This window comes from Centroberyx gerrardi, chromosome 17, assembly GCF_048128805.1.
Source record: "Centroberyx gerrardi isolate f3 chromosome 17, fCenGer3.hap1.cur.20231027, whole genome shotgun sequence".
In the NCBI taxonomy this organism is placed as follows: domain Eukaryota; kingdom Metazoa; phylum Chordata; class Actinopteri; order Beryciformes; family Berycidae; genus Centroberyx; species Centroberyx gerrardi.
The window spans coordinates 26165590-26305401 of record NC_136013.1 but is presented as its reverse complement, the minus strand read 5'-3'; the positions used below and the strand labels follow the sequence as shown (position 1 = coordinate 26305401).

At 40.7% G+C, this 139812-nt stretch overlaps 2 protein-coding genes and 63 non-coding genes across 65 annotated transcripts in view; 52 read left to right on the top strand and 13 right to left on the bottom strand.

Moving 5' to 3' along the window:
- Positions 1–18097, top strand: part of ldah (lipid droplet associated hydrolase) — a 23257-nt gene extending 5160 nt beyond the window's left edge. Inside the window, exons 3-7 of the mRNA XM_078289647.1 lie at positions 7705–7839; positions 9488–9657; positions 13689–13929; positions 17120–17202; positions 17436–18097. Coding sequence (XP_078145773.1) covers positions 7705–7839; positions 9488–9657; positions 13689–13929; positions 17120–17202; positions 17436–17624 — 818 coding nt within the window. The 3' untranslated portion in view covers positions 17625–18097. The remainder of the gene's footprint in view (positions 1–7704; positions 7840–9487; positions 9658–13688; positions 13930–17119; positions 17203–17435) is intronic.
- Positions 18098–22168: 4071 nt separating this feature from the next.
- Positions 22169–25740, bottom strand: gdf7 (growth differentiation factor 7). Its single transcript, XM_071911538.2, has 2 exons — positions 25416–25740; positions 22169–23175 (listed from the first exon to the last, which is right to left on the bottom strand). Exons 1-2 carry the CDS (start codon positions 25738–25740, stop codon positions 22169–22171), a joined length of 1332 nt encoding a protein of 443 aa, XP_071767639.2.
- Positions 25741–45454: 19714 nt separating this feature from the next.
- Positions 45455–45595, top strand: LOC139922614 (U4 spliceosomal RNA). Its single transcript, XR_011785151.1, has one exon. It is a non-coding gene; the product is annotated as a U4 spliceosomal RNA (small nuclear RNA).
- Positions 45596–46146: 551 nt separating this feature from the next.
- LOC144542718 (U4 spliceosomal RNA) lies at positions 46147–46287 on the top strand. Its single transcript, XR_013507415.1, has one exon. It is a non-coding gene; the product is annotated as a U4 spliceosomal RNA (small nuclear RNA).
- Positions 46288–46924: 637 nt separating this feature from the next.
- On the top strand, positions 46925–47065 carry LOC144542698 (U4 spliceosomal RNA). Its single transcript, XR_013507395.1, has one exon. It is a non-coding gene; the product is annotated as a U4 spliceosomal RNA (small nuclear RNA).
- A 630-nt stretch (positions 47066–47695) lies between these two features.
- LOC144542697 (U4 spliceosomal RNA) lies at positions 47696–47836 on the top strand. Its single transcript, XR_013507394.1, has one exon. It is a non-coding gene; the product is annotated as a U4 spliceosomal RNA (small nuclear RNA).
- Positions 47837–48472: 636 nt separating this feature from the next.
- On the top strand, positions 48473–48613 carry LOC144542693 (U4 spliceosomal RNA). The gene has a single exon (XR_013507391.1). It is a non-coding gene; the product is annotated as a U4 spliceosomal RNA (small nuclear RNA).
- Positions 48614–49262: 649 nt separating this feature from the next.
- Positions 49263–49403, top strand: LOC144542704 (U4 spliceosomal RNA). The gene has a single exon (XR_013507402.1). It is a non-coding gene; the product is annotated as a U4 spliceosomal RNA (small nuclear RNA).
- Positions 49404–50039: 636 nt separating this feature from the next.
- Positions 50040–50180, top strand: LOC144542700 (U4 spliceosomal RNA). The gene has a single exon (XR_013507397.1). It is a non-coding gene; the product is annotated as a U4 spliceosomal RNA (small nuclear RNA).
- Positions 50181–50829: 649 nt separating this feature from the next.
- On the top strand, positions 50830–50970 carry LOC144542692 (U4 spliceosomal RNA). Its single transcript, XR_013507390.1, has one exon. It is a non-coding gene; the product is annotated as a U4 spliceosomal RNA (small nuclear RNA).
- A 649-nt stretch (positions 50971–51619) lies between these two features.
- LOC144542690 (U4 spliceosomal RNA) lies at positions 51620–51760 on the top strand. The gene has a single exon (XR_013507388.1). It is a non-coding gene; the product is annotated as a U4 spliceosomal RNA (small nuclear RNA).
- Positions 51761–52409: 649 nt separating this feature from the next.
- LOC144542703 (U4 spliceosomal RNA) lies at positions 52410–52550 on the top strand. Its single transcript, XR_013507401.1, has one exon. It is a non-coding gene; the product is annotated as a U4 spliceosomal RNA (small nuclear RNA).
- A 636-nt stretch (positions 52551–53186) lies between these two features.
- On the top strand, positions 53187–53327 carry LOC144542710 (U4 spliceosomal RNA). Its single transcript, XR_013507407.1, has one exon. It is a non-coding gene; the product is annotated as a U4 spliceosomal RNA (small nuclear RNA).
- Positions 53328–53976: 649 nt separating this feature from the next.
- Positions 53977–54117, top strand: LOC144542712 (U4 spliceosomal RNA). Its single transcript, XR_013507410.1, has one exon. It is a non-coding gene; the product is annotated as a U4 spliceosomal RNA (small nuclear RNA).
- Positions 54118–54753: 636 nt separating this feature from the next.
- LOC144542719 (U4 spliceosomal RNA) lies at positions 54754–54894 on the top strand. The gene has a single exon (XR_013507416.1). It is a non-coding gene; the product is annotated as a U4 spliceosomal RNA (small nuclear RNA).
- Positions 54895–55063: 169 nt separating this feature from the next.
- Positions 55064–55204, top strand: LOC144542675 (U4 spliceosomal RNA). Its single transcript, XR_013507372.1, has one exon. It is a non-coding gene; the product is annotated as a U4 spliceosomal RNA (small nuclear RNA).
- A 636-nt stretch (positions 55205–55840) lies between these two features.
- On the top strand, positions 55841–55981 carry LOC144542699 (U4 spliceosomal RNA). Its single transcript, XR_013507396.1, has one exon. It is a non-coding gene; the product is annotated as a U4 spliceosomal RNA (small nuclear RNA).
- A 630-nt stretch (positions 55982–56611) lies between these two features.
- LOC144542674 (U4 spliceosomal RNA) lies at positions 56612–56752 on the top strand. The gene has a single exon (XR_013507371.1). It is a non-coding gene; the product is annotated as a U4 spliceosomal RNA (small nuclear RNA).
- A 629-nt stretch (positions 56753–57381) lies between these two features.
- Positions 57382–57522, top strand: LOC144542689 (U4 spliceosomal RNA). The gene has a single exon (XR_013507386.1). It is a non-coding gene; the product is annotated as a U4 spliceosomal RNA (small nuclear RNA).
- A 649-nt stretch (positions 57523–58171) lies between these two features.
- On the top strand, positions 58172–58312 carry LOC144542688 (U4 spliceosomal RNA). Its single transcript, XR_013507385.1, has one exon. It is a non-coding gene; the product is annotated as a U4 spliceosomal RNA (small nuclear RNA).
- A 636-nt stretch (positions 58313–58948) lies between these two features.
- LOC144542701 (U4 spliceosomal RNA) lies at positions 58949–59088 on the top strand. Its single transcript, XR_013507399.1, has one exon. It is a non-coding gene; the product is annotated as a U4 spliceosomal RNA (small nuclear RNA).
- Positions 59089–59724: 636 nt separating this feature from the next.
- Positions 59725–59865, top strand: LOC144542687 (U4 spliceosomal RNA). The gene has a single exon (XR_013507384.1). It is a non-coding gene; the product is annotated as a U4 spliceosomal RNA (small nuclear RNA).
- A 636-nt stretch (positions 59866–60501) lies between these two features.
- LOC144542686 (U4 spliceosomal RNA) lies at positions 60502–60642 on the top strand. The gene has a single exon (XR_013507383.1). It is a non-coding gene; the product is annotated as a U4 spliceosomal RNA (small nuclear RNA).
- A 636-nt stretch (positions 60643–61278) lies between these two features.
- Positions 61279–61419, top strand: LOC144542711 (U4 spliceosomal RNA). The gene has a single exon (XR_013507409.1). It is a non-coding gene; the product is annotated as a U4 spliceosomal RNA (small nuclear RNA).
- A 636-nt stretch (positions 61420–62055) lies between these two features.
- Positions 62056–62196, top strand: LOC144542684 (U4 spliceosomal RNA). Its single transcript, XR_013507382.1, has one exon. It is a non-coding gene; the product is annotated as a U4 spliceosomal RNA (small nuclear RNA).
- A 636-nt stretch (positions 62197–62832) lies between these two features.
- Positions 62833–62973, top strand: LOC144542715 (U4 spliceosomal RNA). Its single transcript, XR_013507413.1, has one exon. It is a non-coding gene; the product is annotated as a U4 spliceosomal RNA (small nuclear RNA).
- Positions 62974–63622: 649 nt separating this feature from the next.
- On the top strand, positions 63623–63763 carry LOC144542705 (U4 spliceosomal RNA). Its single transcript, XR_013507403.1, has one exon. It is a non-coding gene; the product is annotated as a U4 spliceosomal RNA (small nuclear RNA).
- A 636-nt stretch (positions 63764–64399) lies between these two features.
- On the top strand, positions 64400–64540 carry LOC144542702 (U4 spliceosomal RNA). Its single transcript, XR_013507400.1, has one exon. It is a non-coding gene; the product is annotated as a U4 spliceosomal RNA (small nuclear RNA).
- Positions 64541–65176: 636 nt separating this feature from the next.
- LOC144542683 (U4 spliceosomal RNA) lies at positions 65177–65317 on the top strand. The gene has a single exon (XR_013507381.1). It is a non-coding gene; the product is annotated as a U4 spliceosomal RNA (small nuclear RNA).
- A 636-nt stretch (positions 65318–65953) lies between these two features.
- LOC139922617 (U4 spliceosomal RNA) lies at positions 65954–66094 on the top strand. The gene has a single exon (XR_011785152.1). It is a non-coding gene; the product is annotated as a U4 spliceosomal RNA (small nuclear RNA).
- A 636-nt stretch (positions 66095–66730) lies between these two features.
- Positions 66731–66871, top strand: LOC144542682 (U4 spliceosomal RNA). The gene has a single exon (XR_013507380.1). It is a non-coding gene; the product is annotated as a U4 spliceosomal RNA (small nuclear RNA).
- Positions 66872–67507: 636 nt separating this feature from the next.
- LOC144542681 (U4 spliceosomal RNA) lies at positions 67508–67648 on the top strand. The gene has a single exon (XR_013507379.1). It is a non-coding gene; the product is annotated as a U4 spliceosomal RNA (small nuclear RNA).
- Positions 67649–68284: 636 nt separating this feature from the next.
- On the top strand, positions 68285–68425 carry LOC144542709 (U4 spliceosomal RNA). The gene has a single exon (XR_013507406.1). It is a non-coding gene; the product is annotated as a U4 spliceosomal RNA (small nuclear RNA).
- Positions 68426–69061: 636 nt separating this feature from the next.
- On the top strand, positions 69062–69202 carry LOC144542713 (U4 spliceosomal RNA). Its single transcript, XR_013507411.1, has one exon. It is a non-coding gene; the product is annotated as a U4 spliceosomal RNA (small nuclear RNA).
- A 649-nt stretch (positions 69203–69851) lies between these two features.
- On the top strand, positions 69852–69992 carry LOC144542680 (U4 spliceosomal RNA). The gene has a single exon (XR_013507376.1). It is a non-coding gene; the product is annotated as a U4 spliceosomal RNA (small nuclear RNA).
- Positions 69993–70628: 636 nt separating this feature from the next.
- On the top strand, positions 70629–70769 carry LOC144542716 (U4 spliceosomal RNA). Its single transcript, XR_013507414.1, has one exon. It is a non-coding gene; the product is annotated as a U4 spliceosomal RNA (small nuclear RNA).
- A 169-nt stretch (positions 70770–70938) lies between these two features.
- LOC139923170 (U4 spliceosomal RNA) lies at positions 70939–71079 on the top strand. Its single transcript, XR_011785174.1, has one exon. It is a non-coding gene; the product is annotated as a U4 spliceosomal RNA (small nuclear RNA).
- Positions 71080–71728: 649 nt separating this feature from the next.
- Positions 71729–71869, top strand: LOC144542694 (U4 spliceosomal RNA). Its single transcript, XR_013507392.1, has one exon. It is a non-coding gene; the product is annotated as a U4 spliceosomal RNA (small nuclear RNA).
- Positions 71870–72499: 630 nt separating this feature from the next.
- LOC144542695 (U4 spliceosomal RNA) lies at positions 72500–72641 on the top strand. Its single transcript, XR_013507393.1, has one exon. It is a non-coding gene; the product is annotated as a U4 spliceosomal RNA (small nuclear RNA).
- Positions 72642–73290: 649 nt separating this feature from the next.
- On the top strand, positions 73291–73431 carry LOC144542655 (U4 spliceosomal RNA). The gene has a single exon (XR_013507357.1). It is a non-coding gene; the product is annotated as a U4 spliceosomal RNA (small nuclear RNA).
- Positions 73432–73600: 169 nt separating this feature from the next.
- Positions 73601–73741, top strand: LOC144542658 (U4 spliceosomal RNA). The gene has a single exon (XR_013507359.1). It is a non-coding gene; the product is annotated as a U4 spliceosomal RNA (small nuclear RNA).
- Positions 73742–74377: 636 nt separating this feature from the next.
- Positions 74378–74518, top strand: LOC144542679 (U4 spliceosomal RNA). The gene has a single exon (XR_013507375.1). It is a non-coding gene; the product is annotated as a U4 spliceosomal RNA (small nuclear RNA).
- A 636-nt stretch (positions 74519–75154) lies between these two features.
- Positions 75155–75295, top strand: LOC139923171 (U4 spliceosomal RNA). Its single transcript, XR_011785175.1, has one exon. It is a non-coding gene; the product is annotated as a U4 spliceosomal RNA (small nuclear RNA).
- A 169-nt stretch (positions 75296–75464) lies between these two features.
- On the top strand, positions 75465–75605 carry LOC144542673 (U4 spliceosomal RNA). The gene has a single exon (XR_013507370.1). It is a non-coding gene; the product is annotated as a U4 spliceosomal RNA (small nuclear RNA).
- A 630-nt stretch (positions 75606–76235) lies between these two features.
- LOC144542678 (U4 spliceosomal RNA) lies at positions 76236–76376 on the top strand. Its single transcript, XR_013507374.1, has one exon. It is a non-coding gene; the product is annotated as a U4 spliceosomal RNA (small nuclear RNA).
- A 636-nt stretch (positions 76377–77012) lies between these two features.
- On the top strand, positions 77013–77153 carry LOC144542656 (U4 spliceosomal RNA). The gene has a single exon (XR_013507358.1). It is a non-coding gene; the product is annotated as a U4 spliceosomal RNA (small nuclear RNA).
- A 169-nt stretch (positions 77154–77322) lies between these two features.
- Positions 77323–77463, top strand: LOC144542668 (U4 spliceosomal RNA). Its single transcript, XR_013507367.1, has one exon. It is a non-coding gene; the product is annotated as a U4 spliceosomal RNA (small nuclear RNA).
- A 630-nt stretch (positions 77464–78093) lies between these two features.
- On the top strand, positions 78094–78234 carry LOC144542677 (U4 spliceosomal RNA). Its single transcript, XR_013507373.1, has one exon. It is a non-coding gene; the product is annotated as a U4 spliceosomal RNA (small nuclear RNA).
- Positions 78235–78871: 637 nt separating this feature from the next.
- Positions 78872–79012, top strand: LOC144542660 (U4 spliceosomal RNA). Its single transcript, XR_013507361.1, has one exon. It is a non-coding gene; the product is annotated as a U4 spliceosomal RNA (small nuclear RNA).
- Positions 79013–79661: 649 nt separating this feature from the next.
- LOC144542691 (U4 spliceosomal RNA) lies at positions 79662–79802 on the top strand. Its single transcript, XR_013507389.1, has one exon. It is a non-coding gene; the product is annotated as a U4 spliceosomal RNA (small nuclear RNA).
- A 628-nt stretch (positions 79803–80430) lies between these two features.
- On the top strand, positions 80431–80571 carry LOC144542708 (U4 spliceosomal RNA). Its single transcript, XR_013507405.1, has one exon. It is a non-coding gene; the product is annotated as a U4 spliceosomal RNA (small nuclear RNA).
- Positions 80572–81207: 636 nt separating this feature from the next.
- On the top strand, positions 81208–81348 carry LOC144542714 (U4 spliceosomal RNA). Its single transcript, XR_013507412.1, has one exon. It is a non-coding gene; the product is annotated as a U4 spliceosomal RNA (small nuclear RNA).
- Positions 81349–81976: 628 nt separating this feature from the next.
- LOC144542707 (U4 spliceosomal RNA) lies at positions 81977–82117 on the top strand. The gene has a single exon (XR_013507404.1). It is a non-coding gene; the product is annotated as a U4 spliceosomal RNA (small nuclear RNA).
- Positions 82118–103737: 21620 nt separating this feature from the next.
- Positions 103738–103809, bottom strand: trnak-cuu (transfer RNA lysine (anticodon CUU)). Its single transcript has one exon. It is a non-coding gene; the product is annotated as a tRNA-Lys (tRNA).
- Positions 103810–103958: 149 nt separating this feature from the next.
- On the bottom strand, positions 103959–104032 carry trnat-ugu (transfer RNA threonine (anticodon UGU)). Its single transcript has one exon. It is a non-coding gene; the product is annotated as a tRNA-Thr (tRNA).
- Positions 104033–104573: 541 nt separating this feature from the next.
- On the bottom strand, positions 104574–104646 carry trnak-cuu (transfer RNA lysine (anticodon CUU)). The gene has a single exon. It is a non-coding gene; the product is annotated as a tRNA-Lys (tRNA).
- A 304-nt stretch (positions 104647–104950) lies between these two features.
- trnak-cuu (transfer RNA lysine (anticodon CUU)) lies at positions 104951–105023 on the bottom strand. The gene has a single exon. It is a non-coding gene; the product is annotated as a tRNA-Lys (tRNA).
- A 149-nt stretch (positions 105024–105172) lies between these two features.
- trnat-ugu (transfer RNA threonine (anticodon UGU)) lies at positions 105173–105246 on the bottom strand. Its single transcript has one exon. It is a non-coding gene; the product is annotated as a tRNA-Thr (tRNA).
- A 554-nt stretch (positions 105247–105800) lies between these two features.
- Positions 105801–105873, bottom strand: trnak-cuu (transfer RNA lysine (anticodon CUU)). The gene has a single exon. It is a non-coding gene; the product is annotated as a tRNA-Lys (tRNA).
- Positions 105874–106177: 304 nt separating this feature from the next.
- On the bottom strand, positions 106178–106250 carry trnak-cuu (transfer RNA lysine (anticodon CUU)). Its single transcript has one exon. It is a non-coding gene; the product is annotated as a tRNA-Lys (tRNA).
- A 149-nt stretch (positions 106251–106399) lies between these two features.
- Positions 106400–106473, bottom strand: trnat-ugu (transfer RNA threonine (anticodon UGU)). The gene has a single exon. It is a non-coding gene; the product is annotated as a tRNA-Thr (tRNA).
- A 554-nt stretch (positions 106474–107027) lies between these two features.
- trnak-cuu (transfer RNA lysine (anticodon CUU)) lies at positions 107028–107100 on the bottom strand. The gene has a single exon. It is a non-coding gene; the product is annotated as a tRNA-Lys (tRNA).
- Positions 107101–107404: 304 nt separating this feature from the next.
- trnak-cuu (transfer RNA lysine (anticodon CUU)) lies at positions 107405–107477 on the bottom strand. Its single transcript has one exon. It is a non-coding gene; the product is annotated as a tRNA-Lys (tRNA).
- Positions 107478–107626: 149 nt separating this feature from the next.
- trnat-ugu (transfer RNA threonine (anticodon UGU)) lies at positions 107627–107700 on the bottom strand. Its single transcript has one exon. It is a non-coding gene; the product is annotated as a tRNA-Thr (tRNA).
- Positions 107701–108257: 557 nt separating this feature from the next.
- Positions 108258–108330, bottom strand: trnak-cuu (transfer RNA lysine (anticodon CUU)). The gene has a single exon. It is a non-coding gene; the product is annotated as a tRNA-Lys (tRNA).
- Between the last annotated feature and the right edge of the window lie 31482 nt (positions 108331–139812).

The window sequence follows — 139812 nt, the reverse complement described above, 5'->3', positions numbered from 1 at the left end:
GCTGCTGCACTGCTCTCTATGGGTTGAAAGGTCTGGCCACACCCCAATCAGTGATGCCATTCAGGTATTTTGCCATTGACAGATGATGTCAAACACCTGCTTTGAGTTTTCTACACTCTGTGGCTGCGGTCGAATAGTCTTTTTTGCTTAGGAAGGTTCCTAACTGAGTGAAATGACCCGGAAGTACCTAAGTGGCAGCCATGATAAGAGCTGTTCGAATTCTCTACATGCTAAGGAAAGGTGCTTCAATGCTTCCTTACTTAGCTCCTTTAGCATAGGATACACTGGACCATCCTTTACGAAAGGAAAGGAGATAATGCCGTCCCACAATTCTTTGCGGCAGCAACGACGCACCATTCGGCCGTTCACGAAAACAAACGATCATGACCGACAAGGGACGCAGATCATCATGCAAGTTACCGTTGCTTATTAAGCATGTTCCATCTTATGCTATAACTTGCTAATATGCTTATATGTTTTGAACTTTCAACAATATGTTAAACCCATAGAGGCGAACTATGAACGTTACGCTGCTGTTGTAAAATGATCAAAGTGAAGTTAACGTTGTAGCGTAACCTATGCTCAGTTTGCATTAGTTATTTCTTCATTCTGAGCGTTGTTGTATTGCCAGCCTTTAGGAATATCATTAATTAATTTTACTTCAGTCACGGATGCTGAAACCCCTGCCTTAATAAAGGCCTGTATCAGCCATAACAACTTCAAAGCACAATCAAGTCAACATTTCAAGGTGTTTACTGAGTTATGTGGTGGTTCTTAAGCTATTATATGCATAGGCTTATAATCAGATCATAATCAGCATATTAACCATAACACAGAAGTCTGTCTTTCAAGAAAAAGGGATATGAGACGTTTTTAGCCAGATGATGTTTTTAATTCAACATGTTTGAAACTTAAGAATGATGATATGTACAGTAGTAGATTTGTAGGCCTAACATGTTATGCCTATCTTGCATGAATTTAACAATAATTTTCATACAATCATACTAATTGGGATTCATGTCGATAAATATGAGCGGACAGGAGGCTGAACGTGAGCAACCATTCTCAATGTGACAACCATTTCGTTTCACTTTTGTGACTGGTAGCCTATATTCCTTTTTTATTTCAATTCCAACCTTGGTGATGAAGCAATATTTTTCACCGGGTTGTCCACGTTTATATAGCCTGCATGAAACAACACGGTAAGAACGCACGGGGCGAAGTATTTAAGATGCGCTTTTAATAGTCCATCTCCGGAACATTGTAGTTTCACCACGGCAGACCCACGTCATTAAAATCCGCCGTTGCATAATTACGTAGCCTAGAGTAAGTGCAGTCGGATTCTCTTAGCACCGCGGTTGTCTTTTCCTAAGTCCTTATGAATTCTCTTTCACATCTTTCCTTGACCTCATGACGTTTTCCAACGAGGTCAAGGAAAAGTGGTTAGGAATAGGAGTTAGGACGTATTTTTTTGACTATTCGACCGCAGCCCGAGATTTAGTGGTGATTTACTTTTCATGAAACTTCAAAAAGGTCACAGTTCATCATGGACTTAAACTCACAACCTTGTGGTCCAAAGACCTGAGCTTTACCACTCTGCCAACTTCCACTTTGCTGTGTGCCATACTGGGGAAAACTGAGTAGTGGGTTTGAGTTTGCAACCCACCTGCCAATTTTTGGTGTTTCTAGGTCTTACGGTTTTTGCTGCACAAACACTTTTAGTAGAGAAAAATAATAATAAAAAGAAATTTTCACGGGGTCACAATAGGAAACCTTCGACTTAATATGACCTCAATAAGCACTTGAAAACATATCACATGTATGAATTGCTGCATTGTTGGCAAGTAGGACTTGGCCACCTGGGGATTCAAACGCTGGACCTTTGTATCCCCAGAGAAGGTGACTTACTGCCTGCGCCACTAGGGAGAGATGGTTTCCACACACCTCACAAGTTGAGGCAATGACATCACATGTGCAAAACTGGGGTATTTTTGTCTATTTAAACTTAAAACGCTTACAACAGTTAAAATGTTAGTGATAAAATTCAGAAAAAAATCACACATCATTTTGCTGGTTTCGGGTGTATTGTCAAATATTTTGGTGAAGTTTGATCAAACATTTGGTGAAATAGAAAATGATGTGCATACAGTACTAATTACAGTAAGATATTGAATATCACTGTGGCAGTGTTTCCCAAACTTTTTTTCTGGGGACCCACTTTTTAAAAATGACAAACCATCGCGACCCAATTCACAATAGGCCTTATCTATAAATCGTGAGAAGAGCAAATTTGTGCATAAATGAACGTTCCTGACCATTTTTACTGCCATCAGCTTATATTATCTTGAATAGGTAAACCAGCCATTTCGAAGAGATATACGTTTGATAAATCACAACTTTGTTTTATGCACGTGTTATTGAAAACATATACACATGTTAAATACTTCATAAATGAGACCAAATAAATGCATTTAGGCGGCGTTAACAGGCTATCTCATTGTTTTTTTTTTCCTCTCATCAGTAAAACAATATACACATTTTAACTTTATAAATGAGACAAAATAAGTGCATTTAGGCGGAGTTAACAGGCTCTCGTTTTTTTCCTCTCATCAGTAAAACAAACAGAATGTACACTAGCCTTTCATATTAGATTCAATGTTATAAGTACAATTATCAGAACAATACAAACATTCAGTACTATCAAAAACATGCTTCTTGTTGAAAGTTTTTTGAAATGCTCATGCCTATTATCAGAACAAGTAGGCTTGTGTTTAAGTGCAGCTATTGTTATCAAACAGTCAATCAATCAATTCGAACAGTCAACAATCAATTCGTTAACCACATCAGGTCTATTCCACGTCAAATCTCATTAGGCCCATTATGTGCTATTTACCTTGCTAATGTGATAGGTGGGCCTGCTTGCTTTTTAGTATTGCATTCCAGTCCGGTGTACAAGAGGAGAGCGCAACGCGCATAGGTGCAGCGTTCAGTCTATTTCTGTCATCAGCGGGTTGAATGTGACCGGTAGCAGGGGTCGGCTCACGTCCATCCTCATGCTGGCTTCCCTCACGGGCGGTAGTTTGGCTAACGTTAGTTGTAGTCTGGTCTTTAGCTGGGCCTTTCTTTTTTATTAGCCAAGCATCCATTTCTTGTGGCTGGCTGCAGAATCTGGCGGAAACCGTGAGTGTGGTAGAAATACCAACGAGCTCCCTCATGTGGCTCAAAGGTGTACTGCAGATATAAATCTTAAATAAAAAACTATGGAAGAAATTCTGCAAATTTATTTGGCGACCCAAATAAAATCTCCTGCGACCCACCTGTGGGTCGCGACCCAGTCTTTGGGAATGACTGATCTAGAGAATGTCTGTGTCAATTTTGGTAGCATATGAATGAAGACTTGTGGAGATATAGATGTTAATTGATTTTGCATATTTTGAAAAATATAGAGTGACGGACTTCTGAATTGACCATAGGTTGCAGTGAGGCAAACTTTTGTCACAATTCAGTGGATGTGCTGAAAAAATTTCAGCCCTGTAGGACGTACGGGTGATTTATTTAGATTTTTTGAATTTTGGAATGTGAAATGTCTAGAAATTTAGATTTGTTGTAATAGACACACCCACTTTAATCAGTCATTACCAAATTTTATGCATCGACTGAGTCATGACCCTAGATCGTGCGAACCGAATTTCGTACGAATCCATGTAGCCGATTATGAGATATAAACTTTTTGCATTTATAGCGAACTCCAAATGCTTTTGAGGGTGTGTTCACGGAACACTTCTCAACATGTGTTTCAAATTTTGGCTTAATTAGATGAATGGTTAATGAGTTATGGGCAATTTAGTGTTATGGCGTGTTTCGTTAAAAGTTTATTGGTCGATAAAAGCCAAACCATTTGACCTATCAATAACCTTTATGCAACTTTGAAAGAGGATGGTCCCAAGATTCTGCACACACAAGTTTCGTGTGAATTGGATGAACGGCCTAAAAAGAGTTTTTAGTTTAATTCAAAATGGCGGAAAATCTAGTCAGACGGAATTTTGATTCTACAACCTACTGTTCAGAAGTTATAGGCCAAAACATAAAGTTGCTTGTTATAGCGCCACCATCTGGTTGACATGGGTGAATGGCCTTGCCTGAGTAGTGGGGGGCCATAGGAACCCACCTGCCAAATGTGCTTGCTCTGGGACTTATGGTTTCTGAGCTGCACATACTTTTAGCAGAGAAAAATAATAATAAGAATCCTTACAAATTCAATAGGGTTCCAGCACCATCGGTGCTTGGACCCCTAATAATAGTCTCCAGTGTCACATATCCTGCTGTTGGTAGCCTATGCTCTGGCTGATGGTAGAAGTGTTGTGAAGTGTATTGCACCTGCCAAATACGTCATCCTTATGATACTCAAGGCAGCCTTCAGCAGGGTTAAAAATCACAGGGGTGTGGATCTGCTTAATGTCAGTCTTTCACAGATTTAAATTTATAGACCCTGTAAAAGCACCTTCTCCTGTGAATTGAAAATGTTAAAAGTGGGGAAAGAGAGGGAGGGTTGTTTGACTTTTCTTTGAATGAATCTGCTATGGGGAGATTCAGGCTTGCAATCATAAAGCTAAACCAATAGCATTGTATAAGAGAGGATTTCATCTTTACTCTTAATTTACAAAGGTTTCATGTTCTTAATAAATTTTAGCATAGCCTACATGTTTTCATTAAGAAAATTGTTTCTAGTGTACAGAAATTGATTGGCCTGACCCCAGCACTTAAGGACAATTGTATGCATGCTTCCATGAAGTTTCATCAGTATCTACATATTCCAAATCCTATTAATTCTTAGAAATTAAATATCAGAGACTGTACAGAAGGCTTTCGCCTCTCTGTATCATGTTACACTTAAAGAGACATTTAATGTGTGCGTGTTGTAGATTCACACTTCATACTAGAAAAAATGATCTCTTAGGCCATATCATAGAATCATAACTATATTTGTATAAGTTATATATTTATAAGTTTGCAATATCTACAATGATAAGAGGCCATTACACCCTTCAAAAGGCAAATATTCCAAGATGATAATGCCCCCTTCACACACTGCTTCAGAAATTCAAAAGTGGTTTCATGAACACCAGGATGAAGTCAAACTCCTTCCATGGCCTCTTCCACAAAACACCAGATATAAATATCATTGAACCTTTATGGGAAGTAGATTTCCACTCCCTTCATCCCTCAAAGAACTGGATATATACAGTCCAAAACTTGTACAACAGCAGCACAAGGAGGATTGAAGCTGTTCTGGAGGCAAAGAGTCCCTATTACTCCTTAATAGGGACTGATAGTCATGTACTGTTAGGTGTTTGTATTATTTTGTGACCCATGTGTGTATGTGTAATATATGTTACGGTAAATGTGTGAAAACGCTAAATTCATACATTTACTGGTAAATGTACACATTTATAGTGGGGTCAGGGTTAAATGTACATCTGGTAAATGTGTACATGTCGCTTTTAATGTGAGTGGAAAACGCTAGTCACAGTATTGTGAGGCTCTCTCACTGTCCTGTCACTATGTTTTGTTGTGGGTACGGCGTACCATGTGACCAAAATACCTCTTTGGATTGGCTTCTGTAGTAATTCATTTAACACTACATCAGAAAATTGGCAGTGCTAGGTCCTGCATTTGGTAAATTTTCATACATACACTTCAGGTTGAGCTGCATCACAGAATGAAGATGCAGTGCCTGTGAGGCCATTTTTTTTCACCAGACTGGTGCACATTGACATGTGTACTGCTTTACTTTTGGTAGGCAGGTAAGACATTTCTGTGTTGATAGCTTATGTATAAATCCTAATCCTAAACCTAATGTAGAAATTGATGCCTGATTGAGTTCATATTTTAGTCAAATAGTGGATGCACTAGCCTCTGTGTCATAAGATGTGGATGCACAAAACATGCTTGCCTCTCAATTAAATTCTTTAAATGTGATTTTAAATAATCTAGTGAAACATAACTCCATGAGGCCAATAACCTCTTCATAAGGCTCTATGAGTACTTTCTGGCCGCTACTAATCTGATAAAATTCTCAGGTGCAGGACGGTAGTGTTGGACAGCACAATGCGCAATTATCATGTTAGAGATTTGCGGTCAGCAGGGCAGTCAAGTACTGAGAGCCTCGCACTACAGCTACTAACATTTTCCACTCACATCAGGGAAATGTACACATTTGTAAAATTTGTCATGGGAAATGTGTACATTTACCAATTCTAAGGCAAATGTATACGTTTACCATGGAGTGCTCCATTTGGACCAGACCACAAGAAGGGAATGTCCCTTCACTGTGGTGCTTAGCATAACAAATCCACTGTTATTTCCAATGGCTGCACTCTATGTAGGGGACAGTGTCTGAAAGCCAGCACTCTTCATAATGACTAGGGCCATCTGGAATAGATTAAGAAACCCAGTATGAATTTACAGAAAAACATACAAATGTATTCAGTTTTTGTGGAGGGGTGCTACTCTTACTTCCTTTCCTACACTGTATGCATAGGGAGGAAAAAATAATTGCCCTGTTTGAGTGCGTGAGGGATGATGCAAGCCTGAAAATTGGAGAAGCACGCCTTTCGGCAGAGGATCCTTGGTTTGAATTCTCAGACCGGCTGGGAACATGAAGGTATTGAAAGTGAACTATCAGCGCTTTCCTCACCCTCATCAGCTGCAGCTTAAGTACCCTTGAGCAAGGCACCTCACCCCAACTCCTCCAAGCGAGCAGCTCAGTGTCCAACAGTATAAGACTGAAGTTTTACAGAGCAGTTCCAGGTGTGAGTGTGTGCAACACCCCCCCTTCTTCCAAGGTCATTGATGTTAAGAAGAATGTGGTCTTAGTCATCTTAGGTTGTCCACCAATGTTAAATCTGAAAGGTCAGGTCACTTGCCTCACATATCTTTTACAAGGATTACAGTTTCATCTCTAGAATCACTCAGGCCAAGATTGGGCAATACAATCTGCTGCTTCCAGGCCTTGATTAATGACTCAGGATATGTGAGTGAAAATATGCAAACCTTGACTGGATGCGGTCTTAACTGAGCTCCTACTGCTCTCCATAATTTAAATAACCAATCCCACTTAATGGAAAATACTGTTATTGGCAAGTGTTTTTTGCTCAACCACCTAAACTGTCAATATATGTTGAACTTTGTATCTGTCAATCTGTAGCCAAAGCAGCATTTGCCTGCCCTTTACTTTTATGACTGAAAAACTTGCGAACACCTTTAAATGGAACACCTTTAACCTAAGTTTGAAATCCTACTCATGCTGTAGGTGCCCACATCAAGCCTAACCATGTTACATTCCTTTTGTGACAGTATGTTGATGTCTTGAAAATTACAGGGGTTTGATGAGCTACAATATTAAGTTTAATCAGATATGCAGTGCTGCAATGTCCATTCAAATGCCTGAGCTGCTGACAATTTGAATCATTTTGCATAGCAGGAACAATATAGTTTGTGTAAGAATTGGGGGTAAACATTTATTTCACATATATGTAGGCCTGAAGACAGGACACTGCAGAGTTTACCTGCAATTTTTTTTTTTTTTGCACATTACAAAGCACAAGAAAAGCTGTCTAAAGAGCTGAATGTGATTTACCATTTATATACTGTATATATATATTTTTTTATTACGACTCAATATGTTTTTCTCTTTCCATGCAGGTAACCCAGGTGTAGTGGGCTTCTACAAAACCTTCACGCAGACATTTCATAGTATGTTTGGGTATCGCCACCCTGTGTGGGCTGTAAGCCATGCTGGCCACTGTGTGCCCCCTGACTCCATGGACATGGTAGAAGGTACAGTTCCCTTTCCTAAGTTCCTTATACTCCAGTGCTCCCCTGCTGATGTGAGTACATTGGAAGGGAGAGTACACCTCCCTGGAAAACTACGCTGACTGAAATGGGGAAGCTCACTACACCTAAGGCATCATTTTGGGAACCACTAAAAGGAAGTGGCCAGAAGACCTAAGAGACCTCGCTGTGATGTAAGGACACAGTAGCTCTGAGATATAAGTTGGGGCCAGCCCATACAAATTTTGAATTTAATCCTGTACTCTACCGGCAGCCAATGCAGAGAGGCTAGAATAGGAGTAATGTGTGTCCTGCGTGAATTTTTTGTTAAAAGTCTGGCAGCTGCACTCGGACAAACTGGAGCCGGGAAGTAGCAGAGCAACGTGGGCACATGAAAAGAGTGTTACAATAGTCCAGACAAGAAGGCATGAATAATCTTTTCCAGATCTTGAAAAGATAGACTAGATGTTAACGTAGCTATATTTCTCAGCTGGAAGAAACAAGATTGGGCCAGTATGCTCTCCAAACAAAAAGAACTTCAGCCGTTTCATGTTTCCTTTTCACCTTTCTGCTGCAGCTTTAAACCAAGGACCATTGTTGCTGGCCACCTTAATCAAGTCTTTCAGTGCCTGCTATTGATTTACCAGTGCTCAAAAAAACATTCATTCTGCTTAGAGTTAGGACGGCATCAGAGTGTAGTGGCCTCTAGAACCTCTGGGACACTCAAAGAAAGCTCTTTCAAGACACAGAAACCCATACAGCACTGACTGACAGGGCCTCCACTCATTTTCCAGTGCCTCAAGCAAATTTAAGAACTGGTAGTTATTATTAATGACTAATTCAGCCTACTTGAAGTTGGAAAAAACCCTCTGATTTTGGGGAAAAACAAACAAAGGAAAAAAACAAGCAAGATGTGTTCCTGAAGCAAGGCATATTGGTCCCGTTCCTTTGATGACTATAAAAATATGTTAGCCAAATACAGGGGATATTTCTCCCTATGCCAATATCAATAAACCTTCCCCAGGCCACAATATCCTCTGGGACCCACAAAGTTCATTCATTTTGTCAGAGTGAGTTTGCAGACAGACAATTCTACAGTAATGCCTTCGCCTTCGCTATATATTTCATGAAGTGTTAAAAAAAAATACCTTGTTCCAATGATTTAGATTTAAAAAAAAAAAAAATGTACTGCTTATTTGTAACAATTGCTCTGTCTACAAATCCACTTCATAATATTCATTCTTAAGTGGATTTGAGTTGGGATCAGTTGGACTTACAGTGTTAATTTCTAACATCGGAACACATTACCTTGAATATAGTGGCAAATGTTCCTCTGAAATATTACAACTTAATGTGTGGACTTCTAAACAATATGTAAAGGGTGCTAGCTAACCAATCAAGCACACTGCTTTTTAGATTGGTAGACACAAGAGATATGTACTACTTCATCCACCATCATATCTCCTTGCAGCTTGCGCTTGCAATCCCAAGATTTGGAATACACCCTGTTAGATTAGCTAGTGCATTTCAGGAGTGTAAATTATATTGATTTTACTATTTGATCTCCATGAATGAGCTTGTATTTGTGATCAGTTAGTCACACTGTGACATGGACACGGACACCACAATAACTGATTCATTGCTCTTCATGCAGATGCCTCCTCGACAGTAGAAGGGGACGTGTTTGGTCTGAACGGGCAGATTGAACACAAACTGGCCTTCCTCAGGAAGCATGTTCCCAGGGAAACAAGCCTGGTCCTGGTGGGACACTCCATCGGCTGCTACATTATTTTGGAGATGATGAAGAGAGATCTCGAGCTTAAGGTTAGTCAAGATTCCTCTGTGGAATCAAGGCTGGGATTTAGCCTTCTAGGGCAAACACTTTTCACAACAGAATCACAGGGACTATAATGAAACACTTATGACATAACAATGAAGGACCATGATATGACAAGTGATTAATAAATTGTACAGACCACCAAAATCATTATATTTCTCTGCAAAGGCCATTATCGCGTACTTTACTTTTAATGCCAATGTTGGGATGTGTTTGACAATGGATGAATGTGGTTCAAGTGGTTTTCCAATGCCAAGAAATTTGCATGTCTGTAGATGTTGAAACCTGGTCACTCCAAATAAGGCACAAATATTCCCAGATCTCACATTGTGCAGGTTTTGTGACTAGAGGCTTTCTCTTCTCAATTGCAATCTTGATCCGCTACTCCAAAGCCCCCTGCTGTCCACAGAAGTCTCACATAGGAGTGTGGCACATTACAGAGTGTAGTGAAAACGATGTCATGAGAAGTGCTGTGAAAACATTCCCCCCCATTCACATCCCCTCTCTGTCTGGTCGCCATGCTAAAAGGAAGCGGATTAAATAACGTGAGAAACTCCCCTTATATATCTGAGGGGGTTTCCCCTAGTGCTCCAGATCCAAGTTGCTATCTCAGAGTGAATATGTTTCATCCCCTCTTTCCTCTCTGATGAGATTTTTTATGTCCTCTGTTGTAATCTGAAAAACATGAATAGTGGGCAGCTTTGTTCCATGACTTTATTAAGGCTTCATTTGGGAAAGTCGCCTAAAAATATTGCAAAAAGATTTTAATTTCAATGTGGAGTAACCGTGGTCATAGTAACCATTGATTAAGGCCTTCATTTGCACATAAACCAGCTATTGAAATCCCTCCATTGTATTGTAGAGTTCATTATCAAAAGGTAGACTATGGTAAGAGAGTACCAGCATAATAGTCCAGTTGATTACAGCGACCGATGTTCTCCCCAGTAGCGAGCTATAATGGTCAAGGCATGTGAATCCAAGACCCAATTGGTACTTGCACACTCACCTTTAGTTGCTTTGTTTATGAATAAGACTTGTTTTCACTCTCAAATTGATTGACTGAGCTATTGTTATAGGGACTGACCACACTTTTTGTCAGAATTGTGAGGAAAAAAAGTCAGAATTGTGAGATATAAAGTCAGAATTCTGAGAAAAAAGTAAGAATTCTGAGATATAAAGTCAAAATTGAGTCATTTTTTATTTTATTGAGTGGCGGGAATGGGCTTCCATACTATTGCTATTGCTCTCTCCACCTACATGTTTAACCCACAGTTGAATGATCACACTTTCAAGCTATTTATATCCCCATACACCCACCTTTGATTGAAGCAACAAGTTCAGACCCCTTCTGTGGGGGTTGTCAAAGGGAATTATGGGAGACCCTAGAAATCACTGACTGAAGTATAAGTGCCTGATGCAGGTTAAGGGAAAGTGGGTACACCAAAATGCTACAGTACAACACTTCATCACAAAATAACTCCTGGAATGCATTGAACATCACAAATGGATGATATATAACAGTGTAGGAGTATCTGAGGGTGGATTTTTCCTTTAGGTCCCTGAGCTATCAATCCCTCTTACAAGGAGCAAGAGAACGTCAAAGTCTGCCACTCACACATACAGAGCACACTCCTCCACTCAAGGCTTCAGGCTGTGGGAGGACTCACAGTACAGCCACTAGAGGAGCTGACATAGCGACGGCCCATTGGACCTCATTACAGAGCATTACAGAAGGGTGTTCTGGCTGCCTGGTTAATACTCGACAGGCCTCTTATTTTCTCACCCTTGCATCAATAAAATGCAAGGTAATAATCTGTTGGCAGACTGGGGACTTTACCTTTAAATATATAGATTAATAAAAGCGCACATCTCACAGCATAATGAACTTATGGGAAATGTGGACCTGCCACCATCGGACTTGTAATCTCACAGGCAAGCTACATGCTTTGACTTCAGAATAGTTTATGTGCCTGTCCACAGGAATTATTTGTAAGTATGGCAAAAATAATTACCTCAAGCAAGTTTTCAGAAGTTGAGCAATGAAATGTGTATGCATACGTTTATACACTTTTAGTACCGTACATGCACCAAATTATATGCATTGTGCTGACCGCAGCTCCATTGCATCTGTGTAACATTAGCAGCCTGTTGCACTAGCTGAATGTGGATGTGATCATAAGTTAGGGTGTAAAGTCTATTCTAAATGTTAGTGTTAAAACTAGTTTTAAACTAAAGCTGTGCCTTTGTTTAGTTGCACCATAAGATTTAAGATACATCTTAACTAGTAGTAGCGCATTAAAGGATCATTAATCAAAACACTGTTGTAGACAGTGATGTTGTCACCTTCTGTGGCCAATAACGTCTGTGTGTAAATCAATTTCTCGTGCCCCAATTAATGGTAGCCTAAGTTAACATTGGCTAACTTACATGATAGCGAGAGAAAAAGGGGTTACACTTGGCTAATTTAACATCACCAAACATCAATAGATAGGTACATTATCTAGTGAGTAAGTAGTAAGTATTATAATTATTTTGTAGCTTGTTTCCCATAGCCACTACAACCACAGACATAAATTTATGTATACAACTAGATGTAGCTAATACAGACAACAATAGCGACATCAAGTGGTTTAACCATTAATTTCAACCAGGTTGTAGATATGTAATTAGGCCTAATGCAATTCCAACTATCACTAGTCGCATTTCCATCAAGCCAGTTTATGCGAAAATTGAAGTTTCGAATGGGAATAAGCTGAATGGAAACACCAAGTTTAGAAAAAAGATTTTACGTTCGCTTGAGGTGGATTTGTTGGTTGTTGATAAAGACGTTATTTGAAAAACGGCGTTGGAAACATATTTTGTGAATTAATAATGACATAGGGTTACCTTAACCCTGTGTTCTGCACAGGTGGCCAGCTAGTGCAGTGCTGTCGCGGTGCGTTCCTCTGGCGGAACCGGTGGCCCGACCGTCCCAACGAACAGCCCGATAATCATGTACAGCAGATCAAATATTGTTCTGGATCCTAAAGTGTTGCACCCAAAGGCTCTCCGTAAAATGCTGTTGCACGGTGACCTCCCAGAATCTTTTTGTGAGTCGCTTTTCCCAGATGTGGCGACCGTCGTTGAATGGCATTTCCCCTATATCATTGCCCATAATATATAGTCGTTGCCGCCGGGAAGAAAGAAATACAGCCACCAGCAGATTACTTGACAGAATAATTATTACTTCTCATATGGCAAACTCTTGGAAAGCTCATTGTGATCTTGTCTCATCCAGCACACACGTGGACCTACTTATTCGGTTAAAAGCCGTTAATGGAAACGCACCAGATTTGCATTTTAAGATTGTCGACTTTTCAAAAGTTCGCTTAGAATTTGCGCAAAAACTGAATGGAAACATAGCTACTAGTAGGGTGGAAAAACATTATATTAATGTAAGCTAGCTGCAATTGTAGTTGGGCTCTTCATCAGGTCAGTGATCTCTTTTCACGTTGCAGACGCAAACCGCGCTGTGTTTGCTCCTCCAGGTCCTCCAAGTATTCTCATCTATCAAATCGCCATGATACCAACATCTGTTTTACATACGAATTTACACCTAGGAGGGGATAGTTTTAAGTTGTAACTTATGTCTATGTTGGGACTATTTCAGTTGGCACAACCATTAAACTGAAGTTCAAATGTAGGCTAGTTTGAACTAGCCTCCATGTGTTTACTTCATGTGTTGGTATTAATGTCTTTGTTTCTGCATTACAGCATTTCTTCTTCTTAGCTTAGTGCCCTCCGGCAATGCAAGTGTATTATGACTGTGCTATGATGAACAATTTGTGACTTGAGCCCCATTGTTCTTTTCCCTCATGGTTTTTATCACTGATTGAATGACAAAGAAAATATTTTTTTAAGTCACATGGAGACCTACAAGGAAGATTAAATCAGAAGCAGGGTCAAATACAGTGATCAAGAGCTTCAGTTTTGTTGAGGCCAGGTGCTTTATGATCTTGGTTTTCTTTGTTTAATATAGGTTGTGAAGGCTGTCATGCTGTTCCCCACCATTGAGCGCATGGCCCAGACTCCTCAGGGCAAGGTCATGACCCCTGTGCTGTGCCACATGCGCTATGTTGCCTACCTGCCCCTCTTCCTGCTCTCTCTGCTGCCTGAGAGACTCAAAACCACCCTGGTCAAGCTGGTGTTTGGTGCCATTCGCTCCTTGGACCACACCGTTGTCCACCCTACTGTTGGCCTCCTCAGTGGGGACTGTGCAGGTTGGTTATGTTGCGTTGCTTGCTTTTACTCCTTCTTTACTACAAAAAATAGAAAATCCATATGTAGAGAGGCTTACTCAGGAAATGTATATACATATAAATCCCAATCGTTCTGTACTTGTGACATAGCTTCTGAATCTGCACATTGATCAACTGTAAAAAGAGGAAATCAGTTTTGATAGCTGTGTTTGGACAGATGCATTTGAGCTACAGTATGATCACACACTTCATGACTTGCAGAGAAGCACATCTTCATAGTTCATGGAAACACTTTTCTCATAGTATTGCAATGTCTACATCTAACTATCTCTCATTGGCTCCATGAGCATTTGCTGTATTACTTGTGTGCCAGTAATACAGATAGTGTGTCATTACTTTTCGCTGAAGTAGACCCACATCACTGTAGTTGCAGGAGAGCCTTAGGTTATTTTTGCTTCATACAGCAAACAGTGAGGGCAAAAATATGGCATATTTCAGTATGCAGAAGATAGAACGTTAATCACGTCTTTACTGTTACTTTGTCAGATGATGGCTTGTGATTTATCTATGAAAACCCTGGTTCTTTCAGTTTGGTCAGGGTCATCGTTACGGCAAAAAAATTGACACTTGCAGCCATGTAAAATCTTTTCTGTATTCTTATTCATTTAACTTGGTTCTGTTGAGCATACTTGACTGAACTTTATGCTGCATGAATGTTAAAAGCAAGGACATAGTTCATTCATAATGGTGCACAACAAAAGCACATGGTTAGCAAAATGTATATGCCTTACATCCAGCCCTTCACATAATTAGCTGCAACCAGTGACGCCGTCAGTTGGTCGGTACAGTCAGTGTGTCTGTATGTCTGTCCCAAACATTAACAAGTTTCTCAAGCAGGCACACTCACTTGGTAGGGCAGCAGACTTTCATGCAGGGGTCACAGGTTCTAATCCTGGGGTTGGCAAATGAATCAACAAGAGTTTGACTCTTGAATCTAGAAAGCACAGAATGTTCACATTGTGCTATTTGACATGGTCAATTTTAAAGATAGCATTTTTCAACAAAGATACTAAGAAAAATGTTTTACCCCACACCAAAATTAATATTCTAGTTTAATAACATTGATTGATGTGGCACACAGTCAAGGATGGGCCTAAATAACAGATCATTGATTAGGCCTATTCATCCTAACCTAAAGGCCTAACATCCTTATTGGTGACTGCACAATCTAAACAAGTAAAGGCCTACTTTAGGCTACCACTAAGCCCCAATAAGGTAACCTCAACCTGCACCAGTCTGGTCACAGTTTATCACAAATTACGTGGTTGTTTTATTCTCACACCACTGTAGATTAAATATTTCAAATCCATTTACCATAGTTTATCAGGCAGGCTTACCACATGAATTAATGTTGATCGGCACTCTGCTAATGATGGGCATAGAAATGGAGGGGTTTTTCCTTGACGAATAGCTGAGTGGATCAATGATTTTCTGGTCTTATCTCCTCAGCCAGGCTATAATGAGGTCCATGTGTGGGGATCTGTAAATTAGGCTGGAATGCTATGCCCTACTAAGAACCCTCCATGGAGATAAGGGAAGCAGAGAGGGGATGTCTCTCAGATCTCTGCTCCGCATTGGCTCACATGCTCCTTTCTCTCATTTATGACCCTCTCCCCTTTTTCCTTACATCAGATGACTGTGACGGTCCCCTGGCTTGTTTTCACATTCTGTGTCTCTTGTTTCTATAATGCAGCAGGTACCTAGAGGGCGGAGTGCTGATCATTCTAGTTGGAAGCACCTGGGCCCGGTGCTCTCATACTATAAGACCCCGCCTTTCTGACCGAGAGGTCCTTCTCTTTCTTCCTCGATCACGCATTGTTGTTTTGTTTGCAGCCATCCAACATCTTTTCCTCACACGACACATTGCATACATGCACACACGCACCCTCACTACTGACTTTACTGACGATCACACCTCATCGTATCCTTAGTTTAGCTTGTGTTTACTGTTATACACTTTATTTAAATAAATTACTCATTATTTGGCTTTCAGCCTGCGTTCCCCTCTCTTTTGTCATGGCTCCAGAGCCAGGTCGTGACATGACTTTTCCCTAACTGTCCACTTGGACTTAAAACAATGGTATGGACGTCCTGGGGGATCAGTGGTTCTAAGACGCATACCATGTAACTGCAACGTCCTGGCTTCAAATCCAGCCCCAGACCTTTGTCGCATGTCATCCCCCTCTCTCTTTCCCTCCCAATTTTTCCTGTCTCTCTCTACTGTGTACTGTCCAATAAAGGCACAATGCCCCCAAAAATAAATGTTAAAAAAAAACCCAAAACAAAATTCATCATCTTAACCAAATCTTCTCAAATTGAATCAACGGTAGTTTGATTATTTAAAAATGGATAGAATTTTTTTGGGTTTTTTTTTGTACATTTTAGGCTTATAGATGAATTTTATCTAGAACTGAGTGCAACAGTAAAGCAAGCTTAAATTCCTTGATCACCAATATTACAAGCAACCAATAGTAGATGGGTCAGAGCCACCACACCCTGACAATATTTGCAACAATTATTCTTGTGTCCCTATAATGAGCATGCATGATAGAGAAATGAAAGTGGAGAAGAGGTAGAAAAACAAGACAGTGAGGGGGAGACAAAAAAATTGTGTTCACGAATAATGATCACAGAAACACTTAATTTCTACAACACTGCGATATCTCTAGTAGAGATAATTGTTATTGTTATCCATCATTCCTGACCAAATAACCTCCTGTTTCTATGGCTTCTACACTGTGGTTGTGCTTGTTGCTTGAATGATGCGTGGTAGTGATGTGTGCTTACATTTTTTTAACCTGTACCCTCTAGCCTGTTTGAGAGTGAAACTGAACCCAGTGTAATGGATAATAAAATGATCCTCACCCAATCCAAACCCGAAAATTGTAAAAGAAACACTCAAATCAATGCATGCAATATTCCAAAGTTTACTTATTGTAAGGTTACTTCATAAAACCAAAAACCAAAACCCTATTTTGGCCTATTTTTTCCTAAACGTCAAAGGTTTGGAACAAGGGAGAAAGTGAGCTAAGCATTTGCTAATGTTAGTGGTGTACTTTATATTTTAAAGTTGTATATTTTAAATAAACAGTTGACGCTTACATGAATTGAACCAATGACAAGACCAATGCGATTTGTTTTCTCTTTTTAGCCAATGCTATGTACATGGGGGGTCAGGAGATGAGAGAAGTTCTGGAAAGAGACAACATAACCATCAAGAAAAACCTTGAAAAGGTGAGAAAAAGCCCACCTAGCCTATATAATAGTATTATAACATTTCTCCTTGTCTAATAGACACCAGTCAATATTTAAAAATATTAAAAGCTATATTTTACTTGAATATCAGTTCATTGTTTACTCAATAAATCTTGTTTTCAACTGTTATTTTTTGTTAATTCAAACTATTGTAATCAACACCCACAACTGTTTTCTGTTTTAGTAAACCATATGTCTGTTCATTTTTTCAGCTTGTGTTTTATTATGGAGCTACAGACCATTGGTGCCCTGTACAGTATTATCATGGGATCAAGCAGGACTTCCCAACTGGAGATTTCAGACTCTGCGAAAATGGGTTCCGTCATGCCTTCGTCCTGGATGCGGGAAAAGAAGTTGCTAACATGGTTGTTGAATGGATCCGTGGTGATTTAAGGACATGAGTTCCTTCTGTCTGCTCTTTCCATCTACTCTTCTGCTTGAGTGAAACGGATGTCCGGTGGCCGTCATCGATCACTGTGCTGTGGGCGACACTCAACAGTTCAGTGAACAAGGTTCAGTGGCCCAGTGTTGCAAGTTAGAAGGCACTCAATTACAATTTTATGCATTTTATATTAGCAGGCAACATTGAATTGAGTTACATGAATTGAATGAAATTGAATGAAAGTTAAATTAACATTTACATTTTTCAAATGTTAATTTTATTTTTTTTATCTATTGCCGTAGTTTGGTTCAAAATTGGCATGGTAGTAAACCAAAATCTGACAAGTGACACCTGATTAAAAGTGATGGTACTTATAAGCCTTGGAACTTTCTAAAATGTTATTTTCTTGTAATACGCCAACCAAATGACAATGCAGCCCCCCCCCCTGCCCTAAACCCCAAAAGGACTAAAACATTTGTTTTAATACATCATTTATAATATATATATATATATATATATATATATATATATATATATATATATATATATATATATATATATATATATATATATACATATATATATATATTTATATAATATGTATATATTTTGTTTTGTGCATATTGTAAGAATTCAGTAGTTAATCTCCAGAGATGCAGTTGGAAACTGTCAAAGGCACTATCTCCAGCACTTCTCATGCTACAAACTGATAAGTCTGATCACTGAATTGCTTTTATGTTGGCAGATTGCACTTACTCATCTCTCATCTTAGTCGAAGTCTGTTCTGGATGGCCAGATGTACCTCAGGAAATGTGTACATTTACAACAGCACTTGTAAATGTGCACAATGACTTGCCTAATATACACATTGACTTGTAAATGTGTACATTTACAATTTCTGTCAAGTGTATCATAATGTATACATGTGGATGTATACATTCATGTGTAAGCTGAACAACATAGCATTGATCAAATATGCTATTTGGATTTATACCTCTCTTACATCTCATACATGTTTCTTACATCTCTGGGAAAAATCACTTCATTTTTATTTCCATTGGTGGAATTCTGTCACAGACATATTGTTGTGAGATGCCAGTGTTGCCTCTCTTTTGAATGGAATCTAATTGAGAAAATCATAAATAAAGGTCAATATACAGTCTTGTGTTCACCATATTGACGCTATGAAGAGAAACTGGGGTTGTTGTTTAAATGTTATTTTTGAAGATTATAATTGAGGATTGATTCTAGACTTCAGTACTGTATTAAATTTGTTCTCATATGTAAATGTATTTTTGTATTTTTGTGATACTTACAATTCTGTGCAACCAAACTATATATCTGCTGTAAAACATTCCTTATACACAAGACATTGTGTATAAGGAATTGTGATACTGTCTACAAAGGTTTAACTTCCAAGTTGTCAGTATCCTCCAAAAATCATGGATCTCCAATTTTGCTGCTTTTTTTTAAAATTTTTATTTTTTTTAACAATGACTAACAGTTAATATTATGTCCCACATAGAGATGTGTGGTTTTGCAGGGCACTGATGATATGTCAGTGTAGGGATTGTGTCATTAAATTGCCAACAGTTCAGTCCTCCTAAAAGTACAATTAGATGCTAACAGATACCAAACATGTGCCAGAAACACAATAAACAAATGCACATTAACCCTATTTGCTGAGGTATTAACATCAGTTGTGGATGAGAACCTGATTTTGACTTAAATTAAATAGGAAAGGGCAACACAGGACCTTTGACTCAATTGTTTGTGGTTTTGGTTTGGTTTAGCTGGTGTAGACCATCTACCAAATATTTACCATGTTAACAAAAGTACTGGCAAAAAACAGCATCACAGTGAGACTTATTAGAGTTACATTATTCTGAGAAATTTGGTTGAATCTTTTCGGCCTGAAGGTGTAGACTGGCAGATTTCCCCAGTCCATGCAGATTACAACTTTTACTTTGAAGTTGAGGTCTTTAAGCATCAGTATTCCCTTTTTGATAATGAAGTTCACCAAAACTAAACGTGACAGGACATGTATGTGTGACTTCAAGTGAAGCTTCTGCAAATATGATGAAATGCAAAGCTTCAATATTTGCAATAAGCCACTGTAATGTAGCAGTCGGTATGCACATGGTGAAAGAATGAAATGCAAGGTCTGACAGGTCAGCTGGTCTACAGTTTCATGCTCCCCTGTCATTCAAAACATTACATTAATTTTGTGATTGATGCAGATAAATAAAGATTGGTTGGTTCCTTTGTTTCCAAATAATTATCAGCCCAGTTATTTATGTTTTATTTAATGTATTAAAAGTTATTAAAACAAAAATATAACATTTAATCATACAAAGTCTGTACAAAAATAATGTGAGCATACAATGGGAATATAAATTGAAGTTTGCATAATATTTTCAAATATAAATATATTAATGCATATACAACTGGAAAACTGCACAGAAATATCCAGTTAAATATGTAGACCTTTATAGACCATAGTGTACATACAGTGCATTATATATGAACATGTTTTAAAGCTAGTAGCAAACATTTCTAAATGAAAACATACCAACTGATTAGATTGGCTCGACTCAACGCAGAAGGGACAGCTGGGGTTTTACTTACAAAATGAAGTGACACACCTTGTCAGAGATGAATATATTTAATTTCAGGGCAAAATAATATTTTGCATGCTAAAGGAGGATTTTGTTCAAGTGTTGTGAAGTGCATTTTGAAGCTGGATGTTGGCTCTATAATCTCTTCTCTAAGCAAAGTCCCATCCTATAAGAGAATTCATTGTTCTTATGACAGGTTTATAATGCCCTTACAATGCATTCTGTTATTCCTATGGTCTTAGACAGTTCAGTCTAGATTTGTGAACACAAATCTCAAAGCTTGACATAAAAGAGCCATGGCACACTTGATGTCCTCAGGAGACAAAACCTGGACCTGCTCCACTGACAGTTAATAAGAGGCTGGCTGCTGAAACAGTGACAGTAACCCCTAACCCTGGGTGATTTTAGTGATTTTATGATCCAAGCATATTTTCTGGTTGATCTATGTTAGCATTATAATGAAATAAAGCCTGTTTGAAAGTAAATTTGTATTGAAAAAAAAATGTCTTCAAATACACAGCAAGAGGGACCTGGGTTCAAATCCCTGTCTATTCTGTGCGGGGTTTGCATGTTCTCCCTGTGTTGGTGTGGGTTTAATATAATTTTAACAAATTACTGTAACATTACAGTAACAATGAGTAGATGGAAATAACCTGCCAACTGTAAATTTACAGTTTGAGATGCATTTTCTGATAATGTATGTGACTGAAACTTTTCAGAAGAGACGCGCTAATTTAATCTACCATTTTGGATCGTAATTTTATGATTTATGTTTGGCAATCTATGCCGCCAAACATTTTTTTTTAACGTAATTTATCACAGTGTAGGTCAAACCACATGATTGCCTACAGTACAGCACCCCCACTTTGTTTAGTGCCTTGCTCAAGGGCATTTTGGTAGTATGGATGCAATACCAGAAGCGTTCCTACCACTAGCTGGAATACCCTCCTGTGACAGGAATCACAACTATCAGTAGTGAGTCAGCTCTTGGCTCTCTGGTTATGGGCTTTTGAAGAGATTTATCCATGTTGAAAATACTGATTGTCTAATCAAGCTGTCTAAGACAAAAGGAATAACGTGGATGCTGTTATAGAGTCATTACACACTTTAAAGGGAGCAGCTAGTTTCATCAAACAATCTACAGATAGTAGCATAAACAAAATTGGCAGATAATTTAACATTGATGATTTATTTTTTGCTCAGTAAATGTGGAAACTGGAATGTCCAAACAACAATGTGCCATATTTCAGCAACATCTAGTGCATAATAAATAAAAAAAGTATATGTCTAACAAGCTTTGACTTTCAGCACATTTTATTCCTATCACTATAAGGCAAATCTGAGGTACAAACATCAATCTAAAGACTTTCCTAGGTGGCAGCGGCTGATGGTATGATGATATATGATTTTACTGGTATGGATTGGTCAACTGATTTTCTAGAGGGTAAGGTCAGTGCTTATCACAGCTAACATTGCAATTTTGACTGATCATCTGTGATGGTGTTGGAAAATACAATCTCAAGTACCATGACAAATCACTGAAGAATAACTGAAGATTTGTATGCAGTTTGTTCCCATTACAGAAGAACGGCTGCAACTTAAAGGAATAGTTCGGAAGAAGGCCGAGATGGAACTATGCAACTACCCACTTTTCGCATTAAGTGTTGACTTTCATGGAGGTGAATAGTTAATAACTAAATTTTCATTTTGGAGTGAACTATTCCTTTAAGAAACATGAATAAACTTAATAAGGATTACATTCTAGTGCTCTGTAAACATAGACAGTTCTAACCTTCTATTATTATACTGGGAATAGATGGATTTAGAATGATTAAATGTAGCATTGCATTTTGGCTTAAGATCCAAAAATCTGTCCAATAAACAAATAATAGTAATATAAAAGTGTTGTGCTTGCTTGCAATTTGGGAACCAATTTTTTTGTCTGCTACCTGCAGCCACAGCTCTCCACCACCATATCCTCATATTGCTTATATACCACATTGTTGCCTGAGTCAATGTAGAGGATGCTGATGGGACTAAGCTTGGAGGGAACACAGCAGCTAGGTGGGCTGACGTCTGGGTCCATGGAGTTCATGAGTGTTTGGATGATGGCATGGTTTGTGGGCTCCAGGTGGGAGCGCAGCGGGAAGTCGCACATTCCCTCGCAGTAGTACGCCTCGTAGTCCAGAGGGGCGATGATCCAGTCGTCCCAGCCCAGATCTTTGAAGTTCACATGAAGGGGCTTGCGGCTGCAGCGGCTCCTCCTACGGCCAGACCCATTTTTCACCCCAGTGCCACCACCAGCTCCTCCTCCTCCTACTGCTCCTCCTCCCATCCCCCCCCCACCAGCACCGCCAGACGATCGTTTGGATGAGGCTGTTCGACGGTGCCGGCGGTGCTTTTTTTGATGAGTGACTATATTTAGAATAGGTTTGAGAGGCTTGGGGAACCCAAAGCCACCTGCCACATTCTTCATCTTCTCCATGATCTCTCTGAACAGATTGTCATTCCTGCTGGCATGTGAGAAAGCCACCAGCAAGGCCCTCTCCTGTGGCGGTCGAGCGTGGCAGCCCAGCCCCAGGGACAGGGGGTCAGCCACCTCGTTGGTAAGTTCGGACACGGCCAGGAGGTGGAAGCAGGCCTGTGGTGGATCTCTGGAGTCTCTCAGACGGGCCTTCATGCTGGCCCAGACATCAAACACCTCCCACCTGGGGAGACCGCCATCCAAAACCTCCACAGTTCTGGAGTCCAGAAGCTGTCTCCCAGAGGTCCCCTCAGGAGAGCAGGAGTACAGAAGGATGTTATAAAGATTTCCACCATTTATTAGCACAGGTAGAAGGTCTACTGGAGGTTTCCTGAGGATTCTCAGCTCTGCCTCCACCAAGTCGTCCATGCTGGCCAGGCTAGACAGGTCAAAGATGTAACGCTGACCACTCTCCCAAGATGGTTGGTCTGTGGATGAGGAGGGGAGCATAGACTTGTCATCCATGTTTATATTTGTCCATATGTAATCCCAGTGAAACATATGAGAGACATGAGTTAGTTAACTTTCACTTGATTAAAAAAAAAAGAAAGCCAAAGGGCATATACAAACTACCAATGAAACAAAATAGTAAAGACTACAAACAAAAAATTACAAACTCAACAAGAGGGATAATGGTACAAAAATGCATAACCTATAAGTAAAGAAATAAAATAGATCTGATGGAGAAGATGGAATCAAAGAAGAAGAATATATTCAATAGCTCAATCTAATTGAAAAAAAATCTAGCTCTCTCTGGCACTTTTCTAAAAACATTTCTACAACTCCATGCAAACCTTTAGAGGCTGACTTTAATTTTTTGGTTTTGTTTGTTTGTTTGTTTTTAACTACGGCTATGAACGTCACTTATGGAAGATAATTCCGCCTCATTGTCACAAGTACCAAACACCTTCACAGGTTAGGCCACCAAACGATCAGCTTAGAGAGAACGTTGATCCTGAATGCTCCCTTGATGTGACTTTTTTTTTTGATATGGCTTCCAAATAGATTTCTGGCTATTTATGCTTGATATTTGCTCTCCATTAGAGGTGTACAGAGACGTCATTATCTGTATCTGTATCTGTTCAACCAACAAAATTGTCTGTCTCTGTATCTGTATTCGGATAGAATACCGGAAGTGGGCGTGGTTTATACCGGAAGTCACGTTAAATCTGGCAAATGTATTTTCTAACCTAATATTCATTGGCAATACAATTTTTGTGCCTTCAAAGCATCAAATTGATTTAATATTGGCATATAATTAATTATGAAATATATTTCCACATCCTCATACTGTACTTTTCATCTCTCTCTCTCTCTTTTTTATTTTATTTTTATTTTAAGTTTTATGAACTGTCTGAACCCCACCACCACCCCCCCTTAACTGGGGGACATTGAACAATCAGAAACTGAAAAAAATGTTTTATAAATCGAAAGATTCTGTTTTGCATTGGAAATAGAAACTATTTACAATAAAGATATATAGAAAAATATCCTTCAGTTGAAGGGAATAATCTTAAATTCCAATGATGCTGCGTTCGCGTTTCTTGATGTGTTAACGTTACTGCAGTTCGCTAGGAAATCGTGAATTACTACTTTACAACAGTAATTACATAAGAGTAATACATTAACTTTTTTTTGCCTGTTTTATTTTATTTATTTATTTATTTTCCCCTAGGCCTACTGTAGCCGCTGTGCGTCTTTCAGCACCAGTGACAGAGCGGAGAGAGAGAGAGAGAGAGAGAGAGAGAGAGAGAGAGAGAGAGAGAGCAGCGCTCAGCAGAGGGAGGGGGGCTGTGTGTGCCCAGCCTGTGTGACACAGAGCTTCTGGAGAAAGCGAGGAGCATAAAACATTGCGCTTTTTTCCACGCATGAAAAAAAAACATCCGAGCCCGAACCGACCCGAGCCCAAATTATTTATTTAAAAAACAAGCCCGACCCGGCCAATACCCGACATACAGTCTCGGGTCCCGTCGGGTTCGGGTCGGGTTGCAGACCTCTAATGTGAAGTAAATGAAACGACTAGTTATTGAAATCAAAGTCCCATGTTGCAAACAGAATGGGCATTTTTATCTTGTGGCCATCCACAATGATATGAATCGATTTGAAGAAACATAGTGGCTGACGCACAGACATGTCAATCATGGCTTTTTTCCCCCCGAATAATAACGAGCAACTTCGGGTAGAAGAAATATCTGTTTCCATTGAATTATTTGTGCTTTCCCGAATAACGTATTCGGATTCGGGTACATCCCTACTCTCCATGATGATGATGATGAACACAACATTATCACATTTTGACTCACTTCAGAGTGCTACACTTCACCATAATTGACGCCCATGCCAGTAGGTGAGAAACCCTACAATTGAACTTGGAGCGCTTGGCGTTTAGTTTGGAATGAAAACAGAGAGATAGTAATGGAGGGTAATAGGTGTCCTAATAAAGGATACTATCGATTAAAGGAACACTTGTCTTGTTTAACATTAACATTAACACATTTTAGATCAATAGCCGTACGCTAAGCCTGGGCAGAGCGTTTGAATGAAAATTAAGCCTATGTAAACTAATTCTAGGGTAATCTTAATTAAAACAGGAGAACTGCAACTAATTTTTCTTACGCAAATACTTCTTTAAAATGCTGAAAGAAAATCATTTAGGATGTCCTCCCACCTTTTCCCTGGTCCACAAAACTCGTCACTGTATTTGCAAATCCCGCGGGACGTAAAACACTATCATTGTCCCTTGGTTGAATTTTGGAGAGTGTCCGGTATAAAAACAGCATGTAATCGTGGAGAGCCACCGTGCTATTCACGGACCGATATTCCCTGTCCATCCCATGTGTTTCCCCATCCCTGCTGTTCTCGGCCAGGTGGGAGATGGGTCCAGCCGGGTCGGAGGTGTGCTGCAGTGATCCAAGCTCCCAGGCTTCATTATACTTCGACCCAACACAGACAGCAAACCAGAGCAGAGAGGCCACAGTCTTTGTCGGATCCATTTGCAGAGATCTGGAGTGAAATAAAAAGCGCCGGGTGAGTTTGTGAGCTCGGAAACTCCCCTTTGCTCTTTAGATTGACTGAGGGATATTATCATTGACTCCATCTACATTTGAGCCGTGATACGTGTACAGGTACACAGCGCCCCAGCCAGCGAGAAACCATACCCAAGTCAATGGCAGTAGTCCAAATGGCATGGGCGTCAACTGTGTATGGCAAGGTGTGGTACTTGCCATGCAATAACCATACCACAGGAGATCAAAAAAAAAATGTAATGCAGGTCAGGGCAAATTAAGTAGGCCTGACCACTCTCCATCCTTTTGCAGAGGCAACAGAATATGAACGTTCAGCAGTGAAAGCCTGGAAATTATGCAAAGTGGATACTGTCACAACTGTTCAAAATAATCAGACAGGCTATACCTTAGACCACAAACTACCCAAAGTGGTCCAACCAATAGTATCCTCTAAACTCGAGCTTGCCCTAGTTGCCACTAGAGATGGCATAGGGTGGAGTGGTGTTTTTTTTAGTGGGCCTTTGAGGCCCACTTTGTGAAAGGTAAATGCAAGGGTACGACTCATTGGGAAAAAACAAAAGCATTGTGGACAACAAAGTGCAACTACTGATGTTGCTATTAACTCCACATACAGTAAGTAGGATTTTACAGACATCTAAGCTCTTGATTAACTGCCCAACATAATTGGGCAGTCACTGTTGTTGCAATCACTTACAACTGGAAAATGTTAGTCCCAAGAATTGTTTTGATTTAGGTCTATATATCATGCTGCTTGCATGATTAAGCACCTGAAGAGAGAATTCCCGCACACTGTCCTTTTACTTGCAATAAACTTTATTACTGATACAACGTTTCGGTCCTTAGACCTTCATCTGGTAAAACTGAGGAACAAAGAACATTCCAGACAGATATAGCCAACACCTCCTTGAAGCAACGCATCAGTGAACACAAGAGTGCAATACGCAGAAATGACCGTGATTATCCTGTTGCTATGCACTTTAACATTTAACGTTTTTATGGTATAGAGAAGGTAAAGGTGCCACCTAGAGGTGGTAACCATGACTTGTTACTGAAGAGATGTGAAGCTTTTTGGATCTTCACATTACAGACATTGTCCCCCAACGGTCTCAATGATGAGTTGCTACTTAATGTGATGCTGTGAATATTAGTTCTGTAAGGGATCAGCCAGGACAGATTCCTATTTGATTGTTATTAGATTTATAGATGTATCTACTAATGATGAATTTTCTTCTATTGCCCAGGTATTGAAGCCCTGTTTGGATGATTTTTGCACATTGTCTTCATCATCCCTATGTTTATGTATTTCAATTGTGAGATTCAATGTATTTCAATTGTGAGATTCAATGTATTTTTCTATATTCATATTTTTTCTTAATATTTTTTCTTTAATTTTTTTTCCTATTTTCTATTTCTACTATTATATGATTGAATGTGGCTATGTAAATTTTGTATTGTGGTAACCTACTGCCTATTTAGAGGTATATTTATGGGGTAGCCTAAACAGTGAAATTATGATAATGTTACCCTGAGATTTACCATTATCCTAATATTATTATTGTCATTATGGAAGAGATGATTTTGGATTAATTGTTTTCAACTTTAACTATATGATTTAATGTTTGTATATAAATTGATGTAGTTGCCGTCCATCATAGATTGTGGAATGTCCATTTTTGATGGTGGGTTGTGCCTTCTAATTGACTAAATGCACACAGACTGTGGGACTGATTGCCTGACAGCTCATGGTCCCTGATTGGCCTCACCTGAGGAGGTGCTGGCTATATCTGTATGGAATGTTCTTTCTTCCTCAGTTTTACCTGATGAAGGTCTAAGGACTGAAATGTTGTATCAGTAATAAAGTTATTGCAAGTAAAAGGACAGTGTGCGGGAATTCTCTCTTCTCTTGCCTATGGATATTTCCTCCTACGCGCCTGTCTACAAGAAACTGAAAGTGTGCATGAGCCTCTACAGTCATGATTAAGCACCTGAAAGACCAGTTAAATTATTTAATATCACTGTCTGCTATCTAATTGTAATGATGATTTGGTGACTTTCTAATAATGAATGCTTGTGTAATTCTTAGTCAGGACCTCATTATACTGGCTGTGCAGCTAGACAAAAAAAAGTCCACTGCATAGCATGGAAAGTCAAAGCTTGCCTTTTTCAGAGGGTAGATGGTGACACCAAGTGAGTACAAGCAAGTGTGTAGAATTTGGCATGTGTCATGGCATCAGATGACAATATTTGTGTTGCAAGTGGATGTTGAAAAATGAGCATAGTGTTCATGAGAAACAGTCCAGAGTGGACTTAACTCACTCATAATAGGTCTTTTGGTATTTTTGATAAGAAACTGAACTGCCTTGGAAATGTTCATACATGCTTTTTTGAAAACCAAGTGTGTCCAAACAAGTGTGTTAGCGCTTAATATGTGCTCGGGCAGTTTGGTATAAACTGCAGGGATTGTGTAGTGGGGAACAGAGCATGACAGAGAGAACGTCGACTTTAAATGGCCACTTAGGAAATCAGTCTGGGCTTAAAATAAACTTTGTCAGTATTTTAGTCTTAGCAACTCTTTTTTTAATCAACTGTGTTGTTTTGAGGAAAGAATCTTATTAGAACCACAGATGATGACAGCATCATATTGTGGACAGTCTTGGGACAGAACCTACAGGCTATAGGCACGGCAACAAAACACTTAGCTTATCATTATCACTGTCATCACTGCCATCACTATGCAGCATCGCATCTTCTGCCATCTGACAACAGCATCTTCATTTGTGATTTAGGATTATCTTAAAGAGGTATTTACATGTGAGCTTTGTAGTGAAATAATTATAATTTTAGAAGTGAGTGTCAGATTAGCCTTGAGCACATATTGTTCTAGCAAGTGGGGTACTATTTAGGGTAGGCTACCATTTGTCCATTTATATTATTTTGGTAACATTTATCCATTTATAATGCAGGAATGTCTCACAGTCTGATGGAGCTAAACTCACAAGATGCATGCTTTTAAGGGAAAATTATACTGCGAAGCATTTCAAGCTTACTTCTATCTTTCTGTGTTCTTGTCATTCAGGGATTTAATAGTAGTTAAGCTAATATAATTTCAGGCCAGTTCCCTATTAATGAGACAGCATTTATAGGTCATTTTATACAAGCCAGCATGATAATTGCCAATTTTCTCAGTTTTCAATGTCAAACCTGTAATATGTGCCTTTGCCCTTTTTGGTGAATTGCCGCCCTGCTGTGATTTAGACTAACTCACTGTTACAGAAAAAGATCGCCAAAATAGTGGCTTGCAGGTTTCTTGCATATGAATATCTTTGATAAAATATGAATGTTTATTCCAAAAAAAATCAATGCAGTTTAGTTGATACAAGGGCAATTTTCTACCATCTTTGTTCTGGGATATTGTAAGATCAATATTTTGGCGCCTCCCAGTGGTCTTAAAAAGAACAAAAAGATAGTCAAGACATGGTTTCACAAAAGTAGTTGCTCTGTTGCTCATAAAAATGTTACAAAATGCTGCTTGAAGATACAAGCAACAAAAAAATCTTCACTTGACATAATATATATGTATTGTCGCCAATGTATTGTTGTTGCTTCGCATCCTGTCATTGTTGCTGTTCCCTGATGTTGCTGGTGGATGTCCATTGTGCTTCAGCTCTTCAGGCTACCTGAAGAGGCACAAATCAACATGCAAACTATTAATTAAAATCTATATTTTCACATTGTCAATGACATTTAGTTTTTGCTGTCTGATCATAACTTGCCCTGTAACATGGAAGTTACCCACTGAGTTGTATAATATGTGGCTAATGTTACTGTAATTGCAAACTAAACCATGTATGGTATAAATTTAATGGAAAAGTTATGTGGATTTATTTGTAATGATTTGGGAATTAATTGCAATTTATGTTACAATAGAATGTGGATGATTATTAGCCTAACATCATTATCTAAATGAATGGACAGTAGATCACTGGGGCTATGCATTGTGAGCAAAAAAAAAAGTGCAAGAGGCCCAATATGTCTTGGAAGTGATATTGCCTGAGTTGAGCTCCAAACATGTTACATCAGCCAGTGTACAGTAGATGCTGATCATGAGCTAATATACTTCTCTTCAAAATAGATTGTACTCATCATCCAGCAGCTGTGGCTTCAGTTCCAAATGAACAGATACAAAACAGAGTGTGTCCTGTTGCACAAAACTTGCATCCCTCCACGACAAAATACAATGGACAGGTAGCCTAGCTGTGTTTTATTTAGCAAGTGTCCTGTAGTCCAACACTAGCCTTCATTAAAGTACAATACAAAAATACAATTTGTAAACCCATTTACATACAGTGTTAAATTGATGTAATTTATTATTTTAGTTGTAATGTAATTTTCACCATCTAAACTTGTGACATTGTAATGTAAATAGTCTGTCTTCTGTGCACAATAAAAAATGGCCTGATTGTCCTTCTGTAAAGTATAAAGGCAAGGTTGGCTGTATCATATGGAGGACCGGAACTGCCAAAATCAAAAATAAATAAATAAATAAATAAATGACTCAATAAAGAAATAAATTCCCCTATTTATTTATATTTCTGTTTTAATTTGCTTCTGTATTTATTTACCCTTGTATTAATTCCCCTATTTATTTATACTTCTGTTTTAATTTGCTTCTGTATTTATTTACCTTTGTATTAATTCCCCTATTTATTTATACTTCTGTTTTAATTTTCCATTTTATTTATTAATTCTTTTCATTTTATTTATTTCTGTATTTATGTCTGTATTATAGTTTCCCTTTGCATTTTCCCCCTATTTATTTCCCCAAACGTATTTATTTCTGTGTTCTATTTTTACATTTACATTTCTTTATGCGTTTCTGCTTCATTATGCAAATGAGGGGGCTGTGTCTCATGGGGTCAACTTTTCGCCTATTGGTTGATCGACATCAGAGTGCCTAGATCGACTATACATGCCTTGCTCCCACACTGGTGGCCAGCAGGTGGCCAGGCTAGGAAGGAGAAGTGTTAATCAACATGGCAGCTCCTTGTAGAAGAAAACTCTGTGACAGAACATGTAAAACCGTACATTTTTGAGGCGGAATGTGTCAACCGAACAAGAGGAGGCAACTGCCGAAGTTTTACAGACACGGTTACAGCAGGATGTCTCTGAAAGGTAGGTTGAAATTTCAGTGTGTTGTCCGTACTTTCTCACCGTGCGTGTATGTGGTTGCGTCAGCTATGTGGTATTTCTGGATAGCCATAGCGGACAAATTTGTATCCCATAAAAACGATATCTAACGTTACCGGCCGGAGTGTCTCGCAAGGTAACTGTACTGTATGGTTTGTTTGATTCATTTTTAGCCTGACATTCACCGGTGCCAGTGGTTTGAGGCTGTCTAGTCAACACAATAGGTGTCGGTAGCTTTTCGCTGGCTAACTTTACTTGGATAGCTGCTGTAATGTTATTCCATGAAGTGTCTTACAATTGCCGTTGTACTGGCTAGCGATACACACCAGACATTATGTAGTTATTACGTTCAAATACATCAAATTGATGTGTGATGTGTGCGAAAGAAGAACTCCTCTTCAGGGGATACAAATATAGTCACGACACCGGCAAACATATGGTTATGCCCCATGCTGTCTACCATTTGGACATATGACTGTCGTAATTTATGCCAGTGTTATTCAGCTATAACGCTAGCTCAACAGTTTTAGAACTATAGCTGAAATATTCAAACATTGCATCTCATGGAGGCCTGCTGGTCATTCCCCCTGTACATAACATCTTACCTCTTTTAGAGTTGACACCTTTGTTTGTCCTGTACATTAGTTTGTACAGTACTCACATCTACTCTAAATTGTCTGTGCTAAATAATAAACATATAATATAGATAAACGTAATTATCAGTGTAATGTTCCTATAAAGCTTGCAAAATTCAGTAAGTTACCCTTTCTCATTCCCTAGGTTACCAGAAGAATAAATCAGCTTCAGGATCCACCTACATGCATGTTGATCATCCTGGTCTGCAGCCTGTATGATTGAATGTGTTCTCACTACAGAATGCAATGAACATTTATAAAACAGACTATGGGCCCTTACAGCTTAGAGGTATAGAGCAGTAAGTTTCTTTTATGCATTCTGTGCATGAATTGATTTGAACGTGACTTTGGATAATACTTTACATGACAATAAATTTGAGTAAAATAACTGTGTTGTTATACTTTATTACACATCCATGTAGAAACAACTTCAGCACACTTAAAAGTCTTTTAGTGACAGGGGCATAGGACAAAAGTTACTGAATAAGTAATATAATCCCACACACTGTCTACACTTGCATGGTGCTTTATTACATTTCAGTCATTGAAATGTAATAAAGCACCATATAAGTGTAGACAGTGTGTGTGGTATTATATACGTTTTTCCCTTTACACACCCATGTAAAGTAAATGTGAAACCAATAAGTAACCCCAGCACTGACTGTTCATACAGAATACAATTATTTTATTTTAGAAAAGGCATAAAAAAGGCACATGTAGAAACATAACACTGCTGCAGGACCATAATGGGGTGCTGTTATGTTACAAAATCTACATCTGTGAGTTTACACAGGGGAGTGTTCCACTGTAGCAGTTACTGCAGTGCAGTATCAATCACAAAATGATTTATAATTTGATGTTTTTAGTTATCTGTTATGTATTCGTGGGAAACACCCAACTACAACCTGACCTCATGCCAGATAACCAAAACAACAAAAGAAGAGACTAAGTATTCAAATGAAATATATTGACAGTATGTGTACCCTCTTCTCAGTGTCTAGCCTACAGATCCTTTGTCAGCTAGTGCTGGGGCTTTCTAGGTTGCAGGGTCAGAGTAGTGATACCAGTGTGTGTGGTGCTGTGCAGATGCTGTGAGCTCCCTGATGCTGCCAGCTACGTCAGGTTCAGACTGCCTCTTGATTGAACCGAGACACGTGGCTGCAATGACGGCCTGTCAGACTGGGTGCATGGGTCTTCTGGGATGGGGATCTTCAAAACCTGGCTCACATAAGGTGCAGGGTCCTGGAAGACATGATCAAAGATGAGGTCCATCAACTCATCGATGTAATCTGTGGAGTAACAGAAACACAGAAGTCATCAGTTGTTCCATTACAAAAGAATATACATTGGTAAGTAGCAAAGTGTGCAATTCTGATTCATAAATTATTTTATACTATAGTTTATACTTTGTTATAACATTTGTATATTTATTTAATGACTGTCTGAGATATGCTGGCCTCATAGCAGGGAATAGCAATGTTTAATGCAACCAATTATCTCAAATATTTTTTAGGATATTGCATCATGAGTAATACCTACACCTTACAATATAACGTTACTGCAATCCAGTAACATTACCACAGACTACAGCCTCAATAATTACTATGTAGTTGATTCTAAACACAGTCTCAAGAAAAAATAGGACATTACAACCTCGAGAAAGGTAACGTTTATTGTAGTCTCGTTGTTCAGGTTTTCTAGTTATTTTTTGCCACAACCCCAGCTGATTACAAGACTAGAGTTACCAGACTAGGTGCAAAGACAGAACATGAAATGTTACATCTCATCAGCCAGTAACTCCCTTCCATTCATTTGGCGTTAGAAGTGAAATGTTTGCGGTGACCAGAGTCCCCGATAAACAAAGTACTGTTCGAGTTTTGCCACGTTAGATGTGTCCGCAAAGTGAGCCAGAGGAGCTAACCTTAGCTAACGCTAACGCTAACGCTAACGCTAACGCTAACGCTAACGCTAACGCTAACGCTAGATTAGCATGCCACTAACGGCACTAACTTAGCCCCTAACCTCGATCATAGTAGGTTTGTCCTTTCGGGACCTGGTTAACTAGACGATTGCTAACTGTTGTCGTTGTGGCCAACAGGCTTCCTCGTATTCACAGGCCCGCATCAAACACTGTCTCATTGGGACTGGAGCTAAATCGCTAACGTTACCCGATGCTAATCGGACTGAAATACCATAAACTACTGTATCCATTTCTCATTCTCATGCTACGTTAGCGGACACGTTTTGACGGCACACAGATTTCAGTTTAACACCAGTTGCTATAATTTTAAATTCTTACAGACAAATACATAAAATCCTGTAACTTACCGCAACAGCAATCCACCCCGAGACCTCACATGCACACTCACCTCATGCCATACTCTGCCATCCGACGGTGAATTGTTCTTTCACCAACCCCAAAAAGCCTTGCAATGTCACCGACAGACAAACCCGCAAGCAAAAAACTTTCCTTTCTCTAGCAATCTCCTGACTGGAAGTAGCCATTTCTGTAGTGAGTGAGCCTGGCCACCGGTGTGGGAGCAAGGCATGTATAGTCGATCTAGGCACTCTGATGTCGATCAACCAATAGGCGAAAAGTTGACCCCATGAGACACAGCCCCCTCATTTGCGTAATGAAGCAGAAACGTATAAAGAAATGTAAATGTAAAAATAGAACACAGAAATAAATACGTTTGGGGAAATAAATAGGGGGAAAATGCAAAGGAAATATAATACAGACATAAATACAGAAATAAATAAAATGAAAAGAATTAATAAATAAAATGGAAAATTAAAACAGAAGTATAAATAAATAGGGGAATTAATACAAAGGTAAATAAATACAGAAGCAAATTAAAACAGAAGTATAAATAAATAGGGGAATTAATACAAAGGTAAATAAATACAGAAGCAAATTAAAACAGAAGTATAAATAAATAGGGGAGTTAATACAAAGGTAAATAAATACAGAAGCAAATTAAAACAGAAATATAAATAAATAGGGGAATTTATTTCTTTATTGAGTCATTTATTTATTTCTTTAGTTATTTTTGATTTTGGCAGTTCCGGTTCCGGTATAATCTCTGTTCAAAAATACATATGAAACAAAAAAAACTCTGTTTTGTAAAAACAAAAAAAAACAGTTTACTCCAGATGCCTATAGCGTATGTCTAATGTGGTAACGTTGTTACACTACATTCTTGCAATAATTTACTTTATCTCTTAATTTAATGTTGACAGAGAGGCATGGGCAGCAGCACTGAGCTCCAAGACACATCAGCCCAAAGAGACACCATGAAGGTACTTCCTCTGTTAACCTTTAGTCTATAGAGGTGTGCTAGAGTAGATGGCCTGAGGAAGCCCCCATGGCTCAAAAGAGATGGCAGATCAAAGACATGATACACTCTTCAAAGCTTGTTCAGTAGAAACACCCTAGCAACCAACTAGTACACCCTAGCAACCACCTAGAAACACCCTAGCAACCACCTACAACACCCTAGCAACCACCTAGTACATCCCAGCAACCACCTACAAATGCCCTAGCAACCACCTAGTATGCCCTAGCAACCTAGCAACCACCTAGTACACCCCAGCAACCACCTACAAACGCCCTAGCAACCACCTAGTATGCCCTAGCAACCACCTAGTACACCCTAGCAACCACCTAGAAATACTCTAGCAATTCTACAGCAAGCCCACGCATTTTCTCCAGGAAATGTAAGCTAGTTTATGCCACTTCTCATTATTCTGCAAAAAAGTTTTTCCCCAAAAAATTGGTGCACTATCTCCTCCCAAACTGTTTGCAGTAGAAACTCTGTTCAAGTTACATTTTATAGCATACGTTACGTAGATTTATCCTTGTATTCAACTTTTTGATCCAACTTTTACTATTGCGCTATTTACGTTTAATCGCAAATTGAAACCACATACACAATCATTGATGACACACACATTCACACCGCAGCTACCCGCACACACACACACACACACCCCAACCACCCAGACAAACACACTATTTCTCATAGTGTGTGAGAGATAGTCGGACACACACACACTACACATCGGTACACATCCAACCGCACACACACAAACACACACACACACACAGACACACACACACACACACACAGCTACTGGTATGTATATAGTACCATTACCAGTACTTGTATAGTCGGCCACACACACACACACACTACACATCAGTACACATCCACCCGCACACACACACACACACACACACACACATACACACACACACACAGCTACTGGTACGTATATAGGGGCAGTGGTGGCCTAAAGGTTAGAGAAGCGAGCTTGTGACTGGAAGGTCGTCAGTTCAATCCCCCGGACCAGCAGGATAAATCTGGGTGGGGAAAGTGAAAAGCAGTGCTTGCCCCTCCCTCATTACCACCACTGAGGTGCCCTTGAGCAAGGCCCTTAACCCCAACCGCTCCAGTGGAGCTGCTCAGTGGCCAGCAGATCAGACTGTGGTTGTGCTGATCAGCTTCCAGGTGTGAATGTGTGTGAATGAGATCAGGGCGTTCCTGAAACTGAGAGCATTGCTCTCAGTGGAACTCCCCTGAATAAATAAAGGTGAAAAAAAAAAAAAAAAGTACCAGTACCAGTACGCCGCCTACATCAGGCCCGTGTTCCCCGGCGCGAATAACAAGTGGACCCTCTGGAATTGATGCCTGTATTTAAGGAGTTGCTCTGATGTCAGCTGGGGAGTGCACGTGCCGTTATTTTGATTTTGTATTGACATGATTTGAGTTATCCTCTGTTCTACAAGTCATCAGTTTTTTGTTTTTATTTTCATTTTTTTTGTGTTGCACTTGTCCTGGTTGCACTGTAAATAAATGGGACCTGTGGGACCTTCAACTTGCCTTCTGAGTCACCCTCCTACTTCACTTAAGACCCTCAGGCTACAGCTATCTTACACCCCCTACAGAAAATATTTATTTCATCACTAGTTGACAGACCAAGGATTAAATATCCACAGTGTGGTGATATAGCAGTGGAGATTTTGCCTTCAAGTTCTGCAAAACTGAAGTTTTACTAATCCCACCACTAGGGGCACTGTTACCTTGATTTGAATAATAACCATGGCAATTTTGCTAGTCTCCAAGGAGACTAAATAAATTGTGCCAATGTGAATATTCTTAACCGTAGTCATGGACTCTTAGCTTCCGCTGAGTTGCACTAAATTAATCCTCTTCATTATGTTACACTTCATTTGATTTCTAATTGAAGTTTGAACTCGCTGTTGAAAGATAGCACAATCTGATCATGCTTGCATCATAAAATGTTGTACTTGACTAAAAAGTACACCCAGTAAGAATTTAGAAATGCACCATATGTGTTGTGGATGTGAGAGCGAGTCCAGGGGCTGGTCCAGGGACAAAAAGAGGCGTGTTGATTTTTCTTGATCAACCAATGACAGCGTCCAAAAGAGAGCATCATACCTAGCAACGGGGTCAACCACACCTCCTCACTAAGATAAAAGTTCATGTCCATTCCTTGCTCAGAGTTGCTCTGAGAACTTTCCTAAATCACTCCTAAGCTAGGGCTCCTTGCTAGGAAGTTTTAGGCTAAGATAAGAGCTCTCTGAGAGTATTCTCAGAATGTTTGTGGATACGGCCCCTGGTTACCCCCAACAAAAACAAGAAACATTTGATCGTTAGTTGACAGACCCAGGTTTTAATTTCCTCAATGTTGTTATATAGCAGCGGGAATTTTGCCTTCAAGTTCTGCAAAAAACGATTACTTTTACTAATCCCACCCACTAGGGGCACTGTTTAACTTGATTTGAAAAATGGTCTGAAAATGTCAAACATGTCAACATGGACAATAAAATCCTTCCTTCTGTGTTATCATGTTCATATAACCCCATTATTATATCTGACCATGCCCCTGTCACAATGGAAATAATTTTCAAGGGTCTGAATAATACACGACCGCCACGGTTAAACACCCGTCTATTGGCTAATGAAAAGTTTGTGACTTTTATTTCAAATCAAATTGACTATTCTACTATTTCTACATCTACTCTATGGGAGACCCTGAAGGCATATATTAGAAGTGAAATAATCTCCTATACTGCTCATGAGAACAAATTGAAGAAAGAAAAGATTTGTGTGTTCACAAACCATATCACTCAATTGGACAACATTTATGCCCATTCACCATCCCCAAATATATATAAAGAACGCTTACTTCTCCAAACTGAACTTGATGGACTTCTGACAGACCAGGGGCCGTATCCACAAACATTCTGAGAATCATCTCAGAGAGCTCTTATTTTAGCCTAAAACTTCCTAGCAAGGAGTCCTAGCTTAGGAGTGATTTAGGAAAGTTCTCAGAGCAACTCTGAGCAAGGAATGGACAAGAACTTTTATCTTAGTGAGGAGGTGTGGTTGACCCCGTTGCTAGATGTGATGCTCTCTTTTGGACGCTGTCATCGGTTGATCAAGAAAAATCAACACGCCTCTTTTTGTCATCCAGAATGCACACAAGGTATCACACAAGATAATCACACAATGTACTCGATATTGACGTGTGGTTTGCTTATACTATCAAAAATACAAAAAAAACCAGCTGATTGGACAAAATCTTTGAAAACCATACAAACGGTACTTTTTAATATTTGTACGGCCCTCACAGGTTGACGCATTATGCCTTCATTTGGGTGGATGCAGTAATGTTATTATACTTTACTAATTTGATGTTAAGATTTGGTGAAAATGGCTCAAGACTTAATATTTTATTTATTAGTTTATTTGTCAGGGATAATGCATAACAAACATTGTAACAGGTTACAATAACATGATACAGATGTGTTGCATATGGGATTTCTAGCCAAGGCTAATTTGCAACCCCTGTCCCTGGTTAGGCTTTTCTACTTAAAAATGGTCATAACATATCATCATTACCAAAAGTACATTAGTTAATTGAGCACATAATAAATAGTGACATTCTCATATGTGTGACATGATCATACAAAAATTACAATATTTACATCACATTACAATCATTTTACATGTGTTGCGTAAGTGTATGTGTGCACGTGTGTATGTTCCCTAATTCATGGCAATATATGTGTATGTGCATAATGTTTATAGGCGTGTGTGTCCGTGTGCATGCATGCACGTGGTCTTTATGAATATGTATGTATGTTTGTCTATGTGTGTCTGTTCCTCTATTTGTGTATACATATCCATGTGCATGTGTGTGTGCACAAGTGCATGATCAATGATCAATGATCGCAGGTTTGGTTTTGTTTCAGCCAGTCTTTCACCTTTTCATTAAACGTTTTCAGATCAGTTTGTGTTTTTATTTCTGTTGGTAGGGCATTCCAAAAATGTATCCCTTTTACTGAAAAAGATGACTGACCGAAAGTAGTTTTGTGCTGTGCCACCCTGCAGTTGACATTTGCTGATCCCCAAGTGGCGATTCTATTGATGTTTGTTTTTGTGACATATGGACAAAGTACAGCTGGGGCGTGATTGTTCACACATTTAAAAATCAATTTGATAAAAGAAAACTTGATAAAGCTGTCATAACTGAGCAACTTGTACTTTTTCAGAATTATACAGTGGTGCCATTTCATTTGTTTTTGATCCATTATTTTCAGTACTTTACTTACTCACTTACTTTGTATAGTGATGTAACTGGTTTGACAGTTGACTGTGAAGCCTGGCTCCATACAGTTACACAATAGGATAAATGTGAAAATATCATGGCATGCATGAACAGCTAAGCTGCCCTAAGGGGTATGTAATGTCTTATCATTCTAAAGCAGTTCAGATTTGTCTTTACTGTCTTGCATAGCTTTTTAACGTGTTTATCAAATTTGAGTTGGGAGTCCAAAATGACACCTAAGAATTTAAAATCACTGACTTCCTTTATTTCCTCTTGATCTATTTTAATTGTAAGCTTATCTTTTGCTTTCCTTCTCATGGAAAAACACATTGACAGTCTTTTTAAGATTCAGGGTTAGATGATTGTTTTTGAGCCATTGGGATACACCCTCCATTTCGTTTGTTAATGTCTCTGCTGCTACACAAGGGGTTTTAGCTGATACATAAATGATTGTGTCATCAGCGTACATTTGACAACCAGCTCTTTTACAGCATGTTGGTAAATCATTTATGTATAAGCTGAAAAGCAGAGGCCCCAAGATCAAGCCTTGTAGAATACCCATTCTGGATCGTCGGGGGATTGAATGTTTTGCATTGATTTTAACGCATTGCTCTCTACATTCGAGATATGATGCAAACCAACCAGTTGCTTGCTCTGAAAAATTAAAGGTGCTAAGTTTGTTCAGAAGTATGTCATGGTTCACGGTGTCCAAAGCCTTTTTAAGGTCTAAAAACACCGCTGCTACTACATTACCCTTGTCTAGTGAGCTCTTGATGTTTTCAGTGAGGTAGCAGTTGACCATTTCCGTTGAGTACCCTGGCCTAAATCCGAATTGTTTAGGATAAATAAGTGCTTTGCTTTCAAGGTGGTCAACCAGTTGTTCTGCAATAACTTTTTCCAGGACCTTTGAGAAAACAGGTAGAATAGAAATTGGTCTATAATTGCCTACTTGTTCTGGTGCTCCAGAATTGGCGTGATGATCGCTGTTTTCCAGCTTTGTGGGAATTTACCAGTTCTGATGGAAAGGTTTATCAGATGCGTTATAGGTTTGATCAGGGTGGAGCTGTATGTTTTAATAAGAGCAGTATCCAACCCAAACAGATCCTTTGCCTTTGAATCACTTAATTTGTTGATGATTTTGCCCACTTTCTCTTGGTCAACCTCCTTAATATGGAAAGATTGTCATAATAACCTGTGGTAATTTTACTGGTTCAAAATTTTCAGCAAGCTCCTCCACTGATTGAATGAAGTAATTATTAAATTCATTTGTAATTTCTGTACTGTCAGTGCTAATCACTCCATTAACTTCCAACTCAGATTCCGCAATCAGTTGCATAAAGTATGTGGTTTTTGCCTTGCGCAGTTCCCTAACTACCATATTTCTCAGACTCTTAAAGATAAGGAGGTCCGTATTCATTTTGGTGGACAGTGACTTTTTCAGTGCAAGGTCTCTCTTTTTTCATTAACTGGCGAATATCATTATTCAGCCAGGGTAAAGAGACTCTTCTTCGCTTGCATTTAAAGATTTGTGTATATTTCTCAATCAGTTCTGTGAGTGTTTTTATCAAAGTGTTACAACAGTTATCTAGATCATTGGTTTGTAAAACGTCATTCCAATCAATATTATTTAGTTCGTTTTCAAATTGTGGCATTTTATTTTTGGGAATGACTGCATTCCCTGATTTATGTTCATTCATAAACATTGGTAGACGCTGTTTTGTTAGTTTTCTGGCAATCAGGGTCATGTTATGGTCAGAAAGGCCTGTTAATAAGTTATACGTCCTTGTGACTTGTTCGGGTCTGTTTGTGACTATCAGATCAATCATGGTTTTACTCATTCGAGTGATTCTTGTTGGACCCTTTACCATCTGCTGAAAATTATGTTTTGACAATATCATTTTCAACTTTTGTTTGCAACTTTTATCTAACCAATTTATATTAAAGTCTCCAAAAAAGAGATTCAGAGCGAAAATTTGACAGTTTAAGCAATTCATCTAAGTCATGATAAATGAGATGTCATGTGATGGTGGATTATACAGAATTACAATGTTAAAATTCATCTTGGGGGACAGTACTATATTTAAACATTCTAAAGATGTGTCCAGTTTGATTTCGTTACATTTTAAAGTGTCTCTGACATAAAACAATACGCCCCCTCCCCTGCCAGATGATCTATCCTTTCTGTGGCAAACATAGCCGGGAACATCAATCATGCTGGTTGCGATATTACAGTTAAGCCAGGTTTCACTCAGAGCTAGGAAGTCTAGATTAGAGTCTGTCAGTAGATGTTGAATTTGATCTCCTTTTGATGTTATACTCCGAATGTGTGTCCGAAGTGTCCACCCAGGATACCTTTAGGTTTAGACATAGAGTCCCATATCACATTTACAGTCTGGAAAAATCTAAATTCATGTTGTTTTCGTGCTGATCGGATACCTTTTTCACAGTGTGGTTTAGGAATCCCGTTAGCTACGGACATCACCCGCTCTGGTGGTTTGGGTCGCCTGTGAGAGTATGGTTGTTCAAACTCACCAGACAGTTCATGTCCCTCTGGGTGGAAAACCGTGCTGACAGGTGGACTGAGGTCTCGTCGGTCAGTCGCAACATGAAGCGTGTCTGGCGCAAGCAGTTTGGACAGGCCCAGCAGTGAGTCCGTCCTTCCGATCGATCTACGCGCAGCCCCAAGGTGCGCCTCTCCAACCAAGCCCGCCGCCCCAGCAAAGGATGCCGCTCCAGCGAGGCCCACGCCCAGCCGCCCCCCGGTCAGTCCACTTGCCGGTGTCTGCTCCGGTGAATGGTTGGTTGATGGGCCGGGGTTTAATTGTACGTCGCCGGATAATAAGATCAGGATCAATAGTATACTGGGAGCATGCTACTTGCCACTTCTCCGAGTGTTTTGTTTGTTTGGTGTGCCGAGGGAATATCCGTTTTGCCTGGTGATCGAGTAAATTACAAGGTATCCATGTCCAAGGAAATTCAATCTCGGCCTTTCATTCAAGGATGCAAAGTAGTCGCCTATTTTTGGCGTTTGTTTTTCCGCATTGTCCGCATTAAAGCATTGTCCAAGTGGCACCAGCAAAAGCCAACAGCAAAGCAGCAGTGAGCAAACATTTCCATTATCTCTGTGCTTGTCCGAATTACCTCTTTGTTTTAGGCTTGTCCTTGTACTGGTGAGTATTTGTTTAAAAGCAATGGCTAAAGCAGCAAGTAGTAGCAGGGAGAAGCAGGATAAAAGGACAAGAGTGGAGCCTAACAAACCACCCATACCCTCGGCAGCCATCTTTGTGATTGATAAGTTCTGTCTGGACGCCGACGTAGTATTAGTATAATTTATAGACTATATTGGCAAGCTTATATGAATAGGATTTTTGAACAAGAGTATATTGTCGATGATGCGGACATGTGTCCCCATCAGTGACCAGACAATACAGAGAAAACTTGCTGTTTTGTCGGCGCGCAAGGTGCACATGTCTAGTGGGAATTAAATAGGTTGCGTCACAATATGAGTCTGTGAAGGAGCTGTGATTGTTTGTGTGATTATTCTACTATGTGGTTGCATAAACCTAAATCATCACTGCTGCACTGTTTGCCTGTTGCTAAATATCTTAACATTGTGATAACTTTCATAATAATAATAGCATTAATGCGTCTTTTCTGCATCTTTCAGCCATTTTCTCCTCTCCTTAAGAAACTCCTAAGCTCCTAAAAGTCCTCCTCTCTACTCTTAACAGTTTTCCACCTTAGGAGCTCTCTTAAGGGCTAAGCTGCTTTGTGAATAGCTTTTATTTTTACTAGGATTTAGTCTTACTTTTAAGGGGAAATTCTTAGAAAACATCATCACTCTCAGAGTTTTCTTAGAATTTCACCACTAGGACCAACTCTTAGTACTAGGAAGCTTTGTGGATACGGCCGCAGGTGGTTGAAATGTTGATTAAGTCTAGAAGCACTACATATGAACAAGGGGATAAAGCTAGCAAATTACTAGCGCACCAACTACGACAGTTATCCTCATCACACCAAATCCCTAGAATCCGTACGTCTACAGGAATATCTAATGATCCCAAAGAAATCAATGACGAATTTAAGACATTTTATTCTTCTTTGTATACTTCTGAACGCAATGTTGATAAACCACAACTTGACAGTTTTTTCAATTCTCTCGAGATCCCTTTAGTCAGTCAAGAATTCGTTAGAAATTTAGAAGAACTGATTACAGCTGAAGAACTAATCACTGCTACTAAGTCCCTTCAATCGGGTAAATGCCCGGGGCCGGATGGGTATCCAGTCGAGTTCTACAAAAAGTTCCTTCATAAATTGGCCCCAATCCTAATTGACGTGTATAAGGAATCATTTGAAACCCTTGCTCTACCTCAAACCCTCTCACAAGCATCTATTTCTCTTATTCTGAAAAAGGACAAGGACCCCCTGGACTGTGCATCCTATTGTCCTATCTGTCTATTAAATGTAGACTATAAACTATTAGCTAAGCTCCTAGCTGGGCGTTTAGAATTAGTTCTTCCTTCTATCATTTCCCCTGACCAAACAGGATTTATTAAAAACAGACACTCATTCTTTAATCTTAGGCGCTTATTTAATACTATTTATAATTCTTCTGACACCTCGGCCACAGAGGCTCTTATTTCCTTAGACGCAGAGAAAGCATTCGATCGGGTAGAATGGCAGTACCTTTTCTATACCCTTGAGAAATATTGCTTCTGTAAAAATCTTATTTCCTACATAAAATTATTTTACTTATCCCCTACGCTTCAGTTAGGACAAACAACATTCAATCTGAATATTTCCCTCTACACCAATCAACTCGTCAAGGCTGCCCCTTGAGTCCCCTGTTATTTTTCATTTGCATAGAGCCTCTCGCTATTGCACTTCATTCCAACCCCCTTATTAGAGGCATAATTAGACACGGAACTGAGCAAAAACTTTCTCTATATGCTGACAACTTACTTCTGTATGTTTTGGACCTGACTGTCTCTGTCCGTGCAACACTCGATACTCTTGATTCATTTGGCCACCTGTCAGGCTATAAACTAAACTTAAATAAAAGTGAGCTCATGCCTCTGAACCACTCCGCAAGAGAATTCCCTCTACATAACCTACCTTTTAAAATTGCCCACCGTGGATTTACATATCTCAGGGTGAGGGTGACCGACAGATTTGAAAAACTCTATCAGCCCAACTTTGCTCCACTCTTAACCCGAACACGGGAGGATTTCATCACCTTTCGCTAGTTGCACGTATAAATGTAATTAAAATGAACACCCTTCCAAAGTTCTTATATTATAGGGGTGTCATGATTCTCCAAATCCACAATTCGATTTGACTTTCGATTTTAAGGTCACGATTCGATTCGATTTTCGATTTAAAAAAATCTTTTTTCAGCACTGACGGGTATGCCATTGTTAGAATATCGAGTCTTGATTTGTAAAGATCAACAGATATTTGGTTTTATGCCCTGACAACTGTCATTTACATTTTCAAATTCTTCTTTAAAAAGATGGTATCAAGTGTGATATAACTGCCATATTTCTTTTGGAATGTACCACACTAAGGCCATATGGTCAAATTTTTTCAAAGTTTTTCCATTTAAAAATACACAACTTTCCCTTTAATTTGGTACCAAATACATGGCAAGGCGATTCAGTGCGTTTCCTCACTTCAGTGTCAACATTCACAGTATGACAACAAAACAGATCCTTCCTATCTTGGCTAATGATAAGCTTTCAAAATCCATACAAAACCTCAAGCGCTTCAGCCCACACAGTAATAAGATCAGACAATAATAGTCGCCAAACAAATATGGAAAAAGTCGCCAAACTTATATGGATAAAAGTCGCTGCGACCCAGCCAGTCCTCCTACCGACTCTTCGGCGCCTCCCGGAAAGCAGCGTCCGTCTCCGGCGGTGAGAGCAGGTAGGTCCCGCTGTTTAGTGAAGGTGATCTTGTGTCTTGTTTTATCGAGCAAGAACAAGTGATTTCGATCAAAAGACTTCAACTCACAATGGGCCTCATTCACAAACAGTGTGTACGCACAAATCTGTGCTTAAAACGTGCGTACGAACGTTTTACTCACAAATCCTTTTTATGCTTGCAACATAAAATGTTGTACTAGACTAAAAAGTACACCCAGTAAGAATTTAGAAATGCGCCGTGTGTGTTGTGCGTGCGATAGCAAGTCCAGATCAAACATGTGACTGCTTGACAGTATTCTTTCTCAGAAGCAATATCGTAGTCTATGAAGGTCTACTGAGACGTGATTATTGCTAGTTGAAAACTTAACCCAATACCCCTCGAGGATGACTTGAGATACAATCAACCACGGCAATTTTTGCTAGTCTCCAAGGAGACTGAATAAATTGTTCCAATGTGAATATTCTCAACCGTATTCATCGACTCTTAGCTTCGGCTCAGTCACTCATATAGCAGCGGGAATTTTGCCTTCAAGTTCCGCAGAACTGAATCTTTCCCAAACTGATTAGTTTTACTAATCCCACCCACTAGGGGCGCTGTTTAACTTGATTTGAAAAATGGTCTGAAAATGTCAAACATAATAGCATTGTTTGTTGCTGTCCCGACAGACTTTTCCCTTGCAATGCATTGGGTTGCATAGCAAGTAGTGCAGCTTCAGCTTGCAAACTATGGGTGTCTGTTTTCACATTACCCAGAATGCTTTCCATGTACATTCGCTTGTACACTCAACTAATCCTCTTTATTTTTATAGACTTCATTTCTATTTGAACTTTGAACTCGTTATTAAAAGATAGCACACTCTGATCATGCTTGCATTATAAAATGTTGTACTTGACTAAAAAGTACACCCAGTAATAATTTAGAAATGCGCTGTGTGTGTTGTGCGTGCGAGAGCAAGACCAGATCAAACATGTGACTCCTTGACAGTATTCTTTCGCAGAGGCAATATCGTAGTCTATGAAGGTCTACTGAGACGTGGTTATTGCTGGCTGAAAACTTAACCCAATACCCCGCCAGGATGACTTGAAATATAGTCAGCCATGGCAATTTTTGCTAGTCTCCAAGGAGACTAAATACATTGTTTCAATGTGAATCTTTTTAACCATAATCATGGACCCTTAGCTTTTGCCGGTATCGCAGGTTTAAAGATTCCAACCGTTCTGGTTACCCCCAACAAAAAACAAGAAACATTTGATCGTTAGTTGACAGACCCAGATTTAAATTTCCACAATGGGGTCATATAGCAGCGGGAATTTTGCCATCAAGCTCTGCAAAAAAACGTATTAATTTTACTAATCCCACCCACTAGGAGCACTGTTTAACTTGATTTGAAAAATGGTCTGAAAATGTCAAACATAATAGCATTGTTTGTTGCTGTCCCGACAGACTTTTCCCTTGCAATGTATTGGGTTGCATAGCAAGTAGTGCAGCTTCAGCTTGCAAACTAAGGGTGTCTGTCTTCACATTACCCAGAATGCTTTGCATGTACATTCGATTATACACTCAACTAATCCTCTTTATTATTATACACTTCATTTCTAATTGAACTTTGTACTCGTTATTAAAAGATAGCACACTCTGATCATGCTTGCATCATAAAATGTTGTACTTGACTAAAAAGTACACCCAGTAAGAATTTAGAAATGTGCCATGTGTGTTGTGGATGTGAGACCCAGCCCAGATCAAACATGTAAATGTTAAACAGAATTTTTGCGCAGAGGCAATATCGTAGTCTATGAAGGTCTACTGAGACGTGGTTATTGCTGGTTGAAAACTTAACCCAATACGCCGCCAGGATGACTTGAAATATAGTCAGCCATGGCAATTTTTGCTAGTCTTTAAGGAGACTAAATACATTGTTTCAATGTGAGTCTTTTTAACCATAATCATGGACCCTTAGCTTTTGCCGGTATCGCAGGTTTAAAGATTCCAACCGTTCTGGTTACCCCCAACAAAAAACAAGAAACATTTGATCGTTAGTTGACAGACCCAGGTTTAAATTTCCACAATGGGGTCATATAGCAGCTGGAATTTTGCCATCAAGCTCTGCAAAAAACGGATTACGTTTACTAATCCCACTTGGCACTGTTTAACTTGATTTGAAAAATGGTCTGAAAATGTCAAACATAATAGCATTGTTTGTTGCTGTCCCGACAGACTTTTCCCTTGCAATGCATTGCGTTGCATAGCAAGTAGTGCAGCTTCAGCTTGCAAACTATGGGTGTCTGTCTTCACATTACCCAGAATGCTTTCCATGTACATTCGCTTGTACACTCAACTAATCCTCTTTATTTTTATACACTTCATTTCTAATTGAACTTTGAACTCGTTATTAAAAGATAGCACACTCTGATCATGCTTGCATTATAAAATGTTGTACTTGACTAAAAAGTACACCCAGTAATAATTTAGAAATGCGCCGTGTGTGTTGTGCGTGCGAGAGCAAGACCAGATCAAACATGTGACGCCTTGACAGTATTCTTTCGCAGAGGCGATATCGTAGTCTATGAAGGTCTACTGAGACGTGATTATTGCTGGTTGAAAACTTAACCCAATACCCCGCCAGGATGACTTGAAATATAGTCAGCCATGGCAATTTTTGCTAGTCTCCAAGGAGACTAAACACATTGTTTCAATGTGAATCTTCTTTACCATAATCATGGACCCTTAGCTTTTGCTGGTATCGCAAGTTTAAAGATTCCAACCGTTCTGGTTACCCCCAACAAAAAACAAGAAACATTTGATCTTTAGTTGACAGACCCAGGTTTAAATTTCCACAATGGGGTCATATAGCAGCGGGAATTTTGCCATCAAGCTCTGCAAAAAACGTATTACTTTTACTAATCCCACCCACTAGGGGCACTGTTTAACTTGATTTGAAAAATGGTCTGAAAATGTCAAACATAATAGCATTGTTTGTTGCTGTCCCGACAGACTTTTCCCTTGCAATGCATTGCGTTGCATAGCAAGTAGTGCAGCTTCAGCTTGCAAACTATGGGTGTCTGTCTTCACATTACCCAGAATGCTTTCCATGTACATTCGCTTGTACACTCAACTAATCCTCTTTATTTTTATACACTTCATTTCTAATTGAACTTTGAACTCGTTATTAAAAGATAGCACACTCTGATCATGCTTGCATTATAAAATGTTGTACTTGACTAAAAAGTACACCCAGTAATAATTTAGAAATGCGCTGTGTGTGTTGTGCGTGCGAGAGCAAGACCAGATCAAACATGTGACTCCTTGACAGCATTCTTTCGCAGAGGCAATATCGTAGTCTATGAAGGTCTACTGAGACGTGATTATTGCTGGTTGAAAACTTAACCCAATACCCCGCCAGGATGACTTGAAATATAGTCAGCCATGGCAATTTTTGCTAGTCTCCAAGGAGACTAAATACATTGTTTCAATGTGAATCTTTTTAACCATAATCATGGACCCTTAGCTTTTGCCGGTATCGCAGGTTTAAAGATTCCAACCGTTCTGGTTACCCCCAACAAAAAACAAGAAACATTTGATCGTTAGTTGACAGACCCAGGTTTAAATTTCCACAATGGGGTCATACAGCAGCTGGAATTTTGCCATCAAGCTCTGCAAAAAACGGATTACGTTTACTAATCCCACCTGTTCACACTAATCCCACCTGGCACTGTTTAACTTGATTTGAAAAATGGTCTGAAAATGTCAAACATAATAGCATTGTTTGTTGCTGTCCCGACAGACTTTTCCCTTGCAATGCATTGCGTTGCATAGCAAGTAGTGCAGCTTCAGCTTGCAAACTATGGGTGTCTGTCTTCACATTATCCAGAATGCTTTCCATGTACATTCGCTTGTACACTCAACTAATCCTCTTTATTTTTATACACTTCATTTCTAATTGAACTTTGAACTCGTTATTAAAAGATAGCACACTCTGATCATGCTTGCATTATAAAATGTTGTACTTGACTAAAAAGTACACCCAGTAAGAATTTAGAAATGCGCCGTGTGTGTTGTGCGTGCGAGAGCAAGACCAGATCAAACATGTGACTGCTTGACAGTATTCTTTCGCAGAGGCAATGTCGTAGTCTATGAAGGTCTACTGAGACGTGATTATTGCTGGTTGAAAACTTAACCCAATACCCCGCCAGGATGACTTGAAATATAGTCAGCCATGGCAATTTTTGCTAGTCTCCAAGGAGACTAAATACATTGTTTCAATGTGAATCTTCTTTACCATAATCATGGACCCTTAGCTTTTGCTGGTATCGCAAGTTTAAAGATTCCAACCGTTCTGGTTACCCCCAACAAAAAACAAGAAACATTTGATCTTTAGTTGACAGACCCAGGTTTAAATTTCCACAATGGGGTCATATAGCAGCGGGAATTTTGCCATCAAGCTCTGCAAAAAACGTATTACTTTTACTAATCCCACCCACTAGGGGCACTGTTTAACTTGATTTGAAAAATGGTCTGAAAATGTCAAACATAATAGCATTGTTTGTTGCTGTCCCGACAGACTTTTCTCTTGCAATGCATTGGGTTGCATAGCAAGTAGTGCAGCTTCAGCTTGCAAACTATGGGTGTCTGTCTTCACATTACCCAGAATGCTTTCCATGTACATTCGCTTGTACACTCAACTAATCCTCTTTATTTTTATACACTTCATTTCTAATTGAACTTTGAACTCGTTATTAAAAGATAGCACACTCTGATCATGCTTGCATTATAAAATGTTGTACTTGACTAAAAAGTACACCCAGTAATAATTTAGAAATGCGCCGTGTGTGTTGTGCGTGCGAGAGCAAGACCAGATCAAACATGTGACTCCTTGACAGCATTCTTTCGCAGAGGCAATATCGTAGTCTATGAAGGTCTACTGAGACGTGATTGTTGCTGGTTGAAAACTTCACCCAATACCCCGCCAGGATGACTTGAAATATAGTCAGCCATGGCAATTTTTGCTAGTCTCCAAGGAGACTAAATACATTGTTTCAATGTGAATCTTTTTAACCATAATCATGGACCCTTAGCTTTTGCCGGTATCGCAGGTTTAAAGATTCCAACCGTTCTGGTTACCCCCAACAAAAAACAAGAAACATTTGATCGTTAGTTGACAGACCCAGGTTTAAATTTCCACAATGGGGTCATATAGCAGCTGGAATTTTGCCATCAAGCTCTGCAAAAAACGGATTACCTTTACTAATCCCACCTGTTCACACTAATCCCACCTGGCACTGTTTAACTTGATTTGAAAAATGGTCTGAAAATGTCAAACATAATAGCATTGTTTGTTGCTGTCCCGACAGACTTTTCCCTTGCAATGCATTGCGTTGCATAGCAAGTAGTGCAGCTTCAGCTTGCAAACTATGGGTGTCTGTCTTCACATTACCCAGAATGCTTTCCATGTACATTCGCTTGTACACTCAACTAATCCTCTTTATTTTTATACACTTCATTTCTAATTGAACTTTGAACTCGTTATTAAAAGATAGCACACTCTGATCATGCTTGCATTATAAAATGTTGTACTTGACTAAAAAGTACACCCAGTAATAATTTAGAAATGCGCCGTGTGTGTTGTGCGTGCGAGAGCAAGACCAGATCAAACATGTGACTCCTTGACAGCATTCTTTCGCAGAGGCAATATCGTAGTCTATGAAGGTCTACTGAGACGTGATTATTGCTGGTTGAAAACTTAACCCAATACCCCGCCAGGATGACTTGAAATATAGTCAGCCATGGCAATTTTTGCTAGTCTCCAAGGAGACTAAATACATTGTTTCAATGTGAATCTTTTTAACCATAATCATGGACCCTTAGCTTTTGCCGGTATCGCAGGTTTAAAGATTCCAACCGTTCTGGTTACCCCCAACAAAAAACAAGAAACATTTGATCGTTAGTTGACAGACCCAGGTTTAAATTTCCACAATGGGGTCATACAGCAGCTGGAATTTTGCCATCAAGCTCTGCAAAAAACGGATTACGTTTACTAATCCCACCTGTTCACACTAATCCCACCTGGCACTGTTTAACTTGATTTGAAAAATGGTCTGAAAATGTCAAACATAATAGCATTGTTTGTTGCTGTCCCGACAGACTTTTCCCTTGCAATGCATTGCGTTGCATAGCAAGTAGTGCAGCTTCAGCTTGCAAACTATGGGTGTCTGTCTTCACATTACCCAGAATGCTTTCCATGTACATTCGCTTGTACACTCAACTAATCCTCTTTATTATTATACACTTCATTTCTAATTGAACTTTGAACTCGTTATTAAAAGATAGCACACTCTGATCATGCTTGCATTATAAAATGTTGTACTTGACTAAAAAGTACACCCAGTAATAATTTAGAAATGCGCTGTGTGTGTTGTGCGTGCGAGAGCAAGACCAGATCAAACATGTGACTCCTTGACAGCATTCTTTCGCAGAGGCAATATCGTAGTCTATGAAGGTCTACTGAGACGTGATTATTGCTGGTTGAAAACTTAACCCAATACCCCGCCAGGATGACTTGAAATATAGTCAGCCATGGCAATTTTTGCTAGTCTCCAAGGAGACTAAATACATTGTTTCAATGTGAATCTTTTTAACCATAATCATGGACCCTTAGCTTTTGCCGGTATCGCAGGTTTAAAGATTCCAACCGTTCTGGTTACCCCCAACAAAAAACAAGAAACATTTGATCGTTAGTTGACAGACCCAGGTTTAAATTTCCACAATGGGGTCATACAGCAGCTGGAATTTTGCCATCAAGCTCTGCAAAAAACGGATTACGTTTACTAATCCCACCTGTTCACACTAATCCCACCTGGCACTGTTTAACTTGATTTGAAAAATGGTCTGAAAATGTCAAACATAATAGCATTGTTTGTTGCTGTCCCGACAGACTTTTCCCTTGCAATGCATTGCGTTGCATAGCAAGTAGTGCAGCTTCAGCTTGCAAACTATGGGTGTCTGTCTTCACATTATCCAGAATGCTTTCCATGTACATTCGCTTGTACACTCAACTAATCCTCTTTATTTTTATACACTTCATTTCTAATTGAACTTTGAACTCGTTATTAAAAGATAGCACACTCTGATCATGCTTGCATTATAAAATGTTGTACTTGACTAAAAAGTACACCCAGTAATAATTTAGAAATGCGCCGTGTGTGTTGTGCGTGCGAGAGCAAGACCAGATCAAACATGTGACTGCTTGACAGTATTCTTTCGCAGAGGCAATGTCGTAGTCTATGAAGGTCTACTGAGACGTGATTATTGCTGGTTGAAAACTTAACCCAATACCCCGCCAGGATGACTTGAAATATAGTCAGCCATGGCAATTTTTGCTAGTCTCCAAGGAGACTAAATACATTGTTTCAATGTGAATCTTCTTTACCATAATCATGGACCCTTAGCTTTTGCTGGTATCGCAAGTTTAAAGATTCCAACCGTTCTGGTTACCCCCAACAAAAAACAAGAAACATTTGATCTTTAGTTGACAGACCCAGGTTTAAATTTCCACAATGGGGTCATATAGCAGCGGGAATTTTGCCATCAAGCTCTGCAAAAAACGTATTACTTTTACTAATCCCACCCACTAGGGGCACTGTTTAACTTGATTTGAAAAATGGTCTGAAAATGTCAAACATAATAGCATTGTTTGTTGCTGTCCCGACAGACTTTTCTCTTGCAATGCATTGGGTTGCATAGCAAGTAGTGCAGCTTCAGCTTGCAAACTATGGGTGTCTGTCTTCACATTACCCAGAATGCTTTCCATGTACATTCGCTTGTACACTCAACTAATCCTCTTTATTTTTATACACTTCATTTCTAATTGAACTTTGAACTCGTTATTAAAAGATAGCACACTCTGATCATGCTTGCATTATAAAATGTTGTACTTGACTAAAAAGTACACCCAGTAATAATTTAGAAATGCGCCGTGTGTGTTGTGCGTGCGAGAGCAAGACCAGATCAAACATGTGACTCCTTGACAGCATTCTTTCGCAGAGGCAATATCGTAGTCTATGAAGGTCTACTGAGACGTGATTGTTGCTGGTTGAAAACTTCACCCCATACCCCGCCAGGATGACTTGAAATATAGTCAGCCATGGCAATTTTTGCTAGTCTCCAAGGAGACTAAATACATTGTTTCAATGTGAATCTTTTTAACCATAATCATGGACCCTTAGCTTTTGCCGGTATCGCAGGTTTAAAGATTCCAACCGTTCTGGTTACCCCCAACAAAAAACAAGAAACATTTGATCGTTAGTTGACAGACCCAGGTTTAAATTTCCACAATGGGGTCATATAGCAGCTGGAATTTTGCCATCAAGCTCTGCAAAAAACGGATTACCTTTACTAATCCCACCTGTTCACACTAATCCCACCTGGCACTGTTTAACTTGATTTGAAAAATGGTCTGAAAATGTCAAACATAATAGCATTGTTTGTTGCTGTCCCGACAGACTTTTCCCTTGCAATGCATTGCGTTGCATAGCAAGTAGTGCAGCTTCAGCTTGCAAACTATGGGTGTCTGTCTTCACATTACCCAGAATGCTTTCCATGTACATTCGCTTGTACACTCAACTAATCCTCTTTATTATTATACACTTCATTTCTAATTGAACTTTGAACTCGTTATTAAAAGATAGCACACTCTGATCATGCTTGCATTATAAAATGTTGTACTTGACTAAAAAGTACACCCAGTAATAATTTAGAAATGCGCCGTGTGTGTTGTGCGTGCGAGAGCAAGACCAGATCAAACATGTGACTCCTTGACAGTATTCTTTCGCAGAGGCAATATCGTAGTCTATGAAGGTCTACTGAGACGTGATTATTGCTGGTTGAAAACTTAACCCAATACCCCGCCAGGATGACTTGAAATATAGTCAGCCATAGCAATTTTTGCTAGTCTCCAAGGAGACTAAATACATTGTTTCAATGTGAATCTTCTTTACCATAATCATGGACCCTTAGCTTTTGCTGGTATCGCAAGTTTAAAGATTCCAACCGTTCTGGTTACCCCCAACAAAAAACAAGAAACATTTGATCTTTAGTTGACAGACCCAGGTTTAAATTTCCACAATGGGGTCATATAGCAGCGGGAATTTTGCCATCAAGCTCTGCAAAAAACGTATTACTTTTACTAATCCCACCCACTAGGGGCACTGTTTAACTTGATTTGAAAAATGGTCTGAAAATGTCAAACATAATAGCATTGTTTGTTGCTGTCCCGACAGACTTTTCTCTTGCAATGCATTGGGTTGCATAGCAAGTAGTGCAGCTTCAGCTTGCAAACTATGGGTGTCTGTCTTCACATTACCCAGAATGCTTTCCATGTACATTCGCTTGTACACTCAACTAATCCTCTTTATTATTATACACTTCATTTCTAATTGAACTTTGAACTCGTTATTAAAAGATAGCACACTCTGATCATGCTTGCATTATAAAATGTTGTACTTGACTAAAAAGTACACCCAGTAATAATTTAGAAATGCGCCGTGTGTGTTGTGCGTGCGAGAGCAAGACCAGATCAAACATGTGACTCCTTGACAGTATACTTTCGCAGAGGCAATATTGTAGTCTATGAAGGTCTACTGAGACGTGATTATTGCTGGTTAAAAACTTAACCCAATACCCTGCCAGGATGACTTGAAATATAGTCAGCCATGGCAATTTTTGCTAGTCTCCAAGGAGACTAAACACATTGTTTCAATGTGAATCTTCTTTACCATAATCATGGACCCTTAGCTTTTGTCGGGTGTAATCTGGGTGTAATTCTTACACCCAGTAAGAATTTAGAAATGCGCCATGTGTGTTGTGGATGTGAGACCCAGCCCAGATCAAACATGTAAATGTTAAACAGAATTTTTGCGCAGAGGCAATATCGTAGTCTATGAAGGTCTACTGAGACGTGGTTATTGCTGGTTGAAAACTTAACCCAATACCCCGCCAGGATGACTTGAAATATAGTCACCCATGGCAATTTTTGCTAGTCTCCAAGGAGACTAAATACATTGTTTCAATGTGAATCTTTTTAACCATAATCATGGACCCTTAGCTTTTGCTGGTATCGCAAGTTTAAAGATTCCAACCGTTCTGGTTACCCCCAACAAAAAACAAGAAACATTTGATCTTTAGTTGACAGACCCAGGTTTAAATTTCCACAATGGGGTCATATAGCAGCGGGAATTTTGCCATCAAGCTCTGCAAAAAACGGATTACTTTTACTAATCCCACCCACTAGGGGCACTGTTTAACTTGATTTGAAAAATGGTCTGAAAATGTCAAACATAATAGCATTGTTTGTTGCTGTCCCGACAGACTTTTCCCTTGCAATGCATTGCGTTGCATAGCAAGTAGTGCAGCTTCAGCTTGCAAACTATGGGTGTCTGTCTTCACATTACCCAGAATGCTTTCCATGTACATTCGCTTGTACACTCAACTAATCCTCTTTATTTTTATACACTTCATTTCTAATTGAACTTTGAACTCGTTATTAAAAGATAGCACACTCTGATCATGCTTGCATTATAAAATGTTGTACTTGACTAAAAAGTACACCCAGTAATAATTTAGAAATGCGCCGTGTGTGTTGTGCGTGCGAGAGCAAGACCAGATCAAACATGTGACTCCTTGACAGCATTCTTTCGCAGAGGCAATATCGTAGTCTATGAAGGTCTACTGAGACGTGATTGTTGCTGGTTGAAAACTTCACCCAATACCCCGCCAGGATGACTTGAAATATAGTCAGCCATGGCAATTTTTGCTAGTCTCCAAGGAGACTAAATACATTGTTTCAATGTGAATCTTTTTAACCATAATCATGGACCCTTAGCTTTTGCCGGTATCGCAGGTTTAAAGATTCCAACCGTTCTGGTTACCCCCAACAAAAAACAAGAAACATTTGATCGTTAGTTGACAGACCCAGGTTTAAATTTCCACAATGGGGTCATACAGCAGCTGGAATTTTGCCATCAAGCTCTGCAAAAAACGGATTACGTTTACTAATCCCACCTGGCACTGTTTAACTTGATTTGAAAAATGGTCTGAAAATGTCAAACATAATAGCATTGTTTGTTGCTGTCCCGACAGACTTTTCCCTTGCAATGCATTGCGTTGCATAGCAAGTAGTGCAGCTTCAGCTTGCAAACTATGGGTGTCTGTCTTCACATTACCCAGAATGCTTTCCATGTACATTCGCTTGTACACTCAACTAATCCTCTTTATTTTTATACACTTCATTTCTAATTGAACTTTGAACTCGTTATTAAAAGATAGCACACTCTGATCATGCTTGCATTATAAAATGTTGTACTTGACTAAAAAGTACACCCAGTAATAATTTAGAAATGCGCCGTGTGTGTTGTGCGTGCGAGAGCAAGACCAGATCAAACATGTGACTCCTTGACAGTATTCTTTCGCAGAGGCAATATCGTAGTCTATGAAGGTTTACTGAGACGTGATTATTGCTGGTTGAAAACTTAACCCAATACCCCGCCAGGATGACTTGAAATATAGTCAGCCATGGCAATTTTTGCTAGTCTCCAAGGAGACTAAATACATTGTTTCAATGTGAATCTTCTTTACCATAATCATGGACCCTTAGCTTTTGCTGGTATCGCAAGTTTAAAGATTCCAACCGTTCTGGTTACCCCCAACAAAAAACATTTGATCTTTAGTTGACAGACCCAGGTTTAAATTTCCACAATGGGGTCATATAGCAGCGGCAATTTTGCCATCAAGCTCTGCAAAAAACGGATTACTTTTACTAATCCCACCCACTAGGGGCACTGTTTAACTTGATTTGAAAAATGGTCTGAAAATGTCAAACATAATAGCATTGTTTGTTGCTGTCCCGACAGACTTTTCCCTTGCAATGCATTGCGTTGCATAGCAAGTAGTGCAGCTTCAGCTTGCAAACTATGGGTGTCTGTCTTCACATTACCCAGAATGCTTTCCATGTACATTCGCTTGTACACTCAACTAATCCTCTTTATTTTTATACACTTCATTTCTAATTGAACTTTGAACTCGTTATTAAAAGATAGCACACTCTGATCATGCTTGCATTATAAAATGTTGTACTTGACTAAAAAGTACACCCAGTAATAATTTAGAAATGCGCCGTGTGTGTTGTGCGTGCGAGAGCAAGACCAGATCAAACATGTGACTCCTTGACAGCATTCTTTCGCAGAGGCAATATCGTAGTCTATGAAGGTCTACTGAGACGTGATTATTGCTGGTTGAAAACTTAACCCAATACCCCGCCAGGATGACTTGAAATATAGTCAGCCATGGCAATTTTTGCTAGTCTCCAAGGAGACTAAATACATTGTTTCAATGTGAATCTTTTTAACCATAATCATGGACCCTTAGCTTTTGCCGGTATCGCAGGTTTAAAGATTCCAACCGTTCTGGTTACCCCCAACAAAAAACAAGAAACATTTGATCGTTAGTTGACAGACCCAGGTTTAAATTTCCACAATGGGGTCATACAGCAGCTGGAATTTTGCCATCAAGCTCTGCAAAAAACGGATTACGTTTACTAATCCCACCTGTTCACACTAATCCCACCTGGCACTGTTTAACTTGATTTGAAAAATGGTCTGAAAATGTCAAACATAATAGCATTGTTTGTTGCTGTCCCGACAGACTTTTCCCTTGCAATGCATTGCGTTGCATAGCAAGTAGTGCAGCTTCAGCTTGCAAACTATGGGTGTCTGTCTTCACATTACCCAGAATGCTTTCCATGTACATTCGCTTGTACACTCAACTAATCCTCTTTATTTTTATACACTTCATTTCTAATTGAACTTTGAACTCGTTATTAAAAGATAGCACACTCTGATCATGCATGCATTATAAAATGTTGTACTTGACTAAAAAGTACACCCAGTAATAATTTAGAAATGCGCCGTGTGTGTTGTGCGTGCGAGAGCAAGACCAGATCAAACATGTGACTCCTTGACAGTATTCTTTCGCAGAGGCAATATCGTAGTCTATGAAGGTCTACTGAGACGTGATTATTGCTGGTTGAAAACTTAACCCAATACCCCGCCAGGATGACTTGAAATATAGTCAGCCATGGCAATTTTTGCTAGTCTCCAAGGAGACTAAATACATTGTTTCAATGTGAATCTTCTTTACCATAATCATGGACCCTTAGCTTTTGCTGGTATCGCAAGTTTAAAGATTCCAACCGTTCTGGTTACCCCCAACAAAAAACAAGAAACATTTGATCTTTAGTTGACAGACCCAGGTTTAAATTTCCACAATGGGGTCATATAGCAGCGGGAATTTTGCCATCAAGCTCTGCAAAAAACGTATTACTTTTACTAATCCCACCCACTAGGGGCACTGTTTAACTTGATTTGAAAAATGGTCTGAAAATGTCAAACATAATAGCATTGTTTGTTGCTGTCCCGACAGACTTTTCTCTTGCAATGCATTGGGTTGCATAGCAAGTAGTGCAGCTTCAGCTTGCAAACTATGGGTGTCTGTCTTCACATTACCCAGAATGCTTTCCATGTACATTCGCTTGTACACTCAACTAATCCTCTTTATTATTATACACTTCATTTCTAATTGAACTTTGAACTCGTTATTAAAAGATAGCACACTCTGATCATGCTTGCATTATAAAATGTTGTACTTGACTAAAAAGTACACCCAGTAATAATTTAGAAATGCGCCGTGTGTGTTGTGCGTGCGAGAGCAAGACCAGATCAAACATGTGACTCCTTGACAGTATTCTTTCGCAGAGGCAATATCGTAGTCTATGAAGGTCTACTGAGACGTGATTATTGCTGGTTGAAAACTTAACCCAATACCCCGCCGGATGACTTGAAATATAGTCAGCCATGGCAATTTTTGCTAGTCTCCAAGGAGACTAAATACATTGTTTCAATGTGAATCTTCTTTACCATAATCATGGACCCTTAGCTTTTGCTGGTATCGCAAGTTTAAAGATTCCAACCGTTCTGGTTACCCCCAACAAAAAACAAGAAACATTTGATCTTTAGTTGACAGACCCAGGTTTAAATTTCCACAATGGGGTCATATAGCAGCGGGAATTTTGCCATCAAGCTCTGCAAAAAACGTATTACTTTTACTAATCCCACCCACTAGGGGCACTGTTTAACTTGATTTGAAAAATGGTCTGAAAATGTCAAACATAATAGCATTGTTTGTTGCTGTCCCGACAGACTTTTCCCTTGCAATGCATTGCGTTGCATAGCAAGTAGTGCAGCTTCAGCTTGCAAACTATGGGTGTCTGTCTTCACATTACCCAGAATGCTTTCCATGTACATTCGCTTGTACACTCAACTAATCCTCTTTATTTTTATACACTTCATTTCTAATTGAACTTTGAACTCGTTATTAAAAGATAGCACACTCTGATCATGCTTGCATTATAAAATGTTGTACTTGACTAAAAAGTACACCCAGTAATAATTTAGAAATGCGCCGTGTGTGTTGTGCGTGCGAGAGCAAGACCAGATCAAACATGTGACTCCTTGACAGTATTCTTTCGCAGAGGCAATATCGTAGTCTATGAAGGTCTACTGAGACGTGATTATTGCTGGTTGAAAACTTAACCCAATACCCCGCCAGGATGACTTGAAATATAGTCAGCCATGGCAATTTTTGCTAGTCTCCAAGGAGACTAAATACATTGTTTCAATGTGAATCTTCTTTACCCTAATCATGGACCCTTAGCTTTTGCTGGTATCGCAAGTTTAAAGATTCCAACCGTTCTGGTTACCCCCAACAAAAAACAAGAAACATTTGATCTTTAGTTGACAGACCCAGGTTTAAATTTCCACAATGGGGTCATATAGCAGCGGGAATTTTGCCATCAAGCTCTGCAAAAAACGTATTACTTTTACTAATCCCACCCACTAGGGGCACTGTTTAACTTGATTTGAAAAATGGTCTGAAAATGTCAAACATAATAGCATTGTTTGTTGCTGTCCCGACAGACTTTTCTCTTGCAATGCATTGGGTTGCATAGCAAGTAGTGCAGCTTCAGCTTGCAAACTATGGGTGTCTGTCTTCACATTACCCAGAATGCTTTCCATGTACATTCGCTTGTACACTCAACTAATCCTCTTTATTATTATACACTTCATTTCTAATTGAACTTTGAACTCGTTATTAAAAGATAGCACACTCTGATCATGCTTGCATTATAAAATGTTGTACTTGACTAAAAAGTACACCCAGTAATAATTTAGAAATGCGCCGTGTGTGTTGTGCGTGCGAGAGCAAGACCAGATCAAACATGTGACTCCTTGACAGTATTCTTTCGCAGAGGCAATATCGTAGTCTATGAAGGTCTACTGAGACGTGATTATTGCTGGTTGAAAACTTAACCCAATACCCCGCCAGGATGACTTGAAATATAGTCAGCCATGGCAATTTTTGCTAGTCTCCAAGGAGACTAAATACATTGTTTCAATGTGAATCTTCTTTACCATAATCATGGACCCTTAGCTTTTGCTGGTATCGCAAGTTTAAAGATTCCAATCGTTCTGGTTACCCCCAACAAAAAACAAGAAACATTTGATCTTTAGTTGACAGACCCAGGTTTAAATTTCCACAATGGGGTCATATAGCAGCGGGAATTTTGCCATCAAGCTCTGCAAAAAACATATTACTTTTACTAATCCCACCCACTAGGGGCACTGTTTAACTTGATTTGAAAAATGGTCTGAAAATGTCAAACATAATAGCATTGTTTGTTGCTGTCCCGACAGACTTTTCCCTTGCAATGCATTGCGTTGCATAGCAAGTAGTGCAGCTTCAGCTTGCAAACTATGGGTGTCTGTCTTCACATTACCCAGAATGCTTTCCATGTACATTCGCTTGTACACTCAACTAATCCTCTTTATTTTTATACACTTCATTTCTAATTGAACTTTGAACTCGTTATTAAAAGATAGCACACTCTGATCATGCTTGCATTATAAAATGTTGTACTTGACTAAAAAGTACACCCAGTAAGAATTTAGAAATGCGCCGTGTGTGTTGTGCGTGCGAGAGCAAGACCAGATCAAACATGTGACTCCTTGACACTATTCTTTCGCAGAGGCAATATCGTAGTCTATGAAGGTCTACTGAGACGTGATTATTGCTGGTTGAAAACTTAACCCAATACCCCGCCAGGATGACTTGAAATATAGTCAGCCATGGCAATTTTGGCTAGTCTCCAAGGAGACTAAATACATTGTTTCAATGTGAATCTTCTTTACCATAATCATGGACCCTTAGCTTTTGCTGGTATCGCAAGTTTAAAGATTCCAACCGTTCTGGTTACCCCCAACAAAAAACAAGAAACATTTGATCTTTAGTTGACAGACCCAGGTTTAAATTTCCACAATGGGGTCATATAGCAGCGGGAATTTTGCCATCAAGCTCTGCAAAAAACGGATTACTTTTACTAATCCCACCCACTAGGGGCACTGTTTAACTTCATTTGAAAAATGGTCTGAAAATGTCAAACATAATAGCATTGTTTGTTGCTGTCCCGACAGACTTTTCCCTTGCAATGCATTGCGTTGCATAGCAAGTAGTGCAGCTTCAGCTTGCAAACTATGGGTGTCTGTCTTCACATTACCCAGAATGCTTTCCATGTACATTCGCTTGTACACTCAACTAATCCTCTTTATTTTTATACACTTCATTTCTAATTGAACTTTGAACTCGTTATTAAAAGATAGCACACTCTGATCATGCTTGCATTATAAAATGTTGTACTTGACTAAAAAGTACACCCAGTAATAATTTAGAAATGCGCCGTGTGTGTTGTGCGTGCGAGAGCAAGACCAGATCAAACATGTGACTCCTTGACAGTATTCTTTCGCAGAGGCAATATCGTAGTCTATGAAGGTCTACTGAGACGTGATTATTGCTGGTTGAAAACTTAACCCAATACCCCGCCAGGATGACTTGAAATATAGTCAGCCATGGCAATTTTTGCTAGTCTCCAAGGAGACTAAATACATTGTTTCAATGTGAATCTTCTTTACCATATTCATGGACCCTTAGCTTTTGCTGGTATCGCAAGTTTAAAGATTCCAACCGTTCTGGTTACCCCCAACAAAAAACAAGAAACATTTGATCTTTAGTTGACAGACCCAGGTTTAAATTTCCACAATGGGGTCATATAGCAGCGGGAATTTTGCCATCAAGCTCTGCAAAAAACGTATTACTTTTACTAATCCCACCCACTAGGGGCACTGTTTAACTTGATTTGAAAAATGGTCTGAAAATGTCAAACATAATAGCATTGTTTGTTGCTGTCCCGACAGACTTTTCCCTTGCAATGCATTGCGTTGCATAGCAAGTAGTGCAGCTTCAGCTTGCAAACTATGGGTGTCTGTCTTCACATTACCCAGAATGCTTTCCATGTACATTCGCTTGTACACTCAACTAATCCTCTTTATTTTTATACACTTCATTTCTAATTGAACTTTGAACTCGTTATTAAAAGATAGCACACTCTGATCATGCTTGCATTATAAAATGTTGTACTTGACTAAAAAGTACACCCAGTAATAATTTAGAAATGCGCCGTGTGTGTTGTGCGTGCGAGAGCAAAACCAGATCAAACATGTGACTCCTTGACAGCATTCTTTCGCAGAGGCAATATCGTAGTCTATGAAGGTCTACTGAGACGTGATTATTGCTGGTTGAAAACTTAACCCAATACCCCGCCAGGATGACTTGAAATATAGTCAGCCATGGCAATTTTTGCTAGTCTCCAAGCAGACTAAATACATTGTTTCAATGTGAATCTTTTTAACCATAATCATGGACCCTTAGCTTTTGCCGTTATCGCAGGTTTAAAGATTCCAACCGTTCTGGTTACCCCCAACAAAAAACAAGAAACATTTGATCGTTAGTTGACAGACCCAGGTTTAAATTTCCACAATGGGGTCATACAGCAGCTGGAATTTTGCCATCAAGCTCTGCAAAAAACGGATTACGTTTACTAATCCCACCTGTTCACACTAATCCCACCTGGCACTGTTTAATTTGATTTGAAAAATGGTCTGAAAATGTCAAACATAATAGCATTGTTTGTTGCTGTCCCGACAGACTTTTCCCTTGCAATGCATTGCGTTGCATAGCAAGTAGTGCAGCTTCAGCTTGCAAACTATGGGTGTCTGTCTTCACATTACCCAGAATGCTTTCCATGTACATTCGCTTGTACACTCAACTAATCCTCTTTATTATTATACACTTCATTTCTAATTGAACTTTGAACTCGTTATTAAAAGATAGCACACTCTGATCATGCTTGCATTATAAAATGTTGTACTTGACTAAAAAGTACACCCAGTAATAATTTAGAAATGCGCCGTGTGTGTTGTGCGTGCGAGAGCAAGACCAGATCAAACATGTGACTCCTTGACAGTATTCTTTCGCAGAGGCAATATCGTAGTCTATGAAGGTCTACTGAGACGTGATTATTGCTGGTTGAAAACTTAACCCAATACCCCGCCAGAATGACTTGAAATATAGTCAGCCATGGCAATTTTTGCTAGTCTCCAAGGAGACTAAATACATTGTTTCAATGTGAATCTTCTTTACCATAATCATGGACCCTTAGCTTTTGCTGGTATCGCAAGTTTAAAGATTCCAATCGTTCTGGTTACCCCCAACAAAAAACAAGAAACATTTGATCTTTAGTTGACAGACCCAGGTTTAAATTTCCACAATGGGGTCATATAGCAGCGGGAATTTTGCCATCAAGCTCTGCAAAAAACGTATTACTTTTACTAATCCCACCCACTAGGGGCACTGTTTAACTTGATTTGAAAAATGGTCTGAAAATGTCAAACATAATAGCATTGTTTGTTGCTGTCCCGACAGACTTTTCTCTTGCAATGCATTGGGTTGCATAGCAAGTAGTGCAGCTTCAGCTTGCAAACTATGGGTGTCTGTCTTCACATTACCCAGAATGCTTTCCATGTACATTCGCTTGTACACTCAACTAATCCTCTTTATTATTATACACTTCATTTCTAATTGAACTTTGAACTCGTTATTAAAAGATAGCACACTCTGATCATGCTTGCATTATAAAATGTTGTACTTGACTAAAAAGTACACCCAGTAAGAATTTAGAAATGCGCCGTGTGTGTTGTGCGTGCGAGAGCAAGACCAGATCAAACATGTGACTCCTTGACAGTATTCTTTCGCAGAGGCAATATCGTAGTCTATGAAGGTCTACTGAGATGTGATTATTGCTGGTTGAAAACTTAACCCAATACCCCGCCAGGATGACTTGAAATATAGTCAGCCATGGCAATTTTTGCTAGTCTCCAAGGAGACTAAATACATTGTTTCAATGTGAATCTTCTTTACCATAATCATGGACCCTTAGCTTTTGCTGGTATCGCAAGTTTAAAGATTCCAACCGTTCTGGTTACCCCCAACAAAAAACAAGAAACATTTGATCTTTAGTTGACAGACCCAGGTTTAAATTTCCACAATGGGGTCATATAGCAGCGGGAATTTTGCCATCAAGCTCTGCAAAAAACGGATTACTTTTACTAATCCCACCCACTAGGGGCACTGTTTAACTTGATTTGAAAAATGGTCTGAAAATGTCAAACATAATAGCATTGTTTGTTGCTGTCCCGACAGACTTTTCCCTTGCAATGCATTGCGTTGCATAGCAAGTAGTGCAGCTTCAGCTTGCAAACTATGGGTGTCTGTCTTCACATTACCCAGAATGCTTTCCATGTACATTCGCTTGTACACTCAACTAATCCTCTTTATTTTTATACACTTCATTTCTAATTGAACTTTGAACTCGTTATTAAAAGATAGCACACTCTGATCATGCTTGCATTATAAAATGTTGTACTTGACTAAAAAGTACACCCAGTAATAATTTAGAAATGCGCCGTGTGTGTTGTGCGTGCGAGAGCAAGACCAGATCAAACATGTGACTCCTTGACAGTATTCTTTCGCAGAGGCAATATCGTAGTCTATGAAGGTCTACTGAGACGTGATTATTGCTGGTTGAAAACTTAACCCAATACCCCGCCAGGATGACTTGAAATATAGTCAGCCATGGCAATTTTTGCTAGTCTCCAAGGAGACTAAATACATTGTTTCAATGTGAATCTTCTTTACCATAATCATGGACCCTTAGCTTTTGCTGGTATCGCAAGTTTAAAGATTCCAACCGTTCTGGTTACCCCCAACAAAAAACAAGAAACATTTGATCTTTAGTTGACAGACCCAGGTTTAAATTTCCACAATGGGGTCATATAGCAGCGGGAATTTTGCCATCAAGCTCTGCAAAAAACGGATTACTTTTACTAATCCCACCCACTAGGGGCACTGTTTAACTTGATTTGAAAAATGGTCTGAAAATGTCAAACATAATAGCATTGTTTGTTGCTGTCCCGACAGACTTTTCCCTTGCAATGCATTGCGTTGCATAGCAAGTAGTGCAGCTTCAGCTTGCAAACTATGGGTGTCTGTCTTCACATTACCCAGAATGCTTTCCATGTACATTCGCTTGTACACTCAACTAATCCTCTTTATTTTTATACACTTCATTTCTAATTGAACTTTGAACTCGTTATTAAAAGATAGCACACTCTGATCATGCTTGCATTATAAAATGTTGTACTTGACTAAAAAGTACACCCAGTAATAATTTAGAAATGCGCCGTGTGTGTTGTGCGTGCGAGAGCAAGACCAGATCAAACATGTGACTCCTTGACAGTATTCTTTCGCAGAGGCAATATCGTAGTCTATGAAGGTCTACTGAGACGTGATTATTGCTGGTTGAAAACTTAACCCAATACCCCGCCAGGATGACTTGAAATATAGTCAGCCATGGCAATTTTTGCTAGTCTCCAAGGAGACTAAATACATTGTTTCAATGTGAATCTTCTTTACCATAATCATGGACCCTTAACTTTTGCTGGTATCGCAAGTTTAAAGATTCCAACCGTTCTGGTTACCCCCAACAAAAAACAAGAAACATTTGATCTTTAGTTGACAGACCCAGGTTTAAATTTCCACAATGGGGTCATATAGCAGCGGGAATTTTGCCATCAAGCTCTGCAAAAAACGTATTACTTTTACTAATCCCACCCACTAGGGGCACTGTTTAACTTGATTTGAAAAATGGTCTGAAAATGTCAAACATAATAGCATTGTTTGTTGCTGTCCCGACAGACTTTTCCCTTGCAATGCATTGCGTTGCATAGCAAGTAGTGCAGCTTCAGCTTGCAAACTATGGGTGTCTGTCTTCACATTACCCAGAATGCTTTCCATGTACATTCGCTTGTACACTCAACTAATCCTCTTTATTTTTATACACTTCATTTCTAATTGAACTTTGAACTCGTTATTAAAAGATAGCACACTCTGATCATGCTTGCATTATAAAATGTTGTACTTGACTAAAAAGTACACCCAGTAATAATTTAGAAATGCGCCGTGTGTGTTGTGCGTGCGAGAGCAAGACCAGATCAAACATGTGACTCCTTGACAGTATTCTTTCGCAGAGGCAATATCGTAGTCTATGAAGGTCTACTGAGACGTGATTATTGCTGGTTGAAAACTTAACCCAATACCCCGCCAGGATGACTTGAAATATAGTCAGCCATGGCAATTTTTGCTAGTCTCCAAGGAGACTAAATACATTGTTTCAATGTGAATCTTCTTTACCATAATCATGGACCCTTAGCTTTTGCTAGTATCGCAAGTTTAAAGATTCCAACCGTTCTGGTTATCCCCAACAAAAAACAAGAAACATTTGATCTTTAGTTGACAGACCCAGGTTTAAATTTCCACAATGGGGTCATATAGCAGCGGGAATTTTGCCATCAAGCTCTGCAAAAAACGGATTACTTTTACTAATCCCACCCACTAGGGGCACTGTTTAACTTGATTTGAAAAATGGTCTGAAAATGTCAAACATAATAGCATTGTTTGTTGCTGTCCCGACAGACTTTTCCCTTGCAATGCATTGCGTTGCATAGCAAGTAGTGCAGCTTCAGCTTGCAAACTATGGGTGTCTGTCTTCACATTACCCAGAATGCTTTCCATGTACATTCGCTTGTACACTCAACTAATCCTCTTTATTTTTATACACTTCATTTCTAATTGAACTTTGAACTCGTTATTAAAAGATAGCACACTCTGATCATGCTTGCATTATAAAATGTTGTACTTGACTAAAAAGTACACCCAGTAAGAATTTAGAAATGCGCCGTGTGTGTTGTGCGTGCGAGAGCAAGACCAGATCAAACATGTGACTCCTTGACAGTATTCTTTCGCAGAGGCAATATCGTAGTCTATGAAGGTCTACTGAGACGTGATTATTGCTGGTTGAAAACTTAACCCAATACCCCGCCAGGATGACTTGAAATATAGTCAGCCATGGCAATTTTTGCTAGTCTCCAAGGAGACTAAATACATTGTTTCAATGTGAATCTTCTTTACCATAATCATGGACCCTTAACTTTTGCTGGTATCGCAAGTTTAAAGATTCCAACCGTTCTGGTTACCCCCAACAAAAAACAAGAAACATTTGATCTTTAGTTGACAGACCCAGGTTTAAATTTCCACAATGGGGTCATATAGCAGCGGGAATTTTGCCATCAAGCTCTGCAAAAAACGTATTACTTTTACTAATCCCACCCACTAGGGGCACTGTTTAACTTGATTTGAAAAATGGTCTGAAAATGTCAAACATAATAGCATTGTTTGTTGCTGTCCCGACAGACTTTTCCCTTGCAATGCATTGCGTTGCATAGCAAGTAGTGCAGCTTCAGCTTGCAAACTATGGGTGTCTGTCTTCACATTACCCAGAATGCTTTCCATGTACATTCGCTTGTACACTCAACTAATCCTCTTTATTTTTATACACTTCATTTCTAATTGAACTTTGAACTCGTTATTAAAAGATAGCACACTCTGATCATGCTTGCATTATAAAATGTTGTACTTGACTAAAAAGTACACCCAGTAATAATTTAGAAATGCGCCGTGTGTGTTGTGCGTGCGAGAGCAAGACCAGATCAAACATGTGACTCCTTGACAGTATTCTTTCGCAGAGGCAATATCGTAGTCTATGAAGGTCTACTGAGACGTGATTATTGCTGGTTGAAAACTTAACCCAATACCCCGCCAGGATGACTTGAAATATAGTCAGCCATGGCAATGTTTGCTAGTCTCCAAGGAGACTAAATACATTGTTTCAATGTGAATGTTCTTTACCATAATCATGGACCCTTAGCTTTTGCTGGTATCGCAAGTTTAAAGATTCCAACCGTTCTGGTTATCCCCAACAAAAAACAAGAAACATTTGATCTTTAGTTGACAGACCCAGGTTTAAATTTCCACAATGGGGTCATATAGCAGCGGGAATTTTGCCATCAAGCTCTGCAAAAAACGGATTACTTTTACTAATCCCACCCACTAGGGGCACTGTTTAACTTGATTTGAAAAATGGTCTGAAAATGTCAAACATAATAGCATTGTTTGTTGCTGTCCCGACAGACTTTTCCCTTGCAATGCATTGCGTTGCATAGCAAGTAGTGCAGCTTCAGCTTGCAAACTATGGGTGTCTGTCTTCACATTACCCAGAATGCTTTCCATGTACATTCGCTTGTACACTCAACTAATCCTCTTTATTTTTATACACTTCATTTCTAATTGAACTTTGAACTCGTTATTAAAAGATAGCACACTCTGATCATGCTTGCATTATAAAATGTTGTACTTGACTAAAAAGTACACCCAGTAATAATTTAGAAATGCGCCGTGTGTGTTGTGCGTGCGAGAGCAAGACCAGATCAAACATGTGACTCCTTGACAGCATTCTTTCGCAGAGGCAATATCGTAGTCTATGAAGGTCTACTGAGACGTGATTATTGCTGGTTGAAAACTTAACCCAATACCCCGCCAGGATGACTTGAAATATAGTCAGCCATGGCAATTTTTGCTAGTCTCCAAGCAGACTAAATACATTGTTTCAATGTGAATCTTTTTAACCATAATCATGGACCCTTAGCTTTTGCCGGTATCGCAGGTTTAAAGATTCCAACCGTTCTGGTTACCCCCAACAAAAAACAAGAAACATTTGATCGTTAGTTGACAGACCCAGGTTTAAATTTCCACAATGGGGTCATACAGCAGCTGGAATTTTGCCATCAAGCTCTGCCAAAAACGGATTACGTTTACTAATCCCACCTGTTCACACTAATCCCACCTGGCACTGTTTAACTTGATTTGAAAAATGGTCTGAAAATGTCAAACATAATAGCATTGTTTGTTGCTGTCCCGACAGACTTTTCCCTTGCAATGCATTGCGTTGCATAGCAAGTAGTGCAGCTTCAGCTTGCAAACTATGGGTGTCTGTCTTCACATTACCCAGAATGCTTTCCATGTACATTCGCTTGTACACTCAACTAATCCTCTTTATTTTTATACACTTCATTTCTAATTGAACTTTGAACTCGTTATTAAAAGATAGCACACTCTGATCATGCTTGCATTATAAAATGTTGTACTTGACTAAAAAGTACACCCAGTAAGAATTTAGAAATGCGCCGTGTGTGTTGTGCGTGCGAGAGCAAGACCAGATCAAACATGTGACTCCTTGACAGTATTCTTTCGCAGAGGCAATATCGTAGTCTATGAAGGTCTACTGAGACGTGATTATTGCTGGTTGAAAACTTAACCCAATACCCCGCCAGGATGACTTGAAATATAGTCAGCCATGGCAATTTTTGCTAGTCTCCAAGGAGACTAAATACATTGTTTCAATGTGAATCTTCTTTACCATAATCATGGACCCTTAGCTTTTGCTGGTATCGCAAGTTTAAAGATTCCAACCGTTCTGGTTACCCCCAACAAAAAACAAGAAACATTTGATCTTTAGTTGACAGACCCAGGTTTAAATTTCCACAATGGGGTCATATAGCAGCGGGAATTTTGCCATCAAGCTCTGCAAAAAACGTATTACTTTTACTAATCCCACCCACTAGGGGCACTGTTTAACTTGATTTGAAAAATGGTCTGAAAATGTCAAACATAATAGCATTGTTTGTTGCTGTCCCGACAGACTTTTCTCTTGCAATGCATTGGGTTGCATAGCAAGTAGTGCAGCTTCAGCTTGCAAACTATGGGTGTCTGTCTTCACATTACCCAGAATGCTTTCCATGTACATTCGCTTGTACACTCAACTAATCCTCTTTATTATTATACACTTCATTTCTAATTGAACTTTGAACTCGTTATTAAAAGATAGCACACTCTGATCATGCTTGCATTATAAAATGTTGTACTTGACTAAAAAGTACACCCAGTAATAATTTAGAAATGCGCCGTGTGTGTTGTGCGTGCGAGAGCAAGACCAGATCAAACATGTGACTCCTTGACAGTATTCTTTCGCAGAGGCAATATCGTAGTCTATGAAGGTCTACTGAGACGTGATTATTGCTGGTTGAAAACTTAACCCAATACCCCGCCAGGATGACTTGAAATATAGTCAGCCATGGCAATTTTTGCTAGTCTCCAAGGACACTAAATACATTGTTTCAATGTGAATCTTTTTAACCATGATCATGGACCCTTAGATTTTGTTGGGTGTAATCTGGGTGTAATTCTTACACCCAGTAAGAATTTAGAAATGCGCCATGTGTGTTGTGGATGTGAGACCCAGCCCAGATCAAACCTGTAAATGTTAAACAGGATTTTTGCGCAGAGGCAATATCGTAGTCTATGAAGGTCTACTGAGACGTGATTATTGCTGGTTGAAAACTTAACCCAATACCCCGCCAGGATGACTTGAAATATAGTCAGCCATGGCAATTTTTGCTAGTCTCCAAGGAGACTAAATACATTGTTTCAATGTGAATCTTTTTAACCATAATCATGGACCCTTAGCTTTTGCCGGTATCGCAGGTTTAAAGATTCCAACCGTTCTGGTTACCCCCAACAAAAAACAAGAAACATTTGATCGTTAGTTGACAGACCCAGGTTTAAATTTCCACAATGGGGTCATACAGCAGCTGGAATTTTGCCATCAAGCTCTGCAAAAAACGGATTACGTTTACTAATCCCACCTGTTCACACTAATCCCACCTGGCACTGTTTAACTTGATTTGAAAAATGGTCTGAAAATGTCAAACATAATAGCATTGTTTGTTGCTGTCCCGACAGACTTTTCCCTTGCAATGTATTGGGTTGCATAGCAAGTAGTGCAGCTTCAGCTTGCAAACTAAGGGTGTCTGTCTTCACATTACCCAGAATGCTTTGCATGTACATTCGATTATACACTCAACTAATCCTCTTTATTATTATACACTTCATTTCTAATTGAACTTTGTACTCGTTATTAAAAGATAGCACACTCTGATCATGCTTGCATCATAAAATGTTGTACTTGACTAAAAAGTACACCCAGTAAGAATTTAGAAATGCGCCATGTGTGTTGTGGATGTGAGACCCAGCCCAGATCAAACATGTAAATGTTTAACAGAATTTTTGCGCAGAGGCAATATCGTAGTCTATGAAGGTCTACTGAGACGTGGTTATTGCTGGTTGAAAACTTAACCCAATACGCCGCCAGGATGACTTGAAATATAGTCAGCCATGGCAATTTTTGCTAGTCTCTAAGGAGACTAAATACATTGTTTCAATGTGAATCTTTTTAACCATAATCATGGACCCTTAGCTTTTGCCGGTATCGCAGGTTTAAAGATTCCAACCGTTCTGGTTACCCCCAACAAAAAACAAGAAACATTTGATCGTTAGTTGACAGACCCAGGTTTAAATTTCCACAATGGGGTCATATAGCAGCTGGAATTTTGCCATCAAGCTCTGCAAAAAACGGATTACGTTTACTAATCCCACCTGGCACTGTTTAACTTGATTTGAAAAATGGTCTGAAAATGTCAAACATAATAGCATTGTTTGTTGCTGTCCCGACAGACTTTTCCCTTGCAATGCATTGCGTTGCATAGCAAGTAGTGCAGCTTCAGCTTGCAAACTATGGGTGTCTGTCTTCACATTACCCAGAATGCTTTCCATGTACATTCGCTTGTACACTCAACTAATCCTCTTTATTTTTATACACTTCATTTCTAATTGAACTTTGAACTCGTTATTAAAAGATAGCACACTCTGATCATGCTTGCATTATAAAATGTTGTACTTGACTAAAAAGTACACCCAGTAATAATTTAGAAATGCGCCATGTGTGTTGTGCGTGCGAGAGCAAGACCAGATCAAACATGTGACTCCTTGACAGTATTCTTTCGCAGAGGCAATATCGTAGTCTATGAAGGTCTACTGAGACGTGATTATTGCTGGTTGAAAACTTAACCCAATACCCCGCCAGGATGACTTGAAAATATAGTCAGCCATGGCAATTTTTGCTAGTCTCCAAGGAGACTTAATACATTGTTTCAATGTGAATCTTTTTAACCATAATCATGGACCCTTAGCTTTTGCCGGTATCGCAGGTTTAAAGATTCCAACCGTTCTGGTTACCCCCAACAAAAAACAAGAAACATTTGATCGTTAGTTGACAGACCCAGGTTTAAATTTCCACAATGGGGTCATATAGCAGCTGGAATTTTGCCATCAAGCTCTGCAAAAAACGGATTACCTTTACTAATCCCACCTGTTCACACTAATCCCACCTGGCACTGTTTAACTTGATTTGAAAAATGGTCTGAAAATGTCAAACATAATAGCATTGTTTGTTGCTGTCCCGACAGACTTTTCCCTTGCAATGCATTGCGTTGCATAGCAAGTAGTGCAGCTTCAGCTTGCAAACTATGGGTGTCTGTCTTCACATTACCCAGAATGCTTTCCATGTACATTCGCTTGTACACTCAACTAATCCTCTTTATTTTTATACACTTCATTTCTAATTGAACTTTGAACTCGTTATTAAAAGATAGCACACTCTGATCATGCTTGCATTATAAAATGTTGTACTTGACTAAAAAGTACACCCAGTAATAATTTAGAAATGCACCGTGTGTGTTGTGCATGCGAGAGCAAGACCAGATCAAACATGTGACTCCTTGACAGTATTCTTTCGCAGAGGCAATATCGTAGTCTATGACTGTCTACTGAGGCGTGATTATTGCTGGTTGAAAACTTAACCCAATACCCCGCCAGGATGACTTGAAATATAGTCAGCCATGGCAATTTTTGCTAGTCTCCAAGGAGACTAAACACATTGTTTCAATGTGAATCTTCTTTACCATAATCATGGACCCTTAGATTTTACTGGGTGTAATCTGGGTGTAATTCTTACACCCAGTAAGAATTTAGAAATGCGCCATGTGTGTTGTGGATGTGAGACCCAGCCCAGATCAAACATGTAAATGTTAAACAGGATTTTTGCGCAGAGGCAATATCGTAGTCTATGAAGGTCTACTGAGACGTGATTATTGCTGGTTGAAAACTTAACCCAATACCCCGCCAGGATGACTTGAAATATAGTCAGCCATGGCAATTTTTGCTAGTCTCCGAGGAGACTAAATACATTGTTTCAATGTGAATCTTCTTAACCATAATCATGGACCCTTAGCTTTTGCCGGTATCGCAGGTTTAAAGATTCCGACCGTTCTGGTTACCCCCAACAAAAAACAAGAAACATTTGATCGTTAGTTGACAGACCCAGGTTTAAATTTCCACAATGGGGTCATATAGCAGCTGGAATTTTGCCATCAAGCTCTGCAAAAAACGTATTACTTTTACTAATCCCACCCACTAGGGGCACTGTTTAACTTGATTTGAAAAAGGGTCTGAAAATGTCAAACATAATAGCATTGTTTGTTGCTGTCCCGACAGACTTTTCCCTTGCAATGTATTGCGTTGCATAGCAAGTAGTGCAGCTTCAGCTTGCAAACTAAGGGTGTCTGTCTTCACATTACCCAGAATGCTTTGCATGTACATTCGATTATACACTCAACTAATCCTCTTTATTATTATACACTTCATTTCTAATTGAACTTTGTACTCGTTATTAAAAGATAGCACACTCTGATCATGCTTGCATCATAAAATGTTGTACTTGACTAAAAAGTACACCCAGTAATAATTTAGAAATGCGCCGTGTGTGTTGTGCGTGCGAGAGCAAGACCAGATCAAACATGTGACTCCTTGACAGTATTCTTTCGCAGAGGCAATATCGTAGTCTATGAAGGTCTACTGAGACGTGATTATTGCTGGTTGAAAACTTAACCCAATACCCCGCCAGGATGACTTGAAATATAGTCAGCCATGGCAATTTTTGCTAGTCTCCAAGGAGACTAAATACATTGTTTCAATGTGAATCTTCTTTACCATAATCATGGACCCTTAGCTTTTGCTGGTATCGCAAGTTTAAAGATTCTAACCGTTCTGGTTACCCCCAACAAAAAACAAGAAACATTTGATCTTTAGTTGACAGACCCAGGTTTAAATTTCCACAATGGGGTCATATAGCAGCGGGAATTTTGCCATCAAGCTCTGCAAAAAACGTATTACTTTTACTAATCCCACCCACTAGGGGCACTGTTTAACTTGATTTGAAAAATGGTCTGAAAATGTCAAACATAATAGCATTGTTTGTTGCTGTCCCGACAGACTTTTCTCTTGCAAAGCATTGGGTTGCATAGCAAGTAGTGCAGCTTCAGCTTGCAAACTATGGGTGTCTGTCTTCACATTACCCAGAATGCTTTCCATGTACATTCGCTTGTACACTCAACTAATCCTCTTTATTATTATACACTTCATTTCTAATTGAACTTTGAACTCGTTATTAAAAGATAGCACACTCTGATCATGCTTGCATTATAAAATGTTGTACTTGACTAAAAAGTACACCCAGTAATAATTTAGAAATGCGCCGTGTGTGTTGTGCGTGCGAGAGCAAGACCAGATCAAACATGTGACTCCTTGACAGTATACTTTCGCAGAGGCAATGTTGTAGTCTATGAAGGTCTACTGAGACGTGATTATTGCTGGTTGAAAACTTAACCCAATACCCTGCCAGGATGACTTGAAATACAGTCAGCCATGGCAATTTTTGCTAATCTCCAAGGAGACTAAACACATTGTTTCAATGTGAATCTACTTTACCATAATCATGGACCCTTAGCTTTTGTTGGGTGTAATCTGGGTGTAATTCTTACACCGAGTAAGAATTTAGAAATGCGCCATGTGTGTTGTGGATGTGAGACCCAGCCCAGATCAAACATGTAAATGTTAAACAGAATTTTTGCGCAGAGGCAATATCGTAGTCTATGAAGGTCTACTGAGACGTGGTTATTGCTGGTTGAAAACTTAACCCAATACCCCGCCAGGATGACTTGAAATATAGTCAGCCATGGCAATTTTTGCTAGTCTCCAAGGAGACTAAATACATTGTTTCAATGTGAATATTTTTAACCATAATCATGGACCCTTAGCTTTTGCCGGTATCGCAGGTTTAAAGATTCCAACCGTTCTGGTTACCCCCAACAAAAAACAAGAAACATTTGATCGTTAGTTGACAGACCAAGGTTTAAATTTCCACAATGGGGTCATATAGCAGCTGGAATTTTGCCATCAAGCTCTGCAAAAAACGGATTACGTTTACTAATCCCACCTGGCACTGTTTAACTTGATTTGAAAAATGGTCTGAAAATGTCAAACATAATAGCATTGTTTGTTGCTGTCCCGACAGACTTTTCCCTTGCAATGCATTGCGTTGCATAGCAAGTAGTGCAGCTTCAGCTTGCAAACTATGGGTGTCTGTCTTCACATTACCCAGAATGCTTTCCATGTACATTCGCTTGTACACTCAACTAATCCTCTTTATTTTTATACACTTCATTTCTAATTGAACTTTGAACTCGTTATTAAAAGATAGCACACTCTGATCATGCTTGCATTATAAAATGTTGTACTTGACTAAAAAGTACACCCAGTAATAATTTAGAAATGCGCCGTGTGTGTTGTGCGTGCGAGAGCAAGACCAGATCAAACATGTGACTCCTTGACAGTATTCTTTCGCAGAGGCAATATCGTAGTCTATGAAGGTCTACTGAGACGTGATTATTGCTGGTTGAAAACTTAACCCAATACCCCGCCAGGATGACTTGAAATATAGTCAGCCATGGCAATTTTTGCTAGTCTCCAAGGAGACTAAATACATTGTTTCAATGTGAATCTTCTTTACCATAATCATGGACCCTTAGCTTTTGCTGGTATCGCAAGTTTAAAGATTCTAACCGTTCTGGTTACCCCCAACAAAAAACAAGAAACATTTGATCTTTAGTTGACAGACCCAGGTTTAAATTTCCACAATGGGGTCATATAGCAGCGGGAATTTTGCCATCAAGCTCTGCAAAAAACGTATTACTTTTACTAATCCCACCCACTAGGGGCACTGTTTAACTTGATTTGAAAAATGGTCTGAAAATGTCAAACATAATAGCATTGTTTGTTGCTGTCCCGACAGACTTTTCTCTTGCAAAGCATTGGGTTGCATAGCAAGTAGTGCAGCTTCAGCTTGCAAACTATGGGTGTCTGTCTTCACATTACCCAGAATGCTTTCCATGTACATTCGCTTGTACACTCAACTAATCCTCTTTATTATTATACACTTCATTTCTAATTGAACTTTGAACTCGTTATTAAAAGATAGCACACTCTGATCATGCTTGCATTATAAAATGTTGTACTTGACTAAAAAGTACACCCAGTAATAATTTAGAAATGCGCCGTGTGTGTTGTGCGTGCGAGAGCAAGACCAGATCAAACATGTGACTCCTTGACAGTATACTTTCGCAGAGGCAATGTTGTAGTCTATGAAGGTCTACTGAGACGTGATTATTGCTGGTTGAAAACTTAACCCAATACCCTGCCAGGATGACTTGAAATACAGTCAGCCATGGCAGTTTTTGCTAATCTCCAAGGAGACTAAACACATTGTTTCAATGTGAATCTACTTTACCATAATCATGGACCCTTAGCTTTTGTTGGGTGTAATCTGGGTGTAATTCTTACACCGAGTAAGAATTTAGAAATGCGCCATGTGTGTTGTGGATGTGAGACCCAGCCCAGATCAAACATGTAAATGTTAAACAGAATTTTTGCGCAGAGGCAATATCGTAGTCTATGAAGGTCTACTGAGACGTGGTTATTGCTGGTTGAAAACTTAACCCAATACCCCGCCAGGATGACTTGAAATATAGTCAGCCATGGCAATTTTTGCTAGTCTCCAAGGAGACTAAATACATTGTTTCAATGTGAATCTTTTTAACCATAATCATGGACCCTTAGCTTTTGCCGGTATCGCAGGTTTAAAGATTCCAACCGTTCTGGTTACCCCCAACAAAAAACAAGAAACATTTGATCGTTAGTTGACAGACCAAGGTTTAAATTTCCACAATGGGGTCATATAGCAGCTGGAATTTTGCCATCAAGCTCTGCAAAAAACGGATTACGTTTACTAATCCCACCTGGCACTGTTTAACTTGATTTGAAAAATGGTCTGAAAATGTCAAACATAATAGCATTGTTTGTTGCTGTCCCGACAGACTTTTCCCTTGCAATGCATTGCGTTGCATAGCAAGTAGTGCAGCTTCAGCTTGCAAACTATGGGTGTCTGTCTTCACATTACCCAGAATGCTTTCCATGTACATTCGCTTGTACACTCAACTAATCCTCTTTATTTTTATACACTTCATTTCTAATTGAACTTTGAACTCGTTATTAAAAGATAGCACACTCTGATCATGCTTGCATTATAAAATGTTGTACTTGACTAAAAAGTACACCCAGTAATAATTTAGAAATGCGCCGTGTGTGTTGTGCGTGCGAGAGCAAGACCAGATCAAACATGTGACTCCTTGACAGTATTCTTTCGCAGAGGCAATATCGTAGTCTATGAAGGTCTACTGAGACGTGATTATTGCTGGTTGAAAACTTAACCCAATACCCCGCCAGGATGACTTGAAATATAGTCAGCCATGGCAATTTTTGCTAGTCTCCAAGGAGACTAAATACATTGTTTCAATGTGAATCTTTTTAACCATAATCATGGACCCTTAGCTTTTGCCGGTATCGCAGGTTTAAAGATTCCAACCGTTCTGGTTACCCCCAACAAAAAACAAGAAACATTTGATCGTTAGTTGACAGACCCAGGTTTAAATTTCCACAATGGGGTCATATAGCAGCGGGAATTTTGCCATCAAGCTCTGCAAAAAAACGTATTAATTTTACTAATCCCACCCACTAGGGGCACTGTTTAACTTGATTTGAAAAATGGTCTGAAAATGTCAAACATAATAGCATTGTTTGTTGCTGTCCCGACAGACTTTTCCCTTGCAATGCATTGCGTTGCATAGCAAGTAGTGCAGCTTGAGCTTGCAAACTATGGGTGTCTGTCTTCACATTACCCAGAATGCTTTCCATGTACATTCGCTTGTACACTCAACTAATCCTCTTTATTATTATACACTTCATTTCTAATTGAACTTTGAACTCGTTATTAAAAGATAGCACACTCTGATCATGCTTGCATTATAAAATGGTGTACTTGACTAAAAAGTACACCCAGTAAGAATTTAGAAATGCGCCATGTGTATTGTGGATGTGAGACCCAGCCCAGATCAAACATGTAAATGTTAAACAGAATTTTTGCGCAGAGGCAATATCGTAGTCTATGAAGGTCTACTGAGACGTGGTTATTGCTGGTTGAAAACTTAACCCAATACCCCGCCAGGATGACTTGAAATATAGTCAGCCATGGCAATTTTTGCTAGTCTCCAAGGAGACTAAATACATTGTTTCAATGTGAATCTTTTTAACCATAATCATGGACCCTTAGCTTTTGCCGGTATCGCAGGTTTAAAGATTCCAACCGTTCTGGTTACCCCCAACAAAAAACAAGAAACATTTGATCGTTAGTTGACAGACCCAGGTTTAAATTTCAACAATGGGGTCATATAGCAGCTGGAATTTTGCCATCAAGCTCTGCAAAAAACGGATTACGTTTACTAATCCCACCTGTTCACACTAATCCCACCTGGCACTGTTTAACTTGATTTGAAAAATGGTCTGAAAATGTCAAACATAATAGCATTGTTTGTTGCTGTCCCGACAGACTTTTCCCTTGCAATGCATTGCGTTGCATAGCAAGTAGTGCAGCTTCAGCTTGCAAACTATGGGTGTCTGTCTTCACATTACCCAGAATGCTTTCCATGTACATTCGCTTGTACACTCAACTAATCCTCTTTATTATTATACACTTCATTTCTAATTGAACTTTGAACTCGTTATTAAAAGATAGCACACTCTGATCATGCTTGCATTATAAAATGTTGTACTTGACTAAAAAGTACACCCAGTAAGAATTTAGAAATGCGCCATGTGTGTTGTGGATGTGAGATCCAGCCCAGATCAAACATGTAAATCTTAAACAGAATTTTTGCGCAGAGGCAATATCGTAGTCTATGAAGGTCTACTGAGACGTGATTATTGCTGGTTGAAAACTTAACCCAATACCCCGCCAGGATGACTTGAAATATAGTCAGCCATGGCAATTTTTGCTAGTCTCCAAGGAGACTAAATACGTTGTTTCAATGTGGATCTTCTTAACCATAGTCATGGACCCCTAGCTTTTGCCGGTATCGCAGGTTTAAAGATTCCAATCGTTCTGGTTAATCCCAACAAGAAACATTTGAACGTTAGTTGACAGACCCAGGTTTAAATTTCCACAATGGGGTCATATAGCAGCGGGAATTTTGCCATCAAGCTCTGCAAAAAACGGATTACGTTTACTAATCCCACCCACTAGGGGCACTGTTTAACTTGATTTGAAAATGTTCTGAAAATGTCAAACATAATAGCATTGTTTGTTGCTGTCCCGACAGACTTTTCCCTTGCAATGCATTGCGTTGCATAGCAAGTAGTGCAGCTTCAGCTTGCAAACTATGGGTGTCTGTCTTCACATTACCCAGAATGCTTTGCATGTACATTCGATTGTACACTCAACTAATCCTCTTTACTATTATACACTTCATTTCTAATTGAACTTTGAACTCGTTATTAAAAGATAGCACACTCTGATCATGCTTGCATTATAAAATGTTGTACTTGACTAAAAAGTACACCCAGTAAGAATTTAGAAATGCGCCATGTGTATTGTGGATGTGAGACCCAGCCCAGATCAAACATGTAAATGTTAAACAGAATTTTTGCGCAGAGGCAATATTGTAGTCTATGAAGGTCTACTGAGACGTGGTGATTGCTGGTTGAAAACTTAACCCAATACCCCGCCAGGATGACTTGAAATATAGTCAGCCATGGCAATTTTTGCTAGTCTCCAAGGAGACTAAATACATTGTTTCAATGTGAATCTTCTTAACCATAATCATGGACCCTTAGCATTTGCTGGTATCGCAGGTTTAAAGATTCCAACCGTTCTGGTTACCCCCAACAAAAAACAAGAAACATTTGATCGTTAGTTGACAGACCCAGGTTTAAATTTCCACAATGGGGTCATATAGCAGCGGGAATTTTGCCATCAAGCTCTGCAAAAAACGTATTACTTTTACTAATCCCACCCACTAGGGGCACTGTTTAACTTGATTTGAAAAAGGGTCTGAAAATATCAAACATAATAGCATTGTTTGTTGCTGTCCCGACAGACTTTTCCCTTGCAATGCATTGGGTTGCATAGCAAGTAGTGCAGCTCCAGCTTGCAAACTATGGGTGTCTGTCTTCACATTACCCAGAATGCTTTGCATGTACATTCGCTTGTACACTCAACTAATCCTCTTTATTATTATACACTTCATTTCTAATTGAACTTTGAACTCGTTATTAAAAGATAGCACACTCTGATCATGCTTGCATTATAAAATGTTGTACTTGACTAAAAAGTACACCCAGTAAGAATTTAGAAATGCGCCATGTGTGTTGTGGATGTGAGACCCAGCCCAGATCAAACATGTAAATCTTAAACAGAATTTTTGCGCAGAGGCAATATCATAGTCTATGAAGGTCTACTGAGACGTGATTATTGCTGGTTGAAAACTTAACCCAATACTCCGCCAGGATGACTTGAAATATAGTCAGCCATGGCAATTTTTGCTAGTCTCCAAGGAGACTAAATACGTTGTTTCAATGTGGATCTTCTTAACCATAGTCATGGACCCCTAGCTTTTGCCGGTATCGCAGGTTTAAAGATTCCAACCGTTCTGGTTAACCCCAACAAGAAACATTTGAACGTTAGTTGACAGACCCAGGTTTAAATTTCCACAATGGGGTCATATAGCAGCGGGAATTTTGCCTTCAAGCTCTGCAAAAAACGGATTACGTTTACTAATCCCACCCACTAGGGGCACTGTTTAACTTGATTTGAAAATGTTCTGAAAATGTCAAACATAATAGCATTGTTTGTTGCTGTCCCGACAGACTTTTCCCTTGCAATGCATTGAGTTGCATAGCAAGTAGTGCAGCTTCAGCTTGCAAACTATGGGTGTCTGTCTTCACATTACCCAGAATGCTTTGCATGTACATTCGATTGTACACTCAACTAATCCTCTTTACTATTATACACTTCATTTCTAATTGAACTTTGAACTCGTTATTAAAAGATAGCACACTCTGATCATGCTTGCATTATAAAATGTTGTACTTGACTAAAAAGTACACCCAGTAAGAATTTAGAAATGCGCCATGTGTATTGTGGATGTGAGACCCAGCCCAGATCAAACATGTAAATGTTAAACAGAATTTTTGCGCAGAGGCAATATTGTAGTCTATGAAGGTCTACTGAGACGTGGTGATTGCTGGTTGAAAACTTAACCCAATACCCCGCCAGGATGACTTGAAATATAGTCAGCCATGGCAATTTTTGCTAGTCTCCAAGGAGACTAAATACATTGTTTCAATGTGAATCTTCTTAACCATAATCATGGACCCTTAGCATTTGCTGGTATCGCAGGTTTAAAGATTCCAACCGTTCTGGTTACCCCCAACAAAAAACAAGAAACATTTGATCTTTAGTTGACAGACCCAGGTTTAAATTTCCACAATGGGGTCATATAGCAGCGGGAATTTTGCCATCAAGCTCTGCAAAAAACGTATTACTTTTACTAATCCCACCCACTAGGGGCACTGTTTAACTTGATTTGAAAAAGGGTCTGAAAATGTCATACATAATAGCATTGTTTGTTGCTGTCCCGACAGACTTTTCCCTTGCAATGCATTGGGTTGCATAGCAAGTAGTGCAGCTCCAGCTTGCAAACTATGGGTGTCTGTCTTCACATTACCCAGAATGCTTTGCATGTACATTCGATTGTACACTCAACTAATCCTCTTTATTATTATACACTTCATTTCTTATTGAACTTTGAACTCGTTATTAAAAGATAGCACACTCTGATCATGCTTGCATTATAAAATGTTGTACTTGACTCAAAAGTACACCCAGTAAGAATTTAGAAATGCACCGTGTGTGTTGTGCGTGCGAGAGCAAGCCCAGATCAAACATGTCACTGTGAACACTTGACATTGTTCTTTCGCAGAGGCAATATCGTAGTCTATTGAAAAATCATGGATCCTTAGCTTTTGCTGGTGTCGCTGTTTTAAAGATTCCAACCGTTCTGGTTACCCCCAACAAAAACAAGAAACATTTGATCGTTAGTTGACAGACTCAGATTTAAATTTCCGCTTAATCATTTTGGGTGTTTCAGCTTTGCTCTAACAGGTTACATTTGTTAACTATTGCGTTTGTAAAGGTGTTTTCTGGTTTTTATTTATGAGAGTATTTCCAGTTGTAATCTTTCTTTGCATTTTCATGGGTATACACTGATATTAAATGAAGTCTGCTGGGGTTATTTTCAGCCTGAGTGATATGTCTAACCCAGTTGAGAGCACTCTTAGATATGGGTTTGCGAGGGGCCGGGGAGTGTTGTCATTTTGTCATGGGAGGGGTAGGCTTGTAGCTCCCGTATTAAATGAAAATGAGAACACAGTTAACCAGTCAGTGTTGGGTTCACCTGTGCGTCCTACTGCCAGTTCTACACCCATTACACACGCTAACCCTCAACCTGTTCAAGTCATTACTACTGAAGCATTTGGTGGTATTATTGCTGATTTGATCAAACAGATTGGTGAAACCGTCACTGCCAGTTTGCACATCATGCACCAGCCCAGTGGTAGCCATTCCCAGTCTCCGTCTGCACACCACTCTCCAGGGTGTGCTGAAGCTTCACAGCTTCAGAGGTGATCAGTCTGACAAGTTTTCCATACGTGAGTGGGAAGAAATGATGAGGAGATATGTAGCCAGGATGAACTATAGTTCACACAGTGAGATGTTCGAGCCTGTAATGAGCCGGCTGACCGGTAAAGCGAAAAATATCGTCAAAGTGCCACTACTCATGTCCAGCATACTGTCAGTGTGTCAGCCTGCAGTCAGGGCATGAATGTTGTCTCCCCACTATGTCATGTCAGTGAACCTCAGCCTCCGCTATCATCTTCTGTGGCGAGTCATCTCTTGTCTCACTCTAGGTTCACCACAGCTCGTGGTGGTCAGCTACATCCGACCCCTCCTGTGGTTAACCAGTCTCTGCCTCCGGTAATGCCAGTTTCTCAGACTGCTCCTGCTTCCACCACTCCTGCTGCTGAGCCCAGCCTTCAACAAGTGGTCACTATGTTTGAAAAGTTCCTCACGCTGTGCACTGCAACCCTTGCAACTGCTGGCCAGACACGGCCTCGTCAGTCCCAGCACTCAGGCAACCAGTCCAGTCCTTCATTCAGAGTGTGTGGCACTAAGGAACATTCCACCTATATGCACTGCAGGCTTGACAAGCTATGTCGTCACTGCCTTCGCCCTGGTCACTTTAAGGGTGAGTGTCCGTTCTCCTCCCAGCCCACGGCTATATCAGCGCCTTCTCCCTCTGCTGCTCCTTTAAACTAGCCAGCCCATGTGGTGAGAGGGGTAGCATGGGCAACGATGGAGTAACCCTCGCCGGAGAACCTGATTTGCAGTCTGTATATGTGTTACATTCAGGCTATGGCGCCTGTTCTCGGATGGAAACTCTGGACCAACACATACTATAAAAACATACTTTATTGGAAAAGCTCATCAATACAGACAGGCCAGGACTATGGAGAGCTCCTCACGGAGACATCTCCCTGACTCGCCTCTCCAGTCCAAGGAACCAGAGAGGAACAACCCCCTCCCCCCATTCCGGCAGCCTTTATCAGTTCCCCACAGGTGCAACATATCAACCTAATAAGAGATTACATACATTTAACCATGCATTTAACTACTGACAACAATAATAACAACCCCCCTCTCCAAAAGCATAGCAATAACTTATTTAACTTCACTGATCAGAATGAATTGATGAATTAACGTTAGCAACAGAATCAAGAATGCAAATGAATTGAACATGTATTGGCCAATACAAATGTTAAATAAAGTTACACTTCCCCATTAATATCCACATCTCATTTAGATCAGACTATATTAGGTGGGTTTAAACACATGAGTGTGGGTGCATATGTATGTGTGTGCATGTGTCCACCCCACCTCCTCTATTCTGACAGGGCAATAAGCCCGTGAAGGTTTCCCTTCACATTTCCCACCCCGTCAGCTATCTCCATAGAAAGGGTTTCTTGTTCTTTGTCTTAGTCAGTTCTGTCAACGGATAGGCAATGTCAGCGAAGTCTGGCACAAATCGACAGTACCAGCCAATGAGACCCAGAAAGGACTTCACCGCTGCCCGTGTGCCAGGTCTAGGACAGTTCTCGACAGCTGTGACTTTGTCAACTTGTGGTCTCAACCCCCCCATACCCCTGGGCCAATGCTGTAGCCCAGATACTGGACTTCTTTTCATGCCACAGCACACTTGGAACCATTCACTGTTAGCCCCGCCCTCTGTATCTGCTCCAGCACAGCTTCCAGGTGCTGCAGGTGCTGCTCCCAGGACTGGCTAAAAACCACCACATCATCCAGATATGCAGCTGCAAAGTCTTCACAGCCACGTAAGACCTTATCCATTAATCAATGAAACGTAGCTGGCGCCCCCTGCAGGCCAAATGGCATGGTTGTAAATTAAAATAGTCCAAAGGGGGTCCAAAAGGTCCAGGTGTCTGGATTCTTGGGCTAATGGCACCTACCAGTAACCTTTACTCAGATCCAGTGTAGTTAGGAACTTTGCAGGGCCCAACCGGTCCAGAATGTCAATCAATCCGTGGGAGTGGATAACAGTCAAAGCTTGAGGCCTTGTTTACCTTCCTGAAGTCCACACACGGCCTCCCTTCTCCATTCTTCTTTGGCACTATCACCAAGGGACTACTCCAGGAGCACTCCGAAGGTACCACCACTCCTAACCACAGCATAGCATCCACTTCCTTCTTCATAGCTCCCAGCATACGCTCCGGGATGCAATACATGCGCTGACGGACTGGTGTAGGATCTAGGAGGTGAATGGTATGCTCTACTACCGATGTAAGTCCAGGTTTCTTTGTGAACAACCCTGGCCTGCCCAACACCTTCTCCAACTCTGCCCTTTTCTCCTCAGACAGGTGGCTGAGGCTCGGCTTAGCCTCCTCATCATCATCACAGGACAGTTCATTACATGTGTTGGCATTCCCAGAGAGATAATAACAGACCAGGGTAGTAATTTCATGTCTACTCTATTAAAGCACATGTTTAAGTTCCTTGGCATTAAGTCCATACGCAGTACTCCATATCATCCTCATACTGATGGATTAGTGGAGTGTTTTAATCAGATGCTCAAGCGAATGCTCAGAAGATTTGTTGAGGAATCTGGCAATGACTGGGATGCTTGGCTTCCATATCTCCTGTTCGCGTATCGAGAGGTGCCTCAGGCTTCTACGGGGTTTTCCCCATTCGAACTCTTATATGGCAAGACTGTTCGGGGGCCCCTGGATGTACTGAGAGAGACATGGGAGGAGCCGGCCGATGTCACACCCAAGAATGTTGTCTCTTACGTCCTGGCAGGGCCCATTTCAGGTGGTGCGTAAGGTGGGGCCTGTAACATACGAGGTCGACTTGGAGAAGAAAGGGAGGTCACAACAGGTTTTTCACGTTAACCTGCTCAAGGCCTGGAAGGAGAGAAGGGGGGCAGTAGGGGACAGTGAAATACATTGCACAGAACACAAATATGATGTACTCAGGATTCAAAGATATGGTTTCTACTACTTTTCACAGACATGCCATCTGCTTATGTAAACATGGTGTATGTGTATTTGCAGGACATGACAATAACTTTTTAGTCAAACAGCCACAACGACGAATGGATCAGAATTTCAGAATCAGTTTTAGTTATTTATCAGTCAAAGTACTGTTTAGAATAGAAAAGACTTTTTGAAAACAAGTTTTCTATCTGCCAAAGTGTCTAGAAGAATAATTTTGTTGGTGTCAAGTAGTGTTATTGTCAAGCCTAGCATGTGTGTGTTACATGTAATGTGTGTGTGTTTCAGGTCAGTTTGAAGTGGTGTCTGCGACAGTGAACCACCATCATGGCGGGATGCGAGCCAACTACACGGTGCAGAAGTGTAGCATGTTTCAGCGTCAGGGTGAGACGATGCTGCACTCTAAAACCTACTACATCGCTGCCATGGAAACAGACTGGGACTACGCTCCAGACCGCACCTGGGAGACTGACGTGTTCAAAGGACCGGCTAACAGGTAGCAGAATGTTATATAGGTTATCGGATGTTGGCTTAGTGTCGTCCACCACTGATATGATGGAGGTGAGTATATATGACTTTACTGAACAGCTTCAGGGTGTCGGTATGTAAAACCTGCCAACATGACGTTCTCCATGCTCCACAGAGCGCGTTGACTTTTGAATGGATTCACCATAAAACAATCAATTCAACTTTATTTCAATAAGGGAGAACGCGTGCGTCAGCCATTGAGAATTGAACCTCGCCGATTTTTTCGCTTGGACGCAGCCATCGGACGCGATGCAGCACGGACGCAACCAGGGTAGGAATTTCGCGGCAGCCACGACAGCCATGGCCGTCGTTGCCCCTCGCTCTGGCTGTGATGCCCGTACGCCCCTACGGCCACCATGGCATTTGTGCCCTGCTACTGTCAGAGTCAGAGGAATAGAATGGTATAAGGCTCATTGGTGTCAGTACTTCGATACAGCCACCAGATGGCGACGAAGAGCCAGAGATCCCACCATAGAGCTCCAGTCTGTCTGGACTGAAATGGCTGGTGAAAATCCCCGGAAGATCAGAAACAGTCTCAAACTTACGGTAGAAACGTGAGTAACTACATTACAGATTCTGAAAGCTGAAGACCCCATGTTTTCAAAACAGTATAACATTCATATCTTCTATAAATAGACCATCTTCCATTTTTCGTAACTACACCACGGGGGTGGACCCGGTAACGTTACTGGCTCCAAATCCTCTTATTTTACTCAATGGCCTTTGTGCCCTGGAATGTGGCCTTTGTGCCCTAAAAATTTTTTGACACCGAAGGCCAAATGGCCTTGCCCCTAAAATGACGAAATTCCAAGCCTGGACGCAACGCAACGCAACGCAACGCAACGCGGACGCAACGCGGACGCAACGCGGACGCAACGCGAGCAGTGGAGCATCTTTCAGTTCTGGTAAAGGAATCATTCCTTCGATGGCTGACGGCTGATGGCAATGCCTGGTGAAGAAGTTCATTAGTCTGGGTTTCAATGAGAGTTTTAGTGTCCCATGATGGTCTACATGCTGTTTCAGAGGCTTTTCAAGCCTGCATGTGTGTGTGTTCTGTGTCTATATGTGCAGGTATTAATGGTCTTCTGTATGGTAACCAGATTGGTTTGAATGTGGAGGTGGGTGATAAGGTTTACTGGTATCTGATGGGAATGGCAATGAAGTGGACATACACACTGCACACTGGCATGGCCACAGTGTGGAATACAAGGTATACACACACACACACACACACCTACACACACACACACACACACACAGGACATGTCTACACCTGCATGGACACAGCATGGAGGAGGTAACACACACTGTAGAATCAAACACATGTTGGGTATGGCATGTATCCACAGGGCAAAGAGCGTTCATACACACACACACACACACGTGGAGGTGGAGGTCCTCATGTGTTTGAGCTGTTTCCATCCACCTTCCAGGTAAAACCTCATCATCTCAGGAGATCTTCACACTTTTTGATGGAAGTCGCATCTTAACTGCAAATAAACACAAAAATATCTAAAAAATGACCATGCAATTTTTCAGTTAAAATCCTGCAAAATTAGAAACTTGTCATCAGTAATTACAGGAAAACTTGACAGTGCTTTGAGATTTTGACAAATGTGAAGCCTGGAGCAATGAATCAAACTGTCAGACGGTGAAGATGCTCCTCACTATGCTGGAACTTGGCTGCTCCACTGTCACGTCACTGAACACATCAAAGCTGCCATGGAGACTCTATACTGTGACTGAAGAGTGTGTGTGTGTGTGTGTGATTTATTTACGTTACGAAAGAGACAGATAGAGAGAAAGAGGAGAGGAATCTTTGGCTGAACAGTAGAGCGGAATGGATCAGCGTCTGGAAAGAAGGAAAAAACCCATACATGTAAACAAACTCAAAATACTGGCTCCAAACAGTCATTTTGTATGGAAATGTGTATTTTCATAATTGTCTGACAGCTTTGATAAGACAAAAGGTGCCTCATGTGAAACACAGTGAAGTACTATGTAATGTAAAACGGCTTATTCACTTGAAATAAAACCAGATGATGGCTGTGTTGCATGAATGAAATGATTTGAGCCAGGAGGTCAGGTTGAACACACATTGCTTCTTGATTTTTTTTCTCTGAAATGTCTGCTGAAGCCTACATTTCAGTGATCTGTGTGTTTTTTGAGTGTGTGTAAGAGAGGAAGAGGGAGGGAGAGAGGAACAAAGTAACAAAGATGAAGGTATTTCCCTATCATGATCATCTGAGCATGAAAATAAATGATTTTGAGCATGAAAGATGACTTGTTTTTGCAAAGAGCCATTTTCAAAAATACAATGAATGAATGATTTGTGACCAAGTGTAGAAAATGTGAGCAAGAAAATGCTGTCACATCATCAGCATGTCAAATATATAGATGGGGGTAAGCAGTGATGGAGGCCTAGTGGTTTGGTCATCAAAAATAAACAAATAAATAAAACAAAAAAAAACTAAAAATATATAATAAACAAAGTTTGATACAACTTACTACAGGCCAACTATGAATTTATATCATGAAGATTTTTGTCACCTTAAAAAATGGGTAAACTCTTCCACAAATGTAAAGTTGGTCAAACTGGCTTTAGGTGGTTTACTCTCCTACAGAAATGAGTCCAGACGGCCAAATGCGCATTATTAGTATATTATATATTTATATATATATATATAAATATATATATATATATATATATTTTATATATATATTAGTATATTTATTTACAGATAAAAGATGAAAGATGTCAGAAAAAGAGACATTGTTGTAAAAAGGTCCAGTAGGCTAGTTATTTTATGGTTCTATGTTGCTAACTGCTATTTCTTGGAGTCAGAGAACAGCTGTGTCACATGTGATGCCACAGTGCAACATTCCCTGTTTAAATGCTGTTTCGAATGAGAATCATCACTTGTCCCAACAGACTTGACCTGAGAGCACGCTTCGACTGAAGAGACATTTTCACATCGACGGCTATATTGATTTGTTCATTCATTTATTCACTTATTAATTCATTTATTCTTTCATTTATTAATTTCTCGTTAATTCATTCGTTTATTCGTTGTTTGTTTCGTTTTTTGTTTTTTGTTGTTTCATTTTCACAGCAAAAGCCCGACCTGGTTAGGACTTGGCACCATGGGTAGCTGCCTCTCCAAACCGGTAAGATTGACTAATTTTCATCTTTGTAGTGGAACAAATGTGTCTTTCTTGTGCGTTTTCACAGTGTAACTTGAGCTACAAGTAAGAAACTTTGTGAAGGATGTGAAATGCAGCTCAGAAAAAAGTCGTGTGTCAACTGAGATGTGACGGTTCCGAGTAATACACAGTAATTGTTTCATTAGTTATGAATTATTGTGGATTTTTATGGGTCCGTGGGGTCAAAGTGTTGCTAGTTAACGGAGCTTCCCTCTAAGCTTCTCTACAGCGCGCGGACACTGGACTTGTTATTTGTTTGTTAATTATATTGAATGAAGCACGCGCTTTAGCTCGAGCCGCTGTTCTGTGGTTGGGTTGGACTTTAGAATGCTTTTGACCTCAGAGCGAACACACACACACACACACACACACACGTTACGTTTCAATATTTAGAAGAAAAAAATGGTTTCTGCAGCAAAAGCCACGACCAGCGATATTATCTGTTTAGATAAATAAATAACTTTATTTAGACTAAGTTCTTTACAAAGCAAATAAGATATTAAATATATAGCCTACAGTAAAACTGGATAAAAGGGAAAAAATTACAACAGGGATAAAACAGGACATACAATTGTACATTATTATTAAACAGGGGCTATTCCTAAACTAAAATGTCTCTATTATGAAATAAATTATTATTATTATTATTATTATTATTATTATTATTATGTCTGTTATGTGTTATTATGTATTATGTCCTGAAGTACTCATACTCCAATTTAGTAAATACTGTGTGTTTCAAAAGTGACTATACATTTTTTTATTAACAATTAGGCAAAATTAAAAATTAATAACAATTTTATGCTTCAGGATCCATTTCCTCTGTTCAGTCGTCCAGTTAAGTGTATCTGCAGGAAAAACTGTTTAATAATACAGTAGAATATTAAAAAACTGTATCACATTTATTTGTATTCATACATTATGATGAAGACATAGTGTCGAAACCATGGTCGAAACTCTGGCTCAGTAAACTATTATGTAGATCCCATACATGTGTGCTGCAACTCTCACTCAGCAATCTGGTGGAAGAGTCTTGCTGCCTTCAAGTGCTCCTCATTTGCTCGTACTTTTGAATGTTCCAGTCGTAAATACAACTCCTTGTGTATTCAAGTACTTTTTCAGTCAGAAATAACTAAATTGACCCTGCAACAAAAGTAGCTTTTTTAGTGACTATTTTAGAAACCAGATGGTACAGAGCTACTTTGTGCTACAACAGCAGAATGAAGAGGAGAATATTCACAACAGTTTTGTAATTGATATTTTAATAAGTGTATTAGCTAAAGTTGTTGTGCGTAGCACCAGAAGTTAAACAAAAAGTGAGAATGTCACATCTTGACTTCTTGGTTATCATTGGTTATCAAATTTCCCATTGGTATTTACCATTTTATTGGGTCGTTCAAGCGCGCTCTCTTTTTACCTAACTAAATAAAATTTTCATTTTTGGGTGAACTGTTCATTTAAGACAGCTAAAATCCTCCAAATAAAATTACAAAGCACTTTGTTTAAATTCTTGATAATATTTATTGGGCCAATGAGACATAAACAGATCTAGATATTCCTTCTGCTTTGGACAATGATACCAGACCAAACAAATGAGTCTCTCATTAGCCATGGATTGAATTTTTTCTTCAATTGAACAAAAATAGGATTAAAATTCAAATTACTTCTCTGCTGTTCATCTTTATATATAATTATACCCAGGTACGTTACAGTATTTTGAAATTCACCTTGTTCTTTCTAACAGGCTGTTGATGATGGCACGTGCCATACTCCTAGCCGTGCCTCATCCACTGTGGGGAAGAGGCGCTCTTCTCTCCGCCTTTCTCCCCTCTCCTCTCCTTCCTCCTCCCCCTCCACCACTTTTTCTTCCTCCTCCTCTTCCCCCTCCACCCCTGATTCTCCCTCCTCCTCCTCTTCCCCCTCCACCTCCACCACTGTTTCTCCCTCCTCCTCTTCCCCCTCCACCCCTGTTTCTCCCTCCTCTCTCCTTTCCACCCCCATCTCTTCCCTCTTTGCCTCCATCTCTTCCCTCGAAACTGCCATCTCTTCCCTCTCCACTGCTATTTCCTCCTCTTCCCCCTCCACCCCTGTTTCTCCATCCTCCTCTTCCCCCTCCACCACTGTTTCTCTCTCCTCCTCCTCCTCTTCCCCCTCCACCGCTGTTTCTCCCTCCTCCTCTTCCCCCTCTCCCTCCACCCCTGTTTCTCCCTCCTCCTCTTTCCCCTCTCCCTCCACCCCTGTTTCTCCCTCCTCCTCTTCCATCTCCACCTCCACCATTGTTTCTTCCTCCTCTTCCCCCTCCACCCCTGTTTCTTCCTCTTCTCCCCCCTTCACCACTGTTTCCTCCTCCTCTTCTTCCCCCTCCACCACTGTTTCTCCCTCCTCCTCTTCCCCCTCCACCACTGTTTCTCCCTCCTCCTCCTCTTCCCCCTCTACCTCCACCACTGTTTCTTCCTCCTCCTCCTCTCTCCCCTCCACCACTTTCTCCCTCCTCCTCCTCTTCCCCCTCCACCTCCACCACTGTTTCTACCTCCTCCTCCTCTTCCCCCTCCACCTCCACCACTGTTTCTCCCTCCCCCTCTTCCCCCTCCACCACTGTTTCTCCCTACTCCTCTTCCCCCTCCACCACTGTTTCTCCCTCCTCCTCCTCTTCCCCCTCCACCTCCACCACTGTTTCTTCCTCCTCCCCCTCTTCCCCCTCCACCACTGTTTCTCTCTCCTCCTCTTCCACCTCCACCCCTGTTTCTCCCTCCTCCTCCCCCTACACCACTGTTTCTCCCTCCTTCTCTTCCCTCTCCACCTCTACCACTGTTTCTTCCTTCTCCTCCTCTTCCCCTTCCACCACTGTTTCTTCCTCCTTTCCCCCCTCCTCCACTGTTTCTCCCTCCTCCTCTTCCTCCTCTACCCCTATTTCTCCCTCCTCCGCTTCCCCCCCACCTCTCCCACTGTTTCCTCCTCCTCCTCTTCCCCCTCCACCACTGTTTCCTCCTCCTTTTCCCTTTCTACCCCTGTTTTTCCCTCCTTCTCTCCCCCCTCCACCACTGTTTCTCCCTCCTCCTCTTCCCCCTCCACCTCCATCACTGTTTCTCCCTCCTTCTCTTCCCCCTCTACCCCTATTTCTCCCTCCTGCTCTTCCCCCCCCACCTCCACCACTGTTTCTCCCTCCTCCTCTTCCCCCTCCACCACTGTTTCTTCCTCCTCTTCCCCCTCCACCCCTGTTTCTTCCTCTTTCTCCCCCTTCACCACTGTTTCCTCCTCCTTCTCTTCCCCCTCCACCACTGTTTCTCCCTCCTCCTCCTCTTCCCCCTTCACCACTGTTTCTCACTCTTCCACCATCCGCCCCTTGAACTCTAGCCTGGTAAGACCATCCTGATCACGTGAACTCACATTCCGTTTCGCTCCATGGATCAGTCTGGACTTCTAGCCACCCACATCGATTTCCTGAAATTACAATGTAACCGGGCCAATCAGGGACTGTGTCGTAGTTGATGACGTAACCGGGCCAATCAGGGAGGGACTGCGTCATAGTTGATGACGTGAAATACAGGCCGCCGCTGGCAAAACAGTAATGGCGTCTCCCGAAGCAATGAGCGGTAACATTAACGTTAGTAGAGTAAACACAGCCATAAGTGCCGTTATTGCAGAAATAGACTCAATAACAACAATTAAACAAGAACAAGAGTATGCACTAGCGGAGTTTCTCGTTTTCGCCGTTCTTCTGACTGTATTTGAATTTGGATTCGCTGATTGGCTGAAGGAGTTTGTCTGTCAAGGCAAGTACTCCCGCCCATTGAAATCGATGTGGGCGGCTAGAAGTCCAGACTGATCCGTGGAACGAAACAGAATGTGAGGTCACGTGATCAGGATGGTCTTACCAGGCTACTTGAACTCCTCATCAGATCCAGACAGCCAGGATCTGAGTGTGGAGAACAGCACCATCGACAGGTAGAATATGACGCAGGCTAATTAAGGCAAATGATATATTTTTACTGTGGCTTTCCAGCAGGAATCCAACCATCACTGAGAGCTCCATTCTCTTCCATTATTCAATTTGTCTGGTCAAACCAACTTAAAGGGACACTGTGATGTTTTGATGTTTTGTATTTGTTCCCACTAAATAGGCTACTGCTTGTTAGCATTGCTTTCATTCATTCATTATGGAATTGGTTGCCATGGGTAGCCAATGAGGTAGCTGTCGACACATCAGTATCCATGACTTTCCATGAATGATGCTGCCAATACTAGCATGCCATTGTTTAGTTGACTGAAGCGTTTAGTTGATTCCCTGTTTTGTGTCCATTGGCTGAAGAAGAAAAATAACCCTTCAAGTCAAAAAGTCAAGGTTTCCCTTTAAGGCTTGTTTTAAGTGAATGAAAGTGGTTCCTGCAATGCTGAGAAATGTTGTGGGGTGATATTAACATTTTGAGATGAAACTGTAAGCATCATGTATGCCTCAGTATCATGGTCAGTGTGCCTGTGTAGGTGCTTTGTCCTAAATGAAGGTACACTGTTTTTTTTAGGATTCCAGCAGTTCCTGAGGCGCTTGGCCAGGAAGCACCAACTGAGTCTCCTGGCATCGCTGCCACAGCAGGTACATTTAATAACAGATATGTTATGATATGTTATGATATGTATGTATGTATATATGTATATATGTATGTATGTATGTATGTATGTATGATATATATAGATTTAATTGTCCATATGCCACTCTAAAACTGCTCTCTCATTAGTTCATGTTTTTCTCCTCATAAGTCTCCTTGGAGCTGCATTGCTCTGGATCTCTGGAGAGGTATTACTGTTTTTCTCCATGATCTTTCATGGTTTCTCATACAGCAGTGGAAACCTAGGACAGTTTGGGGCCGTATCCACAAAGCTTCCTAGTACTAAGAGTTGGTCCTAGTGGTGAAATTCTAAGAAAACTCTTAGCGTGATGACGTTTTCTAAGAATTTCCCCTTAAAAGTAAGACTAAATCCTAGTAAAGATAAAAGCTATTTACAAAGCATCTTAGCCCTTAAAAGAGCTCATAAGGTGGAAAACTGTTAAGAGTAGAGAGGAGGACATTTAGGAGCTTAGGAGTTTCTTAAGGAGAGGAGAAAATGGCTGAAAGATGCAGAAAAGACGCATTAATACTATTGTTATAAAGTCATCACAATATTAAGATATTTAGCAACAGGCAAACAGTGCAGCAGTGATAATTTAGGTCTATGCAACCACATAGTAGAATAATCACACAAACAATCACAGCTCCTTCACAGCCTCATATTGTGACGCAACCTATTTAATTCCCACTGGACGTGCGCACCATGCACCAACAAAACAGCAGCTATGGATATAGTGAGTTTTCTCTGTATTGTCTGATCACTGATGGGACACACGTCCGCATCATCTGCAATATATCCTCTTGTTCAAAAATCCTATTCATATAGGCTTGCCAATATAGTCTATAAATTATACTAATACTACTGAGTCTTGAGCCATTTTCACCAAATCTTAATATCAAATTAGTAAAGTATAATAACATTACTGCATTCACCCAAATAAAGGCATAATGCGTCAACCTGTGAGGACCGTACCAATATTAAAAAGTACCGTTCGTATGGTTTTCAAAGATTTTGTCCAATGAGCTCTATTTTTATTTTATTTTTGATAGTATAAGCAAACCACGCGTTAATATCGAGTAAATTGTGTTTTATCTTGTGTGATTCCTTGTGTTCATTCTGGATGACAAAAAGAGGCGTGTTGATTTTTCTTGATCAACCAATAACAGCGTCCAAAGAGAGTATCACAACTAGCAACGGGGTCAACCACACCTCCTCACTAAGATAAAAGTTCTTGTCCATTCCTTGCTCAGAGTTGCTCTGAGAACTTTCCTAAATCACTCCTAAGCTAGGACTCCTTGCTAAGAGGTTTTAGGCTAAGATAAGAGCTCTCAATGTTTGTGGATACAGCCCCAGATATGTTGCTTAGAGATACATTTCCAGTGAATATTCCTGTTTTTCTGCCTTTGGCTCCATTCTTTTTTTGTGTTGCTGAAAACACGTCCCTGCTAGTCTGCCTCTCTCTTACCCAGCCCCTCTCTTTCTCCTTCTCTGTCTCTCTCTCTCCATCTTGTAGGCCAGTGCAGGCAGAGGGCAAATCCTCGTTCAAGTCCAGGAGCCTGCTGTCGTTCTTCAGCTGGTTCAGGAGGAGCAAGACCCAGAGAGGCCAGAAGAAGCAGCTGGGGTATGAGAAATGAAATTGAATCAGATTAAAAGATCAAAAATGAAATTGATCTACCTTGACTCAAACAAACAAACAAACAAACAAAATCCAAGTGGGAAAATTGTAATTATTCTAATTGCACTTGACAGTATTAGCATATTGTAAAAGCAAAAAGTTTTAGACTGAGGTCATCTCTAAGACTTGGCAGAGTTAATTTTCTCATCACTGCCTATTTAGTTCATCATGCCCATTTGGTAGACTGGACAGTTTGGCTATCTGAGGTTCAGATAAGTCAGTCATATCACTGCCATTACAAACCATGAATTTTCATCAGGTGATGTGCATAGTTTCAGTCAGATTGGTTTTCACAAAGAATTGCTCTAGGTTCATTAAAAGCAGCTTGGGCAACAGAACATATTATAAAGTTATTCTATTTTTATTGATGTGCTTTTTGTCTCAGGTTGCCAAACGTTGGGAACACCTGCTTCTTGAACGCCACTCTCCAGGCCCTGTACAGCATCCCCAGCTTCTGTGCTGACATCATGGGGCAGGAGGCGCTGTGGAGCCCCAAGACCAGAACCAGCCTGAAGCTGCAGAGGTACAGTAGAGCAAGAGATCTTCACCCCACACACTAGGCTACAGGTTGACTGAGTGATTCATTGCTTTACTGATTGTTCCCTTGGTATTAAAAGCAAGTCATAAATACTTATGCTCTCAATCTCCTGTTCTCCAGGTACTTTGGGGAGCTGTACAAGGCGAGGCAGGGTCACAGCTCCTACCATGGAAAGAGGAGGCTGCTGAGGTCAGTCAAGAGCAGCTTGGCCATGTTCAACGAGGAGTATGTGGATGACTTTCAGCAGATACAAAAATGAGCCTAGCGTTCATGATTTCTTTTTTACTGCAGTATTTGTATGATAAACATATTTTAATGGCTTGCTGATCTCTTACAGGATGCCCACGAGTTCCTGATGCTCTTCCTCATGGGCATGAAAATGCAGGGCGAGACGCAGCAGGGGATGTCCACAACACCGGACTACGTTTGTCCCGCTCAGAACTTTGAGTTCAAGCTGCAGTGTGTCCGCACCTGCTCCAGGTAACTCAACAGCAAACTGCATTTACTATATTCATGATGTTTTATCTGAACAATCACAGAATTAAACATTAAACAACAAAGTATTATCACTGAGGTTCACAGAACTGTCCGGTGATCTGAGTTAAAGTATTTTTCTCCTCCATGTTTGTTTTTAAAGCTGTGGTAACAAAGTCTTCCAGGAGGAGGGGCACAACAACCTGTCTCTGGACCTCTCCTCCTGCCTGACCGACAGCCTCGCACTCTACTTCAAAGTCAGTATACACAGGATCAATTCAGTTCTAAATACACACACACACACACACACACACACACACATCTGTGTTAGTGACTCTGTGTCTTGTTCCTTAGGCATCAGAACTGGAGTGTACCTGCCGGCAGTGCCTTGGCCACCAGGCGACAGTGTCTAGAGGTTTCCTCACTCTACCCAGGTAAGTCCCATACATGAACCTGCCCATGATGTTGTAAACTACACTGTCTTTCTATAGTATGTGTTAATAGGCTAGTGACAATGCCCCCAAAATTTTGCCCTAACCCTAACCCCTACCGAAGGTAAAACAAAACACAACAATGTTTTTCCTCATCTCTAAGGTCTCCCGTATATGAAATGGATTCTTGTATAAAAATATTTTACTGCAAAAATGGTTAAATTGATAGATATTGTTACACACCCCAAAACTAAAAATGAACCAAAATATAGCCTGGCCATATGGGAGTTGAGACATATAAACTCATGTAGATTAATAATACAAGCTCCGAGAGCTTTCAAACTTGACATGCTAGCAGTCAGAAAGTTGCTTAACCTAATAGAAAAAACTGGATGTGAATATATTGATGCATGTAGAAAATAAGCGGAAATGTAAAAAATGAATATCTATGCAGAATGTTCTCATTTACTTTGTAGTAACTCTGCCATGGATTGTCATAGAAACACAGATGAGGGCTTGAATCCAGCAATATCACATGTGTAAATGTAGCTTGCATAGTCAGGGAGTTACATCACTAAATGTATGAGGTGTCCCAAACAAAAGAAAACAAAACATTGACATAATGAAGTCTCCAGTCCAAAACCCATTATTATCATTATCAGGGGTGAGAAGAATATTGACAAATTCAACTCAAGCAGAAGTAATGATACTACAGAGAAAATTCACTTGAGTAAAAGTCAATTAAATTTATGAAATGTCCCAAACAAACGAAAATGAGAAATTGATATGAAGTCTGCAGTCTTCATAAAATACACGCAAATCCAACTAAAGTATAAGTTATGCTACTGCAGAGAAAAACCTACTAATATGTGATTGATTTAGCTTGCCTGGCTGAGGGACCAACCAAGCTCCACTCATCTGATGCTCAAGGTCATCCTCACAGCAAATCAATCAACTGAATCAAGTCTGTTTGAGTTGATCTCATGTAAAACACTTGGCTACTGTTAGGCTACCGGTTGGATCCAGCTGTAGCTATAGCTGTATGGTTATCTTCATGGATATCTTCATAACCTGACCAGGGCCGGTTTCAGCCTGCTATATTAGGGTGGGCTGGTAGAAATAATAGGGGGGCAACTTGGGCGGTAGGTAGTCCAGAGGTTGGAGAAGCAGACTAGTAGTCCGAAGGGCTACTGGGGGAGCTACTGTTAGGCTACTGTTGTGGTTACTGTCCCTTTAAAAATATTGTGGTCACTGCCCTTTAAGAAAATTGTTGTTACTCCCCGTAATGTAATCCTGAGGTAAAAGTATCAAAATTTTCATGGTATTTTTATCATTATATGTTGCTATTTCCTTAACATTCCCACCCAGTTAGGCAAAAATAAAATGAAAATTGAATCACATTTCATAATCTTAAATTATATTTGTTAATAAAGGCTAATCAAATTTCATATTTGCTAGCTTGATCACAATCGCTACCAGTTGCTAACTGGTCTATAATGCATTATAAACATACTTATAATGCGTTATAATCTGCTTATAGCACTGTATAATTATAGTTATAAGCACTCATAAATATTCATAATGCTTTATAACAATAATCATAACACATTATAAAGCATTTTGTAATGACTTATAAGGTCAAGTATCATAATACTTCATAATTGCTGGTCACTCACTGACTTTTTTCGCAAGGATCATAGTGCATTCAGTCCACATTAGAGCCACAGACCCCCATTTGATGAGATTTTGTCAAATCTGAGAATATTTTTATTGTCAGATATGATTTTGTCCAGAACTCCATGACTGTCTGTATTGCAGGTAGAGAGCTAACAGAGAAACTATGATCAGAACAGTCATTCTTCTACATTCTCTAACTATGTTAACTTCTTGTAAATGAAATAATGCTGAAGTTTAACAATTCATCAGTTTGCTAGGGACCCCCTGGAACCCCCTCAAGGACCCCTGGTGGTCCCCGGACCCCACGTTGAGAACCACTGCCCTAGGGTGACCTCACTTGAAGTGCCCCCCTCCTTCCACTTTACATGCAAAAAAGTTAAATTTACTATGGCAATAAAGATCATAAATTTACATTAACTTAAACTATACAGGCTCAACACACATACTACAGACAAATATAAGACAATGTACTAACCAACAAATTACTTTACACCATAGATTGACTACAAATGCCATTTTAGGCTTTACACACAGAGCTGTACTGTATCAAATTTGAATGCAACTCACATCAAAGACATGTTAAAAATCATTGTTTCCAACATAAATTTTCAAAGGCCTGAATGAAGACTAAATGCCAAACCATTACAGAGCATGACTAAAAAAATCGTAAAACAAAAAAGAAAAAGAAAAAATCATTGCAGACATCTAATGCAACTTCAGCTCCACAGACAAGGCCCCACATACCACCAAATAAAGCAAGCTCAATGTAGCAAGCAGTCACTTCAGGTGAGGTGATGTGACAGTGGGAACTGCAGAAGGTGAAAGGAGCAGCACATTCAGGGATGGACTGTGACTTTAGTCCAGACCAGTCCACCGCAATCGGCCAGACACCAATCATCCTTGCTGGTGATTTCACAAACACAACCTGTCAGCTCCGCGGCTCAGATTTAACTGTGCCTGTCATTTGATGTGAGTTTGTTTAATGTGGCACAGCTTCCCGGTTGGGTGGAGTTTGCGTTTTTAAGCACTGTGATTGGCCCAAAGGTCCAAACACCGGCCAGCCGGCAAACTTGGTGTAAAAACTAACCAAACCAGTTGTTTAAGCCACCAAAACTTGTATAACAACCGGTACTGCTCCGTATTTATTTTTTCAGCGTGTTCTGTCGTCAGATTCACTCCCGGATTGCCGTTCCAGTGCAACCCTCTCACTCTGTTTATAGAGTAGATAGAGCGGCCCACCGGGAATTCTCCCAGTAGTCCAATGGCCAGTCCATCCCTGAATGTATTGCAATGCGTAGGCTATTAGAAATTATGGTTGTTATAAGCATCACAAACCGCGCATCCAGTTCAAAGAGAAAATCTTTCCACAAGCATCAACTCGACCAGTTCGTTCTTCACTCTTTTAAGTTGTGAAAAAGATCTCTCACCCTTACAGTTAGTAACAGGCAGGTTAAGAAAAGCCTGACTGCGGCAAACAAACTTGGGAAAGTAGTTTTCAGCCTACCTTTTCGCAGCAGCTCTTTCGGTGAACGGCTTTTCTCTTACCGCACAAAATGCTTGAACTGGACAAGCATTTTTAGTATCAAAGGTTAATTTTGGCCGTGTATGCATTCCCGCCAGAGAGTAATATATAAAGAAAATATGACGAAACTTTTAAAGGTTTAATTGTGGTTTGAATACTGTGATGCCCCCCAACAAGACAAATTGGCTGGTGCCCCTGGGCACTCGCCCGATGCCATATATGGATAATCTGGCCCAGGCCTCTACGCACCCCAGCAACGACTCAGGCCTGCAGCGATTATTTAATTTGAATTTTTATCTATTATTCCAAAGACTGTTGTTGAGTCTGTGTGTATCCACAATTGCTGTATTTCATTTTGAGAATAAGCTAAAGAAAGTAAGATTGGTCAGTTAATTTTAAGGTACACACTTTGCCTCTGTGGAATGTAAAAGATTGATATTGGAATATCTGGGTATTTGCTTTGATAATTGGAAGTTGTTGTTTTTTATTTTCTGTTTTTATATTTCACATCTTGCTAGTTGCATAACTAAAGGCAATTGGTTTGCATTTAAAGTATCTGGTGTTGAGTTGTGGTAATTTTATACAGTCACATATTTCAAAGGGGGACATTGAGTTCTGGTTAATTGTAGTAATTGAAATTCTTAGTAGGTATTGTTTAAATTCTTTAAACACTACTAAGTGGAGGCACCACCATTTATTAATTCAGAGAGATTTACTTATTTAATTGTCAAATTGCAGTACTCAATTTATGTTATTACCCATTAAACAAATAAATTAATTTACATTTTGTGTGTTCTTGCATAGATTTAATGATATTTTTTTTCACTTTACTTAAAGCAAACAATGACCACTTATAGTGACTTATAACCAGCTTGTAATGTATTATATCTGCCAGAAAGTGTTACGTATATTTTCTATATCACTTTGCGTTGTGTCTGTTTCCTTTTTCTGTTGAGAAAATAATTTTGAGACTTTTGTAAGTCTTGAGGTGCTGCTGGAATGGTCCTTCAAGTATTGCCAGCCTTTCAATCTCATTTGTGAATGCTTTGTAAGGCATAGATAGTCCTCACTTTAGATGAGGTCACACAAAATACTTAACTAACAACTAGTAAATGCTTTCTAACTACCTGAATTAAACAGGAATTGCAGTATTAATAAGCGTTTATAAAACACTCACTAACGATTAGTGCATGTCTAAATCATTATATGGATAAATGCATGCATAAATGTACATCTAAATAGTTTGTCAATCATTAACTTACATTTTCTAAATGATCTTATGAACCATTAACAACTCCTAAATAACTGGTTTGTAATTGATATAATACTTAATTTAGAAATGGTGAATCCATCATTTATAAAGTATGAAAATACAATCATTAAACACATTATAGATTAGCTTATTAATCAAGAATAAAACATTTATAACTGTGTTTATGAATTACTTACTAATGTGTATTAATGTAGGAACAATGCTTTATAAATGATGAATTAAGTATTTACTAATACTTAAATAATGCTTCATAGCGTGCAGTTATTATAAAGTGTTACCATAAATTTTAATACAAAAATAGAATGACAATTTAATATTTAAAAATCCAAGAACAAAATAATCATTCCTGTTTGGCCAGCCACCCGGTACTGTCTCCGCCCTGAGACCCTCGGAGTGCCTGAGCGCGCTCCCACGCTCCACCGCAGCCCCCAGCAGAAGCGCCTGATAAGAGTAAAGACAGAAAAGAAAAAACAGCACCGCAAGCCAGCATGCAAAACCAAATCACTCTAAATAGGAAACATGCAGTTCCTTTACCACTACAAACCAAACCATGTGCACAGTTATGTCTTATCACTATACCACCTGAGGTGGGAGATGAGTGTCCCTTCCTCCACCAGCACCCCACGCCGGTAGCTGCAACGGAGATGGAAGCCACCACCCAACAACCCACCCCGGCTAAAGAGGAGCACACCGACAAAATGTTAGTACAAAACATCGGAGCAGCTAGCGCTGCTACATATGGCGATAGTCTTGTATGGCACGATTGTCAACACTGGCCAGTTACTCCACAGCAAACAATGTAAACGATATACTATTTGAAATAAAAGAAAAACCCTATAGGAAACAGTGGCTGATAGCCCAGGGGGTTCCCCAATTTTTTGAGTAGGCAACCAGATGGGAAAAGTAACTGGCTAAGGGATGTTTGTGGCAGCAAGATAAATTTTTCCGGTGATGCACTTTTTAGCAAACCTTAAATATGTTTATGAAAGCATAAAATAACATGAATAAACATTTTTATTAAAGTCTCAATGCTCAATTGAAAAATAAACGGATAATCTTTATTAATTGTGAATGTTTAATGGACTTTCTTGAGTCAGTGCAGAAATGTAATTTTTAATTGTAGGAAATAAGTAACGTTAGGCTAAAACAAAAATATTAACAACAAAATCGTAATAAATATAGGAAGAAAGTTCATATTTCAGTCTTCTCAGAGCAATACTAGATCTCTCTCCTGAGCACTACTGCACTCACAGAACTGACTTTGGAAAGTGTTGCCATTTTCTGTGGGCAAAGCAACTGTCGTTTTTCCAGTTGTGTGAAGAGACAGTTGCCACTCTGAACGGGGATCTTTAAGAACAAGCACTATGAATTTCAAGGTTTTAAAGGTGAAGGTTTCCGCCCAATGTGGGCTCAAACCCACGACCCTGAGATTAAGAGTCTCATGCTCTACCGACTGAGCTAACCGGGCTCTTCCGCCAAGTCACTTAGACACTTCTCTCACCGAGCAGTGATAGAAAATGTTCAACATTGAGGATTTGCACAGACTCCCGATTGCTAGAAATAAGATTTGCATTGATAAAAAGTACCGTAATATTGCAAAGTAAAGACAACAGTGTAAGGTACTGCTGGGATTTGAAGCCAGGGTCTCCTGTTTACAAGACAGGCGCTTTCACCAGCTAAGCCACAGTACCTTCTTGTCTGATTCTGTACAAAAGTAGGAGGTGCCTTGTAAGCCCACCCTTTCATTGTCAAGCCAAGAAATGTTTTCTTCTTTTCTCACTAGAGCAGCTGTACCTGCTGTTTTAAGATGCGGGAAACATATTCGGGCAGGTCTTTTAAGAGAAAATGCACATCCCCGCTACTTTACGCCATTTAACAGCGGCCGTAACTTTAACTAAATAAGAGGGGGGTTCTCGACTGTAGCCAGGTGATGTTCAAATGCAATCAAGTTGGGACAGGATTCAGCTATCCATTCAAAGTCTACAACGAGCTAGCAGGGGTCTGTACGTCGAAGATTCACTACTTCTTTCAGGTGCTGGCATTCGAACCAAGGTAAGACTTGTTTTGGGGAACACAATACAACAACTTTAGAAAGTGTTGCCATTTTCTGCAGGCAAAGCAACTGTTGTTTTTCCAGTTGTGTGAAGAGACAGTTGCCACTCTGAACGGGGATCTTTACGAACAACCTCAAAGGCGCACTATGAATTTCAAGGTTTTAAAGTTGAAGGTTTACACCCAATGTGGGGCTCGAACCCACGACCCTGAGATTAAGAGTCTCATGCTCTACCGACTGAGCTAATTGGGCTCTTCCTCCAAGTCACTTAGACACTTCTCTCACCGAGCAGTAATAGAAAATGTCCAACATTGAGGATTTACACAAAGTCCTTGTTTCAGGTGCTGGACTTCGAGCCAAGGTAAGGCTTGTGTTGGGGAATAAACACAACAACTAAGAAACCTTGCCACTACGGAAAATGGTGTCATTTTCTCTGGACACAACAACAGTCTTTTTTCCCATTCAGTGAAGAGACAGTCGGCATTTCGAAACAGAATCTTTAACAACAATCACAGAGGAACAGTACGAAGTTAAAGGTTACAAAGTTGAAGGCAAACGCCCAATGTGGGGCTCGAACCCACGACCCTGAGATTAAGAGTCTCATGCTCTACCGACTGAGCTAACCGGGCTCTTCCACCACCTCACTTAGACACTTCTCTCGCCGAGCAGTGATAGAAAATGTTCAACGTTGAGGATTTGCACAGACTCCCGATTGCTAGAAATAAGATTTGCATTGATAAAAAGTACCGTAATATTGCAAAGTAAAGACAACAGTGTAAGGTACTGCTGGGATTTGAAGCCAGGGTCTCCTGTTTACAAGACAGGCGCTTTCACCAGCTAAGCCACAGTACCTTCTTGTCTGATTCTGTACAAAAGTAGGAGGTGCCTTGTAAGCCCACCCTTTCATTGTCAAGCCAAGAAATGTTTTCTTCTTTTCTCACTAGAGCAGCTGTACCTGCTGTTTTAAGATGCGGGAAACATATTCGGGCAGGTCTTTTAAGAGAAAATGCACATCCCCGCTACTTTACGCCATTTAACAGCGGCCGTAACTTTAACTAAATAAGAGGGGGGTTCTCGACTGTAGCCAGGTGATGTTCAAATGCAATCAAGTTGGGACAGGATTCAGCTATCCATTCAAAGTCTACAACGAGCTAGCAGGGGTCTGTACGTCGAAGATTCACTACTTCTTTCAGGTGCTGGCATTCGAACCAACAATACAATTGTGGGGAACACAATACAACAACTAAGGAATGCTACAACTTTAGAAAGTGTTGCCATTTTCTGCGGGCAAAGCAACTGTCGTTTTTCCAGTTGTGTGAAGAGACAGTTGCCACTCTGAACGGGGATCTTTAAGAACAACCTCAAAGGCGCACTATGAATTTCAAGGTTTTAAAGTTGAAGGTTTACACCCAATGTGGGGCTCGAACCCACGACCCTGAGATTAAGAGTCTCATGCTCTACCGACTGAGCTAATTGGGCTCTTCCTCCAAGTCACTTAGACACTTCTCTCACCGAGCAGTAATAGAAAATGTCCAACATTGAGGATTTACACAAAGTCCTTGTTTCAGGTGCTGGACTTCGAGCCAAGGTAAGGCTTGTGTTGGGGAATAAACACAACAACTAAGAAACCTTGCCACTCCGGAAAGTGGTGTCATTTTCTCTGGACACAACAACAGTCTTTTTTCCCATTCAGTGAAGAGACAGTCGGCATTTCGAAACAGAATCTTTAACAACAATCACAGAGGAACAGTACGAAGTTAAAGGTTACAAAGTTGAAGGCAAACGCCCAATGTGGGGCTCGAACCCACGACCCTGAGATTAAGAGTCTCATGCTCTACCGACTGAGCTAACCGGGCTCTTCCACCACCTCACTTAGACACTTCTCTCACCGAGCAGTGATAGAAAATGTTCAACGTTGAGGATTTGCACAGACTCCCGATTGCTAGAAATAAGATTTGCATTGATAAAAAGTACCGTAATATTGCAAAGTAAAGACAACAGTGTAAGGTACTGCTGGGATTTGAAGCCAGGGTCTCCTGTTTACAAGACAGGCGCTTTCACCAGCTAAGCCACAGTACCTTCTTGTCTGATTCTGTACAAAAGTAGGAGGTGCCTTGTAAGCCCACCCTTTCATTGTCAAGCCAAGAAATGTTTTCTTCTTTTCTCACTAGAGCAGCTGTACCTGCTGTTTTAAGATGCGGGAAACATATTCGGGCAGGTCTTTTAAGAGAAAATGCACATCCCCGCTACTTTACGCCATTTAACAGCGGCCGTAACTTTAACTAAATAAGAGGGGGGTTCTCGACTGTAGCCAGGTGATGTTCAAATGCAATCAAGTTGGGACAGGATTCAGCTATCCATTCAAAGTCTACAACGAGCTAGCAGGGGTCTGTACGTCGAAGATTCACTACTTCTTTCAGGTGCTGGCATTCGAACCAACAATACAATTGTGGGGAACACAATACAACAACTAAGGAATGCTACAACTTTAGAAAGTGTTGCCATTTTCTGCGGGCAAAGCAACTGTCGTTTTTCCAGTTGTGTGAAGAGACAGTTGCCACTCTGAACGGGGATCTTTAAGAACAACCTCAAAGGCGCACTATGAATTTCAAGATTTTAAAGTTGAAGGTTTACACCCAATGTGGGGCTCGAACCCACGACCCTGAGATTAAGAGTCTCATGCTCTACCGACTGAGCTAATTGGGCTCTTCCTCCAAGTCACTTAGACACTTCTCTCACCGAGCAGTAATAGAAAATGTCCAACATTGAGGATTTACACAAAGTCCTTGTTTCAGGTGCTGGACTTCGAGCCAAGGTAAGGCTTGTGTTGGGGAATAAACACAACAACTAAGAAACCTTGCCACTCCGGAAAGTGGTGTCATTTTCTCTGGACACAACAACAGTCTTTTTTCCCATTCAGTGAAGAGACAGTCGGCATTTCGAAACAGAATCTTTAACAACAATCACAGAGGAACAGTACGAAGTTAAAGGTTACAAAGTTGAAGGCAAACGCCCAATGTGGGGCTCGAACCCACGACCCTGAGATTAAGAGTCTCATGCTCTACCGACTGAGCTAACCGGGCTCTTCCACCACCTCACTTAGACACTTCTCTCACCGAGCAGTGATAGAAAATGTTCAACGTTGAGGATTTGCACAGACTCCCGATTGCTAGAAATAAGATTTGCAATGATAAAAAGTACCGTAATATTGCAAAGTAAAGACAACAGTGTAAGGTACTGCTGGGATTTGAAGCCAGGGTCTCCTGTTTACAAGACAGGCGCTTTCACCAGCTAAGCCACAGTACCTTCTTGTCTGATTCTGTACAAAAGTAGGAGGTGCCTTGTAAGCCCACCCTTTCATTGTCAAGCCAAGAAATGTTTTCTTCTTTTCTCACTAGAGCAGCTGTACCTGCTGTTTTAAGATGCGGGAAACATATTCGGGCAGGTCTTTTAAGAGAAAATGCACATCCCCGCTACTTTACGCCATTTAACAGCGGCCGTAACTTTAACTAAATAAGAGGGGGGTTCTCGACTGTAGCCAGGTGATGTTCAAATGCAATCAAGTTGGGACAGGATTCAGCTATCCATTCAAAGTCTACAACGAGCTAGCAGGGGTCTGTACGTCGAAGATTCACTACTTCTTTCAGGTGCTGGCATTCGAACCAAGGTAAGACTTGTTTTGGGGAACACAATACAACAACTAAGGAATGCTACAACTTTAGAAAGTGTTGCCATTTTCTGCGGGCAAAGGAACTGTCGTTTTTCCAGTTGTGTGTAGAGACAGTTGCCACTCTGAACGGGGATCTTTAAGAACAACCTCAAAGGCGCACTATGAATTTCAAGGTTTTAAAGTTGAAGGTTTACACCCAATGTGGGGCTCGAACCCACGACCCTGAGATTAAGAGTCTCATGCTCTACCGACTGAGCTAATTGGGCCCCTCCTCCAAGTCACTTAGACACTTCTCTCGCCGAGCAGTGATAGAAAATGTTCAACATTGAGGATTTGCACAGACTCCCGATTGCTAGAAATAAGATTTGCATTGATAAAAAGTACCGTAATATTGCAAAGTAAAGACAACAGTGTCTCTAAAATTGCCATCATCTTAAATATTTCCTAATGTAATTTGTATTCTTTCATTACTGAAACTAGATTAAATATATTATTGTTGTCCAACAGATGGCAAGAAAAGGTGATCCCCTCGTGAAACCAGTCCGATGCAGGTTGGTGCTCCTACTAGAGGCTGCACTTCTTCGCCAAGCCACAGAAGTTGCTGTAGGTTGTATTGGAAATGCGGAATCACAGCGCACTGACTGTAAAGTATTAGGCTATCAGTGCAGCACCGTTCTGTGTGCACATGCTGTTTGGTGGAAGTGCTATTGTCTTATTGCTGCTTAGTTTTACATTGATTATTGTTGATGTTAACGAAAATGCGTGCTGTGTCTGTTCACTATTGACTTAGCTGATGGGGGCATACAATGACAACGCAGCAACCTAGGCCTCAATTAAGACAGGCAGCAGTTACGTAGTACAAGACCTATTTCACACGTTTGTAGTCTGTATTTACTGTGCTTCTTTTTATGCAGGATGAACTTGATGAAGTTGTCAACACATGGAATTCACACAAAATCAGACAAAGATCAAGTGATGACGCGGCGTCGGGTCGGCCAGTTGTGATGTACTCATTCCCAGAGTTGCACAGTGCTGAGGATAGAGTCAAACCTATTGTCATGGAGGAGGTCACTTTGTGTAAGGAAGAGTGTACTCCCAAAGTTTCCGTGCGATGAAACTGTTTTTGAACTGTGTTGTCTACTGATGGAGGAGAATGGATGGGATGCTCCAGCAGATCCACTTGCTGCAGCTGATCTGTACATCATGTTAAGAGAGGAAATACAGCAAAATATTTGATCAATGGTACAAATCCAATTTTTACTAAATACAAAGGAAAACATGCAGTTTACCCCAGTCACATAATTCAATAGTAGTTGTCTTATCTTGTAAGTACTCTATGGACAAGTGTTGCTGTGCTGCAGCTAATGTAAGAATGTAAAGTAAGACAACTGTTCCAGATTAATGCATTTTGGGTGCAAGCAAACAAAATGCCAACTCTTTTTATTTTGTCATCTTTCACAGTTCAGTGTGATTGAGTATGCTGCCTGTGATGCCATTTACACTGAAACCTTCAAACGCCTCCGGCCAGTCAGCCTGGACGAAGCCATGATGAAGAGCACCTTCTTCCAATGCATTGTCCATGTTACCAACGATCTGACAGCAGCGTATGTTCAGTCACCCATTCATTTTCACAGTTGAAGTTGATACTGATGCATATTCATTAATTGATTTATTTTTTCATCTGCTTTTACTTTGTCATCTATACAAGACTACTGTTTTGTGCTTGTCAAATATGAAAGTGAGCAGGCACACAAGGACTTAAAGAAGGCAGTTGGATCCAGGTAGTCTACAGCCCTGAAACAAGCCAGTTGGTTATGCTGATAAGTCCTCATCACTCCTCATCAAGAGTGTTGCCCATATTTACTGGTATAATGTACATTAAGAGTGCTGATAGAGGATCAGTTTAGCCTTTTAGCTTGTAATAATGATGATGATGATAATAATAATAATAATAAATACAATATGGTTATTATTATTATAATCTTTAACATTATTTCAGTTAGATTGTTATTAAACACTAGGCTCATTTATTACATACTTTACATATTTTATAACACCCATTTCTATTACAACAAATTTATGTAAATTATAAACAAATGTAAAAAACACTGCAGCATTTGAAGCAAAAACGCTGATATGATACTTGATAAAGCTGAATATTGTGTTATGATTGATGTATCATGAAGCAAAAGTCAGTGCGGTCCTTCTAAAAGGCCTTTATTGTCCAGACATTTCAAAAGCTTTTTATTTTTTAGTTTTAGACCTTGACTCCAGTAATTTCAAGTGTTTTTTCATGTTTTGAGTGAACCTTTACGACAAATAAAATTAAAGTACACTTAATCAAAATGATGCAACACTTTTCAGAGTACAAAGCAACTGGCCTCAGACTTCCAAGAGGAGCTCACAGTCAAGAAGGACCTGATGGGCCTTGCCATTGGGAGCCACGGCAGCAACATTCAGCTGGCCAGAAAACACAGCCATTGAACTGGACGAGGAGAGCAGCACATTCAGAATTTATACAGAGGTAGGTGGAAAACGTTTGGATGGTCCCGTCAAAGTCGTCCCCACCCCCCAACTCCATTCCTTTTACGAGTTTATTATTTCCATGACATTGTAACTTGTAGTGGTTTCCCTGGGCCCGTTTTCATAAAGTGTCACAGAATTGGTGTGCTGAACTAGAATCAGGTTTCCTCTATCCATATTTTGGTGGGATGGGAGATGATGGACCTGCAGGAGTGTGAGGTGCTGTGAGGTATATGTGTTTGTGTGTGTGTGTGTGTGCGTGCATGCAACGCTGATTGCTGTCTCCATGCTGTACCGAAGGTGGAGCAGCTGAGGTTGGAGCAGCTGTAGATTGATGAGCAGCTACAAGGACAAGAGCTACACCACGGACAAGAACACTCTTGCTGCACACTACACCTTGCTGCATGGCAGCCGCCCCTACACAGGCAGGGGCTGCAGATGCCGGGGGACCCAACTACACCTCAGGCTACGGTAGCACCATGTCACCTGTGGTCGTGCTGTAGACACCAATCACTGCGGTGCCGGCATGAGTCCTGTGATGATGTCACATGGCCAAGTGGAACGGAATAACAGTTGGGAGTTGTATGGGGCCAGCCACGGAGGTGACTGACCATCAACCGTGCCCACTGATGGATGGAGTGGTCGCAATAGGAATAAAGTAGGTACAATTTGCCACCAAATAAAGAGTCATTTGAGGAAAAATTATACCAAAATGGATTTTAAAATATCCCTGGTTGTTCTAAATTGGCTGTTGTGAATTGCAGGCACTAACTAACTTGGAACATAAGGACAAGCTGAGCAACTGGTCCCTGGCCAGTGCGGAGCATGAACAGGAGGAGGTCTGGACCAGGGCAGCGCCATGGAACCTCTGGTGGCAGGGTGGGGAGAGGAGCTGCCAACATGTCCATCAGGTCTGGTACTCCCACACAATACTGTTGTAAAGCATGTTCAATACCACTGTTGTACTATACAACAGTACTAAATATTGTACTGTTTATGTCAATGCATAGCTGGGTTTCTCAACAGGAAGTTGAACATTTACAAATGTAATTATACAATAACCTGAACACAAACAATCATGAGCATGCACACATACAGTATATACATACAGTGAGCTCTGTATTTTTGGGACAATTTGGCTCTATAATCCAAAATTTTGGATTTGTTATCAGACAGCAGGAACTCAAGGTGACTGCATTGCAGGCCTGACAGAACATCATCTGAGAACATAACCAGTATAGAGCCCAATAAAGAAAAAAAAAATGTTTGTCCCAAAATATATGGAGTTTTAATCTAATTAATTATATAATTAATCTTATCTAAGTATTGAATCATCTTTCTAAGGACCATCTAACTCTTCTGTACACTATGTGTATGTACTGTATGTCTGTCTGCTTTTTAGGATATGACATTCCCTGAGTTAAGGTCACAGGTGTGTTGAGGTGAGTTCCCATCTACCTTCTATGGAGTATATATAAAACATAAGTATGTCTTCATCAGACAAAGCTAACCCTTGTTTGGACTATCCAAATTAAATAGGAAGTGAAATGTGTGCAGGTACTTATGACACATTATGCAATACTGCAAAACTCAAAATACTGTGGCGGGGTATGAGATGTAAACAAAGTGGCAGTATAAAATACAGTAAAGAGGAACAGAATACATAAATGATATTACAGAGGTCATAAAAGGTGTAAACCCGTCAACCAGTAAATGACAATATAAACTTGTCTGTTTTTCTATATAATTCTTTTGTTGCCAGACGTGTGCATATTTTTTTCAGCATAATTTGACTAGCTCCCTGTTAACTGTGTTTTCTGTAGTCACCTTTATTCCTATAGTCTTTCTGGATAATAACAAGCTACTAAACTCATGTTTTATGTGGTAGATTTTTAAAATATCTGGATCTGTTTTTCTCTAAGGTATTGGCCCTCCTCTTTTCTCCCCACTCTCCACTTGTCATCACCTCTCCTTTCAACCTACACATTTTGGATCACAAAAGACATCCAGAAAGTGAGGACCAGTTACTCCAACTTGATCCTCAGGGACCTAAGGGCCATGTCCAAAGCTATGGTGAAGATATTTGGGGTGGCCTGAACTGTATGTGCTTTCCTTGTCCCAACCAAACAATTCAGCATTGCTGTCAGTTGGTTGTATTTTTTCAACAATTGGATACTTGTGATACTTCTAAGGACATCAAGGCATCTAAGGACATTAAGGACATCAAGACCAGTAACTCTAAATAAATCTTCAGAGAACTGTCCACTGCTATGGTGGAGACAGTAGTGTAATCTAAGGTTTGCTATTCATCAGTGTGATTATTCATGAGTATTAAAACATAACTAAACAATTTTGAGACAGTAGGGGTAGTATATCTGAACTGTCTGTGATTCAGAAATCTGGTCTGGTTCCAACCAAGCTAATAAGGAAAAGTTGAGGTGAAGTTTGAATGAAGAAAACTACAACTCAAGACCCCTTCTAAAAATACCAAAATTGTAGCTACATTTTAATAAAAGGTAATCAGTCAAATGTTTTTTTTTTTTAAAGAAAGATTCTGCTGCAAAAAAAGTGGGGGCAAATGAATGTATTAAGTACTATATGTAGTAAGGAAAATTAATTGAGGAATAAGTTGGGTTCTAAAGCTCTTAAGCAGTGAAAGGACTTAAACATCATCATCATCTTAAACATGAGATGGTTAAAAACAACCCACCATGGTATTGTAAGTTATTTTATATTGTCAAAAATGTATCAATAAAAATTTTAGGCCTTGATATTCCATGTATTCCTCAGAAATGTTTGACCCTCAGCAACATCATTTTCATGTCGTATTTTTCTTTCCCACTTTTCAAGAACAAGTTTTTGTATTACTGCCCCAAGTCTTTGTTAAGAGTGGTCAAAATGACCATTGTGCATTTACTATTAGACTTTCAGTGGAACCGTTTCAGGTTTCATATTTTTCCATAACACTAAAATCTGTTCTTTCTAGGTAAATCCCTAGCTCTGTTTAACGGTGGCTAGTTGGCACCTGGTACTGGTGAAATAATTTACTGCACCTTTAAATGAGTCAGTTATTAGTAATTTCAGAGCCCTATTCTCAGAATGCCCATGCAATGCAGTGTGCATTTCACTCGTGTAAATTGTCCACACACTTCTTTCACAATTGTTTTTAATGCCAGCTGACTGACTTTCTCACATTTGTGTCCAATATGAATGACTATAAAATGCTTCGTAACATTCTCGAACAACTGTATTTTAAACCTTATTTACCCCATCACTTTTTACCCATATGGATAGGGAGCTTGATCAACATTAGATGAACATTCAACTGAAGACCTGAATACAAATGTGGTGGAAGAAGTAATATTTTATTCACAGTAAAAGTTTATGTAAAAAAAAACATTTTCTTGGTAATACCAACAATAAGATGGTTAAATCTCATAACCAGATAGGCTGGTCTGTAAAGAGCATATAACCAGAATGGCTGGACTTTTTAAACTAACATTTCAATGTTAAAAGTAACATTTAACATTTTTACTGTTAAAGAGGCTTTACAAGAGATCTCAACTAAAGCGATGCTCATGACCTAAAAGCGGTCCCTGCATGAGTAAAACATGTTTAGCCTTAGATAGTCTCATATAGCCTCTTTATCATAACATATCTTCTACATCAGTGACCTAATGTAAAAGATCATGAACATCAATTTTGCTGCTCACAACAATGCCGGATTTGGATGACTTAATCAAACTCTACTTCAGACTTCTTTCAGTAACAAAGAAATACTTGCAATTTTAGCACATAACAATCAGATAGTAATAAGTGTCCGAACTTTAAAGAGAATTTGTAGAATACTTGGTCTGTTCAGAAGGAAGAACTAGTCTGACTTGAACAAAGTGCTCAGTCAACATGAGATCACGACCAGTGGACAGATGTAGAGTTACTGTTAGCTATATATTCATGCAATTCAACTGGGATTTGTGGTGTCACAAGATACTGTAAGATGCATCATCAAATTGGTTGATTAACAAGATGTGTGGTATCAAGGCAATATGACATCTGGGAAAACATCAGAATAGCTTCAGTATTTACTAAAAACTACACTTCAGACTTGCTTTCCACTAACTAGGAAGTGTTATTTTAGCAGTCATCAGCAAGTATCCAAACTTTAAAGACCTGAATTCAATTAAACCCAGCAATGGCATATAAAGCAACATTTTGCAAGCGTGACTAATGCAAGTCATGGGTAAAATTGGACAGATTACTGGGCAATTAACAATACAGTGTTGAAAAACTGCCAGCATTACTTTTAGATTATGCCAATGTCCGGTTCTACTTAGTTCAGACCTTAGTAGTAAATATGGTCTGGATGAACTAGTCTGACTTGAACAAAGCGCTTGCTTTTGTCCAACATGAGATTCCAGTCAATGGACAGATGTGGGGTTGGCTACACTTTCATGCAATTCAATGGTGGTTTACACAAATCTTTCACCTGGGTGGTACATCATTTTGCAACTTACAAAAAAGCAAAAAGGAGCAAAAATACAGTTTCATTACATTCTATAGCTGTCTGCACACAGCAGTGATGAAGCATGCCTTTACCAACATTGTCCTGCTGTTCTAATCCCCTTCAGACAGCCGAGCAGGATAATATTCCTGTGGTGATGAGGTAAAAATGACTATGGCCAGACCCCCTGCGGTAACACTAATACAGTCCCGAGAGGGGGAATACCGTGGACAGTGTCAGCCGGAGAAAAAGAACCATAGGGCGTCTGGTCAACCGATTATCGGTAGCTGGCTACTTAGCCAAGATTCTCCAGGCATTGTACTCTAACCACTAACCTCTACACTACTGTTACATGCACAACGTTAGTTCGCAGTAATGTTAGCTAACAAACGTGCTACTAGCTAACCCGTGTCTGCATTTCACATCCTTCATATCCGCAGCTTTTTCTTTGTTTTTACAAACGCCAGGCACCAAACCAACACATATTTCTTTTTCACTCACCTTTTGCTCTTCCATTAATGAAATGGCTTCCTCTGGGACCCTTCGAACATGCAAAAACTCGCTTAAATCCGACATTTTCGGTCAGCGTGTGGTTCCCCTCCTGCATGACGCAAAGTGACTCTCTCACTGAAGTTGGTTCCTTAACCAGAATTCTGACTTTATTCTCAGAATTCTGACTTTAAAGTCTGAGTTCTGACTTTATTCTGAGAATTCTGAGTTTAAAGTCAGAATTCTGAGATTAAAGTCAGAATTCTGAGATAAATCAGAATCTCAGAATTCTGAGTTTAAAGTCAGAATTCTGAGATTAAAGTCAGAATTCTGAGAATAAAGTCAGAACTCAGACTTTAAAGTCAGAATTCTGAGAATAAAGTCCGAATTCTGAGAATAAAGTCCGAATTCTGACTTGAATCTCAGATTTCTGACTTTAAACTCAGAATTCTGACATTAAAGTCAGAATTCTGAGTTTAAAGTCAGAATTCTGAGATTCTCACATGTGGCCCTAATCCTCTTCCGTACATTACCATCTCACTTAGACAAAATACTATTAAACACTGACAGTTTAGACTCTGCGTCTGATTGTCTCTAGCGGCTTCTGACTCTCGTCTCAGCTCAACTCTCGGCCTTTACTCGCTCAGCCTCCGAACTCCATCTCTCTCTCTGTCGCTCTCTCGCTGTCTGTCGGCCTCTCCTCAAACTCTAGCCTGCTCTCTCTGTAAGTCCCGCCTCCACCAATACCATTACAGAAAAAAGGTAAGTGACTGTCATCTAACGAATAAAAGGCTGCATACATGAGAACAAGGTAGGTTGTACACATTTTTACACGTGCAAGCATGAATGTATTAAACTAGCGTGCAAGCCAAGGAGGTTCTATATTAACTGGAGGATGAACGGGAAAATGGCCGCCCATTCATTTGAACGTAAGCTGCTCACCCAGCGCATACGCCAAAAAAGTTTTTTTCTTCCTGGTTTACTTCCGTGATGTGCGGCCCACAGACCATGCGCAGTAGCTCGCTAGCTCGCCCACGAGCGAGCTAGCGAGCCCAGTCGCGCTCTCGTCATCAAGTGAGCAGGTCGGGAGTGAGCAGCTGCAGCTGGGAGTGTGGAACGGACGGTTTGGTGGGGGAGGGGCAAGCAGAGCAGAGCAGAGAGAAGGAATCTCCTAAAATTAAAATCTAAAACTTTTTAGATGTCAACTTTTGATTACTCACCAGTCAATATTTATATTAATGCAATTAATATTTATATTAATATTATAATTAATTATATTTATATATTAATTACATTTATTATATAATTATATTAATATTTATATTAATACATATTTTAAGTATTCAGCCAATAGTTGCTATAGTCATTTGCTTGCAACTCTAATTTCCACGTCACTATTCCATTGTGAGAAGTTGTCTTAAGTTTGTATTAAAGATAAAGATGTCATCACTTTTGTTATTACTAGGCAGGTTTCCCCAAGCATATCAGAGGGGTATTCCAGAAAGACGGTTTAAGAAATCCTAAACTAAATCCTGAATTCTGACTTGAGTGAGCTAGACACGGCATAGCGGGAATTTTCGGTTCCAGAACAACTAATTCAGATTTCAGTGATCGGGCTTGATCAACTCCGGATAGGTTGAGACTGAACTATGCGCGTTCACGGTGAACTTATAAAGCCATCCTCAATCGAGGACTGAAAATAGGATTAATCATGGATTCAGAGGCGACAAGCAGAGCAGAGCGTCATATTTCACTCCAGCTGAACAAGAAATATTAATGACAGCTTGTAGTGAATTTCAGCAAAAAAATAAAATAAATACACATCAGCAACACTTGTGAGACTTGGCATGGCAAAAATTTTTAGATAGAGTTAATGCGTGAGTTAACTATCAAGTTTAATGCTTGTTTTAGTCATTCAACATTTAACATACCTCTGTAAACTAATGTTTAATTAATAGGAAGGATGCAACATAGGCTATTGCCTGAATTGTACACTCTTAATTATTTTTTTACATTTAATTTAGGTGTAGCCTAATCCAGGCGGCATGAAATGCACTTGGCAACAAATTTTAAAAAAAGTATAAGAACATAATTCAAACTCGTAGGAGCTGGCCCTATCTTTGAACAGTGGTAGATAACTGATGGCATGAAGGAGCACATCAGAGCCAACTACTACGCCCAGGACACACTTGCCAACATAAAGGGTAGGTTTATCACATTCATAATTAATATTTATCTCTTATCTCTATCTACAATGTTATACAGAAAGCTTCCAGTAGCGAATAAACGAAGGGCAATGCATAACGTGTGTACAGAGGTCAGAAGAAGGCTAGATAAATTGACTCTTCTGAAAAACGGTAACACTCGCGATGATATGCTACAGGTGGGTGTGATAAAATATATCGCAGTCTCTTTCGAAGTAAAGCCCTGCAAATAATTTGAGCTTCCACGTCAACGGGATCTTCAAGACAGGTTTAAAGCCATTTTCCAGAAAAGTTGAACAAACTGACTTGTGTGATGCTTAAATGCTGCAGGCTCAGTTGGGTTTAACTCAAGTAAGCCTCAAGTAAACCTGCCACAGAGCAGGTTAGCTTGAGAACATAAGTTGCCATAGTAACTGATCTAGATTTACTTTGATCTCAGTTTTTGGAACAGAAAATCCTGGATTTCTGTGAATTCTGAGTTAACAGATCTGAGCCCCGTTCCATAAAGCGCGCTAAGAAAAGTGGGGATTAAAATCCAAAACCTGACTTGAATGAACCTAACAAATCAGTCGGGGCTAAAGCGGTTCCATAAAGCTCAATTCAAGTTCACGCAATCAGACTAATTCAAGACAGGTTCAAGTAGTCAAGATAATTGCGTGTGCACGCCATTCTTAAGCAGCCCGAGAGGTCGATCATGGATCAAATCGATACACCATGGCAAAAAGCAATGGTAAAGAGAGAGCGGCGATGTTCACGGCCACCAAGCGGCGCTTATTAGTGGAAATATATGAAGAAATGAAACATATAATAACCAAAAAAGGTAATACAGCTGCCATAAACAAAACAAGAGAGAAAGCCTGGCAAGAAATTGCTGATCAATTTAATGCTTAAGTAGCAACTAAGTTAAAATGTAATAAAATATTTTGATACAACCAAATTAAATCTTGGGCACAATGCATTCAAGCAGTTAGTAAGAACAGAAAACCTGTAGGTTATTAAAATATCTTATACAAGAATACATAGATATTAAACCTCAAGGCTGCAAATGTATACATGTTCACTCGTTTAATATATACGCAGGGGTTAAAGTGGGCCGGAACGATCCGGAACGGCGTTCCGGCCCCTTCGATTACACTGACACTGACAGCGCACGAGACGAGACAGAGCAGCACCGTGCAGCAGAGTTATTCAGACCATCTGAATAGAGAGAAATATACACAAATCTATTATATTGTAATTTATTCCCATGCATGGTGCTTAGAGTAATCTCAGTCAGCGGCTCTTCTGTGTCTCTCCCTCTCCTCTCGCGCCATGCGCACGCAGGCAGGAGTGAGAGTGAGTTACTATGGTTACGGGGACGCTCTGTGTCTGTCGCTCTGAAACTTTCTCAAGATTCCCAATAATAGGTTTTTAGGTTAGTATGCCTATGCAAAATCATGAATGTAAACACCTCAATGCTGAAATCTAGCAATATAACATAATTTTACATTTTTGGTTAACATTGTACAGGGTTGCTGTTTCTTGACTTAATCCAAGAGGTTAGGTGACTTTTAAACAGCAACAACTTGAGTGGGGAGAAAAGAACGTGGCAGCAAGTGAAAACTAAATATAAAATTAAAGCTGCAAGCAGTGATGATCGGGCCCTCGCACTTCGCGCACATCGGGGTGTGCCGCAGCCGCGGCATCGTTACTGGACACTGACCTGTCGACGCGGCTCAGAATTTTCATTATAGAACGTGTCATTTCCTGTGTTGCCAGTAGGTGGCGCTATGACTATAATTCCAGTTTGGCCTGTAGATGTCTTCAGGCCGGGAGACTTAGCAAACATGTGAAGTTTGGGGTAGATTTGGCCATGTACAGTCGAGTTACAAACTACTTCCTGTATTGCCAGTAGGTGGCGCTATGACTATAACTGAATATTGGCCTGTAGATGTGTTCAGGCCGGGACTCTCATCAAACATGTGAAGTTTGGGGCAGATGTGACCATGTACAGTGGAGTTACAAAGCACTTCCTGTTTTGCCAGTAGGTGGCGCTATGACTATAAGTGAATATTGCCATGTCGATGTCTTGAGGCCATGACACTTATCAAACATGTGAAGTTTGGGACAGATTTGACCATGTACAGTCGAGTTACATAGCACTTCCTTTTTCGTGGCGAAACATGGAAATTCGAAGCCTCGCCACGCCCACGCCGTTGGACGAAAACTCAAGCTTAGAATAACTTTTAATCATCAAGGTCTGTTACATACGCTGAGCAAGTTTGAGGTGGATCCGATGAACCGTCTAGGAGGAGTTCGTTAAAGTATGAGCCCTGTAAATGGGCAAAAACGCACAAAAATGCCACAATCAATTCAAAATGGCTGACTTCCTGTTGGGTTTAGGTCATGGCAGCTATTGACGTTTTTTGTAGATCTGGACATGATACATGTGCCTACCAAATTTGGTACATGTAGGTGAAACGTAGAGCGATGAGTATTTTTTTGAAATTTTGTAGGGGGCGCTATTGAGCCATTTAGCCAAACCCATGCGCAAGACCCATAAAATATGTAATTTTTCACCACTTCTGACGTGTGTGCAAAGTTTCGCAACTTTCCGAGCACGTTTAGCCCCTCAAAAATGCGTTTTTTTTTTACAAAGAAAAATAATAATAATAATTAAAGCTGCAAGCAGCGATGATCGGGCCCTCGCACTTTGCGCACGTCGGGGTGTGCCGCAGCCGCGGCATCGTTACTGGACACCGACCTGTAAACGCAGCTCAGAATTTTCAGTATATAACGTGTCACTTCCTGTGTTGCCAGTAGGTGGCGCTATGACTATAACTGAATATTGGCATGTAGATGTCTTCAGGCCGGGACTGTCATCAAACGTGTGAAGTTTCGGGCAGATGTGACCAAGTACAGCTGAGTTACAAACCACTTCCTGTGTTGCCAGTAGGTGGCGCTATGACTGTGATTGAAAATTGGCATGTAGAAATGTTGAGGTCGGGACACTTATCAAACATGTGAAGTTTGGGGCAGATGTGACCATGTACAGTGGAGTTACAAACCACTTCCTGTTTTGCCAGTAGGGGGCACTATGACTATAACTGAATTTTGCCATGTAGATGTCTTGAGGCCATGACACTTATCAAACATGTGAAGTTTGGGCCAGATTTGACCATGTACGGCCGAGTTACAAAGCACTTCCTGTTTCGTGGCGAAACATGGAAATTTGACGCCTCGCCACGCCCACGCCGTTCGAGGAAAACTCAAGCTTTTAACAATTTTTAATCGTCAACGTGTGTTATATACGCTGAGCAAGTTTGAGGTGGATCCGATTAACCGTCTAGGAGGAGTTCGTTAAAGTATGACCCCTGTAAATGGGCAAAAACGCACAAAAATGCCACAATCAATTCAAAATGGCTGACTTCCTGTTGGGTATAGGTCATGGCAGCTATTGACGTTTTTTGTAGGTGTGGACTTGATACATGTGCCTACCAAATTTGGTACATGTAGGTGAAACGTAGAGCGATGAGTATTTTTTTTGAAATTTTGTAGGGGGCGCTATTGAGCCATTTTGCCACACCCATGCGCAAGACCCGTAAAATATATAATTTTTCACCACTTCTGAGGCGTGTGCAAAGTTGCACAAGTTTTCGAGCACGTTTAGGCCCTCAAAAATGCGATTCATTGGAGGGAAAAATAATAATAATAATAATAATAATAATAATTCCTTGCATTACAATAGGTCCTCGCACCGGTCGGTGCTCGGGCCCTAATTAAAGCTGCAAGCAGCGATGATCGGGCCCTCGCACTCCGCGCACGTCGGGGTGTGCCGCAGCCGCGGCATCGTTACTGGACACCGACCGGTCGACGCGGCTCTGAATTTTCAGTATAAAACAAGTCATTTCCTTTTGCCAGTAGGTGGCGCTATGACTATGATTGAAATTGGCCTGTAGATGTGTTCAGGCCGGGAGTCTCATCAAACATGTGAAGTTTGGGGCAGATTTGACCACGTACAGCCGAGTTACAAACCACTTCCTGTGTTGCCAGCAGGTGGCGCTATGACCATAACTGAATATTGGCATGTCGATGTCTTCAGCCCGGGACTCTCATCAAATATGTGAAGTTTGGTGCAGATTTGAGCATGTACAGTGGAGTTACAAACCACTTCCTGTGTTGCCAGTAGGTGGCACTATGACTATAACTGAATATTGGCCTGTGGATGTGTTCAGGCTGGGACACTCATCAAACATGTGAAGTTTGGGGCAGATGTGACCATGTACAGTGGAGTTACAAAGCACTTCCTGTATTGCCAGCAGGTGGCGCTATGACTATAAATTAATATTGCCATGTCGATGTCTTGAGGCCATGACACTTAGCAAACATGTGAAGTTTGGGGCAGATGTGACCACGTACAGCCGAGTTACAAAGCACTTCCTGTGTTGCCAGTAGGTGGCGCTATGACAGTGATTGAAAATCGGCATGTAGAAATGTTGAGGCCGGGACACTTATCAAACATGTGAAGTTTGGGGCAGATGTGAGCATGTACGGTGGAGTTACAGGCACTTCCTGTTTCATGGCGAAACATGGAAATTCGACGCCAGGCCACGCCCACACCGTTGGAGGAAAACTCAAGCTTTTAATAACTTTTGATCGTCAAGGTCTGTTATGTACGCTGAGCAAGTTTGAGATGGATCCGATGAACCGTCTAGGAGGAGTTCGTTAAAGTATGACCCCTGTAAATGGCCAAAAACGCACAAAAATGGCACAATCAATTCAAAATGGCTGACTTCCTGTTGGTTTTAGGTCATGGCACGTATTGATGTTTTTTGTAGGTCTGGACATGATACATGTGCCTACCAAATTTGGTACATGTAGGTGAAACGTAGAGCGATGAGTATTTTTTTGAAATTTTGTAGGGGGCGCTATTGAGCCATTTAGCCAAACCCATGCGCAAGACCCATAAAATATGTAATTTTTCACCACTTCTGACGTGTGTGCAAAGTTTCGCAACTTTCCGAGCACGTTTAGCCCCTCAAAAATGCGTTTTTTTTTTACAAAGAAAAATAATAATAATAATAAATCCTTGAAATACAATAGGTCCTCGCACCAGACGGTGCTCGGGCCCTAATAATAATTCCTTGAAATACAATAGGTCCTCGCACCGGACGGTGCTCGGGCCCTAATTAAAGCTGCAAGCAGCGATGATCGGGCCCTCGCACTTCGCGCATGTCGGGGTGTGCCGCAGCCGCGGCGTCGTTGCTGGACACCGACCTGTAGACGCGGCTCTGATTTTCTATATATAAAGTGTCATTTCCTGTGTTGCCAGTAGGTGGCGCTATGTCTATAACTGAATATTGGCCTGTGGATGTGTTCAGGCTGGGACACTTAGCAAACATGTGAAGTTTGGGGCAGATTTGACCACGTACAGCCGAGTTACAAACCACTTCCTGTTTTGCCAGTAGGTGGCGCTATGACTATGACTAAATATTGCCATGTAGATTTGTTCAGGCTGGGACTGTCATCAAATATGTGAAGTTTGGTGCAGATTTGAGCATGTACAGTGGAGTTACAAACCACTTCCTGTGTTGCCAGTAGGTGGCACTATGACTATAACTGAATATTGGCCTGTGGATGTGTTCAGGCTGGGACACTCATCAAACATGTGAAGTTTGGGGCAGATGTGACCATGTACAGTGGAGTTACAAAGCACTTCCTGTTTCATGGCGAAACATGGAAATTCGACGCCAGGCCACGCCCACGCCGTTGGAGGAAAACTCAAGCTTTTAACAACTTTTCATCGTCAAGGTCTGTTATGTACGCTGAGCAAGTTTGAGGTGGATCCGATTACCCGCCTAGGAGGAGTTCGTTAAAATATGACCCCTGTAAATGGCCAAAAATGCACAAAAATGCCACAATCAATTCAAAATGGCTGACTTCCTGTTGGGTTTAGGTCATGGCACTAAGAGACTTTTTTTTAAGTCTGGACATGATACACGTGCCTACCAAATTTCGTACATCTAGGTGAAACAGAAAGTTGGGGGCTTTTGTTTTGAAATTTTGTAGGGGGCGCTATTGAGCCATTTTGCCACACCCATGCGCGAGACCCATAAAATACGTAATTTTTCAGCACTTCTGACGTATGTGCAAATTTTCGCAACTTTTCCAGCACCTTTAGCCCCTCAAAAATGCGATTCATTCGGCAGAAAAATAATAATAATTCCTTGCATTACAATAGGTCCTCGCACCGGTCGGTGCTCGGGCCCTAATAATAATAATTCCTTGCATTACAATAGGTCCTCGCACCGGTCGGTGCTCGGGCCCTAATTAAAGCTGAAAGCAGCGATGATCGGGCCCTCGCACTTCGCGCATGTCGGGGTGTGCCGCAGCCGCGGCATCGTTGCTGGACACCAACCTGTAGACGCGGCTCTGATTTTCTGTATATAACGTGTCATTTCCTGTGTTGCCAGTAGGTGGCGCTATGTCTATAACTGAATATTGGCCTGTGGATGTGTTCAGGCTGGGACACTTAGCAAACATGTGAAGTTTGGGGCAGATTTGACCACGTACAGCCGAGTTACAAACCACTTCCTGTTTTGCCAGTAGGTGGCGCTATGACTATGACTAAATATTGCCATGTAGATTTGTTCAGGCTGGGACTGTCATCAAACATGTGAAGTTTGGGTCAGATTAGACCACGTACAGCCGAGTTACAAGCCATTTCCTGTGTTGCCAGTAGGTGGAGCTATGACTATAACAGAATATTGGCATGTAGAAATGTTGAGGCCAGGACTCTCATAAACAATGTGAAGTTTGGGGCAGATTTGACCACGTACAGCCGAGATACAAACCACTTCCTGTTTTGCCAGTAGGTGGCGCTATGACTATAAATGAATATTGCCATGTCGATGTCTTGAGGCCATGACACTTATCAAACATGTGAAGTTTGGGCCAGATTTGACCACGTCCAGTGGAGTTACATACCACTTCCTGTTTCGTGGCGAAACATGGAAATGCGACGCCCCGCCCATGACTATAACTGAATATTGGCCTTTAGATGTGTTCAGACTGTGACACTTAGCAAACATGTGAAGTTTGGGGCAGATTTGACCATGTACAGTGGAGTTACAAACCACTTCCTGTTTCGTGGCGAAACATGGAAATTCGACGCCCCGCCCATGACTATAACTGAATATTGGCCTTTAGATGTGTTCAGACTGTGACACTTAGCAAACATGTGAAGTTTGGGGCAGACTTGACCATGTACAGTGGAGTTACAAACCACTTCCTGTTTCGTGGCGAAACATGGAAATTCGACGCCCCGCCCATGACTATAACTGAATATTGGCCTTTAGATGTGTTCAGACTGTGACACTTAGCAAACATGTGAAGTTTGGGGCAGACTTGACCATGTACAGTGGAGTTACAAACCACTTCCTGTTTCGTGGCGAAACATGGAAATGCGACGCCCCGCCCATGACTATAACTGAATATTGGCCTTTAGATGTGTTCAGACTGTGACACTTATCAAACATGTGAAGTTTGGGGCAGATTTGACCATGTACAGTGGAGTTACATAGCACTTCCTGTTTCGTGGCGAAACATGGAAATTCGACGCCTCGCCACGCCCACGCCGTTCGAGGAAAACTCAAGCTTTTAACAATTTTTCATCTTCAAGGTCTGTTATATTCGCTGCGCAAGTTTGAGGTTGATCCGATTAACCGTCTAGGAGGAGTTCGTTAAAGTATGAACCCTGTAAATGGGCAAAAACGCACAAAAATGGCACAATCAATTCAAAATGGCTGACTTCCTGTTGGGTTTAGGTCATGGCACCTATTGATGTTTTTTGTAGGTCTGGACATGATACATGTGCCTACCAAATTTGGTACATGTAGGTGAAACGTAGAGCGATGAGTATTTTTTTGAAATTTTGTAGGGGGCGCTATTGAGCCATTTAGCCAAACCCATGCGCAAGACCCATAAAATATGTAATTTTTCACCACTTCTGACGTGTGTGCAAAGTTTCGCAACTTTCCGAGCACGTTTAGCCCCTCAAAAATGCGTTTTTTTTTACAAAGAAAAATAATAATAATAATTAAAGCTGCAAGCAGCGATGATCGGGCCCTCGCACTTCGCGCACGTCGGGGTGTGCCGCAGCCGCCGCATCGTTACTGGACACTGACCGATCGACGCGGCTCAGAATTTTCAGTATAGAACGTGTCATTTCCTGTGTTGCCAGTAGGTGGCGCTATGACTATAACTGAATATTGGCATGTCGATGTCTTCAGCCCGGGACTCTCATCACATATGTGAAGTTTGGTGCAGATTTGACCACGTACAGCCGAGTTACAAACCACTTCCTGTGTTGCCAGTAGGTGGCGCTATGACTATAACTGAATATTGGCCTGTGGATGTGTTGAGGCTGGGACACTCATCAAACATGTGAAGTTTGGGGCAGATGTGACCATGTACAGTGGAGTTACAAAGCACTTCCTGTGTTGCCAGTAGGTGGCGCTATGACCATAAGTAAATATTTGCCTGTAGATGTGTTCATGCCGGGACTGGCATCAAACATGTGAAGTTTGGGGCAGATGTGACCATGTACAGTGGAGTTACAAAGCACTTCCTGTTTTGCCAGTAGGTGGCGCTATGACTATAACTGAATATTGCCATGTCGATGTCTTGAGACCATGACACTTATCAAACATGTGAAGTTTGGGGCAGATGTAACCATGTACAGTGGAGTTACAAACCACTTCCTGTGTTGGCAGTAGGTGGCGCTATGACTATAACTGAATATTGGCATGTCGATGTCTTCAGCCCGGGACTCTTATTAAAGATGTGAAGTTTGGGGCAGATTTGACCACGTACAGCCGAGCTACAAACCACTTCCTGTTTTGCCAGTAGGTGGCGCTATGACTATAACTGGATATTGCCATGTCGATGTCTTGAGACCATGACACTTATCAAACATGTGAAGTTTGGGGCAGATGTAACCATGTACAGTGGAGTTACAAACCACTTCCTGTGTTGCCAGTAGGTGGCGCTATGGCTATAACTGAATATTGGCATGTAGATGTCTTCAGGCCGGGACTGTCATTAAACGTGTGAAGTTTCGGGCAGATGTGACCAAGTACAGCTGAGTTACAAACCACTTCCTGTGTTGCCAGTAGGTGGCGCTATGACTGTGATTGAAAATTGGCATGTAGAAATGTTGAGGCCGGGAGTCTCATCAAACATGTGAAGTTTGGGGCAGATGTGACCACGTACAGCTGAGTTACAAAGCACTTCCTGTTTGCCAGTAGGTGGCGCTATGACTATAACTGAATATTGCCATGTCGATGTCTTGAGGCCATGACACTTATCAAACATGTGAAGTTTGGGCCAGATTTGACCATGTACAGTCGAGTTACAAAGCACTTCCTGTTTCGTGGCGAAACATGGAAATTCAACGCCTCGCCACGCCCACGCCGTTCGAGGAAAACTCAAGCTTTTAATAACTTTTCATCGTCAAGGTCTGTTATATACGCTGGGCAAGTTTGAGGTGGATCCGATTAACCGTCTAGGAGGAGTTCGTTAAAGTATGACCCCTGTAAATGGGCAAAAACGCACAAAAATGCCACAATCAATTCAAAATGGCTGACTTCCTGTTGGGTTTAGGTCATGGCAGCTATTGACGTTTTTTGTAGGTGTGGACTTGATACATGTGCCTACCAAATTTGGTACATGTAGGTGAAATGTAGAGCGATGAGTATTTTTTTGAAATTTTGTAGGGGGCGCTATTGGGCCATTTTGCCACACCCATGCGCAAGACCCATAAAATATGTAATTTTTCACCACTTCTGAGGCATGTGCAAAGTTGTGCAACTTTTCGAGCATCTTTAGCCCCTCAAAAATGCGTTTTTTTTTTACAAAGAAAAATAATAATAATAAATATAGCCGCAAGCGGCAATGACGGGGTCCTAGCATCTGGTGACCTCTGGGTTAAATGGGAGATATAGACACCAAATATGGCACATTTCCTCAGAGTAGATATGTGCACAAGTGTACCAGATTCAGTGAAGTTAGCACAAAGCAATCATGGGTTATGGCTCGTTTTGTCAAATATGTGCCATGGCATGAAATTGATTGGCATATTGCGGCCAAACGATATGGAGCAGCCAATATCTTTTAATGTTTTTTAATCATGGGAGTCCAGAGATGATGCATACCAAATTTGGAGTAGATAGGTTCAACGGTGTTGGAGGAGTTCGCCAAAATAGGTTTTTGAGAAAATCCAAAATGGCGGAAAGTGTAATATGGCGGCAGTGGGCGGGGCCTATGAATATGATGTGGCTTCACCTAAGGAATACAGGAAAAAAAGAATTGTGTTTCTATGATTTATAGTGACTGAATTATGAGCATTTAAAATCTAAAATGTTGCTGTAGCGCCCCCTATGGGCAAAATGACAGGACATTCTGGTTTATACCTCAGAGTAGACATCTGCACAAGTGTACAAAATTTGGTGAAGGTAGCACAATGCACTCATGAGTTATGGCAATTTGTGTAAAATAGACCCCGCCCACAACCTCTGACTAAACTTTGGAAGCTAATTATATCAGAACGGTATGGAATATCAAATATCTTTTAATGTTTTTAAATCATGAGAGTCCAGAGATGATGCATGGCAAATTTGGAGATGATTGCCTCAACGGTTTAGGAGGAGTTCGCAAAAATAGGTTTTTGAGAAAATTCAAAATGGCGGAAAATCTAGTCAGACGGAAATGGGCGTGGCCTATCTGGGTAGATGCGTAATGATCCAAGGAATCCAGGAGTAGAGGAATTTAGATTCTATGACTCACGGTTCAGGAGTTATGGACCAAAACGTGAAGTAGGCTGTTATAGCGCCACCATCAGGTAGATTGGGGTAATTTTTGTTTCCTGAGTAGTGGGTGAGATTTCCAACCTATGTGGAAAGTTTGGGTGCTGTGGGGCTTATGGTTTCTGAGGTCCAGATACTTTTAGGGCACGGGAAGAATAATAATAATAATAAATATAGCCGCAAGCGGCAATGACGGGGTCCTAGCAGCTGGTGACCTCTGGGTTAAATGTGAGATATAGACACCAAATATTGCACATTTCCTCAGAGTAGATATGTGCACAAGTGTACCAGATTCAGTGACGATAGCACAAAGCCATCACGGGTTATGGCTCATTTTGTCAAATATGTGCCACGGCATGAAATTGATTGGCATATTGCGGCCAAACGATATGGAGTACCAAATATCTTTTAATGTTTTTTAATCATGGGAGTCCAGAGATGAAGCATACCAAATTTGGAGTAGATAGGTTCAACGGTGTAGGAGGAGTTCGCCAAAATGGGTTTTTGAGAAAATCCAAAATGGCGGAAAGTCTAATATGGCGGCAATGGGCGGGGCCTATGAATATGATGTGGCTTCACCCAAGGAATACAGGAAAAAAAGAATTTCGTTTCTATGATTTATAGTGACTGAATTATGGGCATTTAAAATCTAAAATGTTGCTGTAGCGCCCCCTATGGGCAAAATGACAGGAAATTCTGGTTTATACCTCAGAGTAGACATCTGCACAAGTGTACAAAATTTGGTGAAGGTAGCACAATGCACTCATGAGTTACGGCAATTTTTGTAAAATGGACCCCGCCCACATCCTGTGACTAAACTTTGGAAGCTAATTATATCACAACGGTATGGAATATCAAATATCTTTTAATGTTTTTTAATCATGAGAGTCCAGAGATGATGCATGGCAAATTTGGAGATGATTGCCTCAACGGTCTAGGAGGAGTTCGCAAAAGTAGGTTTTTGAGAAAATTCAAAATGGCGGAAAATCTAGTCAGACGGAAATGGGCGTGGCCTATCTGGGTAGATGCGTAATGATCCAAGGAATCCAGGAATAGAGGAATTTGGATTCTATGACTGACGGTTCAGGAGTTATGGACCAAAACGTGAAGTAGGCTGTTATAGCGCCACCATCAGGTAGATTGGGGTAATTTTTGTTTCCTGAGTAGTGGGTGAGATTTCCAACATATGTGGAAAGTTTGGGTGCTGTGGGGCTTATGGTTTCTGAGGTCCAGATACTTTTAGGGCACGGGAAGAATAATAATAATAATAATAATCGGAACAATTACAATATGGTTCCCAGCACTACGTGCTAGGACCCCTAATAATCGGAACAATTACAATAGGGTTCCCAGCACTACGTGCTAGGACCCCTAATAATTCCTTGAAATACAATAGGTCCTCGCACCGAACGGTGCTCGGGCCCTAATTAAAGCTGCAAGCAGCGATGATCGGGCCCTCGCACTCCGCGCATGTCGGGGTGTGCCGCAGCCGCGGCATCGTTGCTGGACACCGACCTGTAGACGCGGCTCTGATTTTCTGTATATAACGTGTCATTTCCTGTGTTGCCAGTAGGTGGCGCTATGTCTATAACTGAATATTGGCCTGTGGATGTGTTCAGGCTGGGACACTTAGCAAACATGTGAAGTTTGGGGCAGATTTGACCACGTACAGCCGAGTTACAAACCACTTCCTGTTTTGCCAGTAGGTGGCGCTGTGACTATGACTAAATATTGCCATGTAGATTTGTTCAGGCTGGGACTGTCATCAAACATGTGAAGTTTGGGTCAGATTAGACCACGTACAGCCGAGTTACAAGCCATTTCCTGTGTTGCCAGTAGGTGGCGCTATGACTATAACAGAATATTGGCATGTAGAAATGTTGAGGCCAGGACTCTCATAAAAAATGTGAAGTTTGGGGCAGATTTGACCACGTACAGCCGAGATACAAACCACTTCCTGTTTTGCCAGTAGGTGGCGCTATGACTATAACTGAATATTGGCCTTTAGATGTGTTCAGACTGTGACACTTAGCAAACATGTGAAGTTTGTGCCAGATTTGACCACGTCCAGCGGAGTTACATACCACTTCCTGTTTCGTGGCGAAACATGGAAATGCGACGCCCCGCCCATGACTATAACTGAATATTGGCCTTTAGATGTGTTCAGACTGTGACACTTAGCAAACATGTGAAGTTTGGGGCAGATTTGACCATGTACAGTGGAGTTACAAACCACTTCCTGTTTCGTAGCGAAACATGGAAATGCGACGCCCCGCCCATGACTATAACTGAATATTGGCCTTTAGATGTGTTCAGACTGTGACACTTAGCAAACATGTGAAGTTTGGGGCAGATTTGACCATGTACAGTGGAGTTACAAAGCACTTCCTGTTTCGTGGCGAAACATGGAAATGCGACGCCCCGCCCATGACTATAACTGAATATTGGCCTTTAGATGTGTTCAGACTGTGACACTTAGCAAACATATGAAGTTTGGGGCAGATTTGACCATGTACAGTGGAGTTACAAACCACTTCCTGTGTTGCCAGTAGGTGGCGCTATGACTGTAATGGAATATTGACATGTCGATGTCTTGAGGCCATGACACTTATCAAACATGTGAAGTTTGGGGCAGATGTGACCACGTACAGCCGAGTTACAAACCACTTCCTGTGTTGCCAGTAGGTGGCGCTATGACTGTGATTGAAAATTGGCATGTAGAAAAGTTGAGGCCGGGACACTTATCAAACATGTGAAGTTTGGGGCAGATGTGACCATGTACAGTGGAGTTACAAACCACTTCTTGTTTTACCAGTAGGTGGCGCTATGACTATAACTGAATATTGCCATGTCGATGTCTTGAGGCCATGACACTTATCAAACATGTGAAGTTTGGGGAAGATTTGACCATGTACGGCCGAGTTACATAGCACTTCCTGTTTCGTGGCGAAACATGGAAATTCGAGGCCTAGCCACGCCCACGCCGTTCGAGGAAAACTCAAGCTTTTAACAATTTTTAATCGTCAAGGTGTGTTATATAAGCTGAGCAAGTTTGAGGTGGATCCGATTAACCTCCTAGGAGGAGTTCGTTAAAGTATGACCCCTGTAAATGGCCAAAAACGCAAGAAAATGCCACAATCAATTCAAAATGGCTGACTTCCTGTTGGGTTTAGGTCATGGCACCTATTGATGTTTTTTGTAGGTCTGGACATGATACATGTGCCTACCAAATTTGGTACATGTAGGTGAAACGTAGAGCGATGAGTATTTTTTTGAAATTTTGTAGGGGGCGCTATTGAGCCATTTAGCCAAACCCATGCGCAAGACCCGTAAAATATGTAATTTTTCACCACTTCTGACGTGTGTGCAAAGTTTCGCAACTTTCCGAGCACGTTTAGCCCCTCAAAAATGTGTTTTTTTTTTACAAAGAAAAATAATAATTAAAGCTGCAAGCAGCGATGATCGGACCCTCGCACTTCGCGCACGTCGGGGTGTGCCGCAGCCGCCGCATCGTTACTGGACACTGACCGATCGACGCGGCTCAGAATTTTCAGTATAGAACGTGTCATTTCCTGTGTTGCCAGTAGGTGGCGCTATGAATATAACTGAATATTGGCATGTCGATGTCTTCAGCCCGGGACTCTCATCACATATGTGAAGTTTGGTGCAGATTTGACCACGTACAGCCGAGTTACAAACCACTTCCTGTGTTGCCAGTAGGTGGCGCTATGACTATAACTGAATATTGGCCTGTGGATGTGTTGAGGCCGGGACACTCATCAAACCTGTGAAGTTTGGGGCAGATGTGACCATGTACAGTGGAGTTACAAAGCACTTCCTGTGTTGCCAGTAGGTGGCGCTATGACTATAACTGAATATTGGCGTGTGGTTGTGTTGAGGCTGGGACACTCATCAAACATGTGAAGTTTGGGGCAGATGTGACCATGTACAGTGGAGTTACAAAGCACTTCCTGTTTTGCCAGTAGGTGGCGCTATGACTATAACTGAATATTGCCATGTCGATGTCTTGAGGCCATGACACTTATCAAACATGTGAAGTTTGGGGCAGATATGACTATGTACAGTGGAGTTACAAAGCACTTCCTGTTTTGCCAGTAGGTGGCGCTATGACTATAAGTGAATATTGCCATGTCGATGTCTTGAGGCCATGACACTTATCAAACATGTGAAGTTTGGGGCAGATTTGACCATGTACAGTCGAGTTACATAGCACTTCCTGTTTCGTGGCGAAACATGGAAATTCGACGCCTCGCCACGACCACGCCGTTCGAGGAAAACTCAAGCTTTTAATAACTTTTTATCGTCAAGGTCTGTTATATACGCTGAGCACGTTTGAGGTGGATCCGATGAACCGTTTTGGAGGAGTTCGTTAAAGTATGACCCCTGTAAATGGGCAAAAACGCACAAAAATGCCACAATCAATTCAAAATGGCTGACTTCCTGTTGAGTTTAGGTCATGGCAGCTATTGACGTTTTTTGTAGATCTGGACATGATACATGTGCCTACCAAATTTGGTACATGTAGGTGAAACATAGAGCGATGAGTATTTTTTTGAAATTTTGTAGGGGGCGCTATTGAGCCATTTTTCCACACCCATGCGCAAGACCCGTAAAATATATAATTTTTCACCACTTCTGAGGCGTGTGCAAAGTTGCACAAGTTTTCGAGCACGTTTAGGCCCTCAAAAATGCGATTCATTGGAGGGAAAAAAAAAAAAAAAATAATAATAATAATTCCTTGCATTACAATAGGTCCTCGCACCGGTCGGTGCTCGGGCCCTAATAATAATAATAATTCCTTGCATTACAATAGGTCCTCGCACCGGTTGGTGCTCGGGCCCTAATTAAAGCTGCAAGCAGCGATGATCGGGCCCTCGCACTTCGCGCACGTCGGGGTGTGCCGCAGCCGCGGCGTCGTTACTGGACACCGACCGGTCGATGTGACTCTGAATTTTCATTATAAAACATGTCATTTCCTTTTGCCAGTAGGTGGCGCTATGACTATGATTGAAAATTGGCCTGTAGATGTGTTGAGGCCGGGAGTCTCATCAAACGTGTGAAGTTTGGGGCAGATTTGACCACGTACAGCCGAGTTACAAACCACTTCCTGTGTTGCCAGTAGGTGGCGCTATGACCATAACTGAATATTGGTATGTCGATGTCTTCATGCCGGGAGTGTCATCAAACATGTGAAGTTTGGGGCAGATTTGACCATATACGGTGGAGTTACAGAGCACTTCCTGTGTTGCCAGTAGGTGGCGCTATGACTGTGATTGAAAATTGGCATGTAGAAATGTTGAGGCCGGGACACTTATCAAACATGTGAAGTTTGGGGCAGATGTGACCATGTACAGTGGAGTTACAAACCACTTCCTGTTTTGCCAGAAGGTGGCGCTATGACTATAACTGAATTTTGCCATGTTGATGTCTTGAGGCCATGACACTTATCAAACATGTGAAGTTTGGGCCAGATTTGACCATGTACGGCCGAGTTACAAAGCACTTCCTGTTTCGTGGTGAAACATGGAAATTCGACGCCTCGCCACGCCCACGCCGTTCGAGGAAAACTCAAGCTTTTAATAACTTTTCATTGTCAAGGTCTGTTATATACGCTGAGCAAGTTTGAGGTGGATCCGATTAACCGTCTAGGAGGAGTTCGTTAAAGTATGACCCCTGTAAATGGGCAAAAACGCACAAAAATGCCACAATCAATTCAAAATGGCTGACTTCCTGTTGGGTTTAGGTCATGGCACCTATTGACGTTTTTTGTAGGTTTGGACATGATACATGTGCCTACCAAATTTCGTACATGTAAATCAAACGTAGAGCGATGAGTATTATTTTGAAATTTTGTAGGGGGGCGCTATTGAGCCATTTTGCCACACCCATGCGCGAGACCCATAAAATACGCAATTTTTCAGCACTTCTGACGTATGTGCAAATTTTCGCAACTTTTCCAGCACCTTTAGCCCCTCAAAAATGCGATTCATTCGGCAGAAAAATAATAATAATTAAAGCTGCAAGCAGTGATGATCGGGCCCTCGCACTTCGCGCATGTCGGGGTGTGCCGCAGCCGCCGCATCGTTACTGGACACTGACCGATCGACGCGGCTCAGAATTTTCAGTATAGAACGTGTCATTTCCTGTGTTGCCAGTAGGTGGTGCTATGACTATAACTGAATATTGGCATGTCGATGTCTTCAGCCCGGGACTCTCATCACATATGTGAAGTTTGGTGCAGATTTGACCACGTACAGCCGAGTTACAAACCACTTCCTGTGTTGCCAGTAGGTGGCGCTATGACTATAACTGAATATTGGCCTGTGGATGTGTTGAGGCCGGGACACTCATCAAACATGTGAAGTTTGGGGCAGATGTGACCATGTACAGTGGAGTTACAAAGCACTTCCTGTGTTGCCAGTAGGTGGCGCTATGACCATAAGTAAATATTTGCCTGTAGAGATGTTCATGCCGGGACTGGCATCAAACATGTGAAGTTTGGGGCAGATTTGACCACGTACAGCCGAGCTACAAAGCACTTCCTGTTTTGCCAGTAGGTGGCGCTATGACTATAACTGAATATTGCCATGTCGATGTCTTGAGACCATGACACTTATCAAACATGTGAAGTTTGGGGCAGATGTAACCATGTACAGTGGAGTTACAAACCACTTCCTGTGTTGGCAGTAGGTGGCGCTATGACTATAACTGAATATTGGCATGTCGATGTCTTCAGCCCGGGACTCTTATTAAAGATGTGAAGTTTGGGGCAGATTTGAACACGTACAGCCGAGCTACAAACCACTTCCTGTTTTGCCAGTAGGTGGCGCTATGACTATAACTGAATATTGCCATGTCGATGTCTTGAGACCATGACACTTATCAAACATGTGAAGTTTGGGGCAGATGTAACCATGTACAGTGGAGTTACAAAGCACTTCCTGTATTGCCAGCAGGTGGCGCTATGACTATAAATTAATATTGCCATGTCGATGTCTTGAGGCCATGACACTTAGCAAACGTGAAGTTTGGGGCAGATGTGACCACGTACAGCCGAGTTACAAAGCACTTCCTGTGTTGCCAGTAGGTGGCGCTATGACAGTGATTGAAAATCGGCATGTAGAAATGTTGAGGCCGGGACACTTATCAAACATGTGAAGTTTGGGGCAGATGTGAGCATGTACGGTGGAGTTACAGGCACTTCCTGTTTCATGGCGAAATATGGAAATTCGACGCCAGGCCACGCCCACACCGTTGGAGGAAAACTCAAGCTTTTAATAACTTTTGATCGTCAAGGTCTGTTATGTACGCTGAGCAAGTTTGAGATGGATCCGATGAACCGTCTAGGAGGAGTTCGTTAAAGTATGACCCCTGTAAATGGCCAAAAACGCACAAAAATGGCACAATCAATTCAAAATGGCTGACTTCCTGTTGGGTTTAGGTCATGGCACGTATTGATGTTTTTTGTAGGTCTGGACATGATACATGTGCCTACCAAATTTGGTACATGTAGGTGAAACGTAGAGCGATGAGTATTTTTTTGAAATTTTGTAGGGGGCGCTATTGAGCCATTTAGCCAAACCCATGCGCAAGACCCATAAAATATGTAATTTTTCACCACTTCTGACGTGTGTGCAAAGTTTCGCAACTTTTCGAGCACGTTTAGCCCCTCAAAAATGCGTTTTTTTTTTACAAAGAAAAATAATAATAATAATAAATCCTTGAAATACAATAGGTCCTCGCACCGGACGGTGCTCGGGCCCTAATAATAATAATTCCTTGCATTACAATAGGTCCTCGCACCGGTCGGTGCCCGGGCCCTAATAATAATAATAATAATAATTCCTTGAAATACAATCGGTCCTCGCACCGGACGGTGCTCGGGCCCTAATAATAATAATTCCTTGAAATACAATAGGTCCTCGCACCGGACGGTGCTCGGGCCCTAATAATTCCTTGAAATACAATAGGTCCTCGCACCGGACGGTGCTCGGGCCCTAATTAAAGCTGCAAGCAGCGATGATCAGGCCCTCGCACTTCGCGCACGTCGGGGTGTGCCGCAGCCGCGGCATCATTACTGGACACCGACCGGTCGACGCGGCTCTGAATTTTCAGTATAAAACAAGTCATTTCCTTTTGCCAGTAGGTGGCGCTATGACTATGATTGAAAATTGGCCTGTAGATGTGTTCAGGCCGGGAGTCTCATCAAACATGTGAAGTTTGGGGCAGATTTGACCACGTACAGCCGAGTTACAAACCACTTCCTGTGTTGCCAGCAGGTGGCGCTATGACCATAACTGAATATTGGCATGTCGATGTCTTCAGCCCGGGACTCTCATCAAATATGTGAAGTTTGGTGCAGATTTGAGCATGTACAGTGGAGTTACAAACCACTTCCTGTGTTGCCAGTAGGTGGCACTATGACTATAACTGAATATTGGCCTGTGGATGTGTTCAGGCTGGGACACTCATCAAACATGTGAAGTTTGGGGCAGATGTGACCATGTACAGTGGAGTTACAAAGCACTTCCTGTATTGCCAGCAGGTGGCGCTATGACTATAAATTAATATTGCCATGTCGATGTCTTGAGGCCATGACACTTAGCAAACATGTGAAGTTTGGGGCAGATGTGACCACGTACAGCCGAGTTACAAAGCACTTCCTGTGTTGCCAGTAGGTGGCGCTATGACAGTGATTGAAAATCGGCATGTAGAAATGTTGAGGCCGGGACACTTATCAAACATGTGAAGTTTGGGGCAGATGTGAGCATGTACGGTGGAGTTACAGGCACTTCCTGTTTCATGGCGAAACATGGAAATTCGACGCCAGGCCACGCCCACACCGTTGGAGGAAAACTCAAGCTTTTAATAACTTTTGATCGTCAAGGTCTGTTATGTACGCTGAGCAAGTTTGAGATGGATCTGATGAACCGTCAAGGAGGAGTTCGTTAAAGTATGACCCCTGTAAATGGGCAAAAACGCACAATCAATTCAAAATGGCTGACTTCCTGTTGGGTTTAGGTCATGGCACCTATTGATGTTTTTTGTAGGTCTGGACATGATACATGTGCCTACCAAATTTGGTACATGTAGGTGAAACGTAGAGCGATGAGTATTTTTTTGAATTTTGTAGGGGGCGCTATTGAGCCATTTTGCCACACCCATGCGCGAGACCCATAAAATACGTAAATTTTCAGCACTTCTGACGCATGTGCAAAGTTTCGCAACTTTTCGAGCAGCTTTAGGCCCTCAAAAATGCGATTTATTTGGCCCGAGAAAAATAATAATAATTCCTTGCATTTCAATAGGTCCTCGCACCGGTCGGTGCTCGGGCCCTAATAATTCCTTGCATTTCAATAGGTCCTCGCACCGGTCGGTGCTCGGGCCCTAATAATAATAATTCCTTGCATTACAATAGGTCCTCGCACCGGTCGGTGCTCGGGCCCTAATAATTCCTTGCATTACAATAGGTCCTCGCACCAGTCGGTGCTCGGGCCCTAATAATAATTCCTTGAAATACAATAGGTCCTCGCACCGGTCGGTGCTCGGGCCCTAATAATAATAATAATTCCTTGCATTACAATAGGTCCTCGCACCGGTCGGTGCTCGGGCCCTAATAATTCCTTGCATTACAATAGGTCCTCGCACCGGTCGGTGCTCGGGCCCTAATAATAGTTCCTTGCATTACAATAGGTCCTCGCACCGGTCGGTGCTCGGGCCCTAATAATTCCTTGCATTACAATAGGTCCTCGCACCGGTCGGTGCTCGGGCCCTAATAATAATAATTCCTTGCATTTCAATAGGGCTTCGCACCGGTCGGTGCTCGGGCCCTAATAATAATAATTCCTTGCATTTCAATAGGGCTTCGCACCGGTCGGTGCTCGGGCCCTAAATATTGTTCAGAATGGTAAGTATGCCTATAGTCTATATAAGCACTTAAGCATAATCAGCTTGATGCTAGAACTGTCCAATCTCATGATGTTTATTAATTGCAGCTGCAAAAAAGAAGAGTGATGTTGCTGGCACCGGGGGTGGGGGGGGCACCAACAGCACACTTAACTCCTGCAGAGGAGCTGGCCTTGGAGCTGAACAGGGGGAGGCCAGTCATTGAGGGAATAGAGGGGGGAACAGCGTCTGAATCCATGCCACCTAGTACTCATCAATGAAAGGACACGCCATGACTGACAAAGAACGACACATGGGTTGAGGTCCTTATTTATAGACCTTTACTGTATTGCTTGAAAAACCATACACCCACTAAACACATCTAAGTTTACTTTTTGACATTGTTTTAAATGTATTAATCAATACATTAACCAATACATTTTTAAACATGGTTTCCTATCGGGTAAACAGAGGATAGAGGCATATGGATTTAGATACTACATTTCTGGTCAATATAATTTTTTGCAATTGTACTGTTAACTATTTATGTAGCTATTGTCATTCTATTGGGGTAATTTAGATTGAGACATATTTTATGTAGCATAAGCCTAAATGTTTGATATCACATACCATATAATTAAACATGTAGGTCTATATCTTATCATTTATCATTGTATAATTTATTTTATTTATTATTTATTTAAGTTGATTTTCTATGAACTTTAATTTTTTGATTGATAGTGGTTAATAAAGTAAAATAAGATGGCAGCACGCCAGAAAGTCAGTGGTAAAATCATGGCTTTCCCGTCGGGTCAGTGTTACAGGAACTCTGGTTAAGCAACAACTCAGGCTTAGCCTGACAGTTAGCCTGCCCCGGACCAGGTTAGTTTCCCAGCATAAGTTGCCATAGTAACTGAGCTTGAACTATGTTGAACTTGCTTTATGGAACCGAATCAACTGAAAATGAGTCAGACTAACCGAAAGAAGCCTGGCTTATTTGGTAAACTCGCTTTATGGAACAGGGCCCTGGATAACTTGCCAATCCTGCTTTCTGGAATACCTCCCTGATGTTCACACAGTCCTACCTGTAGCTGTCTGCTGGATACAGCCTGCAGAACCAATGGACTAATATTAGTACACAAGATCAAACCCATGTCATGCTTGATGAATTTGACTTTACATTCTGACATTTAAATGCAGCTTCAGTTCCTTGCTATTTTTATTTGAGTTACTTAGAAGAACCAAGTAATGAAAATCATGAGTTGGCCCTGTAGCATTTAC

Excerpts from the sequence above, each read along its gene's own strand:
- gdf7 (XM_071911538.2), bottom strand. The coding sequence starts at position 25,740 with ATGGATCCGACAAAGACTGTGGCCTCTCTGCTCTGGTTTGCTGTCTGT. Across the intron at positions 23,176-25,415 it reads TTTTGTGGACCAGGGAAAAG|ACCAACCATCTTGGGAGAGT; the intron begins GTGGGAGGACAT and ends CCTCATCCACAG.